A 125,115-nucleotide genomic window follows, 5' to 3' on the forward strand; every position below is an offset into this window, starting at 1 on the left:
GGTATGGAGGCCGAGTGGCTGAAGATCACAGCAGAGGGTCCAGGAGGGAAGGGTGGCCGGAGAAGGGAGCATCCTGGAGAGGACCGGGAGCTGGGGTGAGGTCCAGAGCCCCTCTCTCCTGAGGCCAGTGAGGAGAGGGAGGGGAAAGGTATGCTTGAAAACAGGTTTGCAGGGTGATTCAAATGAGGTACAAAGATAACAAATACCATAAATATATCAACTCACTTTGCCAAAATCTGAGTTGAGATAAATCTGGGAGAAATAGTAAGATCATTAAACAACGGAACAAAGATCCAAAGAGATGTGAAGTGTCTAGAGTAAAAAGCTAAAATGCAGCTTTAATTTCAGACATGAACTCTGTACTTGGTTTAAAGTCAGCTTCCACAAGCACAGAAGGGCAACTTGACTGAACAGCAGACAACGGTTTAAAAAATTAATTGACAATATTCTCCACTTGACCGAAAAGGATTACAAGGCTTTTAAAAGCTAAGGATCTCAGGTTATCAATGTGAGATCCCAGGACTTAGCAAAATTCTAGCCTATCCACTGTTACTTTTTCACACTTTTCTAAAGACCCGACGGTGGGGAAGAGTGGGTGGTATGATTGTTGAGACGGCTTAGTCTGTACTCTGCTTAATAAATGTTTTTTAAAGTAACTCATTTGCAAACCTTGATATTTTAACAATAATTGGAAGCCAGTTCCTTGTGATGGATCTCAAAACTGATTGAGCTGATTTCGCCAAACCAAGTTCACAAATCTCCCTGACCACCTGGGGAGCTTTGCAAGAAGACATCCCCAAGATCTTCTGTCTGGCCTCACAGAGATTCTGATTGGGTAGATCTTGGGGTGGGGGTGGGGGTGTCAATGAACCACAGTGAGGTTTAGAAGACACTTAACTGGTTAGGAAATCTTTGGCAGTGTCTGATTCCCATCCTAAGCTGCTAAAGAGACACAAAACATTCTTCCTTGTGCTTCATAGGTATTCAGAACCAACAGATCGTGTCTTTAGTGAGTATGACGACTTACGTGCTTGAAGCCATGGCTAATGTTGGTATACTTTTGGTATACTTTATAATTTTATAAAAAAATTTTTATAAAGTTTTTTTATAACAAATTTTTGGTAGACTTTATAATTTTGGTAGAATTTTGGGCATGTGTTGGTATCACATATAAAAGTGTTGAAAGACTGGCTTAGATTTATAAACTTCTTTTCTCAAAAGAGTTTAGTTTTCAATACAAATCTCTATATATCTATTCTAATCTTTTCAAATGGCTAGTCATTTATGAGCAGCATATCCATGCGTAATGATGCCGTGGGTGTTACGGAGAGAGACGGGTGAAGTTAGGAAGAGATGGTTTGGAATGAACTCATCCCGCCCAAAGATCCCAAAAAAGGGACCAATCATTTATCATCTTTACCATTTAAGTTTACTTTTATTGGCTGATGTGTCTCTTTGAGTTAGATTTTTATATAAAATCCATCCATTATATATTTTTTTTTGTAAATTTACACAGCCCTGAAACCATCACCGCCATCTAGAACCCTGCCGCCCTCCAGAAAGTTCCTTCACTCTTGTTGGCAGCCTGATAGCCTGTGTAAACCTCGGATCTATTTTCTGTCTCTAATGTTTTGTCTTTTCTAGAAACTCTACGTAAAGAGAAGCCCAAAGTACTTAGTCTTTCACAGTTGGCTTCTTTCACTTTGCTTAACGCTTGTGAGGACATACACACAGTTTGCTCTCTACTTTTAGGTCTTACATTTCAGTCTACGATCTATTTTTTAATTCATACTTTTGTGTCATGAGAAGTAAGAGTCTAAGTCTATGCATTTGTATATGTGTGTATTTTTGCCTGTGAATATCCAATGGTGTCACTACCATCTGAAAAGGCTGTCTTTCCCCCTTGAGTTGCCTTGGCATCTTTATTGGAAATCCGTTGATCATAAATATGTAGGTTTATTTCTGTACTCTGTCTTCGGTTCCATTGATCTACATGTCCATCTTGTAGGAAGGATAAACACTGATTTGTGAAAATATTGTTTCGGTTGTATGCACTAGGTGAGTGTGTAAAGTGTATTTCTTACCAATGACTGTGGCAAACATATCTTCTTGAAAATTATTTATCTAAGCAGTGCCTGATAATACAATAATACACCAAAAAAGGGTTCTCGAATAGGCTATTGGCACCCACAAAGACTGTGGAATAGAGTACAGCCTCACACTTTGCAGAAGAGGAAACTGAGGCCCATAGGGAGGAAGTAAGTTGGCCACAGTTGTGCTACAATGCAAACTGGGGTGCCTTTCCCAGAAGCCCCCATTTTCCTGATGCTCCAGCCACCCCTCCTGTTGTTTTGTGACTCCTTGAGGGGCTCCCACCTCCGCCCGTTGCAATGAGGTCCTGCAGTCAACAGCTGGCAGAGCTCACATGGGCACGGGACCGGGCAGGAATCCTGGGGGCTGTGACCCGCCAATGCCCCTGTCTTCCCCTCTCTCTTCAGCCTCCCCCTGCAGGTTCACTGAAAGAGGTCTCCACAGACACTGCATTGCCTGGTGGGTCCGGCCCCAGATGACTGTTCTCTGTGCTCCTGCTCCTCCCTCCACACGGACTGCAGAGTTGGCTTTTCTTCAGGGACTCTTCTCAGAATGGAAAAAAGAGGGCAGCACCACGGACGTCAAATGGCTCTTACACAATGGCAGCATCTTGCTGAGAGTCATGTAAATAAGCCTGGGAACATACGGATTGAATTTCCCTCAACTTACCCAGGAATGTAATAAGTCAGGGCCACGGAAGAAGGCTGCCGCTCGGCCAGGCCCTCAGAACACTTGAAAGACTCCTCTCCCCGCCCCAGAGACATCTTACTCTGGAGGTCTCCATCCCTCTCAAGTTCCAGGGCTCCTAGCCTTGACGAGGCACAGACACTTGGCTCTGTCCCTGGCACGCTGGGCTCTTCAGAGGGAGACAGTGCTTCCAACCTCGTAAACTGGGCAGAATGTCTGTTCACGTCTTCATTCATTCCGCCACTCGCGCGCCTAGTGTTATTGAGCACTGTGTCGGGAGGGTAGGAATCTCACAGGGTACAAGACAATATGGTCCTGCTGTCATGTCTAGTGAAAGAACTTTCTAGCACCCCAAGTTATCAAAGCTTTTGAATAAGGGCAGCTTCTCAGCATTGGCAAAGTTGGAGCAGAGGCTGGTAGAGACATAAGCCTCAGATGCAGAATTGGGCGGCTGACCTCCAAGGTCCTTCTCAAGGGCAAGCTTCCTGAGGTCTGAAGTTGCTGGAGCACTGCCACCGCTTCCTTCCTGCCTCCTGCCTGCACGGCTCTCTCCCAAAGGCACCTGCAGGACCTTTACCCCAGAGGTTTTTGTTGGAAGGCATGGGAGATCCCTGGAGAAGCAACAGTGGGTCCAGAAAAAGCACAATGTTCATCTCTCCTGCTGAGAAAACCACTATTATTCTGATTTCTTTTTGGTTTCTGTCTTCTGTGGCCCCTCGGAAGAAATCTGAAAGCTTTCTCCCGAGGGAGGACGAACTTGAAAAATAAAACTAAGGCGTATCCACCAACAGAAAAGTTCTAGTTAAATTATTCCCATTGGGGAAAACTGCATGAGGGATACACGAGGACTCTAGATTATTTATTTTAACTGAATGCAAATCCACAAGTATCTCAAAAAAAAAAAAAAGGTTTAGTGAGACCTAAAATTTCTTGATAACTACACTATGCGTATGTAAGATGTTATCTTTAGGGGAAGCAGAGTGAGGATGTAATGGGCATCTATACAGCTTCTCCAATTTTGCTGTCAATCTGAAATGACTTCAGAGTAAAAAAGTTTAAAAGCAATTTGTAAAAATACAAGAAACTGCTTATTGATAGTGGGGGGGGGGTGCAGAACACTGGACTGGAAATTAGTAGACATTGCCTTTCCATGTGACCTTGGGCAGAACCCTTCTTCTCTCTGGCCCTCAGTTTCACCACTCGTAACGTGAAGGTGCCCCACTCTTTTTATATAACATCCTGCCCCATCTGTGGTCCAGTTTGTGGCCCCGGGTCTATGTCAGTCTCGCCCTCTCTTCACCCTTTTCCCAGCCCAGCTGCTTAGATTCCCCATCTGCAACATAGGAGTAAATAACATTTATTTTTTTGTTAAATTAAAGAGGAAAGGAAAGGAAACAGTAGATGCCAAGTGCCTGACTCGTAATAAAGACTCAGGAAATATTTGATTCCTGCCTCTTTGCCCCTTTCCCACAGAGCAGAATTCGCTGAGTTCCTCCACCTTCCATCTCTCACCGCCATGCCCTGACCCTGGAGAAAGCACACAGCCTTTAAGAAAAACCTGTGAGGTTCCCCTTGGGAATAGCAAGACGTCAGATGGAGCACGTGGGTCCTCAGTTTCCCTACAACAGTGGTCTTCACACTTTGGGTGCATCCAAATTACCGGGGGCAGGGTGGGGGGAGCTTGTTAAAACCCAGAATGCTGGGCTCTGTCTCCAGAGTTCTCCTTCGGTAGATCTGGTGCAGAACTTTAGAGAACGTGGGATTCTAGCATGTTCTCAGGTGATCCTGCTGCTAACATGAGTTCTTTGCAAACCCAAAGGATAGCTATACACCCCATGTTGCAGAGGCAAAGCAGACTTGCCAGGGAGCTTCGCCCTAAGGGCTGGAGCAAGGGAGTTAAGCCAAGGAGAAAGAAATTCAGGTCTGGGGGAGGGTGACCTCTGGGCTGGGCCCGGGAGATCAGAGCAGGGACCTTTTCCTGAGGAAGGCTAAAGAGAGAGGAGTTGCTCCAGCTTTTCCTTTTCCTCCCCCTTTTCCACCCAAAATAAAGCACTGCCCCTGGCAGGCCTCCCTCTAGCCCATGGGAAGGCTCCAGAGCCATGTAAGGTCAGGGCTCAGGCCGAAGGGCTGACTGCAAAAGTAGAAGGCAGGAAAGACAGGAGGGGAGGAACGTCTCCAAAGCCCAGGACACACGAGCTGAAAGGGAAGTGGAAATTTAATCAATCCCGAAATGGTTTGTAGGGGGAACATTCCCGGGTGATTTGGGGGAGCTGCATAAGTAGGAGGTTGGCTGCGGCCCGTGTTTGTCAACACCCACGTGCTCGAGTGGAAAGTGAGGCGAAAGATGAAGGGAAGGAGGAGAAAACGAAGAAGCATCTCACTTTTATTGTTTAAGTAAGTGCACAGCCCTGGGCTAAGCACTTATCTCTGTGAAGCAGGCATTACCGCCCCCCCCCCCCCACTTCACACTTAGTAACTACTCCCAACTTGCACAGGTATCCACATCAATGGACGCCTGACTTCAAACCCCACTCTCTCCACTGGTTTACTGCCTCATGACCTTCTGGGCTTTGTCACCTACAATCTGTGTGAATTTGGCCAAATCAATATTTCTCAGACCAAATTTCTCTGCCAGGGGAAAAAAAAAAAAAGAAGTTGATATCAAGTACTCTCTAACGGGTTTTGAAGCAGAGAGAGAACAGCCAGGGAAAACAATAAGGTAAAATGCAGCCTGCTGTGGGTGTCTCAACCACCCAGCTAAAGATAACGACCATGACTTCTAACACACAGGATGGTAAACACTTAGAGGTCTTATATTTGGCTTCTGGGCACCACTGGGTTAACATTTCCATCCTGTTGTAAGTAAAACCATTACTCACCAGTGTAACTAATGTTTCATTATTGCTAATTCCAAAGCCATTACACCATGGAGCCAGAGTTTAAAAAGAATTTAATTGAAGACCAAAACATGCCCAGTAGCAATGCCTCTTTTATAAATAATTTCTGCTCCAAATTCTAACTTGGCATAAAAGCTTTTTGTGTCTATTTCATTTTTTTTAACGTGTGATATACAATGTTTTCACTGTATCTCTGGGCAGAAGCCTGAGATATTCAGAAAAATAACACCAGCCATAACAGTCCTTCTCATTTTAAAGGTGCCAAATGGTAGGCTGAACAATGACTCCTGTCCCACGAGGAAACACATACAGGCAAGTTACATGGGATGCCCAAGTTCTCAGAGCTGCGTCCAACCATCCAGGTAGTGTGGGTGTAGACCCAGTCCTTGTTTTGTCCCATCGTTCTTCCACAGAACATTGGAGAAAAAAACATGCCACCCCACCCAACGTCAATAGCCCACCCACCTACACAACCAGCTCTCTTTTCATGTGAGTGTGGATTAGTTCCTCACTGGGAAATGCCCCCTCAGAACCAAGACTATGGATTGGGTAAACCCCTGCTAGGAGAGGATGCTGAGCTAGGATGTACTCATTCCTTCCCAACAAGCCCTGATTTCTCAGTGTGCAGTTGTCAAGCAGTGAAGGGGACTTCACGTTCATCAGAACGTGAAAAACATTATGATTATTCTGGAGAGCCCCAAATCTAAATTTTCATACATGGCATTGAATTCATAGTCCATTTAAAGAATTATCAACTGCTGCTGCTGAATGAGATCCTGACTAATCTGTTTATTTTTCACACGGGGGTTCTGAAGTTCTAACACCAAATGTGACTTACTCAAAGCCACAAACATTTCACTGTGACAAAGGTAGGAATTAGTAACAACTACTCAAATTTAAGAACCAAACCGTGGGATGGGGCACCTGGGTGGTTCAGTCAGTTAAGCGGCCCGATTTCAGCTCAGGTCATGATCTCGTGGTTCACGAGTTCAAGCCCTGCGTCGGAATCTGTGCTGATGGCTCACAGCCTGGACCCTGCTTCAGATTCTGTGTTTCCAACTCTCTCTGCCCCTCCCCTGCTCACGCTCTCTCTCAAAAATAAATAAAAAACATTAAAAAAAAATGGGTACCTGGGTAGTTCAGTTGGTTGAGCATCCGACTTCAGCTCAGTTCATGATCTCACAGTTCGTGAGTTCGAGCCCCACATCGGGCTCTGTGTGGACAGCTCAGCCTACTTCAGATTCTATGTCTATGAATCTGGAGCCTGCTTCAGATTCTGTGTTTCCCTCAGCTTGCATTCTGTCTCTCTCTCTCTCTCTCTCTTTCAAAAATAAATAAACATTAAAAAAAATTTTAAGAACTAAACCATGCACCAGGCACACTGCTAAGAGATGTTCATGTAACATATCATATAATGCTTACAACAAATGAGGGATGAAGGGGAAGGGAAAATGGTTCTTCCCCATAATCAAATATCCAGGAAATGGCAGTCTGGATTCACAGCCAGGTCTGTCAGGCTGCAAGCTCATGTCTCCTCCTCCATGCACTATTGCCTCTCATGATATTATGATTTATAATAAGAAACTCATATTTGGCCTTCATCCCCATTTCCGGCCCAATGCTCCCAAAACCTTTGGAATTTCCCAAGTGATGAATCATAAAGGTGTCCTTTGTTATGTTAATGAGATGACTTTTGGACCCTGACTGAGGATGGGGGCCAGTTGCCAGAGGAATCAACCCAGTGATTTAGAGGGTTAGAACTTATAGTCCCACTCTCTGACTGCAGGGAGGGGAGAGGGGCCGAAAGTTGGATCCATTGCTGAAGGCTGATAATTTAATCACCCATGTCTATGTAGAAAAGCCTTCATAAAGAACCCAAAAGGATAGGATTTGGAAAGCTTCTAGGTTGATGAATATGTGGAGATCTGGGGAAAACAGTGTGCTTGGAGAGTGTATGAAAACTTCATCTTCTTTCTCCCTACTTTGTTCTATGTATCTCTTCTATCCAGCCGTTCCTGAGTTATATCCTTGGTTCCTGAGTTATATCCTGTTATAATAAACTGATACTCTAATAAATAAAATGTTTCTCTGAGTTCCGTGAGCTGCTGTAGCAAACTAATCAAACTGGAGGAGGCGATCATAGGAACTTTGATTTATAGCCCGTTGATCAGAAGCACAAGTAACCTAGACTTGCAATTGGCACCCTGGGTTGGAGGGGGTTGTTGGAACCTTCAGTCTATAGCTGGTTGGACAGGAGCACCGGTGACAGCCTGGACTTGTGACTGGCATCTCAAGTAGGGGGACAGGGGGGCAATCTTACAGGACTGAGTTGTTAACTTATGGAATCTGAATCTGATGTTGTCTCTAGGCAGATTGTGCCAGAATTGAGTTGAATTGAGTTGCTTGATGGTGTTGAGTTGCTTTGAGGCTTGAGATGCTTTGGAATTGGGTACAGGAACCCAAATTACCTCTCAATCTGTTTGAAAAGAATCACTGATGAGCATGGTGGAGAATACATGGGAAATTGCAAGTCTGGAAATATGAAAGCCAGTTCAAAGGTGCTCACAAAGTTCCCAGTGACACAGTAAGGGCTTGGACTTGGACAGTGGCAGAGGGATGATGATGTGGACGTATTTTAGCATCTGCCCTATCCTCTGCTGAGACTTGGCATGGGTGTTAACATGAAGATAAATGCCACCATCCACAGGGAAGCTCCTATAGCCCACGGTATTTGTTCTCAGAAAGAGATAATCAGCTGTGAACAGGTTGGTTAAGGGTATTAACAACCTTTCTCTGAGCATCATAGAATGGACTTGGAGTACATTTCAGATGCAACTCTGAGCCAGGGCACAGTGAAGGACACCAATCAAAATGGATCCATTTTTCTAAATTCCTCCAATCAAGGAGGATAAAAATAATATAAACCCATTGGGGGCATTTTGTGGACACCTTCACCTGGGTCCAATGGGGTCTTTCTGAAATCCCAGCCCAATATCATTTTTAACAATATTCATTCTGACAATCTTTTATTGATTAAACACATGTTTAGGGAGTGTGAAGCACCCCTAAGTACATGAAGCATTGCACAATGCTTGGGGGCTAGAGCAATGATGTAGTTATAGGTATATTACTCAAGAGCTTACAGTATACTACAAAGTATAAAATACAGATATAAATGACTGAAATGCAAGGGTGGCAGAGATACATGACTTCAGAAGGAATGTAGAATGGCTCTGAAAGTTGAAAAAGGACCCTTCTAGCTGAAGAGGTGTGAAGGAGAGAACAGTAAGGGAGGCTTCCTGTACAGATGACAAATAAGAGAGTGATTTAGAGGATTTTCAAGTATGTTTTACTCTTTATCTCCCAAATTCTCCAGGAAAACTCGAAGGAGTGCACTGGAATTAACATTATCATGTTACTATTATTATCATATTATAAAGAGGGAACTGAGTCGCAGGGGGGTAAGTTTATTTTTTAAGGTTCACACCACCAGAAAAAATAATAAAGGCAGGACTAAAACCCTGATCTTCTGCTCCCTACTAGTCCTATTAATCTACCAATTGGTTTGGCCACGTCCCTGAGGATATGTTGGAAAGGATCTTTCATACATCGTAAGTCCCCATACCAGCTCCTTGAATAGCTGATTTTATAGACCATTTCCCAGGCACTGGGAATTACTTTGGACTGGTCTGAGCCAACCAGCTGTGTTGTGGAGCTTTGTTGATCATATTCTCTATAAGCATGTCTCTGGAGAGTTGTTCAGATTCACAGGGCTCTGGGAGTTTCCTGTTGAGACCATTGTCCTGGAAAGAATCTGGAATGACTCTTAAATGACTTTATCTTTTCTCAGAAATACAAGCATGAGGCATTTCCAGGAGTGTGTACTCACATGTCTTCTATTTCTTGATAGACAGTGGAATGTTGTGGTTTAAATTAGAGACACTAGATTCATGTGAATGATGTCACTTTGCCACTTGATAGGCATGTTGGCACTGGACAACTTACCTAATTTCTCTGAGCTTCAATCTCCAAATCTGTACAATGCAAATAATAATAATACTGAACTCAGAGGGTGACATATAGTAAGTGCTTTATATGTGTGAACTGTTATTTTAATTATACCTCTCTTCACCCTCAAAATAGTATAGACTCTTCTACTTCCAGTGAAAATATCTTTTAGAAAACAAGAGCAAAATAAAGGCTTTTCCAGATATACAAAATTTGAAAGAATTCATCAGCATCAGATCCACACACACACAAAAAGTGTTAAAGGTGTTAAAGGAACTCCATCATACAGAATGAAATAATACCAAATGGAAATATGGATCTACACAAGAGAATGAAGAGCACTGGAAATGCTAAGTACATTTAAAAAAACATGAGTTTTTTTTATTATTATTTAAATCTACTTAAAATGTAATTATCTTTTGGGGCACCTGGGTGGCTCAGTCGGTTAAGCATCTGTTTCTTGATTTCAGCTTGGGTCATGATCTCATGATTCCTGAGTTTGAGCCCCATGTTGGGTTCTGTGCTGACAGTGTGGAGCCTGTTTGGGATTTTCACTCTCCCTTTCTCTCTCTGCCCCTGCCCCTGCCCTGCTCATGCTCTCTGTCTCTCAAAATAAGTAAACTTAAAAAATAAAAAAAAATAACAAAATAAAATGTAATTATCTTTTAAAAATATAATAATACCAACATACTAAGCTGTTTGTAACATGTGTATAAGGAACATTACTGACAACAGCAGTATAGTGACATAGAGGAAAATGAAATTATGCTATTGTAAGGTTCTTATGATATACATGAATGTGTATAATATCACTTGAAGGTAAACTGTGATACGTGAAACCCTAAACCAACCAGTAAAATAACAAAACAAGGAATTATACCTAATAAGTGCATAACAAAAGAGATAAAACTAAATTATAACACATATGCTTATTCTAATCTAAATTAAGCTAAAAAAAAGAAAAAGAAAACAAACAACGGATGGGACAAATAGAATACAAAGACTTGTATGATACACTCAAACACAACCATATCAATAATCACATTAAATGTAAATGATCTAAACACATAACTGAAAGGCAAAGATTGTCAGATAAATTTTAAATAGCAAGACCCAACTGTATGCTGTTTATAAGAAACATATATTATTATTATTTTAATGCTTATTGATTTATTTTGAGAGAGAGAGAGAGAGAGAGCATGAGTGAGGGAGGGGCAGGGACAGAAGGAGAGAGAGAATACCAAGCAGGCTGACAGCACAGAGCCCGACATGGGGCTTGATCTCATGAACTGTGAGATCATGACCTGAGCTGAAATCAAGGTCAGAGAGGAAATCAGTGAAATATAAAACAGAAATTTAATGGAGGGAAAAAGATCAATGAAACCAAAACTAGTTTCTTTGAGGAGGTAATAAAATTGACAAATTTCAATATAGACTGATCAGTACAAAAAGAGTAAGAATACAAATTACCAAATTCAGGAATGAAAGAGGTTACATCACTGAAGATTTTACAAATATTGAAATCATAATAAGAGAATGCTGTGTACAATGTTATACCAATAAGTTTGACAACATAGACATAATAGATCCTTGAAAAGTTTACTCAAGATGAACTAGATAATCTGAATACTCCTATACCTATTAAAGAAATTGAATTTGCAGTTAAAATTTTTCTCATGAAGTAAAAGGGAGGGGCAGGCCCAGATAATCTTTTTGGTAAATTCTATTAAAGATTTAAAGAAGAAATAATATCAATTTGTTTATTTATGTAGATAAACTTCCAGACAATTGAAAAAGAAGGACTATTTTTCAACTCACTATGAGGCCATGTTTTGCTGATATTACAAGAAACCCAGACAAAAATGTTACAAGAAAATTTCAGAGCAATATTTCTTATAACCATAGATACAAAAAAAATTTAATAGACTTTTAGCAAATGAATTCAAACATATGAAAAAAATAATATATCATGACCAAGTGGGGTTTATCTCAGGAATGCAAAACTAACTTTCTGGAAAAATGAAGAAAATAAACCAGTGAAATTTACAATATTAATAAATTAAAAATGAAAAATCATATGACCATCTCAAAAATGAAAAATAAAAACAATCGATAAAGTCCAACTGCCATTCCTGATGGAAACTCTCAGCACATTAGGAATAAAAGAAAACTTCCTCAGCTTGGTAAGGGGCAATTACAAAAAGCCTACGGTTAACATCTTACTTTGTGGCGAAAGACTGGCTATTTTCTCCATAAGATCAAGAGCAAGACATTTATGTTCACACTTCTACTCACTATTATACTTTTGGTTCTAGCCAGTGTAACTAAGCAAGAAAAAGAAATAAAAGGCATCCAGATTAGAAAATAAGTAAAATTCTCTTTATTCTTTTGATGATATGATCATCCATGTAGAAAATATAATGGTCCTGAGAAACTTAACAGAAACCCATGGGGGAGGGGAAGGAAAAAAAAAAAAAAAAAGAGGTTAAAGTGGGAGAGAGCCAAAGCATAAGAGACTGTTAGAAACTGAGAACAAACTGAGGGTTGATGGGGGGTGGGAGGGAGGGGAGGGTGGGTGATGGGTATTGAGGAGGGCACCTTTTGGGATGAGCACTGGGTGTTGTATGGAAACCAATTTGACAATAAATTTCATATATTTAAAAAAAAAGAAAATATAATGGAATCTTAAATTTTAAGAAGCTACTAGAACTAAAATGTGAATTCAGCAAGGTTGCAGTATATGAGATCAATATACAAAATGAATTGTATTTTTACATGTTAGCAATAAACAATCAGAAATAATAATAAAATCATTTACAATAAAATAAAAATTTATGAAATACTTAGAGATAAATATGACAATAGGTAGATAAGAACTATTCACTGAAAATAATAAATCATTGTGAGAAATTAAAGAACGATATAAATGAAAAGACATACTGTGTTCATGGGTCAGAGCATTCAATATTTTTAAGATGTCAGCTCTCCTCAAATTCATTTATAGATACAACACAATCTCAGTCAAAATCCTAGCAAGCTTTCTGGTAGAAATTGACAAGCTTCTTCTAAAACACCTTGGAAAAAGAACAAGGTTAGAGAGCTAATACTACATGATTTCAAGTCTTTTTCTAAGGCTACAGTAATCAAGATAATGTAGTGTTGGTGCAAAGATCAACAAATAGATGAATGCAACAGAATTGAGACACCAGAAATAGATCCCCACATACAGGACAACTGACAGAAGTGCAAAGGCAAATTGATCGAGAAATAATATAGTCTTTTTAACAAAACATGCTAGAACAATTGGATATCTAAATTAAAAAAAAATTCTCCTAGATCCATTTATCATGCCATATATAACAATCAGTTCAATGTGGATCATAGACCTAAATGTAAAGCTAGAAGTATAAACATTCTAGAAGAAAATACAGGGAAAAAAATCATTATGACCAATGGACTGAATGCTTGTGCCCCACCCTCAAATTCATGTTGAAGCCGTAACCCCCAAAGTGATGGTTCTCGAAGAGGAGGCCTTTGGGAGGAAATTAGGATAGGATGAGATCATAAAGGTAGGTCCCTCATAATGAATCAGTGTCCTTATAAGAGAAGATACCAGAAAGCTTGCTTCTCTTCTCTTTCTCCCATGTGAGGACACAGCAAGAAAGTAGTCTGCAAGCCAGGAAGAGGGCCCTCACCAGTAACGAAATCTGCTGCCTCCTTGATTTTGGACTTTGCCACCTAGAGAATTATGAAAAATAAATGTCTATTATTTAAACCACCCAATATATAGTGCTTTAATATGCCAGACACTTGGGTTAAGCAAAGATTTCCTTGATATGACATCAAAAGCATGATCCAGAGGGAAAAAGATTTCTAAATTGCACTTTATCAAAATTAAAAGCTTTTGGGGACACCTGGGTGCTCAGTCAGCTAAGCATCTGAGTCTTGATTTTCGCTCAGATCATGATTTCACAGTCATGAGATTGAGCCCCATACTGGGCTTTGCACTGAGTCCTCTCCCTCCCGCCCCCTCACTTGCTCATGCACTCTCTCTCTCTCTCTCTCTCTCTCTCTCTCTCTCTCTCTCTCAAAATAATAATGATAAAAGCTTTTTTTTTCTGCAAGGCATTAACATATTGAAAACACAAGGCACCGACTAGGGGAAAATATCTGCAAATCATGTATCTGAAATGGATTTGTGTATACAATGGTCTCGGGATATATAAAGAACTCAATAATTAGAAAACAAATAATATGATTGAAAAAACAGGCAAAAGGTTTGAATGGACACTTTACCAAAGAAGATAGAGATACAGAAAACAAACAAATAAAGATGCTCAAAATCATTTTTAGAGAAATGCAAACTAAAACCCAGCGAGATACCTCTAAAAATATATAAGAATGGCTAAAATTAGGGGTGCCTGGGTGGCTCAGTCGGCTGAGCGACTGACTTTGGCTCAGGTCATGATCTCACGGTTCGTGGGTTCGAGCCCCGTGTCAGGCTCTGTGCTGACAGCTCAGAGCCTGGAGCCTGCTTTCGGTTCTGTGTCTCCCTCTCTCTGCACCTCCCCTGCTCGTGCTCAGTCTGTCTCTGACTCTCACAAAATAAATAAATGTTAATTAAAAAATTTAAAAAAAAATAATGGCTAAAATGAAAAAGACTGACCTTACCACGTGTTGGCAAGGATGTGGCACAACGAGAATGTTCACTTCAAATGTTCACTTTGGGAAATTGTGCCTACCATATGACCCAGCCATTCCACTCCTAGAAATGTATCCAAGAGAAATGAGACCATGTTTCCAAACAAATACATGCATGTGAATACTCACAGGAGCTTTATTTGTAGTTACTGAAATCTGGAAACAACCCATATGTCCATTAATGAATGGATAGATAAAAAATTGTGGCTTGTGAACTAACGGTGCATGCAACATGGGTGAATCTCAAAATAATTACACTGAGTGACAGAAGCCAGACAAATATGGGAACATAACGTACAATTCCATTTGCACAAAATTGGGGAAAATGCAAAGTCATATGTATTGACAGAAAAAAACTCAGTTTTTCCCTAGGGAAGCAGGGGCACGGTGGAGGGCCAAGGAGAAACTACAAAGGGACACAAGGAACCTTTGGGGATGGTGAAAATGTTCATTGTCTTGATTATTGTGATGGCTTCAGAGGTGCAAACATATGTCAGAATTTATCAGATAGTACACATTAAGTTTGTGTAGCTCATCGGATGTCAATTATACCTCAAAACAGTTGTCTTAAAAATAAAATGACACAAGCTACTGAGAAAATAGGAGTATGAACACATGAAAAACAATTATTTATTGAATAATGAATAATTTCTCCTTTAAAAAAAATCATAGACTCAAGGTGCCTGGGTGGCACAGTCAATTGAGCTTCAGATTTTTTATCTCTGCTCAGGTCACGATCTCATGGTTCATGAGATCAAACCCTGTGTCAGGCTCTGTGCTGACCTCATGGAGCCTACTGGGGATTCTGTCTTTCCTTCTTTCTTCCTCTCCCCTGCTTGTTCCCTCCCTCTTTCTCCCTCTCTCTCTCTCTCTCCTGCTCTCACTCTTGCACTCTCTCTCTCAAAATAAATAAATAAACTTTAAAAAAAATCATAGACTCTAAGGTTGGGAGAGTACTTGGAGATAATTCTAGATGAACCCCCTTATTTTGCAGATGAGAATAAATAGCAAAACTCAGAAAGAGAAAGCGACATGTCCAAAGCTGCACAACTAACAGGTGTTAGGTTATAGCGTTTTTTCCGTTAAGCCATCTTGTGGTGGAGAAATTGCAAGGAGCAGGAGACTTTAAAAATGTTCTATCAGGAAAATTTTCAAGCACACCCAAAACTAAAAAGAACGGCACAGAGAACTGAAATAGAGACTTTAAAGCTAAGTCCCTACCTCCGTTATCATCTCATTATTTCCCACCCTAATTTTCTGTTGCCTTGTCTTTAAAATGGGGCTAACGATAACTGACTTGTGAGGATCGAATAAGAGAATGCATATAATGCCTGGCACACAGCACAGGCTCCACAAACGGTCAGCTCTATTATTCATTGTGCATCATGCCTCCATCACTGGCCTTCCCACCTCACTTTTTGCCATTTCTGTAGCTCCTGCCCTGCCATCAGTCTGTTGAAGTCCTGTTCGTTGTTGTTGTTTTTTTTAGTCCCAACCTGAAGGCCACTTTCTTTTTTTTTTTTTTTTAATTTTTTTTTTAACGTTTATTTATTTTTGAGACAGAGAGAGACAGAGCATGAACGGGCGAGAGGCAGAGAGAGAGGGAGACACAGAATCGGAAGCAGGCTTCAGGCTCTGAGCCATCGGCCCAGAGCCCGACGCGGGGCGAACTCACGGACCGTGAGATCGTGACCTGAGCTGAAGTCGGCGCTTAACTGACTGAGCCACCCAGGTGCCCCAGGCCACTTTCTACATGTACCTTTCATGATCCTTCTACCCCTACTTTCCAACTATGCTAGTAATTACTACTATAGGCTGAGACCCCATAAATGGACGGTCATTTTGCGGGTGGTTTAAAGATATTACTAGGGGGGTGCCTGGGTGGCTCAGTTGGTTGTTGAGCATCCGACTTCTGCTCGGTCGTGATCTCACAGTTCGTTGAGTTCAGGCCCACGTTGACCTTTGTACTGGACGCACGGAGCCTGCTCTGGATTCTCCGTTTCCCTCTCTCTTTGTCCCTCCTCCACCCATGCTCACACGTTCTGTCTCTCTCTCTCTCTCTCTCTCTCACTCTTTCTCTTTCAAAAATAAACATTGTAAAAAAATTTAAAGGTATTACCAGGGAAGTTGTAATCCCTGATCCTACAAACAGGTATATGAGCATTTTTATTTGAATACACAATTTTCTCTGGAGGGCAACAATTTTCATTAGATCTCTCAGAGGTGTGCATTATTTAAAAGCCTTGAAGAATAACTATGTCCTTGAAACAGTATGTAGGGAAAGTGTTATCATTACTCCCATTTATGGGAAGAAAATCCAAACAACTCAGGCCCAAAGAGTTGGGTCACGTCATGGCTTATCTCCTAAAAATGCAGCAGTAAGCATCATGTGCTAAGTGCTTACCTAACAGGGTCTACCGGCAATGTCTTCAGATGAGTCACCCTTTTTTCTTGGTCAGACATGGCAAAGACAGAAGGTCCACAGAGCTTTATGCCCTTTCCACGCGGGCTGTGGTTGAGCCCAACCTTTATAACAATTGCCTAAGGGGTAGCCAGCTTTCCTGAGATGTTTTTTTTTGTGAAGAAGTATTTTGTTTGTAAGGTCCTGCTTTAAAAAAAAAAAAAAAAAAAAAAGCCGTGGTCATTCAGGTTTGCTGTGTTGTGACAACCGAAGGGTTTGAATTTGCCCTGTGGTTTGGCCGGAGAATACAGCCAGCCACAAGCCCCATGTGCTCCGCATGAGCCCGAGCCTCAGCCAAGCTGTGCTCTGGGCTGGGTCGAGCTGGGAGGTCTTTCCAGCTCTTTCCCAAACTGCCTTCGTTTCATTTCATTTTCCTGAGTCTGGGAGCGGCAGGAAAATCGGGGGGCCTGGCTACGTAGGAATTATTAGCTCCCGGGATATCCTCCAGGCTCCGACCAACTCACTTTAATCCCCCGTGTGCTCATTCATCAAACATGCATTTTCTTTTCCTTTCCTTTCTTTTCTTTTTTTTACTGTTTTTGCAAACGTTTATTTATTTCCGAGAGAGCCAGCGTGAGTAGGGGAGGGGCAGAGAGCGGGAGACCGAGGATCTGAAGCAGCTCTGCACCAACAGCCGCGAGCCCGACGTGGGGCTTGGACTCCTGAACCAAACCTCAAGTTCATGACCTGAGCCGAGGTCAGATGCTCAATCAACTGAGCCATGCAGGTGCCCCCAAACATGCATTGTCTAAAACACTGTCTGATCATGTCAGCCTTCGCTACAAAATATTTTCCGCCTTCCTGTTGCCTAAAGACTCAGTGGTAGTCCTCAACCCTTTCAAGATCCTGGACCAGTGGTGACTTTTCCACAGCTGGTGTGGTGCCCAGGGCTGGTGATCTGGAAAGCCCTGTTCTCCTCCTCTCTTCCCTGTCTCCGTAAGTGGTACCGGTGCCACCTGAAGTGAGCATTCCAGGCGCTCTATCTTTCCCCACTCTCCATTTACGGCCAGGTTCAGGCTCTTCTTATCACAACACATATTTTGCCTTGGTCCACTTGGCTCCACTCGCTCGGATCCGTGCAAGCATTATTCTCTCCCAATCATGGCTGCTTTATGACTTTTGCGGGCTCTAGGCACTTCTGCCTTTATGAGCCCCTCCATCCATCTAAAACATGAATAAAAATCACATTTTAACCATGCCTTGGTATAAAGGCAAATGTAATCCAAGCCAAGTGCATTATTATATATTTGTTTGTTTGTTTGTTTTTTAATTAAAACATTTTCACAGGCTCCAGGCTCCAGGAATGCCTAATGGATGAAGGAGTCCTGTAACTAACCACTACAACAGCCTCCTACCTGGCCTCCCTGCCTTCCCTCCTCCAAATCCATTTTCCTCATGATACCCAGCAGGATTTTTTTATCATTGTGAATTGGGTTGTGCCACTTTGCTGCCTGAGCGTCCCTGACCAGGCACCAAAGGCTTTGCGGTTTGGGAACTAGGAATGAAGCCTCTCTTGACCACATCCATCACACGTGTAACCGGTTACGTTGGCTAGATCTCCTTCCCACACTTACTTCTAAGACATATGCAAAATACATGCAAAATGTCTCTGATATGTACAAGATATGGATTGTTTGGTGAGCCTATTGTTTTGTCATTCAATAAATAGTATCCTAACGCATGTATATCATCCTTCAACCTTCCTTTTTCACTCAGTGCTAAGTCTTGGAGACAAATTCCTGTTGCTGTACATAGATCTTTCCCATTTTCTCTCACTGGTGCTCCATACTACATCTAATCACTATTTTACCGAGGCTCATTTTTCACCTTACAAACAATGCCACAAGGAACGTGCTCGCCCATGTGAGTGTTTCTCTAAGACGGATATCCTGAAGTAACATTCTTGATTTGTAGGCTATGCACATTTTTGCTTTACCAATACCCCCAGCTTGCCCTCCAAGTGGCCATGCCACTGTCTATTCCTACAAGCAATATACGAGTGTGCCTATTTCTCCACGGTTTTGTCAACACTAACCATCTCCAACATCCTCCGGTGATTCTTTCTGAAAAGACCTGCAAGTGATAAGCTTTTAGAGCCTGAGTATGTCTGTATTTCAGCTTCACTTACATAATCCTCTGGCTAGTGTAGAATGACAGGCTCAAAGGATTTTTCTTTTGCACATTAAGATATTTTTTCCTTCCCTCTCGTTTCCAGGTGGCTGGCAGAAAATCTGGATATTAATCTGGTTTTCATTATTTCTTTTTGGTAACTTTTAAGATTTTAACTCTACCTCTGATATACTGAAATTTCACAGCAAGGAATCGATGTATAATTTTATGTATGTACCTCACATGAGGCTCAGTAGATCCTTTCGGTCTGAGATTCATGGTTTTGTCTCAATTCTGGGAAAACTGAGACCAATGTTTCTTTCTTTCTTTCTTTCTTTCTTTTAAAATGTTTATTTATTTTTGAGAGAGAGAGAGACAGAGACAGAGACAAAGAGTGGAGGAGTGGGGGCAGAGAGAGAAGGAGACACAGAATCTGAAGCAGGCTCCAGGCTCTGAGCTGTCAGCACAGAGCCCGACACGGGGCTTGAACTCACAGACTGAGAGATCATGACCTGAGCCGAAGTCAGGTGCTCAACCAACTGAGCCACCCAGGAGCCCCATGAGACCAATATTTCTTCAAAGATTTCTTCCATTCCCTTCTCTTTATTCCATTTTTAATGAAAATTCCACTAGCCACACATAGGATCTTCTGATTCTATACTCCCTTTACTTTTCCATACTTCTGACCTCTTTATCTGGGGAAATTCCTCAGCTGGATTCTTCAGATCATTCAGTTGTGACCATTCAGCCATCATATTAGTACTGCATTTTATTTTTAATTTTAATACGTGTACTTAACATAATTATATTTAATAAATACAAAATTATTGGTTTAATTTCACTGATTATCCAATTACTTCCTTTTGTGTTTCAATCTATTCTTTTTTATTTCTCCTCTTCTTGTTTCATAGATGATACACCCTCCTTTAGCACTCCAGAGATAGCTTATTTTAAAATGCTGCTCTTACATTTCTGTTAACCCTATTTCCTTACATAACATTCTTCTCTTATTGAATTTATGATCCTTTTTCCATATACAATCTTTAAAAAAAAATTTCTTGGTGCTTGTTTGGTGCCCTTTCTGTGTTGGTGGTTTCTATTTCTTAACAAGTGACTTCATGATACAGCCTTGTCAGAATCCAGCTTCCCCATGGGACCTTGATGGCTTTCCACATGGTCAGGATGGGTTCCCACAGGATGAGTTCCCATGGTCAGGATGGGTTCCCTGGATCACTGCTACAAATTCTCATCTACAGACCTCCTTGTACAGACTTTCTCATCCACAGATCTTTCCTTTTCTTGCTTCTGAGTGCAGCCGTTCATTTATTTCTCTCATTTCTAGTCTTTCTTAGTATTTCTATGGATTGGGTACAGAAACTGGAAATTTCCATTTCTCTTGATGTCCAGGTAATATAGCCCACCCTTCTGAACCCACCAACCCTTCATTAGCTGACGTGTACTCATTCTATTCAGCTGCCATATCACCATGACTTTGCTGACCACTTTTATAATGTAACACATGCAATAATTTAAAGTATGTATAAGGAACAAAGGTAGTATTTACTTCTCCGCTGGGTGATCAGAGAAGATCTCCCAGAAAAGCTGACATTTACGCAAGATTTCAAGGGATAAATTAGAGAACGTTCTACAAGAACATGAGGAAGAAAATAGCAGTAAAGACCAAGAGAACCAAGTATATAAGTTCACGCATGCATGAAAGAGTGTGATGGAACCTGGAATAAACTACGAGTTTGGTACCAGTTCTAGACATTAAAGTGTGTGTGCCTAAGTGAGGGGAAGAAAATAGAAGTGAAAAGAGCAATTCGACGTAAGAGTATCGTGTGAGTTGGGCTAGGCTAGATCATCTACAGAAACGAACAAAAACCAAAAGCTCTGTGGCTTTATACAACAGTTTTGTTTTTTTTTTTCTCACTCATGCAAAGTGTGCTGTGGACCCAGCGGACTTGCCAATGCAGCTGCCCTCCACATGCTGTCTCAACACTGCAGACTATTTCAATCTCATGGCACCTCATGTCAACATGAGGCTTCAGGGTTCAAATGTTATTTTGAGACACTCTTATTTGACTCTTTAAGCAAAGGAGGGCGTTTAGGAAAAGGTTTAACAAAGGAGAGAATTAATGAGATTTTTTTTTTTTTTTAAGAATGGTGCTGTAGACAGAAAAACCAATTAGGAGGTTATTGAGACAAGCCAGTGTGAATTAATGAAGCCTTCCACTAGTGCAGTTGCGGTGGGGATGCTGGATTTGCAAGAGACTTACATGCAAATAATGGGACTTATTGATTAATGGCACATGAGGAGAAAGGAAAAAAATACATCGGAGCTGACTCTCAACTATCTGGCGTGAGTTTCTGAGCTAATGGTGGTTCACGAACATAGGTGGTGCAGGAGAATGAGCAAACTGAGAATGGAAAGATAGTAACCTCTGCTCAGTAGAAACCTCAGATGGAGGCGTGAACAGACACTTGATCGGTGGGCGAGGAACTGTGGGGAGATAATAGGCTACAGAAATAGATTTGTAAGTAATCAGTGTACAACAGCATTTAAAATTGTAGTCATGAAGTGCATTAGAAATATTCAGGAAGAAGGGTTAACACTAAGCTTCTGAGTTTCAGGGCCTCAGAAAGGCCATCAAGACCCAGACATTGTATGCTAAGTTTTAAGAGTGTGTGCATATTTAAATTTTTCCCTGGGAGGAAAGACCATTCCACAAATGTTTATTAAGGTCCTACTAAGTACAAATCAAAAGCACTGGCCTGGAATTGGAAACAGAGCAGTAAACAAAAAATACAAAACTACTTGTCCACCTGGAGATTATGCTATTCCAATGGGATGGGAAGGGAGCAACAAACAAATAATAATTAAAATAAATTGTATCTTAGCTGGTGATCAGTGCCATGAAAAAAACTGAAACCAGGTCTGGGGGGTGTGAGTGTGGGTCGAAATACAAGCGATAGAATAGAGTGGTCAGGAAGGGTATCACTAAGAAGGTGACACTTTTAGAAAAAGTTGAAGGAGCTGAGGGATGGAACTATGGGGCTTTATGGGGGGTATTCCAGACAGGAGATCTAGCTTTCATTAGATTCTTAATGATTCACTAGGAAGATAAAGAATGATTCCTCTGAAGCAAGAGGAGAGCTGAGAAAACAGGGAGAGAAAGAATAGAATCATCTGGGGTTGCCTGGGTGGCTCAGTCAGTTAAGCATCCACCTTCGGCTCAGGTCATGGTCTCGCGGTCCATGGGTTCAAGCCCCGCGTCGGGCTCTGTGCTGACAGCTTGGAGCCTGGAGCCTGTTTCAGATTCTGTGTCTGCCTCTTTCTCTGACCCTCCCCTGTTCATGCTCTCTGTCTCAAAAATAAATAAATGTTAAAAAAAAATTAAAAAAAAAAGAATAGAATCGTCTGCAAAAGAATGCTGGCGATTGGTTGTGGGATTCAGAAAAGATGTAAAGGCAGGAGGACCTGATAGACTGAAAATAGAGTGGTGTCAAAGAACAGTATGTCTTGATGAGGTTGAAGTCTACTGTTACTGCAGTCTGCAGGGTGATGGAAGGAGCAGAAGACCTAGAAAGATAGGACATGGTGGTCAGAAAATGGGGCGTTTGTTATGAGCTGAGGACTTCAGAGGTGGATGTGACTATGGATGTAGGAGGTGGTTAGGGCCAAGTGGAAGAAGTCATCATCAAGGATGAGGATGTTAAAGGATGAAGGCCTAGGGTCACTCAGGATGTCAGGAGGAACACGGAAGGAAAGGTAAGCAATGGTGCCACATGCCTAAGTTCTTAAAGAAAGGAGCAAGGGATGGGAACAAGAGATTGGAAGGTGGCAGTAACAGGGATGAGCAGTTTGCCAGAGTGATAGAATGGCGGGGGAATTTGGAAGGAGGGTGGAAAAGTAATAGTCATGAAATAGCAGTAGAGAGTTAGGGAAGTAAGGACCCTGACTCATCCATGATCCGAGTCTGCCCCCCAACCGCACCCCACGGTCTTACCCCAACTGTCCATTTGCTTCTTATGGTCTAAACAACTCTGTCCTGTGGTTGGATCTGCTTGGTCCCTGTGGCCTTAGCATCTGGGGAACCTCTGGGAGAGGGAAGACATAATGAGTGAATAGAAACTACTGTTGCTATAAAATGGACTTAGGTGAGCAAGGGTAAGGGAGGTTGGGAGGGCTTATTGGTTTCCTAGGACTTCCATAACAAAATACCACAGACTGGGTTACTTACACAGCAGAAATGTATTTTCTCACAGTTCTGGAGGCTGGAAGTCTAAGATCAATGCGTTGGCAGGTTTGGGTTCTTTTGAGACCTCTCTCCTCGGCTCGCAGATGGTTACCTTTTTACTGTGTCCTCACATGGTTGTCCCTAGGTGTCATCTGTGTCCTAATCTCCGTTTCTTAAAAGGACACCAGTCATGCTGGATTAGGGACCACCCAACAGCACTTTTTTAACTTTAATTACCTTTTTCTTTTAATTCGAGGGAAAGAGAGAGAGAGAGAGAGAGAGAGAGAGCGCACAAGCAGGGGGGAGGGGCAGAAGGAGAGAAAGAATCTTAAGCAGGCTCCACACTCAGCATTGGAGCTCAACATGGGGCTTGATCTCCCCACCCTGGGATCATGACCGGAGCCAAAATCAAGAGCCAGATGCTTAGCCAACTGAGCCACCCAGGTGCCCCAACTTTAATTACCTTTTAGAGGCCATATCTTTAGGGGCGCCTGGGTGGCTCAGTCGGTTACGAGTCCGACTTCGGCTCAGGTCATGATCTCGTGGTCCGGGAGTTCGAGCCCCACGTCAGGCTCTGTGCTGACAGCTCAGAGCCTGGAGCCTGACAGTTTCAGGCTCTGTGTCTCCCTCTCTCTCTGCCCCTCCCCTGTTCATGCTCTGTCTCTCTCTGTCTCAAAAATAAACAAATGTTAAAAATTTAATAAATAAATAAATAAATAAAGGCCGTATCTTTAAATGTTATCCTATTCTGAGATATTGGGGGTTGGTACTTCAACAAATGAATTTGGGAGGGGCAAAATCTGTGCCCAAACAGATGGTGTATGTCTCAACCACTTAAGAATCCCAGGATCATTCCTGAAACGTCACCTGTCCTCCTGCAAGGTCATCAAACAGAAAACCAGGTACCCTGTGTTACCGATGAGGCTAGTTCCTGGTTCCACAGACTTGAGCCCTCCAGTAAAGCTGGGCTAGATGACAGGGCTTCCTTGAGTCAGAAGTTTCAGTAGAGCACGCCCACCCCCTGCCAGAGTTTAAATCCTAACATCCTCCCCTTATCCCTCTTTGGCAAGGAGCATAGAGAAAGAAGAGTAAAGAGAGAGCCAGAAGACCTAAAGAAGGCTAGTTTCTAGTTTTTGGTTTTTTTCACTGAATAAAAGAAGGCAGGAAGCAAGAGAAGCTGATGTGTATGACCAGTTAACTCATTTCTACTGCCCACTCATAAACTTAGACTCCAGCCTAAAGAATAAGGAAGAAGGTGGGAATCAGGTTGGGCTGAGAGGTGGGAAAAGGGGAGGGTATCCTCTCTGATACAGAGCCCAAAGTAGATTCTAGAATCTATAAGCCTACTGGCAACTGATGAGGCATGAAGATTTTGCTCTTAAAGGGAGGTCCAAACACCTCAGCATACCTCTTTGTTCAATAAAACTGTGCAATAGAGAGCCAGCTGTGCTGGCCAGGCAAGGGTCATTTGGGGTCTTCCGAAAAACAAGCAAGTTTCTTTTTAAAGTACTCAGTTTCAAATAGAGTGGCCTACAACCTAACATAAAAGAGCACTGGAGTAGGAAACTCTGACTCATATCTCAGCTCACCACCTAATTTCAGTGTGACCCTGGACAACACATTTCTCTCTCTAGGCCTCTGTTACGTCACCTCAATATTATTAATCATACACGTAAAATGCCGATAATAAGGCATGCCCTTTAATGGTTATTTTCAAGAGGAAAGCGTTCTTCTCGAACATACTTTCTTCTGTTATATCCCAGAGTACACCCTCTTTGTAAAGCCACTTTGAGATCTAAAACATTAGTCCAGTATGGATAGTAATGCATCGGGTATGGTTCCACACACTGAAACAAAGAGATCTTAAAGTGTTCGAGAAAGGATACCCTTTAAAAAAAATAAAACAAAAACGAAAACAAGACAGCTAATCCAACATCATCGTTGCGAATTAGAAATCCAAAGCCCGAGGAGGACAGACAAAAAGCTCAGGACTTCTCAGTGGGTTAGGGCAGAATGTGACCTCTGTTCTCAGCATCCTGACTCATAGGCCATGCCAGGATGCTTCTATTGTGTCCTCCCTCTAGAGCAATGCTTCCAATATTTGGCCACATTTATAATTTTTTTTCATACACATGAAAACATGTTTATTGTTATTTATTTTATATTTTTATTTAAATCTACTCCACATTTGTTTTCTTTTTAACTGAAATCCATATATGTGAAAGTATGTTGCTACTCTAAATATAAGAATAAAAATAATGAATAAAACATTGCTAAACTCTAGAAGAATAATATGGCCTCTGCAAGAGTATGAATTTGGGACCCGCCTGTCCTTGATAAAAGGGTAATTAGCATTTATGGCATAATGGCATCACCCTCAGACTTTCTTCTCAATACTATCAGGAGTGAAAGGGAAATGAAGAAGGCAGGACTTTCTTGGCATATGGTGGTGACAGACACCGAAGGTTGACTCATGCAATTTCCGTTTCCAACCCCTGTCTTCCTTGCTGCCTGTCTCGGCTATGTAAGCTGTAAAACTAAGAATTGGACTTCCAGCATCCCTTGCAGTTAGTGGTGGCCATGTGACCCAACTCTGGTCTGTGGGACATAAGGAGAAGTCCACCAATTCCCTTTCCCTCTTCTTCCTTTTTTTTCTGTTTAGAATGTGGACGTGACATGTAGAGTTACAGCAGCCTTTTTGTGACCATGAGGTGGCAAGCATGAGACTAAAAGCCCATATCCTAAGGCTGGCAGAGCAAAAAAGAAAGAAAACAATGCCCAGCAGCTGCCCCAGACCTATGTCCCTCCTCACTTCTTGCTATGTGAGGAAAATAACTTCTCTTTGAACATTAGTCGAGGTTTCTCTTATTATCTACCAAACAGAATATCAGCTTCCCCGGCACGTTTGAATCCATGTCCGTGGCATCTGAAATCGGCCTGACACCCTGCTGGCATGTGCTTCCTGCTTTTCGAGACCCTTGTGTAAGAGAACATGGGCTAGGGCTGCCGTGACAAAGTACCACATATTTGGTGGCTTAAACAGCATAAATTTATTTCCTTATAGTTTTGGAGACCAGCACTTCAAACTCGAGGTGTGGGCAGGTGTTTTCCAGTGAAAGCTCGAGGTGTTCTTTTGAGGCACCTCTCCTTGGCTTGCAGACAGCCACTTCCTCACTGTGTCCTCACATGGTCTTTTCCTCTGTGGTGTCTGTGTCCTAATCTCCTCTTATCATAAGGACGCCAGTTACCGGTAAGATCGCCACCCCCCCCCACCCCCAGCAATGGTCCCATTTGAGCTTAATCACCTCTTCAAGTCTCTATCTCCAAATTGTCGCATTCCAAGGTCCTGGGGGTTAGGGCTTCAACGTACGAATTTAGGAAGGACACACTTCAGCTCATAACAGAGCCTAATAGTTTATTTTTCAACAGATACGCTTTTTGCCTTCCCTGAACTCTTGCAGACACGTGATAGCATGGCTCATGGGTGTTCAAAGTCCACAGGCAGGATCAGGAGCCTGCAGATGAAGGGAAAGAGTCCTGGATCCGGGGTCAGGGTGCCTAGACTCCACATGTCAGTTGTCCTCTTACTGGCATGGTCTCTCTGAGCCTCAGTGTCTTCCTCTGTAAAAATATGTGACTACTACATGTAATAGTGTATATGGAAGCATCTGGCACATGCTAAGGATACTTCATCAAATCTAAAATGCCATCAACTTCTGTTTGGATGATCCGTCCATTGTTGTAAGTAGGGTGTTTAAGTCCCCTACCAATATTGTATTGTCATCAATTTCTTCCTCTATGTTAATAGTTGCTTTATGTTTGGGCCCTCCCATGTTGGGTGCATAAATATTTACAATTGTTAAAATATATATATATATATATAAGTAAAAACTAAAATAAAATGCCATCAATGATAAGATGTAACATTATGGTGTATGTACCCAGATAGGCAAAAACATGCCATGACGACTTTTATTTTTTAATGTTTTTTTTTAATTTGTTGTTGAGAGAGAACACGAGCCGGGGAGGGGCAGAGAGAGAGGGGGACAGATAATCCAAAGCGGGCTCTGCACTGACAGCAGCGAGCCCCATGTGGGCTTGGGCCCACGAACCATGAGATCATGACCTGAGCTGAAGTCGGCCGCTCAACCGCTGAACCGACTGAGCCACCCAGGTGCCCCTAGGAGAGCTTTCAAAATTAGAGATTCAGGCTCTCCACCCCAAATTCACTGAATTTGAATCTCCTGGGATGAAGTTTAGGGATGGGTATTTCTTTAATCCCCCCCCCCCATATTATTCTGAAAATATGATAGGCTCTGAAGCAATGGCTTTCAACATAGTCAATGTATTGTATAACCCAAAATATAATTATAAGGTGCCATCCTTGGGGCTATTTACCAGTTTCTTAGATATTCTATAGGAAGCCTGGATTTCTGACTTTGCCAACAAAATCCCATTGCCCCAATACTTGACATTTTCTAGCACATTCATGGGATTCCAGAAAGTCTCGGCTCAGGAGTCGTATATAATAAATACTCGGTACAACATATAAACCAAGCCCGGTTCTAGCGGTAGGAATGCTGTCACATTTACCCTCTTAGTGCTGTATTTCTGACCCCTGTCTTGCACTCTAACCTGGGGCTGTTGAGCCCACCTCTGTTATTCTACATTTTAGGATTCTAAATGAGGTACTGTTAGTTGATTGGATGTCTATTTTAAGCCTTTTGTCAAACTTTTAAAAACCTAGGTGAATCTTCTTAAAAATTATTTTTCTGAATACCCACGACGGAATCCTGAGCAATGTCATGTGCGATGATCGCAGATAAAGCAAGTGTCGAGATGAGTTGGCCGCTCTAGACTCGACTCTCTTCGTAGGTCATGAGAGCAACCCCCGCAACTACCTTCACGGCAGGGTTATTCCACAGTTCTCACATCCACATTCATAAGTGTTCCATCATCTCAACGGGGTCCAATCCCTGAGTTTATAGTAGAGCAAACAGATGACCCTCCCCTCCCTCCCCCGAGCCGGGAAAGTCGCTGCCCAAGGTCACCTACAAGTTAGCCTACTGACACCGAGCCTACTCCCAGGCCAATCTCCCTTGTGTTCCTCCTACTTCTCATGGTCTGTTAATGATACTTCAGAGAGTTTTTTTTTTTTTTTAATCAAAAGGTCAGGACAACATCACCAATGTCTTCTAGTCTAATGGGAAACTTCCCTGAATCTCACCCAGATCATTCACTGAGCCAGCCACACACAGTTCCTGTTTTCATGCAGATTCCATCTGAGCCTTGGCGAACTCCCAGGGAAACACATATCAGATCTGCTGTCTATTGGCAGAACTTTGGCTTAGAACGTATTTCAAATGCCTCCCATTGAACATTGGCAGCCTTGAAAAAATCTGGCCAGGAAATTATTCTGGGAAGCTCAAGTGCTCTATGACACTTACAAGGAGACGCTGATGGCTTTCTCTCCCAAGCTCTTCCCTCTGTGCCCAGAACAAATGACTGCATATTCCTGTATGTGCCCTAAATTAGGAGAGGGCCAGTCCTGCTGCCACATGAATAAAGGGAATGTCTGTGACGGGCAGGGCCCTCTGCATAGCACACTGTGCTTTGAGCCAAGTTCTTTCTCCTTCGGTTTAAAAACCCTGGGGTATTCCAAGAGAAATGCAATCCATGTGTTTCTGATTCATTTACACTTAAATCATTAAAATGTTGTTTTGCGAGAGTTATTTGATGTCTGAGGAGCCTATGAGGCTTCTTAATGGGACTTTTAAACGTTTTTTTTTTCCCCTACCCTGCCTGAAACAGAAAGCAACATTTTGCTAAAACAGTGCCTGAGTTCAAACATATTCTCTCATCTCATATATTTGCACCCACATTATCGACCACAGCCTCTCACTAATGCCAGGCCTGGCAAGACTGACATTTGAAAGTGTTAAAATAGAGAAACTGGAGAGAAAACGGAGGCAAGAAGAATTCTGGCGGGGGGGGGGGATTCAAACCCCTGTTCCCCCAAATCTGCCAAGGCAGCAGTACCCGAGCGTGGAGAGTACCTGTGTCTGCGACCTGGGTTAGAATGGGCGGGGGGCCCTCTCTCAGATACACCACCAGGCAGCTAGCAAAGCACTTCCACAAACATAATCACCCTGAAGCCTCATAGCAAGCCTCCTTTCCCCGACGCAAAGCAGGATCAGAGATGTTAATAAAGTATTGGGCCCAACGGTGCACAGTCAGCTCGCACAGAAAGGAAAGATTACAGCTAAACTCAGACTCCGAGCCTACTGATCTTTCCAGAATGCCTCAAGTCGAGCTTCCCTGTGGATGCTGCATTTGAAATGCCAGACACATTATATGAGTGAGGAGCAGTGCAAGACCGTGGGTAAGGTCTCAAATTTGTTCCCTGTCGCTTTCTAACTGTGTGATCTTGGGTATACTACTTAATCTCTCTGGGCAGTTTCCTCATCTGTAAAATGGGGCTAAGCCTACTACCCAACTCTACGAGATATAAAGATGATTGAAGGAAATTAACACATTACTAGAACAGTCCCCGACACAGAGGGCTCAACAAATGTCAACTCTTGGCGGTAGTAGCAAAGGAGTAAAAAAGAGCTGGATGATCTTGGCAAGGTGTAGAACCTCTCTGAGCCTCAGTTTTCTCATGTGTAAAATGAGTACAATAGGGTGACCCTTACAAATCCTCGGGAGTACTTGAGACCATGCTTATGCTTAGCGCTGTGCCTAACACAGAAAAGCTTCTCCGCAAAATCTATTTTTCACGCCCAGACGTCTCTCTCCATATTGAGTATCGGTTGTCATTGTCGTGGGGAAGTAACTGTCTTATTATTCGGCTCGACTTAGATCTGGTGCTGCATTTCTCCACAATCTCAGGGTGTAGGCTGGTACACAGGCCCAGGTGTTTCTACACCCATAGGGTGCGGGCTATCCTGCTGTTGATGGACCCGCACTGGGCTGAATTAGATCTCCGCACACTCTGAGCTGGTGAACAGCACAAGTTTTGCTTTTAAGTGGAGGAGAACCACTAGCCAACTGTAGGACTTGGGGCTCCCTCCCATTCCTGGCCAGTGGCTCTGTTCGCAGGAAAATCTGTTGCTGTTTGCAGGCTGTCTGAGGCTTTGGGATTTGGACCTTTTTTCTTTCCTAGTGTAGATGTCAGAATTGCCTTCTTAGTGGGTTGTTTCTGCTTCACTGGTGTCTTTTTGCCGGTGTCCTGAAGACGAGCAGAAAACTATAGCCATCTGGCAGGGGAGACTAAAGAGAAATTAGACTTCATCCCTCTCCACCGTTCACACACACACACACACACACACACACACACACACACACATTCTCTCTCTCTCTGTCCCTCTGTCTCACACACACACACACACACACACACACACACACACACACAGATACAAATACCTTTTTGAGCTTCCCAGTTATTTTCTCTGAAGAGCTGGGGCCAGCCACACAGGATAAAGGAAGGAACTGGGAGAGCAGATCTTTTCAGGAAGAAGACAGATTCTGTTCTGTCAGGTTCCTATGAGTGTGTGTAAGTGCGAGTCAGAGGAGAGAGGGAGAGAGAGGAGGGAGAGAGAGAGAGAGAGAGAGGGAGAGACAGAGAGGAGAGAGAGGAAAAGGCAGAGGGAGAGAGGGGGAGAGGGGATCTGTTGCAGGCAGGGGAAGGCGTGACCTGAATGGAGAATGCCAGCCAATTCCAGAGACACACAGGGACCTCAGAACAAAGATAAGGCATCGCTGACACCACACCGGGGACAAGCTCACAGGAAAGTCAGACCGGGGGGACCAAGGCCAGGCAGCTAGGAGCACCCAAGGCTGGAAAATGAGGTGAGTGCCAGGGCAGGAGTGGGCACGGGTGCCCTTTCAGGAACCAGGTGTCAAGCAGCCCTGGAGAGTTTGACCTTGTCTCTAGGCAGACTCACCTGGGTGTCCTGGGGGTGTTGCAGGGGGTTCTTGTCAATCCTTGGGGCTTTGAGAAGGGAGATGTGGGCTGGGCGCTGCCCTGGGGCGGCGGGGACACCCCAGCTCGAAACAGGAGACTGTGCAAATCCTGCCGGGACACTGCCGAAGCTCAGTTTCCCCCTCTGCCAGCACAGGGTGCTGTCTGCTGGCAGATGTGACTTTCCTCCGGTGCCCGCAAGGCTGATTTTTTGTTTTCCTCCTCTGCAAAGAGCACTGATTTATCTCTTCCAACACTTTGTGAGTTAGGTATGAGTTTGTGTGTTTATTTGTTCGGACCGGAAAAGAAACCAGCTTCCCACAGCTCAGCTCTGTGGTTTCTTAAACCTTCAGAAGTTTGCCAGTCAAAACCTCAATTTAGAAGACGAAAAACCTGTCCCCATTTTACAGTTCCTTATAAATTTCTGCATTTCTCACTGAAATCAGAGGCAGCTGGTGGCATGAATCAGGCTATGAATTGCACCGAATGGCTCTTAAAGGGATACCACAAATTAAAAAAAAAAAAAGAAAAGAAAAAAAAAAGGAGTCTTTGGCGTTCTAAATCTAGGACTCTAAATTCTAATTGTTTTTAAACTCTTCAAGATTTCCTATTCCTCAGCTTATACTTAAGAGTTACTTGATCCTTCTTACCAGGCATTTCTTCTAAGTTTTCCTCTGCGAGTCTCAAAACCCAGCCAGTGCAATTATTTTTACTATTTCTAAGCGTTAATGCTGTTAAAAATACAGGGGGAAAAAGACAGAAAAAGAAAAACACCCTGCAGATGTGTTAAGTCCCCGAGCACCTCTTTTCCCATTGATTTTCTTCTCAATTGGAAAGAGTTTCTATTTGTTTCTCTTCTGCAAAGTCACCTAGCAACTTTTCTGGGTCTGGGGCCACTGGGGGGCTTCAGACTGTGTTAACTCTTTGGGCTCAGATTACCTGTGGTTCAGAGAAATAATCAGGTGTTTACGATTCATTCGATCTGTTCTTGTAAAATCCATTGTAGCGTTAAGCTTCCCATCGAACTTCGTTTTCCTTTATCCTGCAAAAAGATAGGATTTCTGTTCATCTACGTGGAGTGACAATTTGACTGATGTGTCACTATTCAAATCCTGCTGTACCAGCCAATGCCCCAGCATGCCAACATACAGGCTGATTTACAGTCCTGTATCATCCCTTAGTGCAGAACCTCTCTCCTCCTTATTTTCCACCTAAAGCACCCGACTGTTCAAGCCACAGCTCAAACATGATGTCCTCTGCCCTGGCCAATATCCCCAACATAAGCATCCTGTCCTTTGCGCGGTCTCTGTTCCTGGGAGCTACATCTCTTTTCGTCTTTGTAATATTTCACCGCTCAATTATCTATCTCCTCATCCAAGACTGAATGCTCCTTAAGGTGTAGGCTCTAGGTCTGTTTATCTTAGTGTGCCCAGCCCCTAGCGTAATGTCTGTTTCCTATTAGGCATTCAAAAAATAGTAGCTGAACAGAATTCAGTTGGCGACCAGTGGAGACGTGCTCTGCTAGAAGTCTCCAAAGGGTCTTGCCTCTCGGGGACACAGCACTTCAGAGTTTGAGAAGGACTTTTATAGGCCTGTCTCATCTGGTCTTCAGATTTTAGATGAGATGAGGATTCACGGAGAAGTGGGGATAAAAGCAGTTAAGCAACTTGCCCGAGGCCACCCTGATGATCTTGAAAAGGCTCCGACTCATACTTGGGTCTTTGGACTCCCAGTCCAAGATTTTTTTCTGCTACATTCCACCAGACTCTCAACCAAGTGTATTATCCTATACCAAGAGTTCTTGATTCTAGCTGTACATTAGGATCATCTGTGATGCTTTCAAAAGGGCCGATGACCAGACCTCACTCCAGACCAATTAAACTAGAATTTGTTGAGGAGGGGCTTTGTTATTAGTATCTTTTTTTTTTAATTTCTACATAAAGCCATGAGTTTTTTAATTATTTTTCACAGGATTAATTGCTTTGGCCAAATGCCTGGGCATGATATGGGCATGGACCCAGCAGGTTCCTCTGTTAGCTTTTGTGATTCCCTTCTTCTGTGGAAGCTAATTCACCATCTGCTGTTGGGCATTACATACCACTTCTTGGGATATCCTTTTCATCATCCGTCAAATAAGGGCATTGTCCAAGGGATCTATCTATACAGTGGCTTTCAACTCTTCTACTTAAAAAAGCTTTGGTGCAGTGTAGGTTGAAGTGAGGGGAGGGAATGAAGAGGATAGAAAGTGCTATTTCTTCCACAATCATTGACACACACACAGGCATTTTGTGCACTCCGGAGAGCCTCCTCATGCAGGGGGGTCCATCAAGTCCCAGCTTTATGTATTATGTTTGACATCTCAAGCAAATGTAGCTAAACTTTTTGATTAGCTCAAGAATAGGTCGCAGGTGTGGGGAATTGTACAGCCAGTGCCTGGTGTGTAAGAAGCAAAAAACATTCAGAGAGTGTCACGGGAAACAAAAGCGGCCACTTGTATTCTTCGATCAGCAGCCCCTAAAGCAAGCAAGCATATGCTCAAGCCCATTATGTGCAAGGAGGTATTTGTTTCCTATGTTTGAAACTGTCTTGAGATGCAAACAAAATAGAACAGAAAGCTTTGCAGGCCTTCCTCCCACACTGGCTGGTTACCTATCACATGTGGGCCTTTGAGGCTGAATGGGGCTGTCAGCTGTCAACTCTTGACAAAACCAGCGTTAGGAGGCTCCGAGTCTCCTCCATGCGGTCTGGAAAAAGCAGGCATGGAGAAAGTTGACCTTTCAGCCTTGCATAATCTGGGTGTCGCTATTGCAGGAAAGTCCAGCTTGGGAGCCAAAGCTCTTTCCTAACCGCTGCTTTTCGGGAAGCAGCATGATGGGAGTAATTATCACTAACATTTGCTGAGGGCTGGACGGTTAACAAAGCACTTTCTAATCCTCCTTTACTCTGATAGCAGCCCTAAGGGAAGTCATTATCACCACTTACTGGATGAGGAAACCGAGGCATTACCTGGCTTCCCCAAGGTGGGGCAGAGAAATCAAGTCAAAGGCTGGACTTGAATCTAGCTCTTCTGACCCAAGACCAGTGCCCTCCCCTCCCCAGGCGGAACTGAACCAGAACTCCCCGCCCTGGCAGCATCGGTACATTTCCTCGCTTGAATGTGGGGCTGCCTGGGGCCTGAAAGATAGAGTTTCTGGACTCCTCTTTCCTGTGAGTGCACTGAAGAGCTTGGACTTAGGCCTTCCCTTCTGTCTGCCTTGGAGGCCCTCCCTCCTAGATTGGTTTTTAGAAAATATTGACACTGGCAACTGGATTAAAACATTTTGTTTCCTTTGTTGAAATCTTACATGTTACTATTGTAGGGACCTTGGAAAAAATTTAAATAACTTCATTATTTTCTTTTTCTTGAAAAAACAGTACAGCGGGGCGCCTGGGTGGCTCAGTCGGTTAAGCGTCCGACTTCGCTCAGGTCATGATCTCACAGTTCGTGGGTTCGAGCCCTGCATGGGGCTTGTGCTGACAGCTCGGAGCCTGGAGCCTGCTTCAGATTCTGTGTCTCCCTCTCTGCCCGTCCCCCACTCACACTCTGTCTCTCTCTGTCTCTCAAACATAAATAAACATTAAAAAAAATTTTTTTAAAAGAAAGAAAAAACAGTACAGGGTCCTTCCTGACAAGTGTGAACATTTCATATACACAAAGATGACATTTAAAATATTTATATTCCCATTTTAGAGATAACCACTGTTAATATCCTGTTAATATCCTTCTAGGCCTTTTGCATTTACCTATTGACCTTTTATGTAAATACAATATTGAGATGGCTAGATAATCTATATTTACAGTTATCTTGTGTTACATCTTCAAAAATTCATATATGTGTATATATGCATCTGTGTGCTGTGGAGGGAGAGTTGATAGAAACAACTTTCTGATTAGCAATGATGGAATCATTGTAATAGTACCTGTTTATGCCTGGAGGATAGGTTCCTAGACCCTCACTGGATACCTGAAACCACAGATAGCAGGGAACCCTGCTAGGAAATACAATGTATTTCCTCTATATACATACCTAGGATCAAGTTTAATTTATAAATTGGGCACAGTAAGAGGGGCCCTGGATGGTTCAGTCAGTTAAGCGATCGACTCTTGATTTCAGCTCAGGTCATGACCTCACAGTTCGTGAGTTCCATCCACCTAGTCCAGCTCTGTGCTGACAATGGGGAGTCTGCTTGGATTTCTCTCTCCCTGCTCCTCTCCTGTTCTCTCTCTCTCTCTCTCTCTCTCTCAAAATAAATAAACTTTAAAAATTAGACACAAGAAGAGATTAACAATAGTAACTAATAATAAAATAGAACACTTATAATATACTGCAATAAAATCACCTGCATGTGGTCTCTCTTTCTCAAAGTATCTTCAAAATTTTTTTAATGTTTATTAATTTTTGAGAGAGAGAAAGAGAGAGAGAGTGAACAGGGGAGGAGCAGAGAGAGAGGGAGACAGAATCCGGAGCAGGCTCCAGGCTCCGAGCTGCCAGCACGGAGCCCACGCGGGGCTCGAACTCACAACCCGTGAGATCATGACCTGAGCTGAAGCTGGACGCCCAACCGAGTCACCCAGGCGCCCCGATATAAGTCTTTCTCAAAATATCTTAACTGTACTGTACTCATCCTTCTTAGGATACAGAGATGATAAAATGCCTATGTGATGAGACTAAATGAGGAAAATGATGTAGGTACTGTGATGTAGCATTAGGTTATTGCTGACCTTTGGACAATATGTCAGAAGGAGGATCATCTTGCTTCTGAACTGGGTCTGACCAGGGGTAACTGAAACCACAAAAAATGAGGTCGTAGATAAAGCGGGATTACTGTCATCCAAAGATGCTGGCATAATTTCCCAGTATTGACTTCGGCTGTAGAAGACTCGGGCACACTTTCATCCATCCATCCATCCATTCATTCATTCATTCATTCATTCATTTTATTCTCCCATCACCTATTTTATACCAGGCTGTATACTAGGCCCTTTATATACATCATCTCTAATGCTCATGGGAGTCCTATAATTAGAGATGATACTCCCCACGTAACAGATGAGGAAACTGGGACTCAGAGAGACTTATCTGGTATTTCACAGCCAGTGAGTAGAAGAGTTGGGATTTGAACCCAAATATCCGTCGCTCCAGGGGCTGCATCTGAAGCAGCCCAGGGTGATGCAGGGAGAAAGGAAGCATGTATGGGGAGCTGTGGGATCTGGAGGTGTGATGAGTGCACCATAGCCTGGGAAGCTGTGAGCTGGGTGGTGGAAGATAAATAAGACAAGCAGACGAAGAATGGGGATGGTACACGCAAGGGGGCCGAGGCATGGACAGGCATGGCATGCTTTCAGAATGACATGTCAGGGCACAGCTGGCCCCAAGCTGAGGCTGGACCCGCAGATCAGCCCTAGATCAGAATGGGCTCGTCCACGATCCCAGGGACAGAGGCCTGATCCCACAGCCACAGTGAAGCCGCATGGTCATGTGTGTTTTGGAAAATCAACTTCAGCAGCAAAGGGCTGAATGGTATCAAGTGGGGGACAGGGAGATTACTTAGGGTACAATAACAATAGGCCAGATAAGAACGTGTAACGTAATTGATGGAAGAGAAGCGGATGACCTGACATATGAAGCAGAATAAAGAGGACTTAAGCAAGACGTTCATGAGCCGGGTTTGGGGTGTTTGAGCTCAAGGTCCTCGGGTCTTGCAGAAGAACAATCTATTAGAGGCCTGCTGTGGTGCATATTGACCATTCAGGTCTTGACTAGCCGTGGACATTCTGCCTCGCCATTGCCTCCGCCACTTGGGGTGTGTTCTGTGAGTTTTACTGGGTTTTCCTTGCCCCCGAAGCAATTTTTTTAACAGTCCGTTATCTCTGGTTCCTACAGCTGGAAATAAGTTGCAGGGTTTTGATCCTTTCATCGGAACACTTACCCAAGGGGGGAACATGTTTTGCTTACTCTTTCTTAATTCCAAACTTTGCGTACCTTGACCGATTTTGTCAAATCTGTTCGAGGTCCTGCAAGATCCCATCCTGGAGCATAAGTCTCCTCCCAACATTACCACGTCACTGTTACTCACTTTTGACAAAACTGAATCCAGAGTCCAAGATCCTTAAATGAAGCTGAGTTGAAGGAAGGACATCCACTTTTACCTAATCATGAAACTTAAGTTTTCAACAGTAACATGATACATGTCAGAGTCGCGACTAGGGGACTTTCTAGGAGAGCTGGATACTGTTAACAAACCTTCAGAAGAGCACAGCTAGAAGAAACCTTAGGAATCATGGAGTTACCATCTCCCTGTCGAATAGACTGGGTAAGCAAGCCCAGAGTGGGGAGGAATACCCACAACACGTCAGCGGCAGAGATCTGCCAACAACGTGGTCTCCTGGCTGCGGACTTAGTTAAGTGGTGAGGACCTGTGTCCATGAACGTAAGTAGATCCATTCATGTCTTTCAGGTGGCTCCTTCTCTGTCACGCTCTGTGCCTCTCCTTGTTGAAAGCTTCGGCCCACACCGTGGAGCTTAACAATATGTTTGGTCAGATCCAGTCACCTGGCTATCCAGACTCCTATCCGAGTGATTCAGAGGTGACTTGGAATATCACTGTTCCAGAGGGATTTCGGATCAAGCTTTACTTCATGCACTTCAACTTGGAGTCCTCCTACCTTTGTGAATATGACTATGTGAAGGTGAGACCCCCTGATATTCCCTCACTGCGCCAGGTTCTCTACTGGGAGTCAGAGAAGAATTAAACGCTGTGTTTTCCCTCCCAGGGCAGCAGTCCAGTGAGGAAGGCACACAAAGTTACAACATGATGAACGAAGGTTGGGGTGATATGCTAGGTGCAGGCTGAGTGGGAGATCTAGAAAGGACCACAAGGGAAACTGAGGCTGGCAAGGTGTAACTCAGCCAAACGTAACCTCCCCTGTTTTCTTTCTGTTCTCGAAGTCCTTAATGTTTCCACTAACCTCTGCTCCAAGGTCACCTTTACAAGCAGCGAGAAAAGGGCAGAGACCCCAGAGTAAGCATAACCAGACTGACACACAGCATAATGATGTCCAAAGCTGAGGCATTTGAAAGCCTTGCCTACTTCCCTAAGTAATGATCAGGTACTTGGGAAGGCTGGGTATACAGTAGCAGACAGTGGGAGGTGAGATCAGGTTGGATTGGGGTGAGATTCTGAAGGGTCTTGAATGTGATGCTGAGAAGTTTAGGTTTTCTCTGCAAAGGGTGTGGGCAAGGTTGGGGGGTCAGAATCAGAAGTGCATGTAAAGATCATGTGGACGAGGAATAGGAAATGATTACAGCATCCAAGCAATATTGCCTCAACTTTAGAGGGACCCCACAAACATTTCCATGGATGGGAAGCTGTTCTCTGAAAGTAGGGCTGAGAAAGGTTGGAGTACATCTGGGAGATCAAGTTTATTAAGGTTGTATCCGGCTCAAAAAGGTGTGGAGACCTACTAATCTACTTTCTAAGCTCTCTCTGGCTTTCTGGAAAAGTTCTCACCAAATCATTCCAGAGTAGATTTTATATATTTTCAGTCTTATCGTAGTCTCTGTTTTCTATAGCCAGGAATTCAACAAGAGTTAACCTTGTATTAACCAGAATTTTTGACCACAGCAAAGCAGTGAGTTTACAATGTACATTGATACTTGAAATCTCATTCAATCTTTAAAAAAATTCTATAAGACAGGCACTTCACAGGCAAAGAAACAAACCCAAGAAGGTGAAGCGGTGGGTCAATTTACAAACCCATGTCTTGTGACTTTCATTTCCATGTTCTTTTGACTACACCAAACGGCTCTCAGGTCACACTCCACTGGGCCCCAGGATACTGCAGGGGCTTATAAGACCACTGTGGGGGTAGAGGAGGCTGATAAGTGGGACTATGAATCCCCACCCTGTTTAAATTTATTTTAAATGTTGTGTATTGCTTATTTTATACATTGGGTCTCCACCAACTATCTCATTTACGGCAAGGTTTCTAAGATTAAAAATTTTCCCAAATTGGTGGTCTACGACAGAGTGTCTTAGCTTCAGCGCTGTGGATATTTTGAGCCAGATCATTCTTTGCTGAGGAAAACCGTTTTGCAAATTATAGGATTGTTAGCAGCATCCCTGGTTTCTACTCACTAGATGCCAATAGCACTCACCCTCCAGTTGTGACAACCAAAAACACCTCTGGAAGTTGCCTATATCTCCAGAGGGACAGCATCTCCTAGTTTGAGAACCACTGCTCATTGTGATGCCGCCCCTCTGTGAATGTCCTATGCTAGGGACTATGAGAATTTAAAGATACAAAAGATCTGGTCCCTCACAGGGAGACGTGAGCCTAGAAGAGTGGCCATTGCATAAGATGGAAAAGAATAATGACAATAAAAGATTGACAGATCAAGAATGAGAAGAGGTAGATCTGGATGCTCTAGGAGATGATGTGGGTTGGCAATCTAGACTGGCATATAGTTTCCCTAAATTAATTAAAAATAGAGCCAACTGGTCAGAGTCACAGGGATCCAGCAAGCAGTATTGAGCAAGGCTTGAAGTGTTCATCATCCTAAATTGAAATTTCTGACAAATACATTAGTTATGTCTTCCAGGATGTAATCTAGCCTCTGCCATAGCCAGACTCCAGGAGAAGATGCATTATGGGTAGGGGACATTAGGTTGGCAGACTCTTCCAGGCCATTCCCCCAACTAATGCTGGTCATAAAACCATGGCATCCTCAAATATTTGGATTAGAAAGTGGTCTTAACCAGAAGGAAAATGACGAAACATTGGCTTAATACAACAGTAGGTTCCATAGGTTTAAACAAGGTTAGATGTGAACTTCCTAACTGCTTTCTTCTTATTTTCAAACATGTCAACCATCTAGAATTTTTTTGCAGTGGAAAAAAAAAAAAACTTGCTTTTGCTAGTAGCTGAGGCCTGAAAACTGTGGAAATTACAGAATTTTTTTCGTTAGCTGTAACAATGACTTACTTTCATTATCCACCCCCCTTCCTCCACCCGGAGAATTGACTCTCAATTCATATACACTGAGCAATCATTTCTCACCAGTTTTCCTCTTGTTCAGACAGATGCCAAGCTTGACCTTGTTAGGACTCCTTTATAGAGATAATAAACACACAGCAGAGGATTTAACTCATTCCTTTGTCCCAAATAAATGGAGTCTCCTGGCAAGGCAGATTAAGGAGCTGACATCAGCTGCATTTTGTAATGGGAAAAAAACGACAAGGCACTTTTCCAGTCCAACAATAGAACCCAAAGACCTCTTCTGACACTGAATTAAGGACCCTGGAGTATTCTACCCAAAGCTTGACCTTTCTAGCTGAAGAATACTTGGGAAACTAATTGATAGTTTCTATCAGGGACTGTGAGACACCTTCAAGAAAGTCCAGGCAGACGGAGGCAGGTCCTCTGGAAGGGCAGCATGGTCCTGGATGCTTGCCCGGGATCCAGGAAACGCCTGGTCTAGTCCCCAGTCTGCCACTGACTCCTGAATGAAGGAAACGTTATAGCACTCTCTTCACTCCAGAATAAGACTGTGACCCCTGGGCATAGCAAGGAAGCAGTCTGCTACCTGAAGTGCCCCACAGTCCTTGCGTCTCTGGTTCAGACACCTTTTCCCAATTCGAAAAGGGATTCATGTAGTGGGCAGGGAGGGCAAGATGTATCTCTCTTCTTGTGCTGACTGCCTTCCAGAATGTTATCCCAGGCATCAGCATTAGCCTCCCTACAGAGGTTCCAACGGCCACGGGACCTGAGCAGGCCTCCCCTCACAGGACGTTGCACCCTTGTTGGCTGGTAACTCATGCTAACATAGCAACACGCTCTGTGCCCCTGCCCACAGGCACCTGGTGGAGTTCCTGTCTGGAGTCATGAACTCCCAGAATGTCAAGTTGCCTCGGCCCTCAGGAGACTCAGTTAATCCCCCACTGTTGTTGTTATTATTGTTTTTCAAACATTTCCGCCCCGTGAAAGTTTTCGTCTAGCAAATTTCTGGGAGGCGCGATAGAGAAAACAGAAGAGTGGCCGGCGGGTGGAAGGTGGCTCTGAAGCTCACTCATCCTCCTGGGGCACCCTGAAGGTCAGCATTTATGACTTGAATACTGCTTTAGTCCCCACCGGACAAAAGAGGAGCCTGGGAGCTCCAAATTCTGGCACAAGGCTAGTACTCTGGCCTCTGAACTTCCAAACCCAGAAGCCTTCCACATACAGTTGAAATCCATTCACTTCTAACTGCCCCCCTCCCTCTGCCCTCCAGAAAAGGTGCCTTTCCTGGCTATGAATGAGAGGGAAGCTCCTTCCCTTCCATCTGAATAAAGCAGGAACATGCCATGTCACTCCTGGGTAAGTCAACATTCCTCTCCAAAGTTCTATTTTCTCATCTGTTCCACGACGGGGTGACATGAGATGATCCCTAAAGTCTCTTAAATTCCTAGACTCTAACCCTAATGCTCCTCACCAGAACTTTCCAGATGACCCCACCAAACCCTCACTGTCCTAGTTAGGATAATGCCAGAAAATGGTAATAATATGTTACAACATCCACTTCTCCAAGTTCTGTGGCCATAAGCATTCCAATGAGAGCCTACCGTCCGCAGGGGATGTCATTTAGAGAAAACTTGTAAACACGCCATGCCACCAGTGTCCTTTCCCAAGCAACTTTAAATATCCCTGATGTCCCTTTGGTGGGACATTATCCCCTATTTTGAGGCTTTTACACTCTGTGACTGAATTCCCCTGGCAGGCCTAGGAGTAGATTTAAAGCACCCTCGAGCTCACAGGGACCCTTGCTGGCCCAGCCTAAACTCACAGACACAGACTGTCCTTCCCACCCAGGCCCATCAGGGTAACAATAATGGAACTGCTGACTCCATAGTTCAGAGGCTTGAAGAAGAGCAGGACCCCAAGGCTGTGGTCCGGATGCTCTCATTTTATGAAAATTCCTCTCTGGCCTGATTTCCCGCAGTCCTTGGTCTTCGAGGCGTGTGCACATCTGCACGACAGCATCTGCTTCCTTGGAATGTGGCTGCAATGTGTGGATTCCTGCAGCGCACAGATGAGGCAGATGAGTCACAGCTGGTTAGCACTGCAGGCACGGGACACAGCACGGACGCTGGCTGTGGTGGAGTCAGAAGGGTTGGACTCTTGGGGTCATTCTCCACTCACTAGCCTTGGGCAAGTGAGTATTTCTAGAGGGGATTCAACTTCCTCTTCTCTCATACAAGGGAAGTTGAAACAGACAGTCTCCAAAGCCACCCCGGCCCGGATATTCTATGCATCTAAGACCTCAGAAATCATGGTTCAACTCCACGACCAGACCAGCATGACCGAAGCCTAGGGAAGGGGCCATTCATTGGCCAGGGCCACACTGAGAATTTGTATCTCAAGACTCTCAGTCTTTTCTTCTTTAAAAAAAAAAAAAAATTGGGGCCTGGGTGGCTCAGTCAGTTAAGCGTCCAACTTCGGCTCAGGTCATGATCTCGCGGTCCGTGAGTTCGAGCCCCGTGTCGGGCTCTGTGCTGACAGCTCAGAGCCTGGAGCCTGTTTCAGATTCTGTGTCTCCCTCTCTCTGACCCTCCCGCGTTCATGCTCTGTCTCTCTCTGTCTCGAAAATAAATAAACGTTAAAAAAAAAAAATTAACAGTGAAGTCCCACCGGGTGGGTGCTTAGGTTTTTAACATATTGTAAATGTAAGTAAGTGCCACGAAGGCCAACATTGTCTCTAGTCAATCCTATTTGGTCTCTTCAGTACAATAGAGCACAGAAGAACCTTTTGTCCCAGGAATACAGCAAATTAGGTCCTTTGGTTGGGCATCAGATGAAGTGGTGACTTGTGCCTAGAGAACCAGAACCCCCAAGGGAACACCAAAGTCACACACCCTATCTTCAAGTTCACTTCGCAACATCTGTTCACTGGAAAAAGAGACAATAACAACCTACATTTGGTTTCTATTCTCTCTCTCTTTCTCACTGAGTACATATAGCTCAGTTGGCATCTGCCAGATGCTCCTGTGAGGTCTCACCAGTGTTCTCCTGTTAACCCTCTGTCCTCGACGCTCTTGGCGTTTCCTCAGTTCTTCCCACTGTTGGCACCTCCATTCCAATTCTTATTCCTCTCACCACGTCTACTGCAATTGCTTCCTAAACGTCTACCAGCTGTCAGTCTTTCCCCATCCAGTCCACCCTCTGCCTGTGTCCAGAGGTATCTTTTTTTTAAAACAATTTGTTTAGTGTTTATTTGTTTTTGAGAGAGACAGAGACAGAGTGCGAGTGGGGGAGGGGCAGAGAAAGAGGGAGACACAGAATCTGAAGCAGGCTCTGGGCTCCGAGCTGTCAGCACAGAGCCTGACACAGGGCTCGAACTCATGAACCAGGAGATCATGACCCGAGCCCAAGCTGGACACTCAACTGACTGAGCCACCCAGACGCCCTCAGAGAGATCTTCTTAAAACACCTCTTTGACTGTGACACTCTCTAATCTTTCAGTGACTCCTCATGGCCTATGGAATACAGTCCAAGAATCCCATTGAAAACCTACTGTTAGCAGGACACTGCACCTGTGCAAAGACAGGGCGCATGTATCTGCCCTCCAGGAATCGGCAGTTTCATAGCGTGTCACGAGACAAATATCTAATTAATACATCAAAGCTGTGCAAGTAACACAAAGGGGGTGAGGCAGTATACAAGTCGGGTAGCAGTCATTTCCGGGTGTTCAGGAAAGGCTGGGGAATAGGAATAATACTAAATAACAATAAATAGGAATTCACAGCGCAACTCCCTAAGCTTCTCGATCTCCCTAAGCACTGGTTTTATCGCTAGTACAACAACAACCAAAAGAAGTTTATCATGACATGGTACCTTCCTGGAAGGTGGTGGGAGGGTTTAAACGAAATGTTGGCTGGAAGTAGAATTCATAGCGCAAGGGGCAAGCATGCTCAGTGGTTCCGAGATCAGGCTTTAGAGCCAGTCAGACGGCGGGGGCGGGGGCGGGGGGGGGGGGGGGGAGGGGGAGGGAGTCCTGCCTCTACCCACCTCTTACTGCAAAATGGGGCATAATATAATGCCTACCTCATGGGCTTATCGCAAATGCCAAACGAGGCAGAATTTTTAATGACATCTGTCCAACACGTATGGAATTCACTCAGTAATGTTGTCATAGGGGTAACGATGGCAACCGTGTGCATAATAAAGTGCCTGCTGGTATCGCCAGGTGCTGCATGAGCATCGCGTTTCTCATCCACTCTGCCCGTACCACTAACTGGCTACCCATGACCTTGCTCGTGCCCCTCGGTTTCTTCAGGCAACTTATGGGGAAATATTTCGAAAGGACTGGTCAGATGCGAGAGGTCATTTCTCCTGTGCATTTACCTTTCAGTCACACACATTTGTGTGTTACCTTTCAGTTACCTTTCAGTAACACACATTTGTTCCCCGTGTATTGCCGCATTTGATTCTTGGGGGAAGAGCGGGGATCATTACACCTACTTTACAGAAAAAGAAATCCCGCAAAGAACCCAGGTGGACTTGTCCAGTCTTTGCAGAAAGCCAGTTTCTCAGGCCCTGGTCTGCTTACCCCCAAGTCATAATTTTGTCTCTCCATTTAGTCATTCTGTTAGAACAGGCTTTGTCCTAGAAGAGACCTTTTGGTATGCTTCCTGGCTATGTATTACTCCTAAGGCAACCCTGCCCGTCAGGGTAATTTAGTAAAATTTGGTAAAACAGAAGGACTTTGAGGGTCCTCGTATTGTCTAGAATCTGTTAAAGAACTTTCTCTCTTATCCTCACTTGGAGACGACATCTATTTTACAAAACTATCAGGAAATGGAGACTGAGCTGTGAGGGATGAGGGCTTGATTTATCTGTGTGTGGTACACAAGCCCTAACAGTGAACTCCAGGTTGTTTCACTAGACCGTCAGCACTGGCACCTTAGGGCCCACGTCTAGGTTTGTTTCCAGCAGCGAGCACGGTCTCAGGCAGAGCAGGGAAAGGCCTATGTGTCCCATTAGTGAATATAAGGAAAGGGCTGTGGCCTAGAAGGCAGCCACTGACTCCTGCTGAGATGCTGGACGAGTGAGATCCCTGCTCTGGGCCTCAGTTTCCCCACCTGCCCAGTGAGGGAAGAGGACTTGTGGGCGTCTCCAAGCCCTCCCAGTTCTGACGGCCTACAGCTCTCAGTCCAGTGCTCCCTTCTCCAGGCCTCATAGGGTCAGTCTGCATCCTGCTGTGGAATGGCGAGATAAGTCCCTCCCATGGCCCTGCTCCAAGCCCGAATCCCCTGACCCCCGGGCTCCTAATTTCTGTGCAGTGCTCTGTGTTTACTCAGAACATGCCCTCGACCTTCAGGCTGTGGCTGACCCCAGCTACCGCAGCGGCTCTGCTAATTCTCTGGGAGTGGACAGGCAGCCTTGGCCTCTGAAGGAAACGAGAGGAGGGGAGATGTTTCTCATGAATCTCGGTTGTAGTCCCTGGGGGTATTCTTCCACTCCTGAGATAGTGGGTTCTAATGCTAGGGACACAGAACCCAGGAAGTGGAAATGAGCTTCAGAAAAGTGTGACAAATGCTTATTTTATGCAGGAAGGGCAAACAGCGTAGGCTCTGGGGGATGGAAAACAGAAGGAAGGTCCCGATGCCGGAGCAGGGCACACAGGCACACTCAGATGGGTGTGAAGCGGGGGTGCTCTGGGGTGCCGGGGCACCTGGTGCACGAATCTGCATGCCTGTGTGTGCGCAGACCGATCTCTGCTCCACCTCGGTGAACAGCAGAGTTTGAATCTACTTTGGTGTGCTCAAAGAGGGAAAACTAGTTACTAGAGCTTGGGGTACAGCAATAATTAAAACATACAGGAATCCCTGCCCGCAGGGTGCTTATATTGCCCTGGGGGAGACAGATAAGACACACCAAACATAATCCATAGATAAATTATACAGGGCGTAGTAAGGCGATAGGCAGAGACACGCAATGCAGCAGGATAAAGAGGGGTCACGGTGAGGCAGGGCAAGGGTTGTGATTTAAACGCGTTGGTCAGGGGGCGCCTGGGCGGCTCAGTTGGTTAAGTGTCACTGTGGATTTCGGCTCAGGTCATGATCTCATGGTTCGTGAGTTCCAGCCCCATGTCGGATTCACCGCGTAGAGCCTGCTTGGGATCTCTGTCCCCCTCTCTCCCTGCCCCTCCCCCACTCACTCACACACACTCTCTCTCTCAAAAATAAATAAATACACACTTTTTAAAAATACAAAATTAAAATAAATAAACACGTCGGTCAGGGTAGTCCTCATCGACAGGGTGACCCTTGAGCAAAGACTTGGAGAAGTTGAGGAAGTTAGCCATGTGGCTTGCTGGGGAAAAGCCTTCCACCCAGAGGGAACAGCCAGGGCGCAGACCCTGAAGGGGGCACGTGGCCAGTCTGTCTAAAGAACAGCAAGGAAAGCAGTGTGACCGGAGCAGGAGGTACAGGGATGAGAAATGGAGACAGACAGGTGCAGGAAGGGAGCCGGGAAGGAGGGCCAGATCACCAGGCGGCTGGGAAATAGGGTCCCTGCTCAGCGCCCACAGCAACGACAGACTTTACAAGCTGTTTTCATGCCAGTGTTTCATGACCTCTCAACTCCTAGAGGACACTATTAACATCCTGCCCCCACCTTAGATGCTTGTGAACACTGAGGCCTGATGACAGAGGTGTGCTTGTCAATGATTAACAAGTGGCTCTGGACTTGGGGGTAGGCGGGGAGGGCAGGGAGAAAAGATGCTCAGAATTCACACACCGTTCACCATTCAGGTACCCTAGACACTCATTACCTCCAGGGCATAGGTAACCAGTTAAATACTGACAATGGGAGGTGATGACCTTCTGTATAAGTTGTCTCCAATAGAATTTAATTAATTGCAACTTTCCGAAACGGAATTGTTAACGATGGCTGTGTTTTAACAACCGGCTGCAAAATCTCCAAAAAGTTGACCCTTTGCACTTATAAACTGGTGGCAGCCAGCTCTGCCACCCTACTGTCTGGGGAGGTTAGGGTGACACATGCCATGAGAGGCAGGGCGGGCACCCAGGTCCTTTGGTCCTTGTTCCTGTGCTCTGCAGGAGTTTTCCCGTGAAGATCTGAGGATGTTCATGAGGGCCGGGGCTGGACAGGGTCCTTGGCAGGAGCAGAAGAATATGCCAGCTCACACATTCCTGGGAACTCTGCCTGGGGACCCTGGCCTGTGGCAGGCCCCTTCGCTGCACTCAGCCCTTACTCAATCACGGCTTACACCCCCAGCCTGACTGTGACATACCTTGAGCCAGGCTGCCTCTGCTGCAGAACACAACCCTGCTGTGTTTTCTTGCCCTTGGACTGTTTTTGGGCTCCAAACAGTTTGAGGCCCAGCCCCCCCACCCCACCCCCACCCCTTGTCTCTGAGGGGATTTGCATGTGAATGAGCCTGGCTCTGAAGTTCCAGAAGGCACGGGGTGGGGAGTCTTTCACAAGCTGGAGAGAGTGAATCCTTCCTGGCCCTCCTGCCCAGCCCCAGTTCCCAGACTCTCCCGCCTACCCCCTCTCTACCCCGCTCCTGCTGGGACAGTGGGCATTGCCAGTTTCCCACCTGCGGGACGCCCCGCTTCCCAGGCTCTTAGAGCCCCTCCCTGCCAGCCCTCTTTTTCTCCCCATGCTCCTGCTGCCTGGAGACCATCCCCTTTTCTGTCCAGAGCCCTTCTTGCAAAAGGGCAATCCTTCCCGGGAGCAGTGGGAGTCTTGGACTCCGAGGACCTGCCAGCCATGGCTCAGGCCCCCACGCCGTTAATGGTGCCTACCATTTCCATGGACACAATACCTTCTTAGGGGCTTACCCAGCTCTGTTAGGAGCTTTTTACTGTGATGAACACATAAGTAAGAACACCGTACTGGGACTATGGGACACACCCCTGCCGTTACCAGGCCATGTGGCTTTGAAGGGGTTACTCCGTGTCCCTGAGCCTCACTTTCCCCACGTAAGAAAGAGAAGAGATGAACTTGGTAGCCTTTCATATCCTTTCTATCTCTGACCTTCTGTGGTTCTCTGATTCCAGTGATTGGACCAGGGCTGGAAGTCAGGATATCAGGATTTTGTCTCAGGTCTGCTACTCCTAGGCTGTGTTCCCTTAGGGACTCATGTCACCTCTCTGGGCTCAGAATCACAATGTGTGCCTGAAGTGCATTCCTTGCAAGAGAGCCAGCAGAAGCAAATATAATAAAGAAGGTGAAAATACCTGTCAGCTGGAAAGTTCCACACAGAGGAGGGAAATGACTGTTACCAGTGCTATTATTATTATTATTATTATTACCTTATGGCCAAATGACTTGGCTGAAACCCAAGCATCAACCTCCAGCCCCTCTCGGGCAAGGCCAACTTGAGCCTTAGACCCACCAGCTGTGCTATTTTACTTCCATGGCTTTCAAGAGCTTCCAGAATGCAATACACAAAACGCACTCATACGGACACACACACCTCCTTTCTTCTCTAGTCCCAGGCTCTTGTCTGGAATCCAGTACCTGTAATTTGCTCCTTCTCGTGATCTTTAGCTGAAATCTGGGCAAGTGTGTAAAGTAGGAGATTGAGCTGTCGAGCCCTGGCCTGGTCCCTGGAGGTGATAGACTTACTGAGAGGGTGGCTTCAGGAGCACAGAGCACTCTCTTGCGAGTCAGAAGTCCTAGCCCAGGGCTGCAAGTGAATCCCCGACCTCAATTCCCACATCTAGAGGAATCCTTTGTTTTTTGTTTTTGTTGTTGTTTTTTAAATATAATTTATCATCAAATTGGCTACCATACAGTGTGTAAAGTGTGCTCTTGGTCTTTGGGGTAGATTTCCGTGGTTCATCGCTTACATACAACACCCAATGCTCATCCCAACAAGTGACCTCCTCAATGCCCATCAGCCATTTTCCCTCTCCCCACCCCCCCATCCACCCTCAGTTTGTTCTCTGTATTTAAGAGTCTTTTGTGGGTTGACTCCCTCCCTCTCTGTTTGAAACTATTTATTCCCCTTCCCTTCCCCCCATGGAATAGAAGAATCCTTTGAAACACAGGGAAGTGAGAAGATTCCTGGACTTATATTCCCTTGCGGGATGGAAACTTTGAGAGCTCCCTCACATTCCTCTGTGAAATCAGTGTAATATCCTCTGTCTGTCACCCACCTCCCGGGATTGCCAGGAGACGCCTCGAGTGCAGAGGGCCAAAGGAACTTAAGATAGATGCCACCTGCCACATGAAGTGGCCGGGCTGTGAGGGGTCTCAAGGTGCCCCTCCCTCTCCACTGGCCTGGGCTCTGGGGTCCTCACAGGATGAGAAGTCTGTGCTGATGGCTTCAGTGAGATTGGGAATGAAGGTGTGAAATTGGAAACCAGAGGGGATATGGGGACAGTTCCAGTCTCTCCCTCTTCTTCAAACAGTGAAATTACCCATGCCCACCCAGCAGGGAGTGCAGAAGGGGGTCATCTTGGATGACCAGATTTCAGCAGTCTTGTTCTTCTCACTGACGTCCTGAGAGCTGACTAGATTCCAGGTGCCCTTCTAAGTGTTCTACGTGTATTAACTCATGTCACTTTCACAACAGTCCTGTGATATTAACGCTATCGCTGTCACCATTTCCCAGATGAGAAAACCTGTATACGGAGCGTAGCCGTTTCCTAGGGCTGCCATCACAAAGCACCACAAACTAGGTGGCTTATAACAGGAATGTATTGTCTCACAGCTCTGGCAGCTTCAAGTCTGAAATCAAGGTGTTAACAAAGCCACTCTTCCTCTGAACGCTCTAGGGAAGAATCCTTCCTTGCCCCTTCTGGCTTTTTGGTGGTTGACTGCAATCCCCGGCATTCCCTGTGTGTGGCAGAATGTCTTCAATCTCAGCCTCTGCCTTCACACTTGACTCCGTGTGTGTCTCTGTGAACAAACGTCCCCCTTACAAGGACACCGGTCTTTGAATTATGGGTCTACCCTAAGCCAGTATGAGGTCATCTTACCTTGACTACATCTGCAAAGACCTACTTCCGGATAAGGTCGAATCAAATCCAAGGGTTAAGACTTGAATATATCTTATGGGGGAGGAGGGCCACAATTCACCTACAACACAGAGAGTTTGAATGATTTTCCCAGCATCTAATAACTGGTGAAGACTCATGTGCAACTCATATAAAGATGAGGTCCCACATGATCCAGTGTCAGTATGGGATTACATTAAAAAAAAAAAAACAAGAAGAAGAAAGGAAAAATTTTGGTGGCGTCTAGGTGGCTCAATTGGTTAAGCACCCAACTCTTGATTTCGGCTCGGGTCATGATCTCATGATTCATGGGATTGAGCACCACATTGGGCTCTGCACTGACAGCACAGAGCCTGCTTGGGATTCTCTGTCCCCCCCTCTCTGCCTCTCCCTCTCTAAGTAAACAAACACTTTATATATATATATATATATATATATATATACTATAGATATATATGTATATATATAAAAGTATATAGTATATAGTATATATATACTATATATATATATACAGTATATATATATATATAAGTGTATATATATGTATATATATGTGTGTATATATATATATAAGTATATATATATATATATATAGAGAGAGAGAGAGAGAGAGAAATTTAAGAATTGAAAGCAATTCACAACTCAACTCACTTTCTTGAGAAACCAAACCCAAACAGAGATGCTTTTACTATACTCTTATATGCCCCCACCTCGCTTTCTCTCTCTCAATCTGTCTCTGTCTCCCCCTTCTATTTCTTCCCCCAGTCTCCAAGAACTCCACACCAAAGAACTCTTCTGTCTCCCCTCCTCCATCCACTTACACACCATCCACGGACTCCCCCTTGGACTTCATGATCACAAAAACCATTCATGCACCGCCATATGTGAATTTTAGTTATTCTGAGTTTCTTGATTGTTTTATCAGAGTTCTACTTCTTACCATATTATCTGTGTGGAATTAAAGCAAACAGCCTCACCTCTTTTTCAGCCCTGTTGGGACCCAAGGGCTAGAAGAAAACGTTAGGAGGTGACAGAGTGGGGAGGAGTCACCATACCAGAGATTTGGGTGGTCATGAGACACAGAGGGACTGCAAACCAACCCTGAACTTCCAGGCTGGGTTAGTTGCCGCTCTTGTGTGTTCCCTGTTTGTTGACCTAAACTGACCAATTTTATGCCACTGGTAGAATGAGAAGGAAGTAGCTTTGGGCCCAGGTTTCTTTTTAAAATACTTTTAAAATATAGAAACAGAAGAAAGAAAAATTACCTGCAGTTCAACTAGCCATTGTTAACATTTGCTCTAATTCTTTCTCCTTTTTATTTTCAATGCATTTCTTTGACATAATGCATTGTGGTAATTACGCCATGTATATGTTTAAAATTTTTTTTTAACGTTTATTCATTTTTTGAGACAGAGAGAGACAGAGCATGAACGGGGGAGGGTCAGAGAGAGGGAGACACAGAATCTGAAGCAGGCTCCAGGCTCTGAGCTGTCAGCACGGAGCCCGACGCGGGGCTCGAACTCACGGACCGCAAGATCATGACCTGAGCCGAAGTCGGCCGCTTAACCGACTGAGCCACCCAGGCGCCCCCCATGTATATGTTTAATATGCGTAATATAACCTACTAAGAAAGTTTCCAGATCATTGCAAATTCTTCATTAATGTGATAATTAATGCCTAATATTTATTAAGTTAAGGCTCATTTAGACTGTTTCCCCTAGAATTGGATATTTACCATTTTTTTTTTTAGTTTTCTATTATTATTAGCAGTCTATTATGACTGCTATAAACATCTTTGTCACAAAAGGTTTTTCCACATTTAGGATATCTTCCCCTAAGTTTTATTCCCAGATAGGAGGCCAAGCAAGAACTTTGTAGGTGGAGGATAATCCAAACAGCCTGATCTGTCTTAGAAGGTAGTGAGTTTCTCATCTTTGCAGTTGATCTCAAGAAGGCGGCATGATTTTTTGATAGGGGTGTGATAGGGAGATAAGGAGTCAGGCCAAGTAGCTTTCAAGGCCCCAAGAACCTACGAGATGGTAATTCTCCAAGTATCACTTCATAAATGTCACTCTTTCCCTTTGTCCCAAATTGCTTCCTACTCCCCATAGCATATCTATTCCTGTGCAACAAACCACTGTAAAACTTAGTAGCTAAAACAACATCCATTTTACTTGCTCAGATCCTTTGGTCAGAAGTCTGGGCTAGGCTCACAGGATGGTCTTTGGCTGGATTTGCCTGAGGTCATTCGAGGGGCTCTAGTCATTTAGAAGCTTAACTGAAGCTGGAAGGTCCAAGATGACCTTCCAGATGGTGGTAGCTGTCAGCTGGCTGGTCGAGAGACCTCGATTGGGATAATTCCTCTCTGGCCCGTGTGACCTTTGCTTCTCCAGTAGGCATGACAGGGCTTCCTCACATGGAGGCACACAGGGAAAGAGCTACAAGGCCCCCTGATGCCTGCAAGAGCCACAGGGCCCCTTGGAAGTGGCACACCAGCTCCACATGTCACATGCCTTTTGTCAAGGCAAGTCACAAGGCTTGCACACTGAAGGACTACTCCTTCCAGAAGCGCCTTGCCACGTACAGCTAGAAACACATACTGACGCTTTCAACACTGTCCAGAGATCTCCTTAGCAGATCCACAAGTGCACTGTGTACATTTTTCTGCCATCTACATTGTCACGGGCAGGTTGTACCAATTGTCTCACCACTACGTGATGCAGGTTGTCTTAGTCAAGCTCCCCCCATGGCGGTTTGCTCATTGCTCTTCTAACCTCTACTTGCTAGCCAGTCCCAAAACCCAAGCCAAGGGTCCTGTTTGCTACAGCTCCGTACTTCTGAAGCCAGTACCTGCATCAGCCAGAGTTCAGTGAGGAAAGCAGAGTGAGAAATTGCTCTGTGAGCAATGAGACGTAAGAGCTATTTGGGGCCTCAGAAATCACATGACTAGAGGAGAAGCTGGGAAAGTGAAAGCAGGACTGGGGAGCCAGAGGACCACGGGCACTAATCAGTGCTCCTGAAAACCGGACGTGGGTGGAGATGTTGGCACCTGCAGGGGAATGTGAGAATCCAAGACCTTCTCGGAAGCCAAAGTAGGCCCATGAAGGGGGGCCCACGGGGAGAGGTCTGCGAGAAGCTGTTGACTCTGAACACCTCTGAACCACCCACAGAGGTGGAAGCTGTTCAGAGTGGGTGGTGGGTCTGAGCCACTGTTGGTCAGCAGAGCCAGTAGTTGGAAAGAAGCGCTGACTGCAGAGTGGAGGAGAGTGAGGGCAAGTGGGAACCCACTGGGCGCATCTATGTCTGTTCATTCTCCGTAGCTGATCACAAAATAGCCTTCAGAGAGTAAGGACTGTTGTGTTCTAAACTCACACATGCCTCTCTTTTGGCCCCCTGTACCCTGGAGCTATACAGAAAGGGAGATTCTGAGGAATATCGTTCCCAGATTAACTAAATTGACCGCAGAATAATCCAGCACATTTCCTGAATATCTGCCTAATTAAAATATCTGCTGGCCTGTCTTAGTTTTGCCAAGGTTTGTGCTGTTTCTACTAAGTTGAAAATTCATAGAAAACAGATCCTGGCTTCTCTTCCTTAGATCTCTCTTCCCAGCTCCCTGTCCTCAACACCTTTCCTATGGCAGGTGGTGATGGGAAAGGAGGGATGGTGGAGATTCTGAATACCCCCGGGACTTCACTATTCCCTTAGCCTAGAAGCTACTCCTGCTTTCCCCAACTCTACCTACTATTTCTACCTCCCTAATTCCTATTCATCTTTCAGGCCTCAGTTCAAAGAACATTCTGTTCTTCCTAAATGTTTTATGATTCCCCTCAGCTGGATGGAATTTGTTTCCTTCTTTAAACCCCTGGGGCTTCCTATCTTTCATTGCTATAACTATGCCCTGACAGTTCCTGAACACATACCCATTTGAGTTACTTATCTTACTCTCCTACTAAATTTCACATTCCCAGAGGCAGGGGACTTGCTCATTAAGCTCATGCAACAAATAAGTAATTTTTGGCATCCTCCACATTACAGTCCAGACAGAATTTGGTACATAAATATTTTTTGAATTGAGTTGAAAGAAAACAAATTGAGGACATGCATCCATGTGTTGGGGCCCTAAATAACAATAGCCTGAAAGGATATGGTTGCCATAATAAGAAATAGAAAAATGAAGAGTCTGTGATCCCTGGCCAGATGGTTCTCTATTATTATGAATTTTGTGTCTTCATTTGATAATGTACTTCCCACCATCATGTTCACATGATGACCCTAGAAATGGGACAGTCCAAACAGAAGCCAGGGCTCAATCTTTTGCTTGTGCTCAGAGGTAAATGATTTTTGTAGAATTTTACAATTCTTAGCAGGGGCTGCAAATATTAACCAAGGTCAGTGACCCTTCTGTTTAGGTTATGACTGGAGCTGTCACTGAGCCACATCCTCTCTGGGAGACAGTCCATGCCCCCAAGATAAAGTTTCAAGAAGCCCTCGAGCCAGAAAAGTTGTTTGGCAAAGTGCCTATGTCTTTTGTCATGTACTCTCTGGGCTGGTAGGTTCCTTTCTCCAGGGTCAGAATAGTTCCAAAAGCAAAAGTGCCATCAGGAAATGCTCATGGTTATCTGACTACTCCTGAGCAAGTCACTGGCCCACTCTGGACCTCAGGTTCCTCTAGAAGGAGGGGGATTGAAATAGCTCTTACAGGTCCTTCTCTCCCAGCCCTGATATTCCAGGACTCTATTCTGAGCGGCAGGCTGAATTCCCAGGCTTCCAGAGCCTTCTATCCCCTGTTCCTAAAGATATAGATGGCTGAGATTTTCCCATGGGCCTCAGCCAGAACATGCTTACCTATTGTCTGGAATAGTGTGGCTCTGCACATGATGACTGTTTATCTGCCATCATGAAAATGTCTTTTATCCTGCAAGTTATGAGGGAGTTTGTTATCACAGACCCTCATTATGTCTCCCCATGATCCAAGTTATCCCTGGTTGATTTCACTTGAAAATGTCCATGCCCCAGGCACTATAGGATCCAAGAGACTTTGGGGGATACCAAAGTACAAGCAGGAAGCTGCTGAGTCTGAAAGTGTTAATGCTCAAGTCATATGACTACTCGTTAACTAACTGACTTTGTATGGCATGGTTATAGACCATAAACAAGTTCAAGTTCACCAAGTTCTTCAGCAGAAAACAATTGGTGTCTTGAAAATTCTGCTCACCATCCTCCAGTTGGCCTATTGAATGTGTGGGTGTAACGACTTGTTAGAATACTAGTATATCACAATTAGAAGAGAACATATAGCTCAGCTAGTTCAAACCCGTTTTATCAGGTGGATAACTGAGAGTAGAGAGGAGGCAGCCCTGTGACCGTTTGTGGTAGAGTCAGGAATAGAGCTCAGGACCTTCAACTGCCAGGTCAGGATATCTTATATTATCAATATTAGAACTCAGAGTTAGAGGTCACCAAGATAGGGTCCTCCAGTTCACGCCTTTCCTAGGCCTTCACTCTGGTTTCCATTTTACAACATATTTCAGTTAATAAACTGATTTTTAAAAAGACACAAAATAAAACACTACATAAAGGAGACCTAAGAGTTGCATAGGCATTATAGTCCAGGAATGTTCGATGCAGGGCATGCAACATTAAACAACTCAATATCCCCAAGATGACTGACATTCATAATAATGTCCTTGGGTCACCAAGAAAGGGTTAGCATGTTTCACCTATGAAAGCAGGGATTTGTATAAAGCACTTTAAAAAGCATTACACTAAATAACAATAATGATGATGCTGATGATGGTTATTATTATTAATTATGGTCAGGTAAAACTTCGGCTATCTGGAAAACTCAGATAACCAAAATAACAAACAAGCCATGGTGGTCAAGGAAGTGACTGTGTACAGATAGGTACATTCTACAGTAACAAGGCTGGTGTGAGTTTGGCTAGTATCTGCAGAGAAGAGGAATAAACAGCAAAGCCATGATCTCATCTTCTGTTTACACTTCAATTCCCAAAGTTAGTGATTAATTGTCCTTGTGTTTTGTTGCCAGGGCAAATTGTTTTTCTTTAAAACTCCCACTTATCTTAAATAAATAAATCATTAGTTTCAAAACAGAAGTGTCAAATGTCAAGATACTTCTGACATACTAGGCTAATGAACAAAACAATGAATGCATTAGAAGCTACTAGAGGTACGCAGAGCCTTTGAGAACTTTCCCTTAATGACTTTAAAAGGCATCAGAATCATTCTTGGTAAGAGATTTTCTCACGCATCTTGGCTAAAATGTCAATCTAGAGGTTGCAAACACAAATACAGCCTCAAAAGAATCCAGTCAGTGTAAATGATAGAGTGATAGGTAGGCCAAGTATTCATAGTCAAATAAACATACCAACCAGCTACCGTATTGTACTTCCCAAACCAAACTCACACAAAATCAGCTTTAGGCACCCAATTTAGGCTCTCCGCTGGGGTCTCTGAATTTACACAGGGTCTCTGGCTCCTCCAAGGAAGGGAATTCTTTTAGCAAACAGGTAATTTTTGCATCTGAGTCTTAATACAAACACAAATGTTTCAGGGATGATTCCAGTCATTTCTGAATTATTAAGACTACCTACTAAATATAGTTCTAATTATATAATTTCCCTGTTCAAAAGTTTCCAGTGTCTTTTCTTTACTCAGAATTAAGAGTCACATAGTGTTCTTATGGTATTCAAAGTCAGTTATAATCTCGTTTCAACCTTTCCTACGACTTTATGTTCCCACAGACTCCCTGGCTTCTTGTTCTCAGAAAGAGCCTCACACTTTAGTTCTTGGTAACAAACATTTGTTGGGTAATTGCTAGGTGCCAGGTCCTGCTCCATGAACTAAAAACACATCTACAAAGAAAACAAAGTCTCGTTCTCCTGTAGTTTCCATTCTGATGGGATCTTTCATCTTCTGAGTGCCAGTGCGTTCCCAGTGACTGCGTTCCCGTTAAAGCACTTGTCGCACCGTATAACAGCTCTGTCTGTGTTTTCATCAGTCTGAATATTGGCTCCCCAGGCACAGCTTCATGCTTTACTCAGTGGCAGGCACACACTGAATGCTCAGTGAATGCCTCGGAGTTCGTTTCTCGTCTTTGGAAATGTGGTCAGTTTCTGTTGCATATGGAATCCATCTGTGAGGTTATCTAAGTCTGAGTTCTAATAGTGAGTTAGTTTTGACAGATGAGTCATTTTTTTGTCCATAGGATGACAAATGTCAAGCTACTGCTGATGGACCCAAACAAAGGAATGAGGCAGTGACTATGCAGCCACATGGACTTAACCCGCACTGTGTCTTTCCTCAAGTCCCAGAGTCCCAAATCCTCTTTCTCTGGGTTTCCCAGGCTGCCTGGTCTATTCATGGCAGCCCCTCCCTCTTTTCGTTTAGAGACCAAGCTAATTTTGGAAGCTACTCATCTTGTTCCCTTCCTCTTTGATCCCAAAGGTAGAAACCGAAGAGCAGGTGCTGGCAACCTTCTGTGGCAGGGAGACCACAGACACGGAGCAGACCCCTGGCCAGGAAGTAGTGTTCTCCCCCGGCTCCTTCATGTCCATCACTTTCCGGTCAGATTTCTCCAATGAGGAGCGATTCACGGGTTTTGATGCCCACTACATGGCTGTAGGTAAGTTGGAGAAATGGGTGGCTCACCCCAGGTCTCCCCTTCTCTCTAAAGATTAAAAGTACCTCATTGCTCGTTTCTTTACAATGAACACCTACATACTCACCATAGAGACTCTGCCATTAATATCTTCCTGCATTTGCTTTATCACATATCTACCCATCTATCCATCCTCAATCTAGCTATTAATCCCCTCTTTTTGATGAATTTCAAAGTAAGTTGCAGACAGACAGTGGTACACTTTTTCCTAAATACTTACCCGTGCATTTCATTTTGCTGAAGTTCAATATCTATTCACAATTTTCCTTCTTTTAAAGTAAAATGTACATTCAGTGAAATGCATAAGCCTTCAGTACATTTGCTGAGTTTCAAAAATTTTATATTGTATGTAACCCAAGCCCCTAACAAGGTGTTGAGCTTTACCGTTAACCCAGAAAGTTCCTTTATGCTCTTTCTCAGTCACAGTCTGGTCCCATCTACCTTAGAGGTGACAACTGTTCTGATTTTTTTTTCCACTATAGATGAGTTTTGCCTCTTCTTAAACTCCATATAAATGAACGTACACAAAATATATTTTGGAAGTGAGGATTCTTTACTCAGAATAAAGTTTTTGAGTTTCAATCATGTTGCAATGCATCGGTAACTTGCTCCTTTCCTGGCAGAGTAATTTTCCATTGTATGAATATAATACTGTCTGTTTATCCATTCTTTCATTGGTGGACACCTGCACTCTGTCCGTTTTTTGACTCTCACTAATAAAGTTTCTATGCACTCTTGTACAACTCTTTTGGTAAACATATGTTTTCACTTCTGTTGGGTAAATAGGTAGGAGCAACATTGTTGGGTCATAGGGCAGGTGTATATTTAATTTCATAAGAAATTACCAGGCCTTTCCCAAAGTGTTTTTGTACTATTTTAGATTCCTTCACCAATGTACAAGAGTTTGATGTCAATTTTTTAATTTCTAAAATTTAAAATTCTGATGGGGTATGTAGCGGTACCTCATTATGGTTTTGATTTACATTTCCCTGGTGACTAGTGATGTTCAGCATCCTTTCATGTGCCTGTTGGCCATTCTTTTAGCTTTTAGGGGGAAATGTATGATCAAAATTTTTTTGATGTGTATCTATTTGTTTTGAAAGAGAAGGAGTGTGGGAGTGGTGTAGGGACAGAGAGAGAGGAGAGAGAGAATCCGAAGTAGGCTTCCAAGCTGACAGCATGGAGCCCAATGTGGGGCTTGATCTCACGACCATGAGATCGTGACCTGAGCTGAAATCAAGAGTTGGGTGCTTAACCGACTGAGCAACCCAGGTGCCCTTGCATGATCAAATTTTTAAATTGGGTTGAGAACATGCGTTTCTTTAATGTCTACATTCCCACTGCCCAGGGAAGTGGGATATATATAGAGAGAGAGGGGCTGCATGGACTAGAAAGAAAGAATGGGTTCTGGAGCTACCCTACCTGGGTGTGAATACTGACTCCACCATTTATCATCTCTATGCCTTGGAGTAAGTTCTTTAAAGGCCCCAACTGTCTGTTTCATCATCTGTGGAAAGGGGATGGTAAGAGTTCTACCTGCTATTATCACAACTCTTACGGGGTAGTGGCACCCGTGAGAGGCAGCTCGCCTGGCCTCGAACCTGGCTTTCGATGGTCTTGGATAGGTTGCCTCCGTTCTCCGAGTTCCAGTTGCCTCATTTGTAAATGGAGACAATGGCTACTTTGGGGCTTTATGTGAGGCTAACACAGGGAGTGGCCCATACTGTGTGCTCTGTACATGGCTGTTGTCTTCATCGTCCCACATGGACTGACTGACCAAAAGGCTCTACCTGCCCTGCAGATGTAGACGAGTGCACTGAGCGGGAGGACGAGGAGCTGTCCTGTGACCACTACTGCCACAACTACATCGGCGGCTACTACTGCTCCTGCCGCTTTGGCTACCTCCTCCACACGGACAACAGGACCTGCCGAGGTGGGGCCCAAGGATGACTCCGTATATCACCACTTTGTGCCATGTTTCTCAATAAGATTAGGGGAGGCTCAGAGGCGGAACAGATACGGAGTAGAAACAAGTAAAAATGAAGCCAGAGAGCTCTGCCTCAGATACCCTATGCCTGAAGATGCTGAAATGCCCGCCAGCCGGGAAGTCTGCGTTCAGGTTCTCAAAGGACCACATTTGTGAAGCCTCTAGGCCATCTTTCTTCCCGGACAGCAGGAACTTCTGCTCTCCTACTGTAGGTAACTGGCCTGGCCCCAGTTATGGGAAAAGCTGGGTTCCCAGTCCTTTCTCAGCCATGCACCCGGCCTCACCCAGCCGTTCCTTTACCTCTTCACTCCCCTGGCCTCACAAGTTCCTCTGTGATCGAGAGAACCTCAGTCCAGAGAAAAGATGAGGAAGGAGAGAGGCAAAGACAGAGACAGGGAGGAATATGCCCCATTCCTTCCATCTCTGGTTTCCTGTCTTAATCAACACGCTCACCCTGCTGCCACCTCCAGGCAGGGCGAGGATGGAGAAATGGAAGACTTCAGCCACTTTCCATGAGGGCCTCCCTGACTAGTGGGGTTATCAGCACAGAAGCAAGTGGTGAAATGTAGCAAATGCTGTGGGCTCAGCACAAGTGACCTAAGTCTGCACGGCACTGTGAGCAGACATGTCCCAGAGATGGTGGCCCTTGGCAGAGTGGGAAGAAGAAGGGAAAGGAGAGTGCTCCAGGCAGAGAGAACAAATGTTCAGAGTCCTGGTAGAACTTGGCATGTTTGGGGCATTGCCATCAGATCAGTATGGCTGCAGGGTAAAGATCTGTGTTTTAGGAGGGTCACTTGGAAGCTGAGTGGGGGATCATTGGAGGAGAGAAAGGCTGGAAACAAGACTTCTTTTCCTTCCTCCTTAAAAAACTTTTATTTTCTTCTGAATAAAACCCCCATGTGATCCATCAGTATAAAGGAGGCACATACAGGAGTTTTCTTCAAGAGGGCTGTATTTTCCTTGGTTTTTATTCAGTAGGTATTTATTGAGTATCTACTACATACTAAGTCCGGTGGGGACTAAGAATGAGCAAGGCTTCTCAGTCTTTGTTTTCATTTTCTCCTCTGCCTCCAGGAGCCTTTTAAAACATTATCTTCCTAATTTCCCCTACCCATGAAATTTTAATACCACAGATAATACTGTATGTATGTTTATATACTGTATGTCCTGTCTGTGTATTATGCATAAAAAGAGTAACCTTGTCTAAAAAAAAAAAAAAAAAAAAAAAAAGCCTCCATGGGCTAAATGCCACCCCCCAGAGAGTGCTTGGGGTAAGAAATGAAAAAAGGTGGGAATTCAAGAGGCTTCATCCTAACCATGCTCTGCAGCTCACAGCTATAGGACTTTAGGTTAGCCATGCCCCCTCTCTGAGCCACAATTTTCTCATATTCAAATGAGCAGAATAAACAAGGGCTTAGAAAAGATTGACATCCCAGATCTGGGAGGGGTCAGCCCAAGGACAAAGGTTCAGTGGCAGATAAAGGGCCTTGGCAGGGCTAAGCCATGGCCAGGGTCCCAGGACACTGGATCCTTGGTTGCAGCTACAGTGGCGAACAAAGCAGAATCCCTGAGCTCAGGGAATTTACAGTCTACTGGGGGCAAGAAAATCCCCCCAAAAATATATTGCACAATGTCAAGCAGTGGTCAGCCGCATAAGGAGAAACAGAACAAGGTCAGGGGCCAGAGAGTACGGATATGTGTGAGTGTCCCGTGTTGGATGAGGGATCAGGAAGGCTTTGAACAGAGACCTAATGGAGTTCTGGGCTGAGGGGAGAGCAGACAAAGGAGGTCTAGAGGTTTCCCCCTACCAGTCTATCTCAAAACTTTTCCTTCTCAGACCCCCTCTGCCCCACACCAATACCAGAGAAGCTGATGAGAAGGTTTATCACACTCGCTGCCTTTGAGTCTTGACTCTGAACATTATGAGGTGTGTGACCTTGGATACATCACTTCTCCCTGAACTTCAGTCTACCCATCCATAACATGGGGCTAATGATGCCTTCCCATTGCCTCTCAGGACCAGTGGGAAAGTCATACAGTAACCGATGAGAAAGGGGTTGCTGTGGCCATGGCTGTGGTGTGCCACTTTGCTCTGGTATGTTTCCCACAGTGGAGTGCAGTGATAACCTCTTTACCCAGAGGACCGGCGTGATCACCAGCCCCGACTTCCCCAACCCTTATCCTAAGAGCTCGGAATGTTTCTACACGATAGAGCTAGAGGAGGGTTTCATGGTCAGCCTCCAGTTTGAGGACATTTTCGACATTGAGGATCACCCTGAGGTGCCCTGCCCCTATGACTACATCAAGGTAAGCCTACAATGGACATTTGCCCTGGCCATGCTGGGAGACCTTGGCTGAATTGGGGAAATTGATATTCTTGGTCCTCCAGTTTCTCCCAGGGTAGAAGACCAAGACCAAAAATTACTTAGAATAGTGTCTACCAGCTCCATCAGCTCCAGCCTAGGGATCTTCCCTGATCCAACACTAGCTCCTTGGCCACCTGTAAAATCCCTTTTGCCATGTCACGTGACATCACCATGAAGGAACACCAGAGGTGAAGGTCACGAGGACCATCTTAGACTTCTGCCTGCCACGTATAGTATCCCAGGAGCTATGCTGTAAACCTTCTCCAGGCACTTAACCTCATGGGGCTTCACTTTCCCCCCATTCACAATAAGGTGACAAGATGGAGATATCACCCAAGATTGTGGAAGCCACCAGATGAAGGGTCAGGAGGCCTGGTCCTCGGAGATGGAAGAAAACACGAGCTAGAGGCACAGGAAGGACCCACACCTGGTAGTCAGGAAATCTAGATCAGCTAATAGTGCCTACTTCTTTCTCTCCATCCCCACTGACTCCATTCCAGGAAAATCCCTCTTGTCTCCTGGTCCGTGGCAAGGCTTCTAGCTGTGTTTCTTGCTTCTAGCCTTGCCCTACACAGTCTGTTCTCCATGACATCAAGGCTGATCTTTATAAAATCCAGATCCGATTAGGACTGCTCTTGGAAGTAAACATAAACCCCTCAATACCATGTGGTGCTTACCTGCCTTTCCAACCTCATGCTATGGCACTCCTTCTGTTCCAGCCACTCTGGCTTCCTTCCTGCTCTTAATGCCGGGCTCTTTCCCGCCTTTGGCCTTGACCTTTACATATACTGTTTTCTCTGCCTGGAAAGTATTCTTCTCTCTTCCTCAAGTGACAATCTTCTACTCATTCTCCATGCTTCAAATCCAGTGTCACCTCTTTGAAGAAACTTTCCCTGACCATCTGTTTAAAGTTTTGTCTACAAATAAACAAATAAATATTTTATCTATTATATAAATGATGAATTATATAGGTTACATAGATTTTACTACGTACATTAGAAATATATAGCATATACTTGTATATATATATATATATATATATATATATATATACACACACACCATCATGATTATTTTTTATCATTATTTTGCTTATTTATTGTTAGTCCCCCCCTCGCCTCCATCCTCGACTAGACTGCAGTTTCTTTGAGAGCAGAAGTCTTTTCTATCCTATGCACCTAGACAGGACTCTGTCCCATTCTGAGACATAGTATGTTCATCTTGGAGCAGAGGACTGCCTTGTCCACTTCCAAGTCCATTGTACTCTGTAAGTGAGAGAGTAGAGATGGAACTGTTTGGTGAATCCTAATGCCCGCTAAAAACATGAGTGAATACTATGGGTGCACATGGAAGCTTCCAGAAAGCCGGGGTTCAGTACAGAGATGGTCCCAACAGCTGCCACCACAGCTCAGATGTGACCTTTTTCTCTATCTTGCCCCTCACAGATTAAAGCTGACCCAAAAGTTTGGGGGCCCTTCTGTGGAGAGAGAGCCCCAGAACCCATCAATACCCAGAGCCACAGTGTCCAGATCCTGTTCCGCAGCGACAACTCTGGCGAGAACCGGGGCTGGAGGCTCTCATACAGGGCAACAGGTAATACAGCCTCTTCCCCCATGGGTCACACTTAGTCACCATGCTCAGTAGCTCATGGGACAGTAGCTGAGGGATGAGGGATGCAGGCCTGGGACTCCTCTGGGGATGTGACAGGACCCTCAGCTCTGCTATAAAGGAGGTTGGGGCCAAGTACATTCTGTCTCCTGACTCAGTTTACCATCCAGAAAATGGGGGCAAGGGCAGCAATAATGGTGGGATTAGACTAGACATAGTTTTCAAACTTGCCGCACTTCAGAATCACATAAAGAGATTTAAATAAGAACAATAATAAACAAAGAAACTAACTAACAAAGAAAACCTTATTTCCTGATCTACTCTTTCACACCGATTCATTAGGCCTGGAGAGAACCCTCCCAGCTCAGCCCTCTCCAAGTCTGGGGCAGGAATTTGAGTGCGGGCCTATAGCTCAAAACATTTCCTCATGGCGGTTTGCCTCCTGTGGCCCCCAGACTGGCAGCCTCCGTAGGCCTCATTCCCTAGTACCTCAAGGCAGCCAGTCCTGGCCCAAAGCCTGATAGAGCCATGTGCCCCAGGGGTCTGCAGTAAGCCGAGGAAAAAGAGGGTACTGGTTGTAGCTGATCTCATAGATCTGATATCCTGGCCTTGCCTGCATTATCACATCAATGCCTGGTTCTGGGGAGGGGAATGGAGAGTGTATTAACAGAGAGTTTGTCCAGGAAAAAATGTCAGGGATGGAGCCAGGCCTGGGAATCCTGTCCAATTTAGGCTTCGGAAGGGCGGACGCAGAAGCATATGTTCACGGTCTCTCTCTAACACTCCGAAGAACGGTCTTGGGGGGAAAGAGCGATTAAGTCATACTGAGCTGCCCAAGAGAATAAACTTTGCCCAGTGAGTGCCAATGACAAGGATATAAATTTCAGTGAAATAGGAAAACACTGTTCCTTTCATCAGAGGAGTCCAGTAGGAAAGGTACAGGTTTGGGAGGTATTAAGCTCCCTGTCACTGTAGGAATGCAAATAGATGTTTGACGTCTACCACGGAAGATGTTGTAAAGGAGGCCTCAGACAAGGGTTGCACTCAGTGACATTTAATATCCTTCCTACCGTGTGTTGTGATTAAATCATTTGGCCAACCAGCTCATTTTACCGATGAGGAAATAGAGGTCCAAGTTGGAAAGTGACCTGCTCAAGGTTCCAGAATAAGTCTTCAGAACCTAGTAGGTACAGACCCCCAACACCTAGTTCTGTGGGTCTCCCCTGCACCATACCTTGCACTGCAGGGGCTGGCCACCTGCTGCAGCCTTTTCGTTGTTTTCTCACCCACCACTCTTTCATTGTTCCCCACCAGGGAATGAGTGCCCGGACCTACAACCTCCTGTCCACGGGAAAATCGAGCCCTTGCAAGCCAAGTATTCCTTCAAAGATCAGGTGCTCATCAGCTGTGACACAGGCTACAAAGTGCTAAAGGTACAGGGTCCTGCTGGGGGAGGAGGGGCCAAAGAGATGCTCCTGTGCCTCCCAGGGCAGACGGGCTTCCCGGAGCTTGCCATGGCCCCTCCACGGTATTTACCAACTTCCCCATAAACCTCCAGCATGTTCCAGAAATGCCAGCCCTCTGAAAATCCAAAGCATGCATCCCAGACTCTCACTTCTAGAAATGGCACAACAGTCATTTATCAGAGCTTGGGCTGGTTTGAATTGCAAAAACAAATCAAGATCTGTTCAGCCCTGCAATCAGGACAAACAACCTTAACGGAGTTCATCAGTCAGGCCGACTGGGGGAAACTGGGATGGGAAGCAGAGATTTGAGAGGCGGCACATGGCTCACTCTTCCCAGGAGCCTCCTGGCTACCTTGGAAAATAGAAACAAAAGCACCTCCCAGGCCTCACCTGAGATGAATTAAAGTGGGATCTCTGGGGCAGGGCCAGTGATTGGTTTTTCTGTTATGTTACCCAGGTGAGTCCAGTGTGAGTCAAGCTGGAGGAGCTCTCACGGAATGGGTCTTTACGTGGGGTCCCCACCACAGCATCATGTCACTCGTTAGAAATGCAAACGGCAGTCTCCAAGCCAGGCCCACTGAATCAGAAACTCCGGGAGTGGGGCCAAGCAGTTTGTGCAAAAGCCTTTAGCCATACGGATGCTTACGCATGTTTGAGAGGCCCTGCTCTGGAAAGAGAGTCAAGGGTACAGGTTTCCCCTCCAGGACAGTTGCCCCAACCCTTCCTCACACACAGCCCTTGCCCCTTTCCGCGGTTGGAATGGGCACTATGAATTCAGAGTCTGTCTTTTCCATGAAGTCAAGCTTGCCCTTGGAAGCCAGTGGTTGGAAAATGTTAGTCGAGGACAACTGGGTATGGAATTTGAGCCGGTTGTACTGGGGAACAACCACCAACCCCACCCCTCCTCCCTGTTGCCACATCTTCTTCCTGTTTCTTCCTAGGATAATGTGGAGATGGACACATTCCAGATCGAGTGTCTGAAGGATGGGACATGGAGTAACAAGATTCCCACCTGTAAAAGTAAGAGAACAAAACTGGTCTATGATAAGGATAATGAGCTCCCCAGCATTGGTGGGTTCCAATCAGAGACCACACAAGGGTGAAAACCTGACGGGTGTGCTCAACGAGGGGTAGAGCCAGTAACTCAGCAGACACGTGAGGGCTGGACCGAAAGACTATTGTTTGTTTAGGCAATACGACATTAGGATTCCAAAAGAAACTTCTTGTTGGTCCCGGTTTACTTCCCAAATGCTAACTTTACCTCTGCCTGCAGGCAAGTTGCCAAACTTGCTAAAGAAGTAGCTTGTCCCCTGCTCTGAAACTAGCTCTGGCAATTACTAATTCAGGAAACTATTTTAGCACCGGTGCCCAGAGCCAAATGACCTTGCCAATCTCTATGTGGTCATCAGCCATACCCACTAAGGTTTCTGCAACAGCTCATGATTTAGGGCCCGTCAGGAAAGGCTGTGAGGTCAGTAGACCTGTGCGAAGCAGGGGCCAGGGGCACAGCCCTGTACTGGCTCTTGAGACCCTGAGATTTTGCATTGACTCTGCTCCTAACCCACCCCGTGATCATGGACAAGATCCTTCACCTCAAATGTGCAATAAAAAGTTGAACTAGCTTTCATACTTTAGAATACATTGGGGCGTTTCTCAAATAATATATTCCACATAAATCACCTAGTGTGCACTGTGAAAGTATAGATTACCAGCCACCACCCTGTCCCCTACCCAGGTCGCTCCAGTTAGAGACTTGCGAAGACCGCAGTTTTAGGAAACTCATTATGGCAGCATGGGGGAAGGGAGGTGTGGTGACGGGAGGGTGGGAAGGGAAGAAAGGGAAGGGGCAAAGAGAGGGTTGGCTTTAGGAGGGAGAGGTGAAAAGGCAAGAGTCGGTCCTGCCCACCCCCGTTTCATGGCTTGCCATAAACAGTGGAGTAGTATCCCACTTCCCTGTAGTTAGGAGAACTAAATGGCTCAAATTCTCTAGGCAGGCAGATCCACTCCCAAAGCCCCAGGGGGGGACTCTGTCAGTAGGAGCTCTCTTGAGGCAAATCCCAGACACAATTTTAGAAAATACACTTGCTTTTCAAATCTTTCTTTTTTATAAGACAACGTGGCTGGAGTCAGAGCCCAGGGTGGGAAAAGGCGGGCGGGGGGGCGGGGGGGCATTTTATGGCTTTCACTAGTTGGATGCCTATAGGAAACAGGAAATTCAGGTAGAAAAGAAAGGTCCAGAAACTGAGGAACTCAAAGGCCAGCAGACATGTCCACCACCTTCTCCAACACCTGGCTCACGTGTAGTGCTGCGACTAAGTTCTGTGTGAATACTGTACAAGGCAAAGCAAGGGCGCATTGTGAAGGAGGAAGCAAAAGAGAATGTGGTGTGGAGAAGACAGGATGTTTGTAAAGTCAGAAAGTTCTAGATCAAATCCAGACTTGACCAGTTGAGTGTCCCTAAGCAATTTACTCAGACTTCCGGCCTCAGTTTCCTACACTCTTGATTCTTCTCAAGACCAATTGGGCTAATGTACCTACTGTGCCAGTGGAGCACCGGGAGTAAGTGAAAGTTCATAAAAGCTTCTTTCTTCCCTCCCACCCCCCACATCCAAACTCCTCACTAGGCAGAGGTTTGGTTTCTCTCGTTCATGCTTTTGGAAGGTAGAAAATTTTAATAGTAATTTTTCCCCAATGAAGCATGCACACTTCGATTACAACAGAAGTACTTCATTTGATGGTACTATTTTAAGTGACTTACATTAGTATACAAAAGAATGGCCGTCATTTTGTACTAAAGAAGAGGAATATTTTTTTTTCTCCTGAATATGGCCTGGTTCTCCCAACATAGCCCAGATTAGGGTTATTAGAATCTCAATTCAGGCATACCTGGCACCTGTACTCATTCACTGAATAGGTTTTCACCGAGCATCTCTGCATCCCAGACATATGCTGGGTCCTAGGTGCAAAGATGAGTAGGACTAAGAAATTTCAAGTCCCTAGGGATTGTGGGGCAAGAGTTTGGGAACAGACAGGAAGTGTGCATGTATAGTGAAGAAACTTGCACTGGAACAGGAAGTGGAAATGATGGAGGGTTGTCCTGACCCTGCCTCCACCTTGCCATGGCCACCCAACACAAGTACTCTCCATGCTGAATGCATATGTCAAATGAAGGTTCAAACCAGATGAAAACAAAGCTCGCTTCAGGGGCAGAATGCTGGAATCCTTGTGAGCCAGGACTTATGACCATGCAAATTCTCAGAATGGTACAAATTCCACAATCCCAAACTGTCATCCACACTGGCTGTACCTAAACTGCATTCTTAATCAATCTGGTGGAGCGATTTCTGTATTTCCTGCATGAACTGTTTCTGCTTTGCTTGCTAATTTTTCTCTTTCTCTCCTTTCTCTCTCTCTCTCCCTCTCTTCCTCTCTCTGCTTTCTTTCTCTGCACCTCCTGACCCCTCTTTGATCTTCACCACGGTGGCAGAAACCGAAATGGATGAGGAGAACGAACTCGGGTCAGAGCAAGAGACAGAGTGAATGACGGGACCCCTCAGAGTGCAGACATCCAGGAATGGACCATACCCAAGACCCTGGGGCCCCAGAGCTACTCCACCCCTCCCTACCCCGCCAACGCTCCATTTCCAATTTCTGTGCGGATTAGTGTGGATGCTGAACAAGGCAACACAGCGTCAAGCAGTCGAAACTGCTGTGTAATGGAGAACGGTTCCCTCTTGGAGGGCCCACCCATCATTCAAACATTACTCTGGAAAATAATGAAAAGCCAAGGGGGATTTTTTTTAGCACCCTCCAAGCGGACCGTACAATTCTCAAAGGAAAAATGACTTTGGTTCCAGAGACACAAGATTTCATATACAATCACATGGCCCTAGGCTGACCAGGTCAAAGTGAGCCCTGGTTCCTCATCCACTCCACACTTCAAGTTGAACTGGGCCAGAAGACCTGTGACTTTATGACTTTAGTATTTTTATCTGTTGCTACTTTCTAACCATGAGTAGGTGTGAAACTAACCATAACTCCTAGAGCATGGCTTTTTAGGAAATCTAGACCTATTCTCATCCACAGAAGTTTTGCTTCCACCTAGACCTAACACGGGACTGAAAGCCCGTTATCATTATCATTATTAGTATTCTTTCCTCTGGACCAGGGCCTACAAATTTTGCATCTCTGAAAATTCCCTGATTAAAGGTTTCAAAAGATAGGTATCACGCTTGAAAGCACAGTCCTCAGCTCTCGCGCCATGGGCCATCAATGGGTCACGATAAAGGGCTCTGTTAGTGGCAGCAGGAATCTCTGCTTCAGCCTGAACAAAATCAGAATAGACGCATCTGAGAAACCCTTCATTACTGTGACCAGTCAGTCAGTCTATGTGGTGATTAATGAGGGCTTTCGACGAGGGCAGAATCCTGTGCAGGTGGACAATGGCAGGTCCGGAGACGGCAGTGCCAGCCTAGGGCAGGGGTGCCCCCGAGAGCGGAGATGAGGTGGGCAGTCAAGACGGGCATCAGTTAAGTCAATACGTTTAAGCCCACAATGTGTAACAGATATTTTACTCAGTGTGATAGAGGGGATCTTAACTTAGAAGATCCGATATGGACCCAAATAATTGCAACACTGGGCAACATAAGATGCACACATCAGAGAGATGAACAGAGGCCTCAGCAAGGGGAAATAGGGAAGCAGCCCTCTCCAAGTAGAAGATGGAGAAAAGGCTTTCAAGAAGAAGCAGCACTTGATCAAGGCCTCAAAGGTGGCCAGAGCGTGGACCACATGGTTTCCCGTGTGGGGAAAGCAGGCGAGTGAGCGGCACAGTGAGGGTGTGTGATGCTGGAGCACAGGTGCACCGAGGGTGGGGACCAAGAGATGCTGGGGTGAGTGCCAGGGGAGCCCATGGTGTATTGTTCTGCAGGAAGCCCCAGATTGTGGCAAAGCGCACTCAGGATGGCAGGTCAAGAAAGATGTGTCTGAAGGAAAATAAATGGCAGCCAGTAGTGACAGCAGAGACAGGGTGTGGGGTGCGTCCCATCCCAGGGAATGATGAGAAAGGGCGTCCAAGGGAATGGTAAAAAGGAAGAGCATTTTAATTCCAGAGTGGGGAAGTGGCCAGAGGGAGTGTTAGAGAAAGGATGAGACCCCTTCCAAAGTAAAGAGGCTAGGCTAGCTGAGGAAGGAGGCTCTGGGTATAGCATCTTTGATTGCACCAGGTGGGGCTCAAGGCCCCCGGGAAAGGGAAGTTGTCTCCAGGTCCCAGAGAGGCATGGCTCTTCACCTGATACTATAGACTTGGGAGAAGTCCCAAGCTGAAGCGACCCTCTATTATATACTATTTATCACCTCCATCTGCCTAGAGGGCCAGCAAAGTTCCTTCTCTAGAGTGATGAGAAAGCAGGTACTCAAGAAATATCTGCCCACCATTGCTGGTCAAGTAACAGTCTCTCAATAGACTGAACTTCTAGCCAGGGCTTCTAGGATCTAAGCCCAACCCTGCAATTCCTCCCCCTGGAACTAGGTATTAGGTCCAGAGGATAGGTAAAATGAACCAAAGCTCAGAGACACAATAGTAATACCAAGATCCAGGCACCAGTGAATGGTATTTCCTAAAAAAGGAAGAAAGATCTGCTTTGAGACTCAGCAGGAAAGAACATTTAAAACTGTTTTATATCTTTAAATAATAGATGTTATCACCTCTGGTGACCCTAGTGCTGACCTTCATCATACAGAGTAGAACAGTGTCTCTAGTTTTGGGTTATCAAAATGAATGGGAACGATTTGTCTAGGGAGACTAGAGGTCAAGACAAAACATTAGCCAGTTCTCTTGGCTTTTGCCTTCCTTGTGGATAGGAGACACCTGCTGTTACCCTCAGCTGTCACCGCTCTCCTCCACATCGAAGGGCCTTGGAGCCATCTATGTTTTAAATTAGGTAACTCTTTATTTGATCAAAATGATACATTTAGAGTTCTAAACTTAAAAATCACAAATTCTGGGTAGCATCTCAGGGGGAAATTGCCCTCTCTCTGCTTCCCAAGGAGGGGGGATTCTGGAAGTTCTTCTTTGTGGAGTGCTGTCCTATGAAATTATCAGAAGATTAATAGTTAATGTCCATCATTACCCAGCTAATACTGATTTTAAGCCACTTTACCTAGAAAACAGATCCTTAGGAATTGTTAGTTGGTTTTCTCAAAAGAAACCTGAATTCAAAATCAGGTCCAGTTTTCTGATTGTACCTCGTTGTGTGACCTTAGGCCAGTCAAATCTTCTCTCTGGGCTCATCTGTAAAGTAAAGGTATTCTGGATTGTCCGCCTTTGGGCTTCCTTATGAACTACAAAGTTCTATCTACGACTTTTTTGTGATTCTTCAACTCTGACATAGGCTGTTAGCCCTAAAATGAAGATGCCCTTAGAAATGAGCACCATCCCCTAAAAGAAGTCCCTGAAGAGACCGTTTGATAAATTGGGTCCTCAGCCCATGACTTGGGCTTCTGACAGACTTGTACTGGACTTTGTGCTGGCAACCCCCTAAGACCACCTCTGAGGAGCAGGCATCCTACAGCCAAGCCCAACATCCAGCCCCAACAATTGGAGAACATAAGCAGGTGAACGTTTCAAACTTAGCCCACCCTGGGCCCCACCTCCCGCCTTCTGTGGCCAGGATGCCCACAGAAAGCCAGCAGGGTGGGGCTGTGTGTTCATGCAGGAGCTGCTGTCTTTCTGTTTGTTTTTGGTATTTTTACGCCAGGCACCAATGTGAGCACATTAACTGCTCTTGCTCAGCATGTGGTCGGGTCTGGAAGAACTGATGATTCCTTGGTTCGTGTCAGCCAGAGTTTTTTCAATGAGCTACAGGCTTCATACTTGGGCAGGAGAGACTAAGAGGATTGCACAATAGAACTGGAAGTCAAAGAAAGGACTGTGTGGGGAAGAGACTGGGGTCTGCTTAAATCTCAGCAGTCCTGCCCCTGCCCTGGAGTTGACACAAGGCCAGGTGAGTTGGCCACACAGTAGTGCCACAGTAGATGGAAGAGACCCCAAAAGCAGAGCTACTCATGTGGCAAAGGCCCTGTAAAATCTCTAGGGTACCATTCTCATAGACTAGAGCACTGCTCTCTGAACTTGTGTGCAGTGCACAACCTGCACATCTATATGAGACAGATCCTTCATATGGCCCCAAGGAGAAGAGCACAGGGTAATTAAGAGGTGTTACTCTCTTCTCTCAGTTGCAGACTGTGGAGCCCCAGCAGAGCTGAAACATGGGCAAATCACCTTCTCCACCAGGAACAAACTTACCACATACAAATCTGAGATCCGATACTCCTGCCAGCAGCCCTACTACAAGATGCTCCACAATATCACAGGTGAGCCCTCCATGCTAAATTAGCCCACTCCCACCTTGTACCATTTGGGCCTCAGGGTTGGACTGGGGGATGAGGCGGCCAATCTACTGGCTGAAGTTTGGGAGGAATTGGAAGGAGAAACACCTGGGGGCATGTCTTACCTCTCCCTGCCTCAAACTGACATCCCGCGGGTTAGGCCACATGGCACCCCCAAAACCCTCACATGCACACTCAGAGCCCCTGGCAGAGAAGGAACCCTCAGGGAGACAGTAAAGCCAATCAGTTTTGCCTCTGCCACAGACTGGTACTAAGAAAATTCTCTAAGCTTCAAAGCCCTCGCTTTTCAAAAGGGGAACTCATAGAGCTAATGTGAGACTCAGATGAGATGGTGGACACGAGTGTGGACACGAGTTTATTAAGTGGGGAAAGGAGGGCAGACAAGTGTGCCACAGGGAACTGCAGGAGCAAAGGGCTGGTGACTGAGGAGGAGGAAGTGCCTTCCAGGGGCTGGGCTGGATCAAAGGAAGGGGGCAGCCCCAGACAGACAGGAGTCAGATTGTACAGAGCTTTGGACAGCATGCTGAAGAGTGTGCTGTTTGTTTGTGAGGGCAATAGGGAGCTCTTGGTGATTGTGAGCAGAGGGAAGGCATAGATTCTAATTTTAGAAAGGTCCTTCAGGGTGCAGAGGACTGGCCTAAAGAGAATGGCATCAGAGAGACCCCTTGCAATGGCCTACTATAAAAGAATCAAGAACCCAGATCTATTTTCCATGTGCTACAAATCAACCGTTCTCTCCCTTTTCTCCCATCTATTTTCACTCTCCCAGGTATATATACCTGTTCTGCCCAAGGAGTCTGGATGAATGAAGTACTGGGGAGAAGCCAGCCCACATGTCTGCCAGGTACCTGACCCTCAAGTCCTCTGCCTCCAGGTCTCCCATCCAAGGTGCTCTGGCTATTGATGGAGAGTGGATGGGGAACATGATGCTTTGGTCCTTTGTTAAGGGCTACCTCAGAGAGCCCAAGATCAGGTCTTGGCAAACCATCCAGCCTCTACATTCAGCCTCTGTTATCACGCCAAGAGCCTTCCTGTCTCTTCTCTCTGCAGTTCTGCTCCATTCCCACCAGGCTTTCCCTCCAACAGTTTGTGTGTGCACCTCCTGTGCACCAGGGAAATCAAGAAAGTGGGCACTCTGTCCTCAAGTACTCACTGTGTTGTAGAGATGAGCAACATAGGACAAATAACGGACAACTATAGGACAGAATAAGAAGTTCCTCCAAAGAACAATGTATTCAAGTCTTACTGACCACTGCAGCCCCATGGCTCACCCACTCACCCCACTCTAAGATGAAAAAAGAACTTTGTGGTAACAGAAAGTGTCACTGTGCGTAGAGATTTGGGAGACGTTTTGTGGATATTTGTGTTAGCATTAAAAGTATAGGTGATTTGCATTGCAATCATAGTGCACACATATATTCAAATAAACTTTCTAGAAAACTGTAGCCTGAAACACACTCTGTAGGGTGAAACAAATAATCCACACCAAAAAGAAAATTAATAGTCATGGCACAGAAATATATACTCTTAATAAAAGCAAAAATAGCAGAATTGACTTAATTAATCAAGCAGAATTCATTAAAAGATACAACCATTCAGGACAGCACTGAGGAGTGATGCTGACCCCACCTACATATTTGCTGTAACAGCAGGAGCTTTGCAGTATAGTTAAATGTTGTGTGGCATTTGTATTTTACTGAATTAGAGTGTGGGGTAAACTGAGACAGTGTATTATCTGAACGGTACCTTTTAGTAACCCTCAATATCCACTCAGTAGGCTTCCATATGTTAGATATAGATGTTAAAATAGAAAGACTATAGGGTTGTCTACCACTATCTGTAAGAACCAAAGAAAATGTTAGCATTCCATGTTGGCCATCATAGTTGCTATGAGATCCTACAGAAGGAGGAATTCACTGCATGTGGTAGTCTGGGAGTGGAGGAGTCAGGACTGGTTAGGAAGACTTCACTTGGGAGGGTTTTATACTTAAGAAAGAAGTTGGACGAGGTGAAGCGGAGGAAAGGTCAACCCACTCATTCTCTGGTGATCCCCATCATCTCATTCAGGCTTAGCCAGGAGCACACCCAAGGGCACAGAGCACACCCAATGTGAACCCTCAGAGAAGATGGGGAATGGTGGAGCTGTGGAAAACTGGAAAGCCAAATCCCCATTTTGCTAAAATACTATGTGGGCCAAAGGTAAAAGCATTTCAGGGGAATTCCATCCTGGGCAGCCATATTGCAACCTCTGGAAGGGGAAGAGGCATTGAGCTGGGAGTCAGGGGCTTGGGTCCTAGTCCTGGTGCTGCCATTTTCTTATCGTGATCTTTGGTAAGTAATCTCCGGGGCTAAGATTCCATACCTCAGAAGTGAGGGAGTAGGACCAAGTGATCCATAACATTCTATAACCTTCAATGGTTATCATCCTCTATATTTACACAAAGCATCTTGGATACAGTGAGTCATGAAATTCTTTTAACACCTGGTATTGGGAAGAACTGTGGTTCACCATTGGACCATGCCAGAGATTTCTAAATCCTTTCCTCCTAAAACACCAAAATTGAACCCAAAAGCAAACCAGAAAGGAGAAAGCCATTTTATTTAGCATTATAACATCCACCTTTCCAAAGAATCTTATTAAGCAAATACTCTCTGCCCTTCATTTTACGTGTGAGAAAACTGAGGATCGGTGAGGAGCACTGATTTATCCAAAGCTATCCACAAGGTTAGGGGCAGAGCTGGAAGATGAAGCCAAGAATTTTGCTGTCAACACAAGCAATGTTGAGCCATTCTTGACTCTATGTTGCATGGCATCCTCATGGACCCAGAATTCTAGAATATTATATTTTTGTTTTAAGGGCCCTCCCTCAGTACCTCCAGTGCTCTAGAGTCTGAATTTGTCTTCAGTGCAGCTGAAGCTCTAGTTTTTCAAGAAGATTCCTTCATTCCAGGAAAGATTGGATGGAAAAGGGTAGCAGCCAAAAAGAAGGTCCCATTTCAATGAGCTCGCTCAAGGCTTGTTGCATCATTCAACCTCTTGAAAGGACAAAAGCACATCAAGATGAAAAGCAGACTTTAGTGCAGAAAATAAAACAAGAGTTAGAAGAAACAGGCTCTACTTCTGGCTCTGTCACTAATGACTTTGAGTATGTCACTTGCCTTCTCTGAACCTCGATTTCTTCATCTGTCAATTAGTGGTGCTCCAAGCTTCCCCAGCTCTGACATTGAAGAAAGGCACCATTCAGAGCTGGCTTTATTGTAAGCATGAACTCAACCACAGGCATGTCCCTTACCAGATGAGGCCCTTTCAGCACTAAGTGAGTTGTTGTGCAGGGCCAGTCACAGATTGCCTTGGGATGTCACCTTGTAGGCTGCTGCTTGTAATTGGGAGTCTGGCCTTCAACTCTGAAAGACCAGGCCACAGAGAATTAGCAAAGGCCAGCTCACATCTGGCCTGATGTGAAGGACAGAGTGCCTAAGGATCATGTCAGAAGCTTTTGGCATCAGGAAGAAGAGCATCTGAAAAACATTAGGTCGCTGAAAGCCTGACCTCCCAAAGTTGCCAAGAAAACACAAATATTCCTTGGTCTCTAAAGAATTGTTGAAAGTATCCAGAACCAAAGAATGTAGCCTGGCCATTTGCAACCAGGAGGAAGCCCACACTCACACCAGGCTCACCTCCCAAGCCTAAGAGCCCTGCTGGGAAGGCCCATGTGAGCTTGTTCTTGGCCAGCAGGGGACTGGTACTGAAGACCCTCTCTGCTCATGGGCCAAAGACATTTGGCTGCAGGAGGCTGGTGGTGCATGTGCATGCTCGGGGTACAACTCAGTGGAACGAAGTTTGATCAGACCTTTCTTCTTCCCCTGAAGGTACTACATGGTTCCTGGGTGCAATGATGGGTGGCTCAGAGCAGAGCCCATGCATCATTGCTTGTAGATTATGCCACTTTCCCCTAACCTTGGATGCCCTGGGCATGCATTCATAGCATGAGTCCTTTAGGCCAAAGAAGAAAAAGTTACAGAGCCCATGACCATGATCTGTATACGTAATGAGGTACTGTGGGATATGGGACAAGACGTTGACCTTAGAATCTAGTTAATTCTCCTACTAACTTAATAGTCATGTGTCTTGGGCTAATTGCTTAACCTCTGGAGAGTTTTACTCCCATAAAATGGGGATGGCCACGGAAAATGAAATAAAAATTGAGGGAATTTGGAATTTGAAGGATCCATGGAGATCATATTGGCCAACTGCTTCATTTAGCAGATCAAAAATTAAGAGACAAATTTACTTAGAGTCACACAGGACATAGGAGAGAGAAGCTGGGTCAAGTCCCCAGGTATCTTGACTCCCAGCCCAGTGTTTGCTGTGACCCGCCGGACAGTCTTTTAGTTTCCTTCCATCGCTCAAAGCCCATGACCTATGGTTTTCAGAACTTTTCTAAGTACTCACAGCATGGGCCTCTTCTGGAATATGAGCTGGTCAACGCTGAAAGTGATGTTGGCTGGAAATGATTCAGGATGGTGAAGCCCCCACACATGAAATGGTCTGGTCTGTCGATGGCACTGGCTACAGAAGGGCCAGACCATACACAGGCCAGATCAGAAAGACCTAAGTCGAAGATGACACCTGTGTAGAACTCTCCCAGGCTAGTGTGGCCCTGTGATGTAGAGTAGGGTCCCGTGTGGCATAATCTACAGTGAATGATGTGAATTTCTTTCAGCAGCTCTTTCCATATGTCTGACCTGACCAGTCTCTGTCTCTTGTCCCCATTCCCTCCTTCTCCTTACAGTGTGTGGTCAGCCCTCCCGCTCTCTGCCCAACCTGGTCAAGAGAATCATTGGGGGTCGGAATGCCGAGCCCGGCCTCTTTCCGTGGCAGGCCCTGATAGTGGTGGAGGACACCTCAAGGGTGCCAAATGACAAGTGGTTTGGGAGTGGGGCTCTGCTCTCCGAGTCCTGGATCCTCACAGCAGCCCACGTGCTGCGCTCCCAGCGAAGAGACAACACAGTGACACCGGTCTCCAAGGAGCATGTCACCGTCTACCTGGGCCTGCACGATGTGCGGGACAAATCAGGCGCTGTCAACAGCTCAGCTGCACAAGTGGTGCTCCACCCAGACTTCAACATCCAGAACTACAACCATGACATAGCTCTGGTGCAGCTTCAGGAACCTGTGCCCCTGGGACCCCACGTCATGCCCATCTGCCTACCAAGTCCTGAGCCCCAAGGCCCGGAGCCCCACATGCTGGGCCTGGTAGCTGGGTGGGGCATCTCCAATCCTAACGTGACAGTGGATGAAATCATCAGCAGTGGCACACGGACCTTGTCTGATGTCCTGCAGTACGTCAAGTTACCTGTGGTGCCACACGCTGAGTGCAAAACCAGCTATGAGTCTCGATCGGGTAACTACAGTGTCACGGAGAACATGTTCTGTGCCGGCTATTATGAGGGTGGCAAGGACACGTGCCTTGGAGACAGCGGTGGAGCCTTTGTCATTCTGGATGACTTGACCCAGCGCTGGGTGGCCCAAGGCCTGGTGTCATGGGGGGGCCCTGAAGAATGCGGCAGCAAGCAGGTCTATGGGGTCTACACAAAGGTCTCCAACTACGTGGACTGGTTGTGGGAGCAGATGGGCTCCCCACAAGGCCTGGGGGCACTCCAGGTGGAACGGTGAGCTGACTGACTTCCTCAGGGCCTGCCTGCCCCACCCCAGCCCGAGTGAGTCTGCACACGCACTTCCGACGGCACACTCCACGTTACTCACCAGACCAGATGGAATGGAACGCGCTGTTCTCATCCTCCCAAGACAGCCCAGGGGCCCTGAGAGCCAGCAGTGTGGTATAGGAAAAGGCTGTATAAGAGACCTGGGTGCATGGCCCTGAGCAAGCCCCTGCCCCTCTGTAGGCCTCACTCTCCCCGGCAGCACAGTGAGGGAGACTAGACCTCTGGCCAATCCCAACACTCCTCTTTGGGAGCGCTTGACCCCGGTGGCCTTATGCACTCCTAGTCACTTACCAAACCCACTCCTTGCACTGTTGGTGTGCCCGAGCTGGGACCTGATTGTTAGAAAATCTTTCCTTATGTTGAGCTGAATGCTGAGTCTGTATGTTTTCCCTGATCAGCCCTGGCACAGACAAGTCTAGTCTCTTCTAGGGTTTTAGAAGACAGGGATCAGACCCCCGAGGCCCTGTCTCCTAGGGTGATGCCTTGGCATACTTTTGTTCCTTAGGTTTCTCTCCCAAAAGCTTCTTGTAGTCCAAGCCATATGCCTGTGTTCTCTATTAAAGGAATTTCAAAGGACAACGAGAAAGCTGGGAAGGTGTTGTGGTGACCAGGAGGAAGAGAATATCAGTGGGAGGCCCCCCATCCCTAATAAATTCCTATTGTCAATTCTGAACACATCATTTAGACCCATATGTTACTCTCCAATATCAGCTGACAACATGGGCGTCCACACCTGCCGCTCCAGACAAGCATGAAGCAAACTTCCAGCTTTGAAGTGTATCATCTGAAAGGGTGACCTGAGCCCCAGCCCTAGGCGTGGAGACCCAGCTGGATTGTTTAGAAAAAGAGAAGGCCCACACTGTGTCCCGTTGGGCTTCTGGGCAAGAAAATGGAAGAAGGGTGGGCTCAGGACGTTAGGAGTAACCCGATCTCACCAGACTGCCCAGCGTGCCTACAGTCTGAGCTCTTCAGAGAACCCACCTGGCATGGATGTTCAAAGAGATCCACCCCTCCGGTTTCCAGGAGCCCAAGTCATGGGAAGCAGAGACTTGCCCATGAAGACTTCTCTTGCAGGGAAGAGAGAGAGACAGCCAAGAGTGTTGGGTTCCAGTCCCCTAACTGGCTGTATAACTTCTCACAAATCACTTTCCCTTTCTGGGCCTCAGTTTCCTCATCTAGAAAAGGAAGACATCAGATCCCTCTCAGCGTTCTTCTAGTGCTAGCATTCAGTCTTCTGACTGCCAGAGCCTTTACCTGGCTCTCACAGGGCTGACTGTGTTCCTCCTCCCCAGAGCTTGCTTTTCTGGGGATTCTCCATCAGAGAAAGGCAGCCAGAGAAGTCTCTTGAGAAGAATTCCAAGAGAACATTGGGAAGTGTCCGCTTGTCCAATCAGTTCATGAAACACACTCCTATGTCTATGAACAGTGCACATAGAGAATGCTGTATTTTGTATATTTCATACCACAAGCTTCACTACTCTGCAAGATGCCTCTGTGCTCTGTTTCTCCTGTCAGGGGTGTCTAAAGTGGAAATAAACCCTCTGTGGATAACAAACAGCCTTCATTCTGAGGTTTGGTTATTGTTGATGTTTGTGTATTTTGACCTTTTGAAGGAGACTGGCCCCTCATTAAGCTACTCTCTCTCCCATTACAGAAAAGGTACAACTTTTGTCATTTGGACATCATCCAAGAAAGGGTAAAATGAGGAATGGAGTCAGTTATGGACATGTGTCCCCCCAGGCTGTGTGTGCCTTCACTGAAGCACCTGTCATTTAAGTCCTGGACTTCAAAGTGGCCAAACTAGCATGCAAGACAGGGTCACGTGCATCCTTGTCTCACACAGGTGAAAGCAGGGAAGTGTCGTAAGAAGAGTAGAGATCACAGCACTGTGGGCACTTGAAGGTGGGAGAGTCACAGGGCTGAAGGGGATTTGGGGAGCTTTATAAACAGGCTGCAGAGAACACACCAGGAGACAGGAGAGAAGGGCCAGTGTGGATGAAGATCAAGCAGGGAAGCATGCCTGAGTGGAGAGGTGCATCAGGGAATCAGGGAAGGTGGAAGGAGTCTTAAAGGCCATACAATGTTTGCACTATGTCCTGTAACCAGTGACTCTCTAATTGGGAGTATATTAGAATCACCTGGAGTGCTCCTTAGAAATGCAGATTCCTGGGTCTCACCGGCAGAGGATTCTGAGGGTGGGCAGCACAGTGTGGGAAGTGGGGGGAGGGGGAAGGTGCTGGAGAAAAAGGTGCAAACCCACCAGACCTATGGCTAAGCCAGTGCAGATGTGGGAGCTGGGGGAGTTTAAAACATCCAAATGATGTATTCAGCAGGGCTCAGTGTATAGGCCTGGTGTGAAACAGTGCAGGCACGGAGCTAGTGGGAAGGGGGGGCACAGCTAACCTGCTCATGAGGGCTCTCCATGGATGTGCTCATGGTTTGCCTTTGTTTGGGGTTTGTATCATAATGAAAATATCATGTTTTTTTACACTATTGAGAACTAAAAGAATCCTAAATTATGCTTGACATTGTATATGTAGCTGGTCTCGAGCACTATCCTGTCTTGCGTTCTAATGTGTGTCAGATTTTTACTATCCTCTAAATATTAGGACTTTATGTTGTGACATATCGAGACACTGAGGTATCATGAGGTTACATGGAAACCACCTTGTGACATGGCAGGGAGGAGTCACGTTACTCTCTACTTCCCCTGGTGATTTTTTTTTTTTACCAGCTTTAGGATGCAATCTATGCAGACCTTAACAGACATCTGGAATATCAGAGGGGAGAAGGTCACGAGCAATCCAGCTGGAGATGTAAGGAATGAATAAGCAAGAAGGGAATCACTGAGAAGTGAAGCCAGGTCAGAGATACTGATTTGGAATCCATCAGGGTACAGTATAGACAGTAGGATGGCACAGGAGACTGCTATTATCTACCAGAAGTGTCCAGAAGAATGGGCCAAGGACTGATCAAGGGTGCCGCAGCATGGAAGGCATGGAGAGAAGAGAAACTCCAAGAAAGAGACCAAAAAGAGGGGTCAGAAACACAGGAAGAGAAGTGCTTCAGAAACCAAGGAGGCAGTATCAGGAAGGGTACAGTAGTCAACAGTGCCAATGCCACAGGACAGTCCGAAGCTAACCTCCAGGCAGGACACTCCCCAGGGACAAGGACCCAGCCTCTACTGTCCACTCAGAGGCTCTAGGAAGCAGGGCCCTGCTGTGTTTAAATCTCCAACTCTCCCCTCCTCCCCCTCCTCCTCCTCCTCCTCCTCCTCTCTTCTCTCTCTCTCTCTCTCTCTCTCTCTCTCTCTCTCTCTCTCTTTCCTTCCTTCCTCTCTCCCTCCCTCATTTCCCCCCTCTGTCTCCAGACTTTTCCTAGGTTTTATCTCTCTCTCTTGAGGCAGGCAACTATCCTTACATCCACTTTTCTCTATGACTTATAGTAAAAATTATATGATTATATGCTTAGTTCTCTGGGTTTGGGTTCCTTGAAACCTACAAATCTTTCACCACAATCCTTGACTCTTCAAATGAAAGTTTAAATTTCCAACTTTGCTTTCTACTTTGCTCTTTCAAAAGTCAGAATTGTATCCAGCCTCACCTAAAACAATGGATGCTCAGCTTTAATAATAAGGAGCCAGAGGGCAAGGGGAATTCCTGGAGATAGAGAATATATGACAGAAAATTTCAAATCCTGTTTTCCTACACATGAAAACATGTCTTTTGAAGTCCTATGTATGGGCCCAGAGTCATTCTACCTCCATATATTGTTGTGGATCTACTAAATGTCCAAATAGCCACTTTATTTCCAAGTGTATGCACAGTCTGGCACTTTCTTCTTCCAAATCCACCTCCAAAGGAGAGGAGAGGATGTGGAGACTAACTGTCAATTCCTCTTTCCATAAGTTTGGCTATGGAAGGGAGGGGAAGGAGAGACTGTAGAATGAATGAGAAGCCAGGAAAGTGGAAGTGCGATTTTAGGATGAGAACTTGGCCATGTTTTGGAGGTGTGGGCAAAGGAAAGATTCAAGATATCAGAGAGGGATGAGAATCTCCCAAGCCAGGTCCCCAAGAGTGTGGAAGTGAGAAGATCCAGAGTCCAGAATTAGTTCTGAAGAGAAAAAGGTTTATAGACAGGGGAAGATGGAGAGAGAATGCTTGGGAGAGTTCCCACCCAGTGGGCTCTGATATTCTGCTGGGAGTGGGGACAGGACATTAGCCTGGGACATTAGCCAAGGGCATGTAGAATGAAGCTACTGGAAGATACTGAAGATGCAGTCAAGGTTAAAGCACATCCATCTGGGATTTCCCCAGCCCTACTCAGCAGCCTGGTGACAGCTACCAAGAAGGCAAATGGCTACCTGGATCCAGGGGCTTAGGGTATGAGTGCTCTAGGAAGTCACATAGTAAGAGTTAGTGGTGCTGGATACGGCGGGAAAAGCCCTGAAGTCAGGAGACCTAGATTAGAATTTTGCCACTAACTCATAAAGTAGCTCTTTGCAAGTTAATTCCCTTCTTAAAGCCTCAGTTTCCTTAGGTGTATGATGAGAGGGATAGACTAGATGGTCTCCAAGGCTGTTCAGCTGTAAGATGCTGTGTGTCTGTGTCTGTGAATCCAAGTCAGTGGAAACAATATGGATCAGGGAGACCCTTGGAGGGGTCTTCAACCCCCCAAGGCCCTGAGGAAGGGCTTCTCTGAGAAGAGATCCCCCTGGATAGAGCATGAAAATTCTTTATTAGTCAGGACTCTTTCATTCATGTAAAAGAAACCCAATACAAATAGCTTAGGGAAGAGAGAGAGGGCAGGGGAGGGAGGGAGAGAGAGTGTGTCTGTGTTATAGGCTCACATAGCTAAAAAGTCCAAATCACAAGACTTCAGGTATGGTTAGATCAAGGAACCCAAATATCAGGATACAATCTCTCTCTTGCTTCATCCTTCATCATCTAGACTCACTTTTTCCCATTAGTAGCATCATTCTCTGAAGACTCTCAATGAAGTGATCATTGATAGATCTTGGATTACAACCAGCAGCTTAGCAACCCCAATAGAGAAAGGCCTTCTCTTTTTTGATACGCTTAGCAAAATTCCCAAGGCCAGCTTTCATTGGGCTAGCCAGGGTTACATTCCCATCTCTGAGCAATTGTTGTCCCCTGAGGATGAGAGGATTTAATTCATTAGGTCTGGGTCACATTCCTATGTCTGGAAACAGATGTAAGATCATTCCAACTCAGGACATAATGGACTAAGAATGAGGGAAGAGTAGACCCCAGAGGAAAACTGGGGTGCTGTTACTTAAAGTGCAGTGAATGCTGGGAAATCAAAAATAATAGATATTCCTAAAAGACGATGATGAGCTCATACCTCTAGCAAACAGCAAGATGAAGCCCAGAGTGTGATCTGTCCCTCCCTCCTTTGGCTGCAGTGTGTGGGCTCCCCAAGTTCTCCCGGAAGCTGATGGCCAGGATCTTCAATGGACGCCCAGCCCAGAAGGGCACCACCCCCTGGATTGCCATGCTGTCACACTGGAGTGAGCAGCCCTTCTGTGGGGGCTCCCTTCTAGGTAAGGAGATGTGGAAAGGGTGGGGGACCCAGGATTCGGGGACTGGGTGAAAGTGAAGGGAACCAACCTTCATTCTAGAGACTGATCAAGATTTCTTCATTGAGAATCACTGTCCACACTAGTAGCAGGACCCAGGACAGTGTGGTAGGAAGAGTCCTTAACTGGAGCTAGGAGACATGTGTTCCTGCTCTAGGTTGCTCCTTCAGTCAACAAACACCTATTAGTCCTGGTCAGTCTCTGGCACTGGGAAGGACTAAGTCAAGGAGTCAGACCCTCAAATATGAATTACAAGGCACTTATGTGCAGCTCAAAGGCATGGTGACTAGGGCTGTGGGACTGGGGAGAACCAGGAAACTCACCCTGGAGAAGTCAGGGAAGGGAGATTTACAAAGGCCCTGAGTGCCATATTTAGGAATTTAGATCTATCCTGAAGGCTGCTGCAGATTTATAAACATATTCTGGAAAGTTCTTGCCGGGGTAACACGGATTGAAGGAAGAGTGAATCCAGAAGCCAGGAATTCAGTGAGGTAGCCATTGCAATTGTAGGGAGGGAAGTCATTAGCCTCAGCATGAGGACATGGGACAAGGGAAAGAAATAAGGCAGATTCGAAAGGATTAGGAAATAGGACTGTCAGGATTTTGCAAGGAGTGAACGTGGGTGGGAAAGGGAGTAAGGGTGGGAAAGAAATGGCTGGCGGCTCTTCCCACTGCAGTTTGGTCCAGATGATCAAAGATCCATTCCAGCTCTGACATCATAGGAAAAATGAATAGCAACCTAGAGTCCCTGGCCAGTTCCTGGTCTGATCTCTGAGAGATCAGAAGGCCTGAATGGGTCCACATCTGCCTGGGCAGCTCCCAGGCTGCCAGCCTTGTCTCTCACTGACTCACCTTCCTGACAGTACAGTCAGGTAAGGACATGTCTGTGCTAGATCAGTGCTTTTCAAACTTTAATATGAATAGGAATTACTTGAGGGTCTTGTTAAAATCCCCAGATTTTATTATAGAATTAATAAAGATTCTATTTCAGTAAATCTGAGGCAGAGCCTGAGAGTCTGCATTTCTAAGAAGTTCCCAGTTGAGGCTGATGCCTAAAGGGTAGCCAGGAAGCACAAGGCTTTTTGCGGACCCATCTTGGGCTGTCTGGAGTTCACCAAGCCCATAGGTTTAAGGGAGCCCTAAAATCCCATTGAAGATGTTCAGTCTTGGCCCCTTGGTTAGAAGAGATAGATGAAATCACAGATTTAAATCCTCATCTTCAGATTAGGGTCAAATGAGTGTCTGAATTCGGCTGTGAAACACAATGGAAAGGGGAAAGCCTGAAGTAGTCTGAAGCTCTCAGCTCAAGGCAATAGAAGGTAGGAGGGGGCAGTCTAGGGCAGTACATATGTAAAATTCTGTTCTCAGGCTCCAGCTGGATTGTGACCGCGGCTCACTGCCTCCACCAGTTACTCAATCCAGAATACCCAGCCCTACAGGACTCAGACCTGATCAGACCTTCTGACTTCAAAATCATCCTGGGTGAGTGAGGGGCAGGCTGACTCCTGAAGCCAACAGTGGTTCCGGGCATGGACTGTGTCCACTCACTCACTCATCAGGGCAGGACACCTGGGACGAAGAATGAGCTAGAACTGGAGTCCAGAGGCCTCAGTCCTAGCCCAAGGCTATGATTTGCAGGTAGTGAGACCATGAGCAAGTCGTTGAAGTCCAGCCCTCAGTTTTTATAAGTAAAATAAGGATCCCAGTCTAGATATTTTCTAAAGACACTTCAGGCTTCTATGAATCCATGGTTTCAGGTAAGTCACACACAGATGATCCAAGCTGACCCTCTCTTTTATAAAATCTAGACCATCAGCTGATTCAGTTCGGTTCAGCACATACTTACCTACTGACATTATGCTGGGATCTAAGAACACAGTGTAATTAAGAGCCAGTTCCTGCACCCCAAGGAACTTACAGCCTACTATGAATATGAACACAGAGACCTCTAGTATAAGATAGGAAGCAGAGAGTCCTATAGGAGGGGAACAGATGAGGCACCATTGGAATTCACAAGAAAGAGACTTCTAACTGAAGAATCTAACGCAAGAATCGGGGAAGCTTCATGGAGGAGGGAACACCTGACCGAGGCACTGAAGTGTGATTATATAGTTTGGACATGTGGCAATGATCATCAGAATGAGGATTATAAGGCAATGGGATCAGTTCAAGAAGAAAGCCAGAGGTAGGAGCCCATGACTTTGCAGAAGTCAAGTAAGGGGATGGCTGGGAAAAGAGCAGTGAGAGGCAGAAAAGGGTTAAGGCTGAAAGCAGGCTGGATGGGACAGGGGGTGACAGGGGACAAGGTGTGATCTTACCCTCCATGTCTCCATTACCCCCATGCCTCATGGGCCTTCTCTTGCCCAGGTAAGCATTGGAGGCGCCGGTCAGATGAGAATGAACAGCATCTCAGAGTCAAACGCTTCTTCCTCCATCCCCTGTATGACCCCAACACATTTGAGAATGACGTGGCTCTGGTGGAGCTGTTGGAGAGCCCGGTGCTGAACGACTATGTGATGCCCATCTGTCTGCCCGAGGGGCCCCCACAGGAAGGTACTCTGCCGCACCCCTGCTCCCGCCTCTGCAGAGCAGCAGGTGCCTTCACAGGGACTTCTTCTCCAGCCCTGGGGAGGTTCTGGTGCCAGCCGAGCCTGCTGACCATGTCTGCGTGATCCCTCCGCTGCCTCCCCTAAAACAGCTAAGTCAGAAGCGGCTCCATGGCAGGACACAGTAAATAGGCAGGCTTGACCAGTACTGTAAATACTATGTCAGTCAGGATCCAGATGAGAAAACAGAAACCAGACTAGTTATCGCAAGAGAGAGAATTTAATACAGGGCATTGGAGGACTAGGGCAGTAAAGGGGGATACTAATGCTAATGTAACACAGGTAGTACCCACGGGAAGAACCCACCCTTCCTGGGGCTGGGGGAACAAAGGGGGGGAGGGGGCAGTCACAGGACCTAGAAACTTGGAAAGGGGACTCAGAAGCCCGAGGAGAAAGCCCTGTGCTGAGGTGCTGGGGAAATAGCCAGGGCCAGCCCCCAGGGCTAGGGCAATGCCAACAGTAACAGCAAGGCTTCCTGGAAACGCGCCCTATTTCTGGGACCCCTCCTCCTCAACAAAGCACAACTCCCATTTTAGAGCCTCATCTGCAGCATCACAAAGCAGAGTAAAGAGGAATCTTGGGCCCGAGAGACGATGGTTTCATCACCACACAGATTCAAAACCCCACCCTGCCGTTTCCCAATTGGGTGACCTTGAGACAGTGTTAGACCCTCAAGGCCCTTACCTCTACACAGAGGATAATACCCCATAGGGTGGCTGTGATATTTAAGTTCAATAATACACTCAAACACATCGGCTTTCTTTTCATCTTGGTCTAAACCCAGTAGTGCCGCATCGTAGCTAACCTTCTTCGGTTTGATCAAGTTATAAAACATGGCTGAATAGAGCTGAGCCAACGGGAAAGGCACAGCGATGACTCTGCTTTATCAGATGTCATGTGCCTACCACGTACCCGTTGCTTTGCTTTCGTCAATTTATTTATTACTTCTAAAAGCCTGGTGAAGTGGTATTGTAGTCCCATCTTCCAGATGAGAAAATGAGTCCTCGCAAGGTGACGTGACTTTACCCAAGATACGGTTTGTAAGAGGCGTAGCTGGGACCAGAAGCCAGGTTTTCCCTCTTAACACCCAATGCTGTTTCCAGTGGCCAGACTCTTTTTCAAATGAAGAAATGATTGCTCTATCAGAGCTCAACCCATTTCCACACTGTCCCAATATTCGCCAACTCCGTAGACGTCTAGAATTATCAGGGCTGGGAGAGGTGTTAGAGAATACCAAGTCCAGCCAATTCATTTTGTTTTACGGACAGGGAAGCCAAGCCTCAGCAAGGGAGGGAGGTGAGGGGGCTCCCCGAAGGCAGCAGAGCACATTGTGGACTAGGCTGAACTTTTTAATTTCTCACCAATATTGACTGAACACCTACTATGCACCAGCACTGCTGGAGGCATGGGGATATAGCAGGGAAGAGAGAGAAAGCTGAGTCTCCTCACTTAATGGAGCCTAAGCTCCATGCTAGTTGGGGGCGGCAGAAACTGGATAACAAATTAGCCAGCTAATGAGTCCTAGAAACAAATGTGCAAACCTCTATTGCAGGTAAGCTCCGACCCAGCAGTTCTCCTCCCACCATGCTGCCGTTCTCCAAGGGGACGAATTCAGCCCTTCCTCCCCATGCAGGGAATGATGGGACAGCAAGACTCAACCCTCTGAGAACCCCACAGACAGCCTCTCTTCTCTCACTGTGTCTTCCTTCCTCCAGGCGCCATGGTCATCGTCAGTGGCTGGGGGAAACAGTTCTTGCAAAGGTTCCCAGAGACGCTGATGGAGGTGAGGTTCAATTTATGTCCCATAGAGAATGATGCCTCTGCCCTGCATTGACCCTTTCTGCTCCATGTTCCCCTCAGGGATTTAGAGTTTTGGGTGAGAGAGACAAAAGGGGCCCAGACCCACCTCCAAAGCTCGCTGGGACTTTGAACCCCAACAAGTTTGGTCTGTTTGTTCCACATGGGGCACTAGTCTCTAAACATTGGTCAGTATTTCCGTAACATATTAAAGACTCAGCTTATGGAAATTCTTCCAGAAAACAGCAGGCTTGGACACCCCAAAAGGTGACCCATCAGTATACCATAAAGATTCACATACCAGAGAATGGGCTAAAGAATGGGCTCTTGAGAGCTGCAGTTCTTGTAGTAATAAACTTGACAGTTGCATTTAGGAGTTCACATTTATATCATTTCCTAAAAGAACACTGAACCAGAAGTAAGGAGCCATAGCCCCAAGTACTGGTTCCTACTAATTTGCTGGGTGATCTTAAACAAGTCATTTGCCTCGCTAGACCATTGTATAGTATCTCGAGCTGCAAAGTTAGGGGCAATGCTAGACGCCCCCCCCCCCCCCGCAAGATCTGCCTGACTCTGACATGACTGGGGTTAGTGACTGCCACAGCTAATTTTTGACCTTTCAACATATGTTATTTTAACACACTTCGAAATTTCAGATTTGCAACAGCCATTCATCCTTTCCTTCATTAACTTCCAGGTACTTATTTGGTGCCTCCCATGTACCAGACATTGTACTAGTTACTAGGTATGCAGGGGGGTAAAAGGACAGATCCTGTCCCTGGATCTTATAGGGATTGGATCTGCCCTTTTAGTCAAGTGAGGGGGACAGAACGTAGTTACCAACATGATAAATGTGATGAGGAAGAAGTGCAGGAGGCTCCAGAATGTATAACAGGAAATCCAACCTCGTCTTAAGGGTACAGAAGGGCTCTCCAGAGAAAATAACACTTTAATACCTGAACAATGAATAGAGGTCAGTCAGGCACTTGATGGTCTGCTGAAGATATGTGCTTGTGACCACTCTGTGCTTGTGACCACTCTGTCCTAAGTTTCTCTCCCCAGTGATCTGGGAAGACCATGGCCCAAGAGGGACCGAAATGACAAAGGTCAACAAGAACTATACTTTGGGGTCCCATGACCCATTCAGTTCTTGGTGTGGGTAAATGAGACTCATATGTTTCTTCATTTTATTCCAGACATCTGCTCCAACATTTACCCCCAAGCTGAATCCAGGGCAATAATAATCACAATACCTTACTTTTACGTATCAATGTATTGCTTCAGTTAAAAAGACTATTCCCTGAGTATTGACTCTGTCCCAAGCTATGTAAGTAGAAGTGGACAAAATACAAACCCAGTGTCCAGAAGCTCATACTACTGTGATGCCTGCTGTAAGGCAAGCAGTGGTAACCCCTATGGACTTAACATTTATCCGGTGTTTGTAATTTACAAACTATCTGCTTATTCATCTCCTCTTTGGACCATTCCAAGTGATTCGTATGGCAAGTAGTGTGACTTCCACTTCTCAGATGAGGAAGCGATCTCAGAGGTCTGAAAAGCAGTAAGCAAACTATATGCCGCAGGTCCCACAGCCAGCAATTGTAGGGATGGGGGCGGGGGGAGAAGATTGGCCATGTTTTGTATACATTCCCATATTTGAAATAATGAATGTGCTAGGCAAGTGTTATTACAGATGAGAAAAATGAGGCCCAGGGAGGGCAAAAGACTTGCTCAAGGTCGCACAGCAAGTTCATGAATACGACTGTAGCAGTACATGATCTCCCGATTCTTCAGTGTTCCTTCACCTGCACAATAGGATAGTCTCTGAGACCAGGTCTAAGGTTCGACCTAAGCTCATCCAGGAAAGAGATGGGGAGGAGCCAGCTCTAGGGGTATCAGAACAGCAAGAACTCCTCAGCCAGGGGTAGAGCCAACAATGGCCTTATGTTGCAGATTGAAATCCCAATTGTTGACCACCGCACATGCCAAGAGGCCTATGCCCCTCTGAAGAAGAAAGTGACCAGGGACATGATCTGTGCTGGGGAGAAGGAAGGTAAGTCAAGAGGATGGCATACAACAGGGCACCACCAGCAATGGAAGGACTGGAGATCGTCCAGTCTTTAAGGCTGAACAGAGGAGGACTCAGAGAGGAATGGGGGAGGTCACGAGAGGAAGGATTCCACTGGAGAATTACACTGCATCAGAGAAACGAGTGCTAAGAAATTCCCATCATTCCCATCTCCAAGCCCAAGGATTCCCCTATGAAAGGAGAGTCCCGAACCTGCCTGCAATAACTGAAATCACTGAGCTCTCGGGAGGCCGGACAGAACTGCAGAGTCCAGGTTTGGGTCACATGGTCTGTTGCGCCCCCTCGTGTTCAATTCTCTGAACTGCAAGTCAGATGTAGGGAAAAGGAGGCTCCTTTGGATTTATTTGGGGCTAGGAAGAGGAAAACTTTAACATGCATCTCCTTTTCATTTAGGGGGAAAGGACGCTTGCTCAGGTGACTCCGGAGGCCCCATGGTGACCCTGGATAAAGCGACAGGCCAGTGGTACCTGGTGGGCACGGTGTCCTGGGGCGACGACTGTGGAAAGAAGGACCGCTATGGAGTGTATTCCTACATCTACTACAACACAGACTGGATCCAGAGGGTCACCAGGATAAGGAATTGAATTCTGTTCCTCACTCCCAACCGCCTGCCCCGAGTCACTCAGCAGCACAGGAGAATTATCTGATGCAAGATGGCCACCCCTCACCTTTCACCCATTTCGTTCAGCCCACCCATTACTGGCCAATAAAGAGGTATCTCAGCCCCCTCTCCACACTCTGTAAAGGAGTAGAGTAGCTGAGTGATCAGAACACAAGGCTGAACCCAGGCCCTATCACTTACTGACATTGCATCATTGGGCAGGTGGCTTTACCTCTGAATGGCAGTTTCTTTGTCCATATTATAAAAATGGCATACCTTACCTACCTCAGAAGAGTCTGATGAAGATAAAATTAATTAATATATACATAGCACTTAGCACAGTGCAGACATAAGTCCTCAATAAACATGACTTAGCAAAAGTCATTGTGTTTACCAGGCAAATGAAGTTCTCCCACAAATCCCGTCGGGTCTTAAGGCTGCTCAGTGTGTGCCCTTCCCCTCAACCTTGATCATCTCCTTCATATGCCTGCAAATGTTCCATGATTCTTTGCTACCGTGCACTTTTCTCAGTCCCAATCCATGTTCCCCATTAAAAAAAGAAAAAGTGACAAGTTTCTTAGTCCAATAGCCTGTCCCATAGCAGTGCACTTGTGAATGTGAGCTGGACACAAAACTGAGAGAGTGCCCGAGAGAAGCAGGACAGGAGGAGGGGGGCAGACCAGGAGCAGTGGACTGGGAAGTCAGATGCCAGGTTTTACAAATAGCTCTTCCCCCAGCTCCTGTGTGGCTCTATGCCAGTCCCTTCCCCTCATCTGAAAGGACCCTCCCAGCTCTGACAGTCTAAGACCCAATGAAGACATGTTTCTCTAATGAGATGAGTTGAAGCTGAAGTAACCAAAAGGCAAAAATTACTTTAAGGTTCAACAGAGCTTTGATGCAGACCCAAAACTGCATCCACTGCTCTCCCCATCCCTACCCCGTCTACCATGCCCTGGTTTCCAAGAAGGTCACCTAGCAAAGTGCTAGCCAAGGGAACTTTCCACATTCCAAAGCAGAGCATCTGCTCCTACCCTTCCTGGGAACCTGAGCTGCACAAGGTCAGCTCTGGTAGGCTAGACTCAGACCCCTGAACTCTTCCTTCTTATGTCCCCAGCTAAACCCAAGCAGCAGTGCCACTGATTTCACACCCTGTCCCTCACCCTGAATGCCCTGGCACTGCAAGATCACAAGTGTTTCCCAGGCAGAATGCCTCTCCCCTTCAAGAACCACCTCCTCTCTGGGGAGAACTCATCCCCTCCAGAGCTCTGAGGTTTAAGCTCTTCAAGGGTCAGAAGCCCCAGGTTCCTGTCTTCTATTTTATCAAAATTGGTCTTCGTGGGAGATTCTAGTTCTTAACCTGCACTGCAGTTGGTGGACTCAGTCAGAACCTCTTGTTGGAAGATGAAGATACTGAGGGGTGAGAACTCACAGAAACTAAGCACTAGGCTGAGTGCTCAGGGACAGCAATTCACAGCCTACTGCTGGTTCCATGAGCAAGTCATTCTACCTCTCTGGGCCTTGCGGTCCATGCCGTAAAGGGAAGATGGCAATGGGTACCCAACTTCATCAGATATATGTCAGACAAGCTGGAGCTCTATCTCAGACACCAAAGAATTGCAATGCAAAGTTTTGGAGTTGCTGTAAGACATTCCAAAACCCCATACCTTCCTACCTCACAGCACTGCCCAGGTGTCCCCATGTGCTAGGCTGTGCCGACGGGGCTATGGAGAATACCAAGTTGAGGGAAGCATGGTTCATGCCTTCCAGGAGCTCCTACAGGTGGAACTGACACATCCACAAGTGACTACCATGAACAGAAGGAACCCAGCCAAGTGCTATGTTTGGGAGCAGCATGGAAGCAAAAGAATAGCCACTCTGATATGGAGGCGTGCGAAAGAAGAGGGGACATCAGGAAGGAATCCTAGAGGAGATGATGTTGGCACTGACCCTTGAGGAGGGTAGGCATTCCCACAGGTAAAACAGAGGGAGGCATTCCAGGTGGAAGGATCACAAGAGTTAATGTCCACTCAGGTTTTCCTCATATTACACTAGCTTCTTCCACAAAAATGGTGGGTTTACTAGGCCTGGAACAGAGAAAGGACATTGTTCTGATTCTGGGATCAGAATCACCATCTGAAATAGCCTTTCTTCTAAAAGTCAGGCAACTATAGCGTTTGAAATAGCCTCAGGATTTGTGCATAAATACTGGCTTCTTGCTGGACCCAGTTCATCCTGTTATTTCCCCTTTATCCTTATTCTGAGGAAATGTCTAAATGTGCTCTGGAACTCCAGCTTACCCTTGATCAACAAGCATTTATCAGCCCCTGCACCGCTGCTGAGTTTCAAGAAACCCAAACTTCTCACAGAGTTATAGAAGCAGAGGGTTGGGGAGTGCCTGGGTGGCTCAGTCAGTTGAGCGCCAGACTTCAGTTCAGGTCATGATCTCATGGTTTGTGGGTTCAAGCCCCACGCCAGGCTCTGTGCTGACGGCTTGGAGCCCGGAGCCTGCTTCGGATTCTGTGTCTCCCTCTCTCTCTTGCCCCTCCCCTGCTTGTGCTCGCTCTCTCTCTCTCTCTCTCAAAAAATAAATAAACATTAAAAAAAATTAAAAAAAAAAAAAGAAGCAGAGGGTGGGAGTGTCTATTAGGACCATCTTATCTAGAGGTGGGAAACTCATTACCTCCAAATGCAGCCCATTCCAAATTCAAAATGTGCTGCCTCTTAGGTTCCCTTTTCTATGCAACAAAACTCCACCTCCCTAGAATAGAGTTTGTAGCTATGATTCCATACCATGAATGTTCTTTGCAATAATGATCATGCCAACTTCATTAACAACAAATGCTATTGTTTTTGTGAGTAGCTACACATTTGTTCCAATAAACATCTGCGTTGAGTCAAAGAATCCTGTTTGGCTTGTATGTTTTTCATGCACTAATGATTCTGGTAAGTTGTATTTTCATTTATCAACACTTCTCTGAATCTGATTAGTATCACTGTACTATGAAGAGAGATAGTGGGGGAGATCATATTGTCAATACAATAGCAGGTCTTAGGTTTTTCAGGTCAGTTCTGATTAAACACCTTGTCCTATTATTCCTATAAATTATCAGAATATTCCAGGATGCTTATCTTTGAGCATCCAAATTACATTGCTTGATTGTCATCCACTCCCAGAATAGAAAAAAAATTTTTTTCATCATGTGTTCAATTGTTTGGTTCAGAAAATATGGCACCATGTCTATGAGTGCACTCTTTTGAATCGTAGTGTGTACTTTCCTTTTGCTATGAGTTAATCTTGTTCCGATGGCAAGAATCAGAGAATTAGCACCAACAAGAAGCCCTTCAAGCAATGATAGGTAGGATTAGGTAAAATTAGAGAAATCTATACTGATCATGTGGCAGAGATGGTGGCCAATTTGGGTCTAGAATAGGTCTTGAAACCAAGAGACTTAGGTTCTAGTGCAGCATAGGTTGACTCTCTTATCCACTTAATTTCTCCATCCATTAACTGGCAGAAAAATCTTTGCTCTACCTGTCTGAGGCTTGTAGAATAAGATGAATTACCATATAGGAAAGAACGCTGGAAACTAAATGTAGCTCAAATATAAAAAGTTCTGTGGGAGATAATCACTAACATTCCTGAACATTCACTATCTGATTGAGACCACACTAAGCTCTTACATAATTCTCTCATCTATCCTCACAAAGTACTATTACTCTCTTCTCCCCTTTTTACAGGCAAGAAAACTAAAACAGTGAGGTTAAAAATGTGGACGAACCTACAAACACCAACACCCCAGTAGCAACAAGCACACCTAATGTCCAGATTTTGGTTTCTAACACTATTCTTCAATAAAAGGAACGAGGGCTCCTTAAAGAAATGGCTGATTCCAGGACTAGCACAGAAAATATACAAGATGAACCTGGAGTATGTTGTTCCAGAGAGTAAGGTAGTCACACACAGTGATGGGGGGTATGTCAAAGGGACACAGGAGCCAACTAGAAGAGCTCTAATGACCAAAGCAAGAACACTTTGAGCAACAAAGCAAAACAGAATTGGATTGCAACCCAAAGTATAAAATACATATCCATAAGTGTATACTTATATGCGTAAGTTATTGAATGAATAAGTAAATGGGGGAGAATAGATAAATCTCCCATGAAGAATGCCAAATGGTTTATATAAATAATTTGCTCTAAAGGAGATAGAGTATAATTCCCCCTCCCTTAAGTGTGGGGTGCAAATAGTGATTTCCTTCCAAAGTGTACAGTATGGAAATGGGGGAGCTGGGGGGGGGCGGGCAAAATAACTTTAGAGTAGAGAAACCTAACAAAAACACTACCCCAGCTGGGTGATCACAGTTAATATTAACAATGATAAGTCATGTTGATAGTATATGACCTTGATATGTCCTAATGAAAATAGCATTGTATCTCTGCACTCTTCCTCCATTCATCTCATAACCCCAGCCTAAAATCATGAGAAACAGATCAGAAAAATCCCAATTGAGGGATAGTCTACAGAACACTTGACCAATACTGCTTGGAATTGTTAAGGTGATCAAAACTACTGGAAGTCTGAGAAACTGTCCCAGCCAAGAGGAGTCTATAATATGCTGAACTGTATCCCTAAAAAAGATACATTGAAGTTCTCATCCTCAGGACCTCCAAATGTGACCTTATTTGAAAACCGGGTCCTTGCAGATCCAACTAGTTAAGACAAGGTCATACTGGAGTAGGGTGGGCCTTTCACCCAATATGACTGGTGACCTTATAGGAAGAGAAGATGAGACACAGAGACAGAGACTTATGAAGGAGAATGCCATGTATGATGGACGCGGATAGAAGCCAAGGAAGGCCAAGGGTCACTAGCAACCACACGCTGGGAATAGGCAAGGAAGGATTCTCACCCCCCAACCCCATTCCCGAGGTTTCAGAGGAGCGTGGCCCCCCCAATTCTTGATTTCAGACCTCTAGCCTCCAGAACTATGAGACAATAGATGTCTGTTGTTTTAAGCCATGCAGTTTGGGGTGCTTTGTCATGGTAGTCTGAGAAAACTAACACAGAGCCTAAGGATACTTGAAACTAAATGTGTGACATAGGACCCTAGATGGCCCCCTGGAATAGAGAAAGGAAATTAGGTAAAAATGAAGGAAATCTGAATCAAGGATGGACTTCTGTTAAGAATAACACATCAATACTGGTTTATTAATTGTGACAATTGAACCATATACTAACATAAGGTGTTAATAATAGGAGACACTGGGGAAGGGCTTATGGGAGCTTTCTGTACCATCTGTACAATTTTTCTGTAATTATAAAACTATTTTAGGGACCTAGGTGGCTCAGTTTGTTAAGTGTCTGACTCTTAATTTTGGGTTAAGTCATGATCGCAGGGTCATGAGATCAAACCCCGAGTCAGGCTCTGTGCTGACAGTTTGGAGCCTGCTTGGGATTCTCTCTCCCTCTCTTTCTGCCCCTGCTACTCCCTTGCTTTCTCTGAAGATAAGTAAACTTAAAAAAAGAACTATTTTAAAATTAAAAGTTTCTGTTTTAAAATGTGGCCCAAGGTCCCTCGGTCAGGAGATGGGGAAACTGGGATTTGAAACCAGTTCTGATGGACCCTGGGTCCCACTGGCTCTACCCCAATGGTTCTCAAGGTAGGCTGCACACAGGAGGCACCAGAAACACCAATGTCTGAGTCTCAGCCCCCAGAGACTCGAATATAACCAGGAGTAAGTCTTGAGCATTGGTGGGTGGGATTAAAAGTTCCCCAGGTAACTCTAATGTGCATACAGTTTGAGAACCACATTTCTAAGCTATCCTGCCAGTGTGTGGCTCCTGAAGAATGTTGGGAGCCTCTTTTACTCCAGCTTGGGTCTTTGACTTAGGTCATGCAGCTTTTGGGAAGCAGAGGTGAGGTAGGTACCCTGCTGCTCTAGCCGGTACACAATCCGGAATGTTCTGACTCTCAGCCACAAAACCATCACTATGATATCTCTGCATGAGTATTTTCCGGGAAAGAACAGTCTTTTTTACTTTGCAATGGTAAACTGAAGAAGGGGAAAGTATTCCAGGCATGGGGGAACAGCATATGCAAAACAAAGGATATGAAAGGGCAGTGGATGTTTGGGGGAATCTGAATGACTTGGTGTTCCTGGAAAACCAGAAGAACTAGGAGAAAAGAGAATACCATCAGGCAGATATGAAGTGCAGGCCTTGTATGCTCAGCTTGGTTTCGGGAATGGGGAGACATTTGAGTTTTTTGAATCAAAGGGAGATATGATCACTTGACTTTTCCAATGAGGCCTTAATGCAGAGAAGTAACTAAAGGAGAAGACACCAAAGGTAGGGGATTCAAGATGGCTTCTGACATCAGGCAAGGGACCTTCTGGTCCTGAATGAGTGCAGACCTGTATGGAGGGAGGACAGGAATCTGCTTTTCAGAGGTCTGAGAACCTAGGGCTAAGTCCAAAAGAGACACTGTTAAGAGATTCCCAGCTTCTGGTAATACTTCAGGATGAATTAGCAGAGAAGCAGAGAGAAAACAGGGCATAGACCAAAACCCAAGGGCAGTAATGGTTTTCCAGGCCCCTGGTCTTTCTGTGAGCTGCAGGCATGAGTGTTTATCTCCAGAAAGAAAGCCATGGGCGTCTCTAAATTTGAGGAAGGACACAAACACGGTTTTTGCAACCGTCTCCTGCATCTGATGTGTGTTGGCCTCTCTTTGGAGACATTAAGAAAAATTGTTTGCATGTAAAAACACGGGCTCAATTCCCAGCAATGAGCTTCTGATGCAGGAAAAAGAGCCAAGACCCTTTCAACACCTAGGCAGATCACAAAGTCTCCAAGGGGGTCCCCTCTGAAGAATGGGGTATTAGGACAAGACAGTATTATGACAAGAGGAAGGTGTGTCAAGCCCGGATGGTGCCGCAGGGCAAGCGCGCTGAATGAACAGATCAGCGTGTGTGGGAACGCATCTCCCCCACCAACATCTGCCAGTCCCAGTGGAAGCTTCTGCAAATGAACAGGTTATGACCCCAAGCCATACCACAGGCCAGAATCAAACAGAGCCAGCCCTGGGAATCTGGAGGACACCGTGTACATGTGGTCCAGACCCAAGTTTCAGAAGATGCTGACCTATTTTGAAAGAGAAGACCTACACTTCCCCCTGAGCTGTTTATCCTGTGACATTATTCCATCTAGCCCATCTCCTGACACGATCTGGTTGATTTCATCCATGCCCAAGTTTAAGTGCTCACACATGGCCCAGGCCTGCCAACAGGATCCAAGACAACAGAATCCTTCCTTTAAACAACTCCGACAACATCTTCCTTTGGTCTGAGTTTGTGTGTCCAATGCCCAAACCCATCCTGGCTGTCTAGGCCTCCCACAAAGCCTTTTTAATTTGAGTGCATTTTAAAATTATGAAACACTTCAAACACACTGAGAAGAACAGAAACAAAAATCCCTGTCCTGCTCAGACTTGACGAAACACTTCCCGCGCAAGGGAGAGGGGCAGGACTCCCATCCAGAGAGCAAGCTGGAGCCATGACAGAGAAGGTGCTTTGGGCCAGGGGGAAGAGCTCTGCACCTTGACGCTGAAGACCTGGGCTCCAGTCCAAGCCCTGCAGCTTGATGGCTCTGAAAGCTCAAGCAAATCACGTTCTCTGTGCCTCAGTTTCCACAGCCCCTGGTGGATTGCTCCTTCTTTTCAACCTCTCTACTTAGAGAGCCCCAGACTCAGTCCTTGGCCTCTTTTCTACCTAGCCTCACTCCCCGAAAAATCTCAGCGAATCTCATGACATTTCATATCACGTAGATGCTGACTGCTCCAATTTTCTCTCCAGCTTGGGCCTTTCCTCTGAACTGCTGTTATGAACATTCCACTGCCACCTTGCATTTCTTACATTTAATGTCTAACAGAATGCCTACAACACATATCAAGCTTTACATGTCCATAACCAAGCTCCTGACATCGCCCCCAAATCTATTGCTCGCATAGTTTTCCTCATCGCCGAAGGGGGTTGGCCAGGCCAAAAACCTTGAGGCCTCTTTGGCTCCTCTTTCTCTCATGTCTGAGTCATCAGCAAATCCTCTCAGCTCTACTTTTAAAATATACCCAGACTCAATCCAACTTTCCACCTCACTGGAACAGGCCATAATCACCTCTTTTCCTAGATTACTGCAGGAGCCTCCCAGGTAATCCTCCCTCTTTTATTCTTACTCCTCTATGGTCTTGTCAACATGGTGATGATAAATTAGATGACATTACTCCACTGCTCAACCCTCTACTGACTTCTTGTCTCATTCAGATTAAAAACCAACGTTTTGACAATACCCTGTGACACACATGGTCTGACCCCCATTACTACTCTAATCTTTGTTACCCTATTAGTAATGACTACTAAGCCTGAACTGCACCCCAGCCACTTTGGTCTCCTCACAGCTGAACACTCCAGGCTGCTCCTACCTCAGGGCCTTTGCACATGCCATCCCCCCCTTCCTCAGTTCACCTCTTTAGCGAGACTCTCCCTAGTTACCCAATCTAAAATAGTAACTCCAGTCCTTGCTTTTCTATCCCCCTTGCCTACTTTATTCCTCTCCTTAGTACTTAACAGCCCCTAATATATCACACATCTTACTCAGACTGTTTATTGCCCAGTTCCTCTACTAAGCATACAGTAAACTATTTGGTGGCTTTGCTTTCCGCTCTATCCACAGTGCCTAGAACAATGCTCAACGTATAATATGTACCCAATAAACATTTGTTGAATGAATGAATAATCCTGGAAACAGGGGAAATCTTATTATGTCTTCAAAATGTTACTGTAACCCCACTATGATGAAGTGAAGAACGACTGAGCTTATTTTAGAAGTGAGGGGACAACACAGACTGAAATTCCATGGCTACCACGCAAGTCCCTGTATAAGGCAGCACCTCTCAAGGTAACTGCCTTTTCAAATGCAAATATCACTGCAGAGAGGTCTAGTTAGGGTATGATGTCTCAAAGTTTGCCTCCAGAAAGGAAAGGGGAAAAGGATCAAACTCCAAACCCACCTGGTCAGACTGAAGTGCTGAACTCCATGACCCACCAGATGGGTCAGGGTCAGGCGCCACCCCAAACGAGTGAGGACAAATAAGGCCAAGCTGCAGTGTATGAGCAAGGTCAAGGCTAGTAGGGGCTCTTCAGATCACCTTACTTCTTTGCTTCACAAATGAGGAAACTGAGACCCAGGAGAGGGGAAAGACTAAGGCACCCAAGGTCAGCAGCCTAGATGCCTCGATGACATCTAACCCAGAGCTGGGACCCATGTTGCCCAAATCCCAGGCCAATGAGTTTTCTGTAGCACAACCACCACCTGCCTACCCTCACAAGATTCGTCACAAAATAGCCATACAACAGGCGGATTTCATTTCCCTGGTGCATGTGGCAGTACCCACGCCGTGCCAAAAAACGATTCCAAAGGAATTTCCTTAGCTGGGAGTCCTACAGAGAACCAGAATGGGACTTGGAATGGAATGAAACTCCTTTTGCGGTATTTCAGCCAATGGGAATAGAGCCCAGAAATCACTGGTGTTTTCTGTTTGGGGTGATTTTTATATAGCTCTCTTTGAAGAATGAAGAGTGGCTACCATGCCACTGGAAAAATGAAGTCACTGCTTTGAAATATATTTGAGACGAAGAAAAGAAATGACTCTACATTACATTTAAATAAACCAGGTCTCAGCCTTGGGCTGGAGGAGTTAACCCTTACCTTCCTTTTTCTTTTTTCTTTCTTTGCTTTTTTTCTTTCCCCCTAAAACATTTACCAGCAGAGCTGAAATCACAAAGAGAAAGAGCCCCTCAGGGAGTCACAGGGGAGGCTGCCAGATGAAAGGCAAAGGGGAAGAAGGAAGAGGGTGAGCCTATGCTCTGTATCAGGCAAAGTTACTGACAGTGCCTCATTTATTTCTCACAATAGGTCCGCAAGGCACGAGTGTTATTCCCATTTTGATGAGAAGGGAAAGGGGGCTCAAGGAGTTTAAAGTAATTTGCCTAAGGCTGTACAGCTCATAAGTAACAGAACCTGTTTCTGAAGTTTGAATTAATCATCTTCCCTGACTCTGTGCATATAACGCTGGTCAAATTTCTTACTTTCTCTAGGCTTAAGTTCCTTACCCATGACATAAAGGCCCTAGATCGAATCTGCATTACAGATCTGATGGTCTATGGATTCACTATGTTGGAAATTGTCCTGAGCTGGTGATTTCCTTTGTTCTTAGGGCTCCTGACCTCCAGGAAGTGTTCTCCCATGGAGATGGCCCTGTCCCGTGAGTGAGGGAAATGATCCAGGCTGCGCTTCATGCTGATACCACACTGAGGAGTTCAGCCTCTGGAGCCACAATTCAGAGCCTGTAGGTCTGCTCCTGGCTTGAACATCAAGACTAGTACCCGGAAGCTCCAGTGGGAGAGGCTGGGATCTTGAAATGTCTCCGAGAAGTTTATTTATAATGCCTAGGGCACATCTAACAAGTTCATCATGTGGCACGGGGCAATGTGTACAAAGGAAGGATTGTCCCAGAGAAGTCTTTGTCAAGATGAGCATAAGCCAGTGAGCAACACCCGCCCCCCAATCTGTAGCAACAACAATAAAGGAAACAGTGGAAGCCTCCGAGGGTTGCAGACATCTTACTACAGAGGAGGAAGAGGCCTAATGCTTTAAAAAAGAGGCCTGAACTAAAACTAGGTGAGGGTTGGACTTCTTGCTCTGCCACTAGCTGCCAAGGGAACTTGAGGTAAGCCACTTCCACACTGTGGTCACATTCCAGGAAGGAATACAGCCATAAGCAAGTACTTGTAACAAAATTTGATAAGCATCTGGCAACAGTGGTCGAGCTCAATGATGGAGACTCTCAGAGCAGGACAAAGCCATCATAGCAGAGGACAGGCAGGAACCAGGAGTTTTGAGGGAAAGTCAAGTTCCCAGGACAGAATGTAGGGGGGTAAGAGGGAAGCTGAGTCCTAGTCCTAGAGAATCCAAGGCGGGGCCATCAAGGAAGACCTCAGGGCTCATCATGATAAGACTCGGTGCAAAAGGAAGTCTGTTCCTCAGCGAGAAGGCCTTATACCAGGCAGTGCAGGTGGACCACCTGGGAGTCTTATTCCAATTCAGATGCTCAGGCCTCATGCCCAGAAATTTTGATTCTGTTGCACTGAAGTGGAGGCCGGGAATAGACATTTCCTTAAAAAGCTCCCCAGGATTTCGAAAGCACAGCCAGGGCCAGGAATTTCCTCAATAATAAGCAGGGCTCTCTGGGAGACAAGGCCTGTCTCAGTGCCCACTGGATCCCAGCACCCAAATCAGGGCTTGTCAGACAGAGGGTGTTTGGGGTACTTGGCCTGGATAAAGGGATGAGCACTGTGTGAATAAAGCAAAGGACCTCGGCAGCCAGGTGCTAGAATTGCAGCAAGGGCAAGGGTACGACCGGCCTTAGGCTGAGTCCCCTGGATGACTGACTGAGCACTGCCTGCATTCTTCCTGACCTTCATGATCAGCGCAGACCTTGAAGCTGGAGCTAGATTAGCCTTATATGGGAGCCCAAGAAAGGGGAAAGAAGGAGACAGGGGGCGTCTAACATATCAGGGACCACATATCAGGGACGTTGTAGTGAGTCTCAAGCACACATTCATGACTACTAAGCCTGATTGAAGATATACAGTCTTTATTCAAGTATCCCATCTTTATATAAGTGGCCCTACTCCCTCCACCGCTACAGATGGTGGTGACTTTCTATTAAAAAGGGGATCGGTAGGGGACACAGGAAGAATCAAGTTGTTAACAGAGGCGAGGTGAATGAGGACCCTCGAAAGTGCAGGGCGGCATCCCATCTCCTGCCTTCTGCCTCCCCCCAAGCCCCATCCATACCCGTACCCTCAGAAAGTCTCTCCTCCCACCCCAAACCATACGCAACCCAGTTTAAAGTGATATAAGGTTCTCTCACATATCTATGGACTTCTCTATGGGTAAAGCACTTCATGTCTTTAATGTTCCCTCTCTTGCTAATGACACCCCATCCCTGTGGTTCTAGGTGGACAGCTAATGGTTGGTGAGAGGGCCTATGCATGGCCAAAGTAGGGAAGCCTCTCAACTAGCATATCAGCAAGGCGCCCAGGAGGCCAGACCCCTACACTGGTGTCATGACCATCAGAACTGCTGAAGAATCGGTGAGGCTGGGTCCCTGAACTCTACATACTCTTCATTATAACAGAGCGTCATATATTTGTTTCCTAGGGATTTTGTGCCTTGTGTCTAACACTCTACCTTCCGAACCTCCCCTAAATTCTCTGTCAGTTCATAAGCCATGGGTGGGAAGCCTTGTCTACGGAACTCTACCCCAACCACCATCTCTGAGACAGGCAGGCCTCAGAATCCATCCTGAGTGGAGAGAGGCTGCTGGAAGCTGGGGGTCTGGGGAACAGAACCAAGGAACCCTGTGCATCCAGCAGCAAAGGGACAGCCTAATGCTTCCACCTCTTCTCTTCAAGAGAAAGTTCTGCTGTGTGCAGGGAGGCAGAGTTGTGGAGGAGGCTTCTCCATAGGGTCTGGGGGTTGACAAGAGAGCACAAGAATGAGCTCATCACTGTGGAAAGGCCTTTTGAGATTACCAAGCCCGGTGATGGTCAAGCTTTTTTTTTTTTTTTTCTTTTGAAGCAGTTGAACCCATTTGCATCCACAACTCTTAAATGCCACTCCAAGATGTTCTGATCAAGGTGAGATGAGGAAGTAGGAGCCAGGAATGGACAGTGTGACCAGGATGGGAACCCTACTCCCCCAGCCTACCTTCCAAATCCAAAAGTCCCTGAGCAACAGCCATGCAGAACTTGGGGGTCCTGGGTTTCACTTCAGAAACCCTTGATTTTATGGATGGTAAAGACGTGTGATTTGCCCAGGGTCCCCATGGAGTCCGCGGCGGCACCAGCACTAGAATTTAACCCACTCCCACCCCAGGTCTCTCTTTGCCCCCTCCCTCCAGCTGGCTGGCCCCCACGGGCCTTGGGCCGCGAAGAGTTCCCCTGCGCCCACTAAGGGAATCTTAGACAGAGCTGCGGAAGGAGAACTGCAGGTAGATGATCAGCAGCAGGACCGTGGCCCAAAACAAGCACCAGGGTATCGAGCAGAAGTTGCAGCCAGAACCCGCCTCCGCCTGTGGCTTGGTGGGGCTGGGCGCCCGCGAGAAGGTGTAGGTGGTGGCCTCCTCCTCCAGCAGCTTCTCGCTGGGCTTCCAGTGCACGATGCCCTCCTGGCAGGCCTCGCAGAACTCGCCGCGGTGCCGCCGGGTGTCCTGGCGGCTGGCCACGTGGATGCGGTACTGGCCACCGGGCTCCCCGTAGCACTGCTCGCGCAGGCTGGTGATGAGGTTGTCCACCAGGCTCTCGATGTTCTCCTCCAGCATGCTCGACTCGTCCAGCCGCGCCGTGCCGCACTCGTAGCACAGCTGCTTGAAGACGCGCATGCGCACCGAGCCCGCCCGCTGCTCGCGGTCCAGGTACATGTGGAAGAGGATGACCACGTGTGGCGACTGCCAGGTGTGCCAGCACCAGGAGCAGTGGAACCTGCGGGGAGGGGTTGAGGCAGGGGGAAAGGACTGTGTGCTGCAGAGGCCCCTGCCTCCTGCATCCCAGTGCCCTCAGGCCTTGCCCTTGGGGCTTTGGCTCTGGGGATATTTCCTCATCTGCAAAATGTTCAGGGGGCACCAGATGAGTCCTTCCTGCTCAGACCTCTTTTAAGTCTCACGGCGGGGATGGCCCGGACCAGCTGGGAAACGCACCATCTGTCCGCACAGTCTTAGCTGTTAACACTGACTGTAAACAGGCTAGACCCAAATCAGGAGAAAAATGACACCGTTACTGCTGCTGGGCCTCCACGTGCACACAGCCAGAGTCAGAGCCAGTAGCCAGCACGGAACAAGTGCTCAATAGATTTTTCTTGAATTGAATTGGATGGACTGAACCAGGGCAGGAAGTAAGGCCTTGCTTCTGACCCCCACGCTGCACCATGGAGCCTCCCCATCTTCTGTCCCAAAGGGAAGTCCTGCATAATACACCCATGGACAAGAGTGCTGGAAAGTCATCTCAGATATTGCTGTACATCTGAATCACTGAGAGACCTTGTTGACATGCAGGTTCTGATTCAGTAGGTCTAGAACAGGACTGGAGATTCTGCATCTTTAACAAGTTCCAGATGATGCTGGTGCTGCTGGTCCACGACCCACAAGGTAGGGATCTAGTCTAACCTCTCCTTTCGCAAATGGGGAAAGTGAGGTCCAAGAAGGAAAATGAATTGCTCAAGGGCCGTGGAGCTCATAGTAGAGCCAGTTTCTAGAACACCTCATGTGTTCAGTATTTTATATTAAGTCAGGCCGAATTAAATAGATTGAAATTGAACTGTCCCAGGACCAGAGCACAGAAATCAACCTCCATAGACCTTGAGCCCCCCGTCTCTTGGTTTTCAACCCATTTAGAGGATTAAAATCCGAAAATATGTAAAATGTCGGAGGTTAGAACTAGTAAGTATGTCCCACCTCTTCGTCAGAAGCAGTAGCTAGGACTCAGAGAGGGAAAGTTACATAGGAGTGCAGAGGAAGAGCTGGAATGAAACTCCAGTATCCCACTTCCCAGTGAGGGACTCTTTCTCTGCCTCCCAGTCTATACCAGCCCAGCGAGACTGACCCTAAGCATCTGGGTTCTCTATATCTCTGTTTCTTCTTTGAAGGTGCCCCCAGCCTGCCAGGCCCCTACTGCCCGGGCCACTCACCTGCCCGAGGCATGCAATTCCAGGTACTGCTTCCAGCCAGGGGCCAGCATGTTGTGCTTGAGGTTGGGATCTATGATGAGGTCCCAGCTGTCGGCCGGCTTGGCCTCCTCCATCTTCTCATAGAAGACTTTCTTCCATTCACCTGTAGTCACGCTTTTACACATGGTCTCGTCAGTGGCAAAGGAGGGCAGGCTCCACCTGAGCGAGAACACGGGGAGCGAGGGCAGGTGTAGGGCAGGGCAGCGTAGTTTCCACGGTCTAAAAATCCTCATCGACAGGACCGGGAGGAAGCAGGACCCAGCTCCCTCCTTTGTCCGCAGTGGAACCTGTTTCCACAGCAACCAGGCAGGGCGCCAAGAGACAGAGCTTGGGGAGGAGGGACTCTCCAAAGGGGTGTTGGAAGGCCCCCGAACTGAGGCTGCGAAGGCAGGGTTTGTGGGTCTAAGTGACCTGAGGCAGGTGGGGGGCCTGAAAGGAGGCTGAGCTTCAGGCCATCTCACTCTGGCCTGTGAAGGGCATGCAGAGGCGAAGACCCGAAGACCCGGGAGCTGGCTCAGCCTCACCTCGCTGCCCCTGGAGGCATCATCAGCATCTGGCTGCTATGGTAACCATGATGCCTTAGGGAGCCAAAGAGACCTTAGGGATGGGACGCTGTGGACCTGTTAATAGATGCAGCAATAATAATAAGCTCTCTGCACTCCCACCCATTTGTGACTGGCATTGGGCCATTTACCAAAACTATTGGCAGTCCTTTGACCCACAATCGTTATTGTCACTCTACAGATCAGGAGGCGGGACTCATCTAGCTTATAAATGGCAGAGAGCTCATATTCAAATCCCAGTTATTGAGCCCATACTCATTCATTTAAGTCATTCATTTCAAACATACCCCTGTACCAGGCTCTATGCCAGGTGTTAACTGTGTATGTACCCAATAGCCAGAACGCAACGGATCTGTACTTGGACAGCCTTGTACAAGAGCAACTACCTTTGCACAAAGGTGGGTACCATTGCATCAGCCTGGTAGGAGGAGAAAAGATGATTTTCAACCTGACGATAGAAGACGAGAGCAATATACGTGGGGGAAAACAGCCTTTATTCCTGGTGCCTCTCCTGATATTTTTTAATAAACTATTTTCCTTTATAAAAGTCCCAGTTTTATTTAGAAAAGTTGGAAAATATAGATAAAAGCAAAAGTAAAACTCTTGCTAAAACTCGTGTTCAAAATAATCACTGTTAATATTACGATATATGCATCCTGACTGCCACTTATCTGTGCATGTGTGTGTGTGTATGTGTGTCTGTATACATATACACACATACACATTCTACATGCCCCACTGTGATCTATGTTTTAAATGACGATATATAGTGAATATTTTTCTAAGTAATTAATATTATTCCATCTTGTGGTCTGCCTATATTCTATGATCTAGTGGAGCATAATTTATTTAGCTACTCCTCTATTTGGGGGTACTAAAGTGTTTTTTTTTCTAATCTTTTATAATTTCATTTTTGCTACTTATTTGTATACAACTTATTGATGAAGTTCATGGTCCTGCATTCTAGATCTCACAGACAGTGCCTCCTGCAGCTGGAAAACACATCTCTTGACTCTACTCTCTGCAGAAGCTCAGAATCTGAACAGGTTCTTCAAACAGTATGACTTATGGGCAGCCTGCAGATCCCGAAGTTTGCAGATGAAAAAGAAAGGCCTAAAATTCCCATCTGGTACAGGAGACCACCTTCCAAGTGCTCCTCCTGCCCCTGCATGAATGCTTGATGCCTGGACATATTTTATCTTAGCCTCAGTTTATTCACCTTGACAATGGGATAACAAGGAAGCAATATCTGTAGAGATGAAAAGCAAGGGCTCTGCAATCACTTGCTTTGGTTGTTCTTGTTTGTCTGATTTGCAATTCTCTTATATAGGTAAAAATTCTCTCTCATAGGTAGCTATTCTAATATATTTAATGTGTGTCATTTTGTTCTGGCAAAACATGTGTTTTCATGTGAACATATTTTTTAATTTGCATAGAAACAGCAATCACTATATAACACTTACTAGGTATCAGACATTATCCTAAGTGCTTTATACATATTAATTTATTTCATCCTAATAACAACCTCCATAGGTAGGTAACAGCAGCAGCAGATCCATTTTGCAAATGTGGAAGCTAAAGCAGAGAAGCCCAAAATTCAACAGCTAATCATTAATGGAACCGGGATGGGATCCTATATGACTGTCCCCAAAGTCCCAGCTTTGATCAGCTTTGTCCAGCATGGGATCTAGAACAAAATATTCACAAAATAAACGTCTTTCTACCTTCTCATCACTCAATATGGCCATTCCAGACTCTGAGGATTGAAGTTCATGTCTTTCCAGCAAGTGGTTCACTAGAACCTACCGAGGCCACAACTCTGGGGAAGAGGGGTGAGGCGTATTTGACCCGTCAGTCTCCCTGTTACTGCTGTAGGGGTCCATGGACCCCCTGATGCCCAATGTAAATATTTTAGAGCTGAAATAGAAATTCGTCTTGAAATCTTACCAAAGAAGATCTAGTGCATAAAGCCATCTGTGTGAATACCATTCCTGTGAAGCCTGTAACCAATTGATGACAGGCACCCAGGTGCAGTGGAAAGAGCACTGAACCCGAAGTTAGGAGATATAAATGTATATCCCAGTTCTGCAACTGGCTGGCTTTGGTTCCTCGGACACGTCACGTCTCTTGGCCTCTGTTTGTCCATTTGTTCAATGGGGAATTAAAGTATATGGCAACACTAAGGTCCCCTGTGATGATACCATGTACAGTTTCAAAGAGCTTTATACTTATAAATTGGAATCCTTCAAGTACAGGAGGGAAGATAGAGGCCACTGGATGGAGGAAGGAAGCTCTTAATGAGGCATTGTGGGTAATGCCTGACTCAGGGTCTGTCTCCTCAGGGGCCACTACATAACTGAAGAGCTCTGGGGAGGTGTCACTCTACCAGTTTTATACTGGACACGGTAAGAAAGGCAGAATTTAAATCGTAGCCACTGAACCTTAACACGGGAAAGGATTTCTTTTTATTAAACTTTTTATCCTTCAAGTCAGTATTCTTGTCTCTGAATTAAGGCAATCAATGCCCAGAGAAGTGAACTGACTTAACCAGCCTCAGAGGTGTGTTGGGAGCTGTCTCAGGTTGTAGCCATAAGCCAAGGTGAGAACAGAGGCTGAGGACATTCCCAGAAAATATGTGAGGTTGAGGGAAGCTTGTAAACCTCGCCCTGGAGTCAAAGCATATCACCCAACACCAGGAATGAATTCGCTAGAAGCATTTTGCAGTTGTTGCTATAGTAAACATTATGATGAAAAACAAGAACATAGAAGGTAAGAATCACCAGAATTTTGTGTGTGTATGTGTGTGTGTGTGTGTGTGCATGCGCACACACACACGCACCCAAGTGTGTATGTAACCAGCTGATGCAATCCCCATTGGCACAAATTAAGTTTAATTTAGAACTTGAGCTTGCTATGCAGAGGCCAATGTAATACCTCCTTCTGTATAGCAGGATGTTTTCTCCAATAAAATAGTACTTCTATCAAGATAAATAAGCCTATGGTATTCCAACTTACTCTTTAGCAAATGACCTCACTGAAGGTCAGCCTGCAGGCTGTCTGGGGCACCAGTACCAGAAGCTGCATTTCTACTCTGCATTTCTCAGTTTCCAGGAGCAAAACCCCTGCTCAGGGTGTCTGACAAGCCCCACCAGAAGAGAGATGGATTTCACACCAGGTAGAAGGTCAAGGGGCCCGAAGCCCCATATCTGAGTGCCCATGGGGAACAGGTGCAGAAGGCGCAAGGGCATGAACACTCCAGCCCAGACTGGCCAAGTCTGCACCAGAGGGAACTCATGGGTCATAGCGACTCATGCTTCCTTTTACAGTGCAGCCACCCACGCCTGGCTAGCCTTAGGACTTTGGTGTCCACAGCCTTTTCATTTTATGCAAAACTTTTGCTATTTCCTGTAGACTCTTCGCCATCGTTTGACTGAATTGCATTTCAGACATCTGGGACCCCTGCTTCTGGAAGCAACCAACATCTGGTATGATGTGGTACAACACACCTCTGCACATACATCCACATCTTAGTTGTAAATATGATACTCAGTACATATCTACATATAGAAACTCTCAGAAACTACAGGAGAGAAATAGTGTTAGCGAGAACTGTGCAGAAAGAATGGGAACGAGAAAGAGAAATGGTAGGTCTGCCATTATGTCACTGACTTGCTATGTGACTTGGCCTCTCTGGTCTTCCATTTCTCTGTCCAGAAAATTGGTAGAATTGTAGCACGTGTCTGTAAGTTTCGTCCTTGCCCTAATAATTTGTGGGCCCCAAATTAATAACCTACCTGTAGCTCTGGTAAAGACAGGCTTTCCCTCTCCAAAACCCCCCTAGAGCCTCGGAAACATGCAAGGAACAACTCTCTTTTTTCCCAATGAGGACATGATACCATGCCCATAATTTTTCCTTACTAAAGATTTTATGAACAAATAAGGGTGGTGGGCTGTCTAGAATCCTTCTCAAATTGTTAAATGACCAAAATTATAAAATAACCACCCTCTAATCCAGACAGCTGTAGGTTATATCTTTGCCTGGCAATGAGTGTTCCAAGTTTTTTCTGACTCCAACTAGACTCAGCAGGGTCTACAAAAGAAGGATGCATAAATGTGGAAAGCAACCCGTTTTCATACTTTAAGGCCACTTTAACCCCCCTGAGTTAATTGCTTAGTGTGGTTCTCAAGCTCCCCCATGACTGGGTCTCAATCTAATTCACCAAGCAGAGCTTCCACTACCTTACCCTTTCTCAACCCACCTGACCGATGCCTCTCTACTCCCAGAACAGGTTCTGGAATCCCACCTCTTCCTTTGTCCTTGATGTCTCTTCCCCCTGAAATGCCTGAATCCTGTCTTCATAGAGCACCACTTTACTCAGCCTGGTATGCTTACTCCCTTATACTGGGGCCGAGGCAGGGAGTTCCTATGTTCTCTATAGCAGCCCACATTTCTGTACAACAGCATTTATAAGGATGGCTAGCATTTATTGAGTGCTTACTATAGGCCAAGCAGGCACCCTGTTAAAGGTTTACATTTTATCCTCACATCAAATCTATAAAGTAGGCTTTTGTTTTTCTGCTTTTTATGGGTGAGTCAAATAAACCTTGAAATGGTTCAACAATTTGCCCTGGGTCACTTGGGCAGCAGGTGGTATGGGAGGGATTTGAACCTGGGTAGTCTGATGGCAATTCCTGCTCTCCTAAGCACTATGACATGTAATAGTAAATGCTGAATAAATGTTAGTCATTGTTATATCATCTCTGACTTGAAATGGGCTTTAAAGATCATCTAGATCAACTGTGAATCCCAAAGAAAGAATCTTCTCTCTAACCTTGTCTGCATTTACAGCTTCTGCTGAAATATCTTCTGTAGTCAACTTATTACTTCCTAACCTACTTGGTTTTGACAAAGCAATGTCTTTCATTAAACTTTTCCTTTCAATGAGGTAAGCCATCTCTTTCCTGTTTCATGCATATAGTAATCTCAGATTTGCCTTCTGGATCCATATTAACTAAGTGCTAGACCCCACCCCACCCCACTCCATGGCACCCTTCAGATCCCTGAAGGCAGCAGCTATTACAATCCTTAAAGTTCTCAACCTCATCTCAAGGCACCAGCCTCAGAAATGGCTTTGTGACTAAACTTCCATTAAATATAGGATGCTAAAGTTATGGGGTCTCCAGGGAACACCTCCATACCTGTAGCTTCCTGCCATCTTCGAGGTTTTAATTCATGCAAAACATCTCCAGGGAAAGGCCTCTTGGGTTTTCTTTCCACTCCATTCTATGCTTTATCACAAGTCTTTAAAGATGCTTACTTTGAGAAATCAGCACTTCTTTATTCAAAATAATCTGGGGCTTGAAGACCTGCACAGACTTTAAAGTATAGGTGACCCCTGAACAACACAGGTTTCAACTGCATGGGTCCACTTACATGCAAAAAAAAGTTTTTATAAATGTAAATACTATAAATGTATCTTCTCTTGTGATTTTCTTAAAACATTTTCTCTTCCCTAGTTTACTTTATTGTAAGAATACAGCATATAATGCCTATAATATACAAAATATGTGTTAATTGACAACGTTATCAGTAATACTTCTGGTCAATAGTAATCTATTAGCAGTTAAGTTCTGGGGGAGTCAAAAGTTGTATGTGAACTTTTGACTGGGCAGGGGATAAGCACCATTAATCACCATGTTGTCCAAGGATGAACTTTACTTCAAAATGACTCCTTCTGTCTACATTTTAGCTTCCCTACACCTCACATCTACCTATCAAATCTAGTGTTTCTCTCAGGGCCAGTTCAAAGCTACTTCCCCCAGAGAGACCCAGATCCTCCTCTGAGGTTGGTATCTCCCTTCTTAATCTTTTTCTTGATCCTTTATTTTTTGGGTCATTATCACTTTGTACCTTGTATGAAGACCGAATCCGTATCTGACCCTCTGTCTCATTCATCACTGTGATAATGAATGAAGGAGTGTATCGGGTGGATGGTTCTAAAACACCTATGTTATGTACATCCCTAGATAGGACTCCAGATCGCCCACCCAGATTCTCTCCTTTCTGTAGCTGCTCCTATCCCTCAGCTGGGAATATTAATGCTGATGGCTCACTGAGAATTGCCCTTCACAGTAGACTCCCCAAGGCCAATGACTGACTGATTCAAGGATCCAAAGGCCTGCCCCCCTTGCCTGATTTGGGACAACTCTGAAAGGCTATCTCAGTTTCCGAGTTCCCCTTAGAATCAGCTGAGTCTCATTTGCAACCATATGGTGTGACAGTATCTTGTCTATCTAACCCTCCCTTCCACACCTCCCCACAGGTGTAACTCCCGAGAGCACTTCCCAGTAAACGCTGCATGCGGCTCTCCATCTCTGCACCTGTTTCCAGAAAATTCAATCTGAGGCACCCTTAGACTCTACACAGGGTCACTGCTGCCCCACACCTGGTGCATCTTGCCTTCTTTAACAAGGCTCAACAAGGGAACATGGATCCAAGGGACTCTGATGTAAGACATGATGTCAAACGCTGCAAAGAAGTTACAGGAAGAGATTTCCCCCGGGAGGCTCAGGACTGAGAGGACCTGGAACTTCAGTCCCCAACAGTCCCTCTGTGACATGGGATGGAGAACAAGGGGAAGATTTAAAGATGCCCACCATGTCCTCGTTAGCAAGGACTACGTAAACCGAAAGGGATAAGGGGAAATAGGAAGAGTAAGCTTCAGAAGGAGGGAGGGCAGGTGGAGGGGAAGAAAGAGAAGAGAGTCTGGAATACTGAAGGACTGAGGAGAGAAGCAAGCGAGTCACAGGAAGAAAGAAAGAGAGTTGGAGAAAAAAGAAGGAAAGCAGAGTCTTCTAAAGCATGCTTTTGATTCCTATAGTAACTTCTTCTAAATTTGTATTTTTTTTTACATCTTTAGAGTATTATTGTGTTTTGTGGCTTCTTGTTATGGATTCCATTTGGAGTGGGCTTATATTTTTCTTTGGCTTGATTTGGTTTGTTTCCCTATTTGCTCAAATTTGAAAGAAATGCATGCAGGTTCGATATCTTCCAGCAGGCAGGTAGCATGGATTCCCCTCACTCAGATGACACCCTAGATGGAGGTAGGCCTACATCAGGATTGACTCACCCAGACTAAGAAGGAATCCTTCCATTTCTTCCACTGCCTCCTTGTGAAGAGGAGATGAATTTGAACCACCATGACATCATTCATTAAACAGGGACACAATAAAGGGGCGCCTGGGTGGCTCAGTCGGTTGAGCCTCGGACTTCAGCTCAGATCATGATCTCGGGGTTCATAAGTTCGAGCCCCGCATCAGGTTCTGTGCCAACAGCTCGGAGCCTGGAGCCTGCTTCGGATTCTGTGTCTCCCTCTCTCTCTGCCCCTCCCCCACTTGCACTCTCTCTGTCTCTCGCTCAAAAATAAATAAAACGTTAAAAAATTAAAAAAAAAAAACAGAGACACAATAAAAAGAAGCACAGTCCAAAAAGGCATTGAAAATTAATTTACATTTTTATTGACATCTTTCCGAGAGATGCCAGATGGGGAATTACATAGTGTAACACAAAACAGAGTACCCTAAACTTCCTTGCCACCATCCACTTCTGACTTACCGTAGCAAATATTCCTCTAAAACTTTTTCTTTTTCTCTCTGCAAAACCACACAGAAACCCATCTCCTGCAGGCTTTCCTAAGTATCTCCCCAATAAAACCTATTGACTTACTAGTTCCCCCTATCTTTTACTTCTGTTGGCACGACGAAGGTAAATGGTAAGAGGGAGGGGCTGGGCAGAGCTGTCTCAGGAAACCAAGCCCTTGTGTGCACTGTCCCCAGGCTCTGATTTTCTGCCTGGCTGATTTTATATCTTGCACCAGGAAGAAACTAACACAGACTCTTCCTCTATTTTCCTCCCCCACAAGGAATTGCATAGCCATGGCTGTGGTGACTTGGAGATGGGGAGTTTGCATGGCCTGGAGAAAGGAATTGGGGCGAGGAGTGTCAAATTTGCTCTCTGGTATCACTATGACTGCCTCGCTACTGTGTCACAGGTCAAAGTGAAAAGTTTGTCATGTTAAGCCCCTCCACATCTCACTTAGTGGGAAATTTCCCAAACATTGGCAAATGGTGCATCACCATCCTGAATTCCCGGTGCTATGGCAGTTGTGTCCTTTGTATGTCTCAGCACATTTCGGTAGGAAGTAGGGAGATGGCATATATCAGGGATGGTCACACTGATGCTCACAGACAACCATATTTTGCGAGGGGCGGTCAGCTGGCAGCATGAAGGGCAGACTGAAATGCAACACAGCCAAGTGGCCATCTCAAGGCCATGGTCATAGTCCACTCCAGTTAGGGCACAACAGGAAGCACAGTGGTTAAGAACATGCACTTTGGAATCAAAGATTCAAGGCTGAACTCAAGGCTCTACCACTTAACTGGGAGTGTAACTTTGGAGAACTTTGTATTCTTGAAAGCCTTATTTCCTCATTTGGCTGATCTGGGGTGGGGGCAAGGGGAATAATGGTTCCTACCTCATAGGGTATCGGTGAGGGTAAATGAGATGAGTGCATCTGACTCTTGAACAATGTGGGGGTTAGAAGCACCAAGGCCTATGCAGTCAAAAATCCGCACATACAACGTTTGACTCTGCAAAAGCTTAACTACTAATAGCCTACTATCAATTGAAAGGCTTAGTGATAACATAAACAGTCAATTAACACATAGTTGATATGTTACTGTATTATATACTGTATCCTGACAATAAAGTAAGGTAGAAAAAAGAAAATCATAAGGAAGAGAAAATACATCTACAGTACTATACTGTATTTATTTTTTTAAAATCTGTGTATAAGTGGACCGACCATGCAGTTCAAACCCATGTTACTCAAGGGTCCACTGTATATGGAAGTTTTACATTTACTTTGAAAATGTTGAGCTGAGGGGCATCCCGGTGTCTCAGTCTGTTAAGCATCTGACTCTTAAATTTGGCTTAGGTCATGATTCCAGGATCATGGGATCAAGTCCTGAGTCAGGAGGGAAGGAAGGGTGGAAGGGAGGAAGGGAGGAAGGAAAAGAAATAAAATGTTGAGCCGAAACCAGTAGTGGGTAGAAAAAGGGAGAGTTGTCTTCAGGGTAAATGTCAATATCAGTACAATAATAATCCGGTTCTAAACTTTGGGCAGAGAGAAAGCAGAATCGACCCAGGTTCCCAGATTAAGGCTGAGCAAACAACTCTGTGTCTGTTACTTCCCCCAGACTCCTGCAAATGGAAGTCTCGATCCTCTCTGGAAGAAAGAACCGTGAATTCAAGCCCCAGTTTTCCACAGATGGAGATGGACTGAAGAGAGGATTGCCAAGCACTGCCCTCAGTGCCCTCAGGGAACGGGTTCCCAGTTTAGCCCTCAAGGCCATCAGGGACCAGGCCAGAAGGCTGCTCTCCTACGAAAGAATCCTGTGAAGGGCATATGTAGCTGCTCCCTGGGCTCTGATCATGGGCAACTGACCTCAGTTTCTCCTTAGATGGCGGCCACACCCACCAACATTTTGACAACCTGGCCTATTCTGTGCAGCTAATGCATTGGCAGTGCTTGGAGTCAGGGTTTATTTTCTGTTGCCGTGTTTTTTCTTCTCTTTTGGAGATGTTGCCAGTGATTCATACAGTTTCATTTCAGAAGATCTGGATTCAAGCATTAGGATGTAAGCGGACGTCTGGGATGACTCAGCCTTGCCTTTAGGTCTGCTTATAATTAGAAAAAGATATACCTACGTGGTGGGTACGTGGATGGGCTTCCAATGCTACCTAGGTTGGTTCACATATATTAATCGTCACATAAGGGATTTCACACTGACAGCCAACTTAAATCTCAACCCAGTATTCTCTGCAAACGCATCAGGCGTTTGTATCACGAAGACTCGACGCTATGGTCCACACAGGTCCATCTCTACACGGTATTATGTTCAAGATGCATGCTGCAAGAGCCAAATAAGTAACTATAGAAGAATCGTATTCACTTACTTTTCCAAAAGGAGACAAAAGTGATCAAAGTCACAAGCTACAGGAGATTTCTCACATTCCTATGTTTCTTCCCCCCACATCCCCCCTTCCAAGTCCCCTGGCACCCCTCACTTGCTACCTCTACCTTCCCACCACATTGCCCACCTCTGTGGCCTCGGCTTGCTCACCTCCCATCCCTCTACCTTTCTCCCTGGGTAGCTTCTTCACTGCCCTAAAATCCTTCTTGACCCATTCTCACAAAAGGCTAGACACTGGCCCAGCAGTGACAAGTTTAGAGTGTGAAGGGTGGAAAAAGCATGGGGGGAGAGGAGGGAAAGGTTGATCTGGCAATGACGGCGTTTGCTTTCATGGGGCAAGAGGGAAGTATATGGATAATCCCTGATTAATATTCATTTTCACAATAGAGACTCATGCCTGTAAATGATAGATATACAATCAAATGTATTTTATTCAGTGCCTTCTAAAGCATTATTATAATAATGAAAATAACAATTAATTCATGCCCAACTTTCTTGAAAAAGAGTTCAGAGTAGCTTTCAGATATACACAAAATACAGTATGTTCTACATTTTAACATAACCAAAAATACGTGACAAAATAATATATGCATTTCTCTTTGACTCAGCAATTCCATGTTTAGAAATCTATGCCTTACATATACTGGCAAAATTAAAAAATGATGTGCACAGAAACCATTTATTGCAATGTTAATTGTAGCAGCCAAAGACTGAAAACAACCTAAATCTTATTCATAGGATAGATGAATAAAATATGGAACATTACCCAATGGTAGATGTTGAACAAAGGAAGGAAGATTATCTTCATAAGTTATGCAATCATCTCCAGTATATACTCTTATCTTTAAAAGCAGGAAGGAGGGGCACCTAGGTGGCTCAGTTGTCAAGTGTCCAACTTTGGCTCGGACAGTGGCTCATGGTTCATGGGTTCGAGCCCCATGTCGGGCTCTGTGCTGACAGCTCAGAGCCTGGAGCCTGCTTCAGATTCTGTGTCTCCCTCTCTCTCGCTGCCCTTCCCCTGCCATGCTTGCCCTCTCTTTCTCTCTGTCTCTCTCTCTCAAAAAAAAATTTTTTTAATTAAGAAAAAAACAGGAAGAAATTAAAAACAAGGTCAGGTGCATATAGAGATTGCTGTTTTTGACCTAAGTGTGAGAAGTAAATATTTGCATATATTAAAATAAATGGAAGGATAAATAAAAAACCAAAGAGATTTCCTGCCTATCAGAGAAGGACGGAACAGGATGGATCAATCATGAAAAGAAAAGCAACAGGACACAACATGCCTCCTGATGGAACGTTACAGGAATTGCACAACACTAACTGTAGAATATTCATGTCAAAAAAATTAATCTGAATCTGCTCAGGCTTCAAGATCGTCTAGAGGAAACACAGGATAAGGAGGGGATATCACGAACAGCACCTCAAGAATGCTATCAGCAAAGTCCAAAACATGGACATTTTGAAAATGCAAAACACAAGACACATGGTTTTGTGGACGGCACAAATGATAAATAAATGGCAAAGGAAAAATAAGAGAGGGGGGAACTATTATAAATTAAAAGAGAATTGAGATCTACAACCAAATGTTAGATGGACCTTCTTTGGATACTGAATGAATCAAACAGAAAGACATATTTAGGATGACTTGAGAAATCTGATTACAGACTGAGTTAGCAATTCTGAGGAATTGTTAATATTTTCATTGGATGTGACAATGTCATTATGGATTTTTAAGAATTTGTCCAACCAGAGGGGAGGTGGGTGGGAGGATAGGTAAAATAGGCGATGGGGATTAAAGAGCACACTTACCACGACGAGCACTGGGTAATGTATAGAATTGCTGAATCACTGTATTGTGTGCCTGAAACTAATTTAACTGGTGACTATCCTGGAATTAAAATTAAAAACGCAATAAATAAGAAAAAATAACCTGTCCACATTTTTTAGACATGCTGAATGAAGTACGTAAGGACAAAATGGCATGGTATTTAAGACTTGTTTCAAAATTCCCCAGCCATGAACAAAAACATAAAAGGAATCAATCAATGATGCCAATGTGGCACATCTCGATAACTTTAGTCCGGAGGCTAGATCCATGGAGGCTAATTGTACTATTCTCTCTGCTTTTAAGTATGTTAGAAATTTCATCCAAAACATTGTAAATCAGTAAAAACAAAAGCAGAAGGTAAACAAGAATAGAACTGTAAATAAGATGGATCCAGAACCGGAGTCCGTGCACAAATGAGTTCCAGGGACTCCTATACACGTGTTACAGGAATGGCCACAAAATTGGTAGCTGCCAATGTGAAAAAGGAAACAGGAGTCGCGAGAAGGCATTCAGCATCTATACGGCAGAAGCAAACAAGACTTTCAGGTACAGCACTGTTCCCAATGCTGAGTCCTAAGCAAAACCTCTCCTATGGGTCTTCATTAGAGAGCCACTGAGAGGTGCCCTGAAAGGCACCGTCCTCAACAACACATTCAAAACAAACCCGGGAAGGCTTCCCTGGGGTTGTGACTGACCTCCCGGGCCTGAACTTCACCATCTAGCTCTCTTAGTTGTGTGAGACTGTGACCCTCAGAAATGCAGATAGGTCAGAGGAGGGAAGCAGTGTAGACATGTCACCCGCTCAGTGTAGACATAACACCCCCTCATTTCCTTCCATTTTCTCTGAAATGTTCTGGACCGAGGACTGCTCTCTGCTCTTTCCCACTGGGGAGTCTTTGCCGAGCCTGTGGTTGGTCCTCTGCGATACTCTGAAAGAATGTCTGAGGATTGCATTGCTAAGGAGCCTCTATAAGGCAGAACTGGGATTCAGACCCCGGTCCCCCCACCTCTAAGCACAACACTCTGCATGTAACCAAGACAGAGCTGGAAAGAGAGGGCGTGAGAAGAAATAAAAGTCAGGAGGGGAAGAAACGCTATATAAGGCAGAAGAGGCTGAAGGGCATCCCATACTTTGCCAAGTCCCAAGCTATGAAAAAGCCTCAGCAGCATTCCCTGTGGATCAGGGTCAGGGATGCTTCCTGAGGGGGTTAGAAAAGGACCGGAGAGAAGAGTAGCACAAGGCTACTCCAACTCCCTAAGTTAGATCTAATGATGTCACCTACTTTGTCCACTTTTTCCCATATCAGTCCCTGAGTCCACCTGTCACTGGCATTCTGCTGGAATAGGCTGATGCAGCTGAGGGTTTGACACTTGGATGTATCTGCCACCATAGAATCTATCCAGAGCATTCCCATCCTCTATAGTAGACTGAGGGTTGCAGATGGTGTATATTAGGAGGGAGAGTGTCAGGTGATAATCAGCATCTCTGCCAGAGTCCCTGCATGAGATCCCAGGCCATCCTCACTCTGATCAGATTTTAGATGCTATTTCACAAGTGTAATTCAAGCATGCACTTAGAAATCCCTACCTGTTGTATTTACTTAGGGAATTGGACACCATTAGAGTCAAAAGACTCCAATATTACAAGGAGCTACTCGTATATCATGACCTTACGTCAATTAAATACTGTTTGGTCATCCTCAACCTCAACACCTAAAAATAAAACAGTATCTATTTATGTGACAATTAATTTTTTGTTAATTATTTGAGTGAAAATTACCTTACCCCAATGGTTAACTGAATATCCCAGTATTTGTTCAAACATTATTCTGGTGGTTTCTGTGAAGGTGCTTTTGGATGAAACCGACATTTAAATCAGTAGACTGAGTAAAGCAAATTGCTCTCCCTAATGTTGGTGGGCCTCGTCCAACTAGTTGAAGGTCTGAAAGAAACAAAAGGACTGACCCTCCCCTGAGTAACAGAAAATTCTTCCTGCCAAATAGCCTTCTAAGGCAGGCCAAACTAAGATAGGCCTTTTCATGCCTCCAGACTCCAGTGGAAACATCAACCCTTCCTGAATCTCAGGCCTACTGGCCTCCAGGCTAGAACTAAACTAGCGGCTTTCCTGGGTCTCCAGCTTTCTGACTCACCCTAAAGATCTTGAGATTTTCTGGCCTCCATAACTATATGATCCAATTCATTGTAATTAATTAATTAATTAATTAATATATCTATATGTAGATATAGATATATAGTTTCTGTTCCCCTGGAGTATGTGACTAACATAGTCTATAACTAAAGAATATGTATTCATAGCTTTATAATATGAAGCTATAAACATCCATATAAGTATGAAGCTTATGTATAATGCTGGAATCCAGAAGGATGTGGAATAACATTTTATATATATCAGATATCTATGAAAGGCCATTTGGATGAAAACCTACAAATATTTAAATAACTACACTGGTCAGCTAAGACACTATTACTTGTCTTATTCCAAAAAAACATTAAAGCAGTGTTTAAGAATAAATAATTCAATGATCAAATGGTAAAAAATTTACATCAAATAGGTGAGAAAATGTGGTCAAAGAGAAATCAAGAAGAAAAAAAAGTAAGGTGAAACAGATCTGTAAGGTTATTCAATTTGTACTTAAAAAAGGAGATCATCTGGGTGCTGGGTGGCTCAGTTGGTTGGGTGTCCGACTTGGGCTCAGGTCATGATCCCGTGGTTCATGAGTTTGAGCCCCTCAGCGGGTTCTGTGCTGACAGCTCAGAGCCTGGAGCCTGCTTTGGATTCTGTGTCTCCCTCTCTCTCTCTGTCCCTTCCCCACTGGTGCTCTGTCTCTCTCTCTCTCTCAAAAATAAATAAACATAAAAAAAAAATTTTTAAGAGGAAATTGTCCACACAATTGCAGCCATCTGACTCCCCCGAGCCAAGCCAGCACTTTGGATGCAATTGCAAAAGCTTGGTTAGTACTCTGCCTTCTAATGGTGCATAACCAGGGGCGGGGGAGTGGGGGGGTTCTCCTTAACTTTTAAGCCATTTAGATGCAAAAATAAGTTTCTTTAAAATTTTTCAATGATTTTCTTCCCAGCACACCAGAGAGGCATTTTTTAAACTTTTTCTTTTTTGGCCTGCCTTTCATGTTGGCAGATATAAATTCAAAAGCCACAGAAGCCACCTGAAATATTGATCAATCTTTAATGAGCTCAACTACCTGTGAGTGTGGATTACATTTCTTGAAAACTTCCTGATTGTCTTTAGTCATGATTTCTACATCTCCCCTCCCTGGTCTTAAGGCAATCTTTCCCAACCAAACCTCCAGCCCATCCTCTCCTACTAAGATCAGTCTTGCCAAGGTCATCAACGACTTCCATCCTGGAAAAATGCAGTGGTCAATTCTCAATTCTCATCTTACTTGACTTCTCAATAGCATTTTTTTGGCAGTTTATTGCTTTCCTTCTTTAACTATTTTTAAAAACAGTCTTCTGAGGGGTGCCTGGGTGGCTCAGTCGGTTAAGCATCTGACTTGATTTCGGCTCAGGACATGATCTCACAGTTCATGGAATTGAGCCCGGCAGCAGGCTCCATGCTTAGGATTCTCTCTCTCCCTCTCTCTCTCTGCCCCCTGTCCTTCCTGACTTGCAAGCATGTGCACACACATGCTCTCTCAATAAACAAACAAACAAACAAACAAACAAACATTAAAAAATAAAAGTATTCTGAGATGCTAAACTCTCTTGGCTTCCCTTCTATCACACAGGCCATTCTTGCTGCTTCCTTTGCTGGCCCCACCTCCTCTTCCGGCTGTCTAAATGTTGAGTGTCCCAGAATCCAGTCCTCAGCCTTCTCTTCTCCTACTCACTCCTTAGGCAATCTCATTCAGTTCCATTTCTTCCATGATGACTCCTACATGGATACCTCCAGCCCCAATCTCACTCCCAGACTTACATACCACTGTCCACTGGATGTGTCCACTTGGATGTGCAATAAGCATCTCAAGGTCAATGCACCCCAGTAGAACTTGAGATGGGCCCCTTCCCTGCCTACTCTGACCTCCACCCTCCACTACCAGCTAAGCCCAAACCGGGTGTCGTCCAGGACTCCTGTGTCCCTCATTCCCCATCTGCCTGTCCTGGAGGCTCTGTCATCAAAATACAGCCTGAATATGACCACTTCCTACAATCTCCACCATTTCACCCAGTCCAAAGCTACCCCATTCCGAGGAAAGTGCGATTTTCTTACCACACCTACAGTGTCCTCCCTTATCTCTCCATCCCTCTTCCTGCTGCTCTGTCTCTTCTGCTCTTACCACACCCACCTCTTCACTGTGCTTCAAACACACCAAGATATTTCCCACCTCAACAATTCTTCCCTTACTGTTTCTTTTACCTGTGCTCTTCCCCTGGACCTTCACATGGCTTGCTCCATTATTTCATGCATATTTTTGCCTGTCACCAGCTCTGAGTGGCTTTCCGTGGACCAGCCCATTACCCTCTATTTCCTTACCATCTTCTTTTTAGTACTTATCACTAACTGGCAGATTATTGTAATAGCTCTTTCACTCTTTGTGTATTAGATTTGCTTAGTTGTGTCATCTAGTACCTCGAACAATCTCGGACTCAGTAAACATCAGGTAGATAAAAGAAATACACACTGAAATGAATTACTCCAGCCTGCTTTTACAGGAGGACTTGATGTCTGAATAATAATATTGTAGAAGATATTCTTTTTAAAAACAGTCTTTTAGGCTTCTGAGACCCTCCCAACTCTATCCTGACGAATCTATTCACACAGAATTCCTTTCTGTCCTGGTGACTCAAACCTCAAGTCAGAGCTCACCCTGGTGCAGGTAAGAAAACCCTCTCCCTCTTCAGAGCCCTTTGCAGCTGAGAGGTGTGGTCTCCTCGGCCGCCAGGTGTAATTTGAGCAAACTGGACTGATGAAACTCCAGCTGGTTTTTGGAGCCCTTCTTTGGCTTGTAAGGAGTAAGAAAAGATACACCCAGTGATGTTGTTATGGTGACAGTAAGACACCAGGGGGCAGCAAAACCAGCTAGTTTTAAAGGTGGAACAGGTGTTCTGAAAACCACTTGTTTAACGGATAGGATAAATGGTTAAGTACATCCATGGTTAAGTACGTCCGTATGATGAGTACTAGGAAGCACTGGCAATGAATGAACTATAACTACAAGCAGTAACACGGGGGAATCTGACACACGTGATACTCAATGAAAGAAGCAAAACTAGAAGAATATATATGGTGTGATTCCATGTACTTAACGTTCAAAAATAGGCAAAACTACACTATATTGTTTCAGAAGAGTACATGGGTGGTCCAGCTATAAATAAAACAAGGAAATGATAGTCACAAAAGTGAGACTCCAAGGACATGCGTGCCTGTGGTCAGAACAGCACATAACAGAGGCCATGGATCCTAGAGATGATCTATTTTCACCTTTGCAGGAGTTACATAGGTGTCCAGTTCATAATTATTTGCTAAGCTTTATATTCATGTTTTGTGCCTTCCTCATATGTATGCTTATATTTTACATTAAAGGTATTTTCAGGGGCGCCTGGGTGGCTCAGTCGGTTGGGCGTCCGACTTTGGCTCAGGTCATGATCTCAGGGTCTGTGAGTTCGAGCCCTGTGTCGGGCTCTGTGCTCACAGCTCGGAGCCTGGAGCCTGGAGCCTGCTTCGGATTCTGTCTCTCTCTCTCTCTCTCTCTCTCTCTCTCTCTCTCTCTCTCTCTCTCACCTTTCCCTGTTCATGTTCTGTCTCTGTCTCAAAAATAAAATAAAACATTAAAAAAAATTTTTTAAAGGTATTTTCAGGAAAAGGAAAGGGAAGGAAAGTGAGGGAGAACAGACAGATGCACAGAGATGGGTCAGGGATATAAAGAGATAAAGTAGCAAAGAGACACTTGGTTAGATAAGAAGAGAAGAGATATGCTGAGAAGGGAGTAAAAGAGAGAGAGGGGGGCAGGTGAGAAGAAAGAGAAAGGACCAAGAGAGCCCAGAAAGAAACGTTTAAAGGAAAACAGTGTGAGGGAGAGTAACAAAAATCAGGAGGAGAGAGAAAAATAAAGAAAAAGAAGAGATCAAAGATGAGAGAGCAACAGAGATGGTGAAGAGGGTTACAGACAGAAAAAAAAAAAGGGAAAGATGCAGAAACAGCTATCAGGAGGATAATTCAAACAGAAAATCCAGAAGGATAGGGGACACGCAATATGGCAAGGTCAGGGCTTGGCGGTCAACCCAGGACCTCAGGGAGGCTCCATCTTGCAGTGGACAGCAACTAGGATAGGCTGAAGGCCAAGAAAGATGCCAGGAGACCCTAACATGGAGGGTCTCAGGAAGGGTTTTCATCTGTCTGATACAGGGCTGTGAAAGGTGGGACCGGGGCCCAAGCAGGGATGATGATCCCCAACAGCCATCAAAAGTACAGACTCAAGACTTCACAAGTGCCCTTCTTGCCGGAGACTTTCTGCTGGTACTCTAACATGTTGAAGATATTCTGGATACCCTAGAGACACCCTTAGCCTCTATGTTGGGGAAACAGGTGGGACAGGTCAGGCCACATTCCATCCTACGGCTCAGAGAAAGATGTGCACTCAAAATTATACCATGAGTAGGTAAATCGATGAGTTAAACAGGAGCTTCAGCTCCCCTGCTCAGCACCTTATCACAACTTGC

At 45.3% G+C, this 125,115-nt stretch overlaps 2 protein-coding genes across 7 annotated transcripts; one reads left to right on the forward strand and one right to left on the reverse strand.

Annotated features, from left to right (window-relative positions):
• The first annotated feature begins 30,649 nt into the window (after positions 1-30,649).
• MASP1 (MBL associated serine protease 1) lies at positions 30,650-93,724 on the forward strand. Of its 6 annotated transcripts, XM_015064351.3 has the most exons (16): positions 30,650-31,046; positions 37,657-37,888; positions 57,682-57,859; positions 59,697-59,828; positions 61,993-62,189; positions 63,694-63,841; positions 65,171-65,289; positions 66,264-66,342; positions 72,559-72,696; positions 73,502-73,576; positions 83,885-84,022; positions 85,427-85,540; positions 86,426-86,611; positions 88,380-88,447; positions 90,415-90,514; positions 90,944-93,724. In XM_015064351.3, the coding sequence occupies exons 1-16, from the start codon at positions 31,042-31,044 to the stop codon at positions 91,132-91,134; spliced, it is 2,100 nt and encodes a 699-aa protein (XP_014919837.3). In that variant the 5' UTR covers positions 30,650-31,041; the 3' UTR covers positions 91,135-93,724. The 6 variants fall into 6 exon arrangements, 5 of the variants coding, with proteins under 5 accessions (XP_014919837.3, XP_026917014.2, XP_026917015.2 ...); XM_027061213.2 differs by lacking the exon at positions 86,426-86,611 and having other exon boundaries at positions 30,653-31,046; XM_027061210.2 differs by lacking the exons at positions 83,885-84,022; positions 85,427-85,540; positions 86,426-86,611; ... (1 more) ...; positions 90,415-90,514; positions 90,944-93,724 and adding an exon at positions 77,526-80,016 and having other exon boundaries at positions 30,662-31,046.
• An 8,051-nt stretch (positions 93,725-101,775) lies between these two features.
• On the reverse strand, positions 101,776-113,942 carry RTP1 (receptor transporter protein 1). The gene is made up of 2 exons (XM_015064354.3): positions 105,952-113,942; positions 101,776-104,750 (listed from the first exon to the last, which is right to left on the reverse strand). The coding sequence occupies exons 1-2, from the start codon at positions 106,221-106,223 to the stop codon at positions 104,231-104,233; spliced, it is 792 nt and encodes a 263-aa protein (XP_014919840.1). The 5' UTR covers positions 106,224-113,942; the 3' UTR covers positions 101,776-104,230.
• Between the last annotated feature and the right edge of the window lie 11,173 nt (positions 113,943-125,115).

The sequence above is a fragment of the Acinonyx jubatus genome, chromosome C2 (assembly GCF_027475565.1).
Source record: "Acinonyx jubatus isolate Ajub_Pintada_27869175 chromosome C2, VMU_Ajub_asm_v1.0, whole genome shotgun sequence".
NCBI classification, from domain to species: Eukaryota; Metazoa; Chordata; class Mammalia; order Carnivora; family Felidae; genus Acinonyx; species Acinonyx jubatus.

What these genes read in the sequence shown, in the direction of transcription:
- MASP1 (XM_027061210.2), top strand. An exon ending in GCCCCTATGACTACATCAAG is followed by an intron (nt 62,190 to 63,693) that starts GTAAGCCTACAA and finishes TGCCCCTCACAG; the next exon opens with ATTAAAGCTGACCCAAAAGT. An exon ending in CAAGATTCCCACCTGTAAAA is followed by an intron (nt 66,343 to 72,558) that starts GTAAGAGAACAA and finishes CTCTTCTCTCAG; the next exon opens with TTGCAGACTGTGGAGCCCCA.
- RTP1 (XM_015064354.3), bottom strand. Translation starts at nt 106,223, where the DNA reads ATGAGGATTTTTAGACCGTGGAAACTACGCTGCCCTGCCCTACACCTG. An exon ending in GAATTGCATGCCTCGGGCAG is followed by an intron (nt 104,751 to 105,951) that starts GTGAGTGGCCCG and finishes CCCTCCCCGCAG; the next exon opens with GTTCCACTGCTCCTGGTGCT.